Raw genomic sequence first — 101605 nt, 5'->3', positions numbered from 1 at the left:
TGGTGGCCCAGTGGTTAAGACTCTGAGCTCCCAATGCAGGGGGCCCGGGTTCAATTCCCAGTCAGGGTACTAGATCCCACATGCATGCTGCAACTAAGAGTTCACATGCCACAACTAAGGAGCCCACATCCTGCAACTAAGACCCGGCACAACCAAATAAATACATATTAAAAAAAAAGAAAGAAAGAAAGAAAGAAAGGTGGGGTTCCCACCTTCTCCCCTTGATGCTGTGGCCTCCTTGGCTGCTCGACAGAAGGCAACAGAATGGACAGCGTGCCAGGTCCGGGCCAGGCCTTGAAAAGCTGGCAGCTTCCACTCTTTGCCTCTTGGGGTGACACTGCAGCCACTGCACTTTGAGGAGGCCCAAGCAGTGCCGAGGAGTGCCCGTGTAGAAGGGGACCTCGGTCACCAGCCTGCATCCATGCAACCCACTTTGGAGGTGGATGTCCGGCCCCCACACACGTCCCAGCAGACACCATGTGGGGCAGGGGTGAGCTGACCCTGCCGAGGGCTGCTCAAACCACAGACTCACAAGCGAAATAAACGACTGTCGTTGTGTTAAGCCACTAGCACTGGGGTGGTTTGTTATGAGGCAACAGATAACGAAAACGTGGGGTTCAGCTGAAAAGGGCTTCTGAGGATATGCTTGATAAACCTCCCACTGGAGGCCTCCACCCCAGGTCACCCAGCTCGCAGACTCGCCCTGTGGGTACCGCTGCAGTGGTTGGTAAGTGCTGGTGCATGTCCAATGGCGGATGGTCCTCAGGGGCGGACGGGAGGGAAGCCCTGATTTGCAGCACCTGCCCATCTCCGTGCTGTAAATACTCCCGACTTTGAGCTGCCACTGAACACAGAGTTGGGCAGAGGTGGGCAGTGACCCACCTTTACGTGATGTGTTGACTCTGCAGATACAGTAAATGGAAACAGCCTCGAAAGCATAAGAAAGAGTAAACTGTGCTGGCCTTCCCTGGTGGTCCAGTGGTTAAGACTCTGTGCTTCTACTGCACAGGGCATAGGTTCAGCCCTTGGTCTGGGAAGTTCCACGTGCCTCACAGTGCAGCCAAAAAGAAAAAAAAAGTAAACTGTGGGAAAATAATTAGAAAAATTATGAGTTTTGAGTTCTCACCATCTTTGTTTCCCCTAAAGTTTGTCTAATTGTACGTTTTTATCATCTAACTTTTAGTAGCAGCTGTGTTTTGCAACCTGTTTACAAGATTCCTAAAAATTTCAGTGAGGCCTCGCAAGCTGGTGGGCGCCAGCTCAGGCCGAGGTCTGGAGGTGGGAGGCATGCGGGAAGGGTGCTTGACCACATGCAGGACAGACACGGCCCCCGTCTTCCGAGGTCACAGCTTAGTGAGGCGTCAGGAGTTTCACTAAACTCAACCTGGCCTAGACAGTGGGTGGGGGGTAGGAGATGGAACTTGCCCTTGGTTCCATCCCCCCTGCCCCAAGCCCCCACTCTGGTCTAGGAAGGCCCCTTCCCCGGGGGCAGCCCCAAGGACCGGACCTCCAGGGCCCCTGGCACAGTGACTTCCGTGGAGACCCACTGGGACGGGAGAAGAGGAAGCAGGAGACGCCGTCGTGTCTGAGGCTTAGCTGCTGAGACCTGAGGGCTGGGATACCTGGGGGCCGGGGGGCTGGAACCTTCTGGAGGAAGGCGCTGGCCACCGGCTGGGACCTCAGCCAGAGCTGCAGGCGGGAACACCTACGTGGCCTCTCCAGGTGGTGGGAGCTTCCCCACAGCGCGCAGGTCTCAGCAGTTCTCCCAGGGTGGCTCAAGGTCCCAAAAGCAAGCATCTCAGAGAACAAAGCTGGGTCACCTTTTCTGACGACCTGGCCTTGTGTTATGGGTTGAGCTGTGTCCTCGAAAATTCATATGTGGGGACTTCCTTGGTGGTCCAGTGGTTAGGACTTGGTGCTTTAACTGCTGGGGCCCGGGTTCAATGTCTGACGGGGGAACTAAGATCCTGTAAGCCATGACATGTGGCCCAAAAAAAAAAAAATTCACATGTGGAAAACCCAACCCCTATACCTCAGAATGCAACCTTATTTGGAAATAGGGTCATGGCAGATGCATCCCACTGGAGTAGGGGGGGACTGGGCTCTAACAAAATGGAGAAATTTGGACACACAAACACCCACTAAAGAAGGTGGAGATGATGCAAAGATCAGAAATGATGCATCTATAAACATCAAAAAATAACTCCCTCCACACTCTTCTAGAATCTTGCCATGTCTCCAGGCAAAAGGTGGGACCTACGCCCCTCCTCTTGAATCTGGGTTTGTGACTTGCTTATAATCGATAGATTGTGGTGGAGGTAACACTGAGTGACTTCAGGGGCAGCTGCTGCCTCGGTCACGGGGACACGACCTGCTGAGCCCTGAGCTGCACGTAAGACGCGCACACCCCGTGGCCGCCATGTTGCGAGGAAACCCAGGCCACACAGAGGGACCACGAGGAGGTGTGCTGCCCACAGCTCCAGGCGCAGCCCCAGCCGACTGCCAAACACCAGCCACCAGACAGACACCTTCAGACGGTTCACTTCGCCGCAGCCTCTGAGCCTTCCCAGCGGAGACCCCAATCATCTCGGACCAGAGACAAGCCACCTCCACCGTGCCCTTCCCCAATCCTCGGCCCGGAGAATCCATGAGCAGAATGAAGGGGCTGTTTACGGCACTAGGTATGGGGGTCACGTGTCACGTAGCAGTACTAATTAAGTAGGTGCTCCTGAAGTGATACAGCCAGTCAGTCTGCCGGGTCTGGGGTCTGCAGGAAAAGCCCCAGACCCAGCCTGGGATGCCAACACCAAGGGCATCATCCCAGAGGCCGGGGATGCAGAATGGAGCTTTGTTTTCCCTTTTTCTTTCCTGGCGGCGGGACTGCGGCTTGTGGGACCGTTCCCCCACCAAGGAGTGCACCTGGGCCTCGGCAGTGAAAGCCCAGAATCCTAACCACTAGGCTACCAGGGAACTCCAGAAAGGAGCATTTTTCAATTGTGCTCCTTTTCCATTATTATACAATGTCACACGTGCTTCTGTAAAAGCGTCCAAGAGGAGTATGTAGCATAAGGGGGCACCCTGAGGTCTCTGCTGGCCACCGTGTGGGCCCTTCCTGATCTTCTTGGCCCTAGACCTACAAACAGGTTCTGTAGGTTTGTTCTGTACCTGCCAGGCCTCCAAAACAGCAAAAACATCTTTACCTGTCTGTGTGTCCAGATCCACCTCATTTCTTCCCAACACTCTGGCATCAGTTTGCTCGGGCTGCTGTAAAAAATAGCACACACTAGCAGCTTAAACAACAGAGACTTACTTCTCACAGCCTGGAGGCTGTCAGTCCAAGATCAAGGTGTCGGCGGGGCTGGTGTCTTCTGAGGCCTCTCTCCTTGGCTTGTAGACGGCTGTCTTCTCCCCATGTCTTTACGTGATCATCCCTCTGTGTGCATTTCGGTTCTTAAAAGGACGCCAGTCATATCGGATTAGGGTCCACCCGAAGGACCTCATTTTACCTTAGTTACCCCTTGAAAGGTCCCATCTCCAAGTATAGTCATATTCTGAGGTACTAGGGATTAGGACTCCAACACATGCATTTTGGGGGAACACAACTCAGCCTATAACACCCCCAAACCAAGGTCTGAGTGGCCCTAGAAGGTGACTGCAGAAAACAGACAAGGAGAGGGCTCTCCAGGCGGAGGACCCAGCCTGGGCAAAGGCCCAGAGGCCTGGCCGAGCTTCGCCAGATCCTTGTCTCACCTGCTCCCCAGAATGATCTCACCTGGCCTTGACCCAAGAGCCAGGAACCAGAGGATTCTCCAGGGAAATGACCTGGCAGAGAAAAACACCCGAGGCTGCTGAGGTGGGGTCCCCAAAACACCTACAGTCGAGAAGCAGGTCAGCCACCTCCTGGGGGCCAAGGGGTAGACAGCAGGGGGGCACCTCAGCAACTTCCGGGGTTGAAGAGCATCCTCCCAAAATTCACGTCTACAGAGCCTCAGAACTGCCCTTATCTAGAAATAGGGTCTTTGCAAATGTCGTTAAGATGATTACAACTAAACTGTAGTTAAGGGATTTCCCTGGTGGTCCAGTGGTTCAGACCCAGAGCTCCCAGTGCTGGGGGCCTGGGTTCAATCCCTGGTAGAGGAACTAGATCCCGCATGCTGCAACTAAAGATCCCACATGCTGCAACTAAAGATCTCGCATGCTGCAACTAAAGATCCCACATGCTGCAACGAAGATCTCGTGTGCCTCAACTAAGACCTGGTGCAGCCAAATAAATAAATAATGTTTAAAAAAAACCCTGTAGTTAAGATGAGGTCACACTGGATTTTTAGGGTGGGCCCCTGTCCAGGGACTGGTGTTCACATAAGAATTGGGAAGTCTGGACACACAGTGAGGGCAATGGCCCTGTGATGTACCTACCAGCCAAGGACTCTGGCCACCCCCAGAAGCTGGGAGAGGCCTGTAGAGCAACCCCCAGGGCCTTCAGAGGGAGCACGGCCCTGCCGACTCCTTCGTTTAGGAATTCTGACCTCTGGGATTGTGAGAGAAGAAACGTCTCCTGTTTACAGCTGCTCACTTTGTGATAACTTGTTCGGGCAGCCGCAGGAAACTGGCCTAGTGCAATTCCAGCTGAACGGGCCTCCTGGGACCCGCTCTTCCCAGCTCACATTCACCAGACTGTCCACCTGGAGAAGCCTGGCGTGTGGCCGGGAAGGGAGGTAGGGACCCAGCCAACCCAAGAATGGGGGCCAGTGCGGACGGCTGTCCACGCATGGGGAGCTTCTTTGTGGCCAGCATCAGTTTTGAAACACGCCCCCATCAAAAGGTGGAATGTGAGTCCCCTCTCTGAACCAAGACAGGCCCGTGACTGCTTTGACCAAAAGAACAGGGTGGAAGTGTGGCATATGACATCCGAGGCCGGGTCACAAGAGGCCACACAGCTTCTGCCTGGCTGTCCGCGCACCAGGGACAGGCAGGTTGCCAGGTAAGGAGTCCAAGGAGCCTGGGGCCACCAGGTTGCCAGGAAAGCCCCGGCCACATCAAGAGGCCACAAAGAGGTACCACAGCCCACTGCCCCTGCTGCACCCGCGCCGGTGCCACAGGCCTTCCTGGACTCAGGCCCACCAGAGACCCCAGGCCGGGAACGGCCCAGCTGAGCATCTTCCTGACGTCCTGACCCGCAGAATCCTGCGCGTAATCAAGACGGTGCCGAGCTGCTACGTTTTGTACCAACGGGTGGCACAGCCATCGCAACCAGAACCACGGCTGGGCCCCGTGTGGGATGACGCTTAACGCGGGGTGGAGGGCGGCCAGGTCAGGCCCAGTGCCTTTCCCCCACCCCCTGGCTGGGCGAGTCCGTGCCAGCGTGATCTGCCAGCAACCTGGAGAGAAAGCCAGACACGAGGCTGACACCCTCGGCGGGGAGGGCAGAGGGTCTCATCTGGGCCCCCGTGGCTGCTGCTCCTGGGAGAGAGCCCCCACTCCCACCTCCTCCCCTCCCCTCCCCCTCCCCCTCCCCCAGGCAGGGCTTCGCTTCGGTGGGAGCCGGGGGCGTGTGGGCAAGGGGCTCCCCCGGGTTCTCTCCACGCCCACACCCACCGCCGCCACACCAACACCCGCCCGGCCCACGGGCGTCTCAGACGCAGGGTGGTGGGGCCAAGACAGGCTGGCCAGGGGCCCTGGCCTAAAATAGCAACCAGGCCTCTGTTTTGTCTGCAGCACAGCCCTGCCCGCCTGGCTCCTCTCAGGCTGCTTTGATGTCAGTATTTAAACATCATGCGGAGAACCTGAGCCTTCCCAGAGCACAGCCGAGACCCACGTGCACACACGTGCGTGTACACACACACACACACATACACACACACACACACACACAGGCCCACTTGCTCCCTCTCCACCAACCCCACCCCCCAGGAAGCCAGTGGAGGTCACTCCAGAGCAGCCCCACCCCTGCCCAGCCCGCCCCGCACACCTGGGTCAGCGCCCGGGGGCTGGGGCTGCAGGAACGACGTCCCACACTCCGGGCAGCTTCGAACCACAGAAATGTGCTTGTCCACTGTCCGGAGGCCAGGGGTCTCAGATCAAGGTGTCAGCAGGGCCTGCTCCCCCTGAAACCTGCAGGGGGTCCTTCCCTGCCTCTCCCCCGGCTTCCAGGGGTGCCCAGCGCCCCTTGGCACTCCTGGGCTTACAGCTGCGTCAGTCCAGTCTCAGCCTTTCCCATCGCACGGGCTGGAAAAGCCTCTTCCTCTTCCTATAAGGACACCAGTCACACTGAATCAGGGCCCACTCTAATGGTCTCATCTTAACTCAATGGTCTCTGCAAAGACCCTACTCCCAAATAAGGTCACACTCACCGGTAATGGGGGGGGTGGTTAGGACTTCAACATATCCTTTTTGTGGGGACAGAATTCAACCCACAAAAGCATTCTTCAGATGGTTCTTGAGTTCAGGCTTCCCCTCCGTGGGCACCTCCTCTGGCCTCCCACAGCCCCTCCCTGCCCCATCCAGCCCGGACCCCTGTGTCCCCTGGCTGCCTGTGGATGTCTTGGGGCAGGAACGGCCATATACCTCTCTGCCTCCAGGTGCCACACAGTACCCGGAAGTGCTCCTGGCAGGGGGCAGGGCTCTCATGCACCAGGTCGGTGCAGCCGCCACATGCAGGAAGGACCAAGCTTGCTCCAAGATGAGCCCCAGCCTCTGCCCTCCACCACAGGCAGCAGGTGGGGTCCAAGCAAACCAATGGTTAAATGTTTTAAATACTCCTGAGCCAGGGTATGGAAAGCTGCAGCCCAAGCCCCTTCGACCTGCCACTACCTTGGCCCTCCTCGGGACCCCCAGACTTCCCAGTAACTGAAAGATGGGCACCTGGCCCCGCACGGGCCCCTAGGGCACAAGCCCAGGCTCTGTCTCCTCTGACTGGCTTCTGCCGGCTGTAAATACTATGAATGTCACCCTAATCCTCACCCAGACAAGCCAGCCCCAAGCAGGGGGCTGGGCTCGGCCAGGGAGGAGTGGTCCTCAGGATGTGGCCCCAGCCTGGGTCAACACAGGGTGTGCATGAGAACGGGCATTTGGGGCCCAAGGCAGGTGCCTCTCAGGTGTGACCCCACGGAGGCTGTGTCCACACCGAGCAGGCATGGGCAGCCAGCTAAAGAAGGAAGCCAAAGAGACCAAAGAAGCTTGTCCTCACCTGGAAGCCACCTTCCATGCCTCTAGCCCCTGTGGGGTGACCACAGCAGGGCATCAGAGTTGGGCAACGAAAGGAAGTCCTCCAAGGGCTCCCAGGGGGTGAGATCTGGGGCAGGAGAACCTCCCCGGCAGGCCTCTACCTTTTCTGAGCTGCTCTTTACCCCGTGGAATGCTTTCAGCTACCACTAACAGAAAACTTGACTAACAACGACTTAAGGGAAAAAGGCACTGATGCTCTCACATAACAAGCCCCGGTCAGGGGAACAGAGGTAGGTTAGCTCAACAGCTTATTCCCTTCCAACTGTAATGCTCCTCTCTTCGTCACTGCCTCACAATCACAAGATAATTGCCGAAGCTCCAGACATTCTATCCCATGCCACCGCATCCTTACCATTTCAGTGTACGTTGATCCAGTTGAACTTCCAACCGCCAGCATCACGCATCTGAGGGCCTTCTCGGCACCCACAGCTTCACTGGGTGGAGATTAACACCCTCCAGGGGCAGCCCTCAACCCCGACAGGTGGGAGTTAGTGGGCCGGATCAACGTCCTGCTCCTTTGCCCTTGGGCGGCAGAGCTCGGGGGTGTGTGCTCTTCACTGCTTCCCAGGCGGCTTGAGCGCTGGCTACCCACGCGGTCACGGGCTTACTAGGGCTCCTTCCCATTCCTGCCTCACCTCCCACGTGCTTACAGGGGTTCCCTCACTTGCCCTCAAATCCTTGTCTCAGGGTCTGCCTCTGGGGAAACCAAGCTAAGACGGCAATGCCCTAAGACAGAAAGGAAGACGCAAAGCTACTTTCACTGCTTCTCCCTCTTTTCACCAGGGCAGGAAAACCTCCCCCTCGCCCCTTCTCAACTTTGCCTCACGTCCCATTGGCCAGAGGGGGTCACGTGACTACACTTACACCAGTCGATGGTCAGAGCAGGTGAATTTCATGACTGTCTCCATCAGGTCAAGGCCCAGCCCCTGGCCGGAAGAACTGCTACAGCTGCCTTTGGACAATTCAATCTGCAAGCTGTCCCTGCGAAGGCCAGCTGGGCTGCGAAGGGAGGGAGCCCCCCGGCCTCTGCTCCCCAGGGGCCTGGTTTCCTCATCTGTAAAATGGGGCCGAAGGTATCACCTCTCTGAGGCGATGCCCCGCACCGGGCGTGCAGGAAATGATGCTGAAACCAGGGGGCTCAGGGGAGTCGGGGACCGCCGGCCCTGCCTTCCCTCTCAGCCCCCTGCAGGCCACCTCCCGCCTGGTAGCAGCATGAATTAATGAATTAAATGCATGATTTTAACAACTTTGCTCCTTCGGTTCTTTTCCCCTGCCGCCCACCCACCCTCCCATTTGAGAGCTTCTTGGGGACTGAGGGGCAGTGAGGGTTTCCTCCTGCAGGCAGGCCCTGGCAGGCAGGCCGTGTCCGCTGGGAGCTCATCAGACTCCCGCCCACCAGGCGCCCTCACCCCAGGCCTCCCCAGGCCCAGAGGCTGATCACTTCTGAGATGAGGGACAGAGGCTGGCAGGCAGGTGGACGGAAGGGAACACCTTGCTCCGCTGGGCCAGACCCAGGTCTGTGTGGCCTCAGCCCCCTCCCCCTCCCCCAGGAGCAGAGACCAGGACCCCAACATGCTCGTAAAAGGGCCAGAATCCTGTGGCTTAAAACACAGCCTCCCAGATCCGAAACCAGGGAATTCAAAGGCCTTCCTCAGCCTGGGAGACAGGCCTCCCGCCGAGTTGCTGGCAGGGGGGAGGCAGCCGGTGCTGCGCTGACGTTAGGGGGGGTCCCAGAGGCCTGGAGACAAGGCTGGGGCAGGTAGAGGGTCCCCGTGGCCTTGGGGGCACCACAGCGTCTCCTCCCCCCTCTCCTCCCCCTCCCCTCCTCTGCCTCCCCCGCTTCCGCCCCCCTCTAAAAATGCCTTCCAGCGGCCGCCTCGCCTGAAATTCCACCTCCGAATTCCACCTCCACTCCACCCTGGGGCCCAAGCTCTGGCTGCCTGCAGAGCGTGCGGTGCCCAGGCCGGGGCTGCACAGCGCTGGGTCCACGGAGTCACTCGCCTGCAGGTCACCCCACACCTCCGGGCCTCAGTGTCCCCGTCTGTAAAGTGGGGGCGCCCAGGAGTCAAGGAAATCCTGCGGTCAGACCCAGCCTCAGCAAACGCGTGTCCTGCTCCTCTTCTGACGGGGAGGGGGTGCACAGCAGCGAGCAGGGCCCCCACGTCCTGCACCCGAGGGGCCGTGGTCGGCAGAGAAGAGCCACAGGACCCTAAGGGTCAAGGGGCAGGTGTGTCTGCAGAGGTCTGAACCCCACCCCACCCCCAGGCCTCGGGGAGGCCCCCCAAGGCTGCCAGGAAGGGAGCGGTCCAGGCTTGGTGAGAGGGAGGGGCCGGTCAAAGCCCCGAGGCGCACAGTTTCCAGGCCAACCGACCTTTCCCCACGTGAGGCCCGTGCGCGGGGTGGCCCTGCGGGCGTGCCGCCCTCGTCCCTGACCTGTGCACACCACTGTACCCCACTCCCCGGCCAGTCACTGGACAGAGGGAGAAGGCAAGCCAGGGCGAGGCTGCGGGCAAAAGCCTGCCTCGTCTGGGTCCCCAGGGAGGGCCGCCCCTGGCATCAGCCGGTCATTGGCTCAGGTTGCCCGGGAGGCGGGGGCACCTTTCCAGGGACCTGGCTCTGCCAACCGGCAAAGCAGCTGCAGTAACCCAGGGGCAGGCCGGTGAGAAAAATGCAGGTGTCACAGGGATCTCAGCTCAAACTCAGAGACAGAAAGTAGGATGGAGGTCACCGGGGGCTTTGGGGAGGGGGCGGGGCACGGTGGTTTAATGGGGACAGAGTTTCGGTTTGGGAAGATGAAAGTTCTGGAGCTGATGGTGGTGACGGTGGCACAACAGTGTGAATGTGCTTCATGCCCCTGAGCTGCACACTTTCTGAGAGTTAAAACGGTAAGTTTTAGGTTACATGTATTTTATCCCTTTTTTTTTCTTTTTTTTTGCTGTACCATGCGGCATGTGGAACGTCCCCAACCAGGGATCGAACCCATGCCCCCCGCAGTGAAAGCGCCAAGTCTTAACCACTGGACCACCGGGGAAGTCCCACAATTTTTAAAATGTAAAAAAAGGCAGGGATCTCAAAGGGAGTCTGGGCGCCCGCAACGTCCACGACAGGCACTTTGCCTAATGGCCTCAATGAAGCTGCCCCCCACGCACCCCACCAGCATCCCATAATAGCCCACGGCTGGCGGCCTGAACACACTCGACCCCATCCATGTCTGCACCGTGGCAGCCTCCAGGGGATGGAGATAAAGCCAGTTGTGCTGTCCCGACCCCATCTCTGTCCCCAGGAGCCCCCCGGAGCACAGACTGACCCCCACCCCTGGTCTGGCTCCACGGGGTTAAGACGTTGGGGGGTAGGTTTAGCTCCTGCAGGAATCCGGCTGCCTGGAAAGGGCAGCGTAGGGAGTTTAATTTGGTTCTTTTCCTCCTGGAACCAGGTTGTCCCTGGAGACCTAATCTCTTCCGGGGCTTTAAAAGCATTCAACTTGCCAAGGAAGAGGCCAGCTCCTGGCCCGAGGCAATGCCAGCTTCCCTTTTTAATTGGGACCATTTTTAGCCCTAAGGGAGAGGCTCCCAAAAGTCCCAGGCATCTCCCGAGGCGCCTTCAGGAACTGTGGACGGGTGCCTGCCCTGTGCCTGGGGCTCCCATCCCTCACCTCTGAGCCCCGACACCCACACCGGCTTCCTGTTCTACAGGCAGAGCATGGAGAGCCCTGGACTCCACAGGGTGAGCACCCACCACGCAGCCTGCCTGAGGGAGCTGCCGGGTGGGCAGGGGCCCCTCCTCCCACCCAGAGCCAAGTCCTTTACACCTGAAGCATTGCCCACCACTAATTACATCAGACCTGACACCCAGCCCCCACGCAAGGCCAGTGGGATCTACCTGTCCAGCTGGCCGAGACAGCCCCACTTTTACCTCTGAACATCTCGCATCTGGGCAATGTCTTATCCTGGGCCACTTGGTCACCCTGTCGCCCACAGTCAAGCGGTGCAGTGGGTTGAGTGGTGTCCCCCCAAAAGATATGCCCACCTGGAACCTCAGAATAGGACCTTATTAGGAAGTAGGGTCTTTGCAGATATAATTAAGATAAGGATCCCAAGATGAGATTGTCCTGGATTAGGGCTGGCTTAAAATTCAATGACAATACAGCAGAAACTAACACAACGCTGTAAATCAACTATACTCCAATAAAAATTAATTAAAGATAAATAAATTCAATAAGTGTCTTTATAAGAGACAGAAAAGGCGCACACACACACACTCACACACACACGGGTTGTGTGAAGACAGAAGCAGAGATTGGACAGATACATCCACAGGCCAAGGAACGTCGAGGACTACAGCCACCACCGAAGCTGGGAAGAGGCCTGGACCAGATTCTCCCTCGAGCTTCTGGAAGGAACCCACCCTGCCAACACCTGGATTTCAGACTTCGGGCCTCCACGAGGCAATGGTGGCTTCAAAGCACCATTTCTGTGGTTTTAAGTCACCAGCTTTGTGGCCATGTGTTACGAAAGCCCCAGGAAACCCCAGGGGCCCCCTGTGCACCGCCTGCCCAGGATGAGCCTGCAGGGGATGAAGGGGGAGGGCAGGGGTCTCAGCACCACCTCCCACCCCAGCCCAAGGGTCCCCGGGGCAGCGCTCCCACTGCTCAGCCAGCGCTGGGCACAGAATCTGTTTCCCATAAACAGTTTCTTGAACTGAATTTCATTTTTCTCACCCAAGGAAAGCGTCAGGAAAAGAATGCCCAGACGCGCAGGCTGCAGCAGGTCAGGGAAGGAGGGCTGTGTTGTGGTTGGTTGAGGGTTTTTTCCCTTTTTTCTGGCATTATCTCTTTCTGATTTTCCTCTAATAAATATGGGGGTGACAGCCTCTGAAAGTGGTTTCCTGCCCCCCCCAGGGGACTCTGAGATGGGGGTATGGGGCAGGGGGCAGAGAAGGGAGGCGGCAGTTTCCCCCGGGGCCTCCCCAACCAGGGCCTGGCCGGGAGGGAATGCAGGGGCCCCCAGCCTCCCAGAAGGTGCTCTGGGAATGGATCACAGGAGCCTCACATCCCTGGCAGTTTCCGAAAACAAAACACCTTGCACGAGCACCAGCCCTGCACTGCCTGCCCAGGGAGGAGCCCCTGCCCTCCCCAGGACTGTCCCTTTGAATATCCCCAGGGGGCTGATGGCCACGCTCTGGTCCCTCCACTTTGTTGAGGAGGAGACAGCTCAGGGAAGGATGAACAAGGGCCTGCCTGGTGCCCCACCCTGGGGAGGCCCCCCTGGACCACCCAATCCTACCCAGGTACCCCAGCCCCAACCCCAACCAGCACCTCTCCATCCAGCCCAGTTCATCAGCTCTGCAACTACCAACGTTCCCCACTTGCTGGCAGGTCTAGGACAGTTGGTCTCCCCTCCTTGCCGACAGCCACTCCCCCTCCTGCCTCTATGAGTCTTGGCTGCTAACAGCTCGCAGCTGCCCCCCTTATCCAAAAATTGCCCTCTGCTGGGGGACGTGGCTTTCCTGAGAGGTTACACAGCCCTACTCCCCACCCCTCCCACCCCTGAGCTGAGGCAGCCTGTAGCCAATGTTGTGGGTTTACATGTGTTTCTCCTGCAAAAAAAGGTAAGTTGAAGCCCTAACCCCCAGTACTGGCGAATGTGACCTTATTTGGAATTAGGGTCTTTGCAGAACATTAAGATGAGGTCTGCGGGGTGGGCCCTAATCCAATATGACTGGTGTCCTTATAAGAAGGACAGGTGGCAGAGGTTGGAGTGATGTGTCCACAAGCCAAGGAGTGCAAGGATGGCCGGCCACGCCCGAAGCTGGGAGAGGCAGGAAGGTCTCTCCCCTACAGGTTACAAAGAGGGCGTGGCCCCAGCACCTGGTAGCTCCAGAACTGTGAGACCAATTTCTGTTGTTTTAAGTCACCCGGCTTGTGGTCCTTTGCTAGGCAGCCCCAGGAATCTCCCACAGCCAGGCCCCTGGCTCACGCTGGCGACCATCCTGAGCACGAGGCCATTCACGCTACGCAGTTCCCCAGCGAAGATGGACATTGCTGCTGAGCCTCCCACACTGTCTTACAGGCTTTCCTGGAGAGCCCTCCCTCACTGGAGCCCTTGCACAAAATTCCCTCCCTGTCTTGGCCTCGGATCTAAGACAGTAGATGTCAGTCAGCCTTGGATGGGTGAACTGGGCGGAAGGAAACAAGGAAGCAAGGAAGATGGATGGATGGTGAATGGGTGGGGGGGATGGGTAGAGGGTTGGGTGGGGGGATGGGGGGTGGGTAGAGGGTGGGTGGGGGGCTGGGGGCTGGGCAGAGGTGTAGGTGAGCGGATGGGGGAAGGGTGGACCAGTCCTTTCTGCTCATGACCTGGCCTGCAAGCACTTCGGGGACTGAGTGGAGCCCTAGGGCCCCAGCACACCCACCTCACAGCACGCTCCCTGGCAGGAGACCGATGGGATGAGAGCCCTCTGAGTCTTCTCTCCCTGGCACCCGGTCTGGGATGCGTCCTCCGTGATCTGGAGGTTCACGGGGACGCCTCGCTCCAAACGCCACGCGTTTCAGGCCGCTGAGGGCAGGGAAAAGGGAAACCTGCTGCTTCCACCGCACTCTGCAGGGGCCTCAGGCAGCTGAAGGGGTCGGGAAAGCGGGGAGGACACCCCACCAGGAGCCCCTGGGCGCCCCTCCCACCTCATCCGGGCTTCCCAGCACAAGCTGGGCGAGCAGCACGTAGGCGGAGGCAGGGGTGGACGCAGCCACGTCCACGTTCCCATTTACACGTTTTTGTGTTTTCCAACATTTCTACAGTGAAAGCGGTCACCGTTATAACCAGAAAAATACAGTCTTAGAGACAAGGCCTGTGCCCTGGAGAGGCCGACAGGCCCTCAGCTGCTCCGGTGTGGATGTGCCTGTGTCTGGGCGCAGAGCCGGGCAGGGCTTGGGCCGGACCTCCTGGTCACGGATGGGCAGGGAGGCCTTGGGAAGAAAGCAGGACCTGGAGGGGCACGGGCCGGGGCTGGGGCGCGGAAAGAGGGGCGCCGCAGGCAGGTGACAGCGGGAAGCCTGTGACCCCCAGGCGGCCAGCCCTCGTCCGTAGCCGAAGAGGGGAGGACACGGTCCTCTGTCCCCCGGGACTCTGGCCGGGGATCTAGAGGTGGGTCCACAAGGCCAAGAGCTGAGCCTCCCACCCCACACGGGTCCCAGCTGGGCCCCCGGGGAACACCGAGGCCCGCGGGCCAGAAGCACCCCCGCCCCAGGGGCGGGAACCCGGAAGCAGCCCCCCTCCGCAGCCCCTTTAATTTGCTTCGGTATGAAATGAGCACAAGGAGGCAGGCAGCGGAGACTGTTGAGGAAAAGAGCGGCCTCAGCATCTCCGCGGTTGGCAGCGTTCCTGGGCGGGCTGGGGGAGGGGGAGGGGGAGGGGAGGGGAGGGGGAGGGGAGGGGAGGGGGAGGGGAGGGGGAGGGAGGGCGGCAGCGGGGCGGGCCCGCGGACCCATCCAGTCCCAGCGGCAGGCGTGCAGTGGCCGCTCCTCCGCCACCGCGCGAGGCCGGCCTCGGTGTCCCCAGCGATCGACCCCTGGCCTCGGTCCTGGGGCCCGGTGGGGGGCAGGCGCGGAGGGGGCCTCTGGGGCGCCTCCCACGGAGTCCGGGGCCCAGAGACCCACCTGAGGCTAAGAGAGGGGCGCAGCAGCAGGGCAGCAAAGCCAGGCCGCCCCCGGGGCCTCAGGGATGCTGCGCGCAGCCGGGACCCTTGAACGTGCCCTGCAGCCCGCCCGTGCCCACGTGGCGGGCCGTGCGTGTGGGTGCTTGTGTGCCCTGCGTGTGCACCCCCCTTACTGGGCCCTGCTCCCGGCAGACCCCTGACCACCCACCCTCCTTGGCGCATTTTTACAGATGGGGAAACCGGAGTGTGGAGCTCTGCCTGGGAGGCCACGGGGGTGGAGCCTGGGTCCTCACCCGCCTGTGCAGGGGAGAAGCTTCTCCTAGGGCCCCACCCCAGCGTCCTGCTGTCCCCAGCCGTGCACCCCCATGTTGGTGGCAGGACAGCTGGCCCAAACGCCTGCAGATGTGGCTCTGAGGGCCCCCCTGGGCCTGGCAGGGCCCGGAGGGGGCCCTCCTGGCACAACTGGAGGAGGTCCCTGGGAGAGGCCGCGGGTGCCCCCCACCCCCCCCAGTCTGCTCCTCCCGATTCTACAGGCTCTGCTGACACCTGCTGGCCACGTATCCAATCACCACAGGAACCCCACATGTGCCTCCCGGTTCCCCCCTCCCCATTCAAGGAGCAGATTGGGGTGGGGGGTGCCCAGGGAGGTCCAAGAGTGGAGCCCACCAGCAGCGGCCTGCCTCTTCCAGGGACAGCTCCCATTCCTGCCATTAAACGCTGTGCCCCTCCCCCACTGCCCCCTCAGTCCACCTCCAGCCCCCACCCACACCTGCACCCCCCCACCACCTCCTACTCCTACCCCTCCTGCCTGACGCTCCCCAGAGCTCAGGGCGTCTGCACCCAGGCCCCTAACTGGGAGCCCCAATTGAATCATCACCTCTGCCCAGGCTTACTGGGGCTCCCTCTCAGAAAAATGACCCCTCCCACCCCACCAGGACCCCCCAGAAGGTGGGGACTTGCCGCCTACCCAAGCTCCGGTCTGGGTCTCCCCGCCTCGGTCGCTCTGGCCTGTGCCCACTTCACTCCATCGCCTCTTCTATGTCCTCGCCCAGGGCCTGTCACCTTCTTCTGAGCAGCTGTCACCCCTCACCTGGGCGGCTGTCACCCCTCACCTGGGCGGCTGTCACCCCTCACCTGGGCGGCTGTCACCCCTCACCTGGGCCGCTGTCACCCCTCACCTGGGCCGCTGTCACCCCTCACCTGGGCCGCTGTCACAGCCCAGCACTGGTGCCCAGTTCCTCTGTGGCCCTGCAGCCATATGTGTCCTGTCACAGCCCAGACCCTCCCTCAGGCTGGGCCACACAGACCTGCTGTCCCCACCTGCGGCTCTGAGCCCCCTCTCCAGGCCACTTTCCCAGCTTCCTCTGTCCCGTCAGCCAAGCCTTCCAGAACATTCCACGAGCTGCGACCTCCCTGGGCCCTGCGTCACCTAAAGGACTGTCCCACTCCCTGCCAGGTGCTCCCTGGCATTGCCATGACTGGGGGTCCCCGTCGTGTCTGAGTTGAGCCTAGGGCAGTGGCACTAGTTAGTACCCTCTCGGCCCTTCCCTCCTCCCCCAGGCCCACTCCCACCCTCCCCGGCCCCCCCCCCCACTCTGGGGGTCTCCTTGGGCCTGCTGGCCCCCCCCTGTGGGATGACAGGGAGACTCAAGTCTGTCCTGGCATAAGCCTGACCCTGCATGCCCCACAAAATACTGACCAGGGGACTGGTCAGCAGCCCAGCCCAGCCTCCCAGTCTCCACTTCTCTTTCTCTTTTGCTATTGGCCTCTGTCCTCCTCTTCCCACCCCCTGTTAACCTGTTAATCTGACTTTTCTCTGCCTCCTTGTCTCCTCTCTCTCTCTGTCTCTGGCACTCTAGGCAAAGGGAAAAGCCTGTGCAAAGGCCCCGTGATGGGTCAAATATTGGAAGATCTGAAAGGAGTCAGGCATGGCAGAGGAGACCACAGAGCACAGGTGGGGGGGGGGGGAGCGGGAGGCGTGAGATGGGAAGGTTGGCACTGGGCGCGAAGGCTCAGAACAGAGTTGTCCCCTCAGGGAACACACAGACCTGCAGGTTGACAGAGGAGCTCAGATCAGCTCCACACAAGTCAGATCCACTATTAAGTCATTACACTTGTGTATCAGAAAAGGATTTAGGGAACTCTGTGTGCTCCTCAAATGCAATCTATCCCCTGCCCCATTCTGTGGTAGCCCCATGGTTTGCTCTGACTGGTCTAAACAAACCAGGGTGTTCTCATCCTCTTGGTCACAGCGACTGGTTCAGCAGTAGGAATAAACAGGGAATACCACAGCCCAGATGGCCAGTAGCTATCCCAAACTGAGTTCTTAGAGACACCACTGAGCTGCTGGATCAATCCTGACCTGAAGTCTACAACACCATATCTTTATTACAATAAATTCCCCTTATTGTTAAGCCATTTTGAGCTTGGTTTTCTATTATTTGCTCCCAAACATCCTGATACAGGGAGGGAGTGGGAATGTGTTCCCCTAGAGACTGAACATAGCAATAAGACCACCTCAGAAGCCAGACAGCGGAACAGTTTCCAGATGGCAATAAAGCAAAAAATGACTTTCCAGTGTCAGGGAGGATCAAGCTACATTCTTAAAAGCAACAGAAGGTCTGGGAAAACTAGCCCTTGGTTAGCAAAAGCCTGCGATGCCCCCACAAATGCCCCAAGTGGCGGGGAGCGTGTGGAGGGTAGGGCAGGTGGCTGGCCTGGGGATGGGGTCCAGCCTCTCGCTCGCAGATCTCCAGGCCGCGGCCCGGTGGAATACCGCCCCAGCCGCTGCGCCTGCCTGGCCTGAGCCCACGGCCCGCCATCCAATTCTCTCAGCGAGTGTGCCGCCAGCTTCTGCACCACCCGAGCCGCGCTGGAAAACTGCCCACAAGTTAAAAGAGATTTCTTTCCAGCAGACATCGCTCTGGCGGATCCAAGCCTTATCTTCCCCTTCCAGAACGAGTGTTGTTCATTTCACTTCCTAAAATAATATAAAAAAAACCTAAACCACAAACTGAAAAACAGGTGGGGCCGTTTCAGTATTTGGCTGGAGCGCGTCTGGGAACTGATAAGGAGTAGTTGCCGGGCGACACGGCAGCGAGCCGGCGGGGAGCAGAGCCCAGCGTTTCCGGGGCGTCCCCACGGCCCCGCGAGAACACAACTGAGCACGAGCAGGCCCAGGGCTCCCCAAGGCCTTTCTCATTCTAGAGAGGCTGCACCCCTAAGTACTGGGGGGTCAAGAGGGGCGGGGAGCAGAAGAGAGGAACCCACCTGTGCAGAAATAATGAACCATCTTAACAGAGCACAGATGCCAACGCTGACTGCTCCCAGCTCTGGTCCACTAAAAAACTGGCAGCAGGGCATAGAAGTCTCTGGGTCTAATGTACAGCTGATCCAAAAAAGCTGGGAGACAAAAACAAGAGCAAACCTGCAGCGCACTCAGTGTCACATGGGGGCCTGTATTGTGACCTCCATGGACTATGTTACTGTGAAAACTGGTGGTCAGCTGGTTAAAAATGGGGTAAATAGTGGTAGCCACTTCATAGGCTGTGAGAGTTAAATGAGTTAATAGAGAGAGAAGGTTTAAAAGGACACCTGACATGCAGTGAGTAACCCACCGATATAAGCGACTATTATTATACTAGAAAGCTATTTAAATTTAATATAATCATAAGAACACTCCTAGAACAAAAAGGCCAATAGCTAAATACACATAAGGTGGCATCTGTCACTTGCATACCTGCCTCCTCCCCGCTTCCCTCTCCTTTCACCTCTCCTCTCCTCCAAGTGATGCTTCAATTCATAGATTTTAGCAGCAGTAGTAATTTTCACCTCTTCCGTGAAGGCTCTCCTGATTCCTGCATGTGGAAAACACCTCTCCCACCATTCAAAACCTATAAGGGTTTATTTATTATCCGGTGACCTTTATCACTCCCTACCTTGGAAAATTCATATAGACAGATGCAGGCGTTATTTGTTGCTGGACGATAAATTACCCCAAAACATAACAGCTTAAAACAATGAGCATTTATTACCTCACACGGTTTCGGTGTGGAAGGCATCCGGGAGCACCTTAGCTGGGTGGTTCTTGACCCAGGCTCTCTCTCGACCTTGCAGTCAAGTTGTCGGCTGGGACTTCAGTCATACAAAGGCGTGACTGGGCTGGAGGCTCCACGTCCAAGATGGATCACCCTCGTGGCTGCTGGCAGGAGGCCTCAGTTCTTCCCCACATGGACCTCTCCACACGGCTACCTGAGCATCCTGACAGCGTGGCAGCTGGATTCCCCCAGGGCAGGGGACCCAAGGGAGGGAGGCTGAGCTGTAATGTCTTTGTTGACTTAACCTCCATCATTTCTGCAATATCCTGTTACTCAGGTCAGGCCTACTCAGTACAGGAGGGGACTCCATGGGAGTGAACACCAAGGGGCCATCTTGGAAACCAGCCAACACAGCATCTTTTTGTTCCTTCTGAAATATGAGCTTTAGTCCAAAACTGAATATGCCAGCTCAACATCTTACAACTAGTTGACATTAAATAAACATGTTAGATGAAAAAAAAAAAAAAATGAAGGCAGAGATACCCATTTACTGGCTGACGGTATTTAGTTCAGCGAAACCCCATCTGGCCTCCGTAGGTGGATAAGGTGAAGTCCCCCAGGCCTGCATGGACCAGGGAAAGAGGAGAAGGTTGCTCTTGTGCAAGAACAAGGCAACAGGAATTGAGGTCTAGAGAGTCAGCAACCTCGGGAGGAAGGAGAGAGGGATGCCCAGCGGTGAGGCGACAATTTCCTGGGGGCGGACAGCTGAGGGTAGTCAAGAGCAGGGTTGGAAAGAGGTCGTCAACTCAACAACAACAAAAACAAACTGGATTCAAAAATGAGCAAAGGAAGAAAATAAAAACTAAAAACCAATTTTTAAATGGGCAAAAAACTTGGATAGACATCTTCCCAAAGCAGACAGACAAATGGCCAGTAAGGAAACGAAACGACGCTCGACATCACTCAGCGTCACAGAAATGTAAATCAAGACAAAGAGATACCGCTTCACACCCACTAGGATAGTGGCTAGCAAAAACAAGAACAAAAACGAAAACAGAAAATAGCCAGTGCTGGTGAGGACGTGGAGGAACTGGAACTCCTGTGTCCTCTTGGTGGGAATGTAAAATGGTGTGGCCACTGGGGAAAACAGTCTGGAGGTTTCTCAAACATTAAATATAGAATTGCCACATGATCCATCAATTCCACCTCTGGGTGTACAGTCAAAAGAACTGAAAGCAGGGACTTGAGGAGATACTTGTTCATAGAGCATCACTCACAGCAGCCAAAGGGTGGAAGCAACCCAGGTGCCCATCACTGGATTAACGGAGAAACAGAACGTGGCCCACCCATACAACAGAATGTTTTGTTTTTCCGCCTGAAAAAGGGAGGAAATTCTGACCCTTGCTACAACAGGGGTGAATCTTGAGGATACTATGCTGAGTGAACTAAGCCAGATGCAAAATGACAAATACAGGGCTTCCCTGGTGGCGCAGTGGCTAAGACTCCGCTCTCCCAATGCAGGGGGCCCGGGTTCGATCCCTGGTCAGGGAACTAGAGCCCACATGCATGCCGCAACTAAGGAGCCCGCCTGCCACAACTAAGATCCGGCGCAAGTAAATAAATAAAATGACAATTACTGTGTGATTCCACTTAGGTCAGGTCCCTAGAGTGGTCACATTCATAGGGGCTGGGGGAGGGGGAGTTAGTGTTTAATGGGAACAGAGTTTCAGTTTGGGAAGATGAGAAAGTTCTGGAGATGAGGGTGGTGACGGCTGCACAGCAATGTGAATGTACTTAATAAAAAGAATGGATTATAGGACAAAACTGTAAGCATAACATTACACAACTTCTTAAAGAAAGCAAAAGAGGAAAATCTTAGTGGCCTCGGGTTTGGCAAAGATTTCTGAAAAACAACACAAAAAGCCAAGTTATGAAAGAAAAAAAAAATCAGTCAATTGGACTTCATCAAAAGAAATTTTTTGAGTTTGCTCTTCAAAAGACATTATTTCAAAAAACCAAAAAGACAAGTTACAGCCCAGGAGAAAAGATATATCCGACAAATGATTTGTTCAGCTATTTAAACAAACAAAACGTTTAAAATTCAACAGTAAGACATATGACCCAATTGGAAAAAAATGGGCAAAAAATGTGAACAGACACTTCACACTGATGGCAAACAGGCACATGAAAAGATGCTCAACCTCATGAGTCACTAGGGAAACACAAATGAAAACCACAACGGGGGTCCACACACTCACTGGAAGGGCTAAAATGAAAGAGTCACTACACCAAGTGTCGTCGAGGATGCGGGGCAGCGGAACTCTCATACTCAGCTGGGAGGAGCGCAAATGCTGCCCGTCGCTTTGGAAACCACTTCAGCAGTTTCTCACCAGGTTAAACAAGCACCTACCATCATACAGTCCTCCTCCTCCAAGGTATTTATTTACCCAAGAGAAATGAAAGCAAACATCCACACAAAACCTGGCACGTGAACGTTCAGAGCAGCTTTATTGGAAACAGCCAAATCCTGGAACAAGGCACATGGTCATCAGCCGGTGAGCAGAGAGGCGCCCGTGGGTGGGCGATGGGGTGCACGGCCCGGGGCGCACAGGAGGACACAGAGGCCACAGCCAGAGAAGCCCCAGTCCTCTCCAAGTGCCTCGGGGCAGGGAGACCCTCGTGCGGTGGGGTGGGCAGGCAGGGATGCCCAGCGACCCTCTGCGGCTCCCACAGGTCAGGAGAAAGGCAGGCTGCACACCACGGGCCCGACAGACGCAGGGCTGGGAGTGGCAAGGGCCCTGCCACCCGCAGCTCGCGTTCTGGGGGGAGGAGGGGCAGTGCTCCTTGAGGATGGTGCCCCCACCCCTACCCCCTTGAGTGGGGCTGGGGGCGGGAGGGGGGGATGGCACCGCTGGGATCTGCTACCACGTCGCCCTGGCCTCAGCAGCCCCCGAGTCCAGGCAGAGGGTGGAGGCCAGAGGGCCCCCCACCCCAAAGCCCCGTCACACCCCTCCCTGTCAGAGCTCAAGGCATCTCAAACATATATGCAAAGCTTCCCATAGGCAGCCCTGGGGTTGGGGAGACCCTCCCCAGTGGGGGCCCTGCTGTGATGAGTCAGGGGAGGGCCTCTAGGGCAACGACACCCCCGCAACCAGAGCATCTCTGGTCCCCAGCCCCCCTACAGCGGGGGCGGATTGGCTGTGCTGAGGACTCGGCTTTTAGGTAGGAGGGTTTAAAGACCCCACCTCCCCCTGCCTGGGTGGGAACAGATGCCAGAAGAAAGGTGGGCGGGAGGACAGAAACGGAGGAGGGCGATTTATGGTGTAAACACAGCACTTGTGTGTGGAAGGAAAATATTTTCTTTGAACAAACAAGACTCTCAGCCCTGTTTCCCAGAAGCACTATTATCTCCAAACAGCACTGCTTCCAAAAAGAAAGAAAAAAATAACGGGCGAGGGATAGAGGGAGAAGAAAAAAAGCTTTGCGGCCACAGAACAAATGCTCCAGGGCCATGGGGGCCTCTGCAGGGGGCGGCGGGCTGGGGGGCCTGATCTGGGCCCGGCTCCCTCATCTCCAGCAGGGTGGGCAGCACTGGGCTCAGTGGGCCCACGGCTGGGCCCCCAGACCCCGCACAGCAGGTCAGGACCTACTGTGCGCTGGACCTGGGGAGACGTAGATCACAGGAGCTCAGACTGCAAACAGTGCCTGGAGCCCTGCACCAGCCTGGCCCTCGCGGGGCGGGGGTGGGGGATGGGGGGACGGCGGTGTGGGGACTGGACGACTTCTTTCCCCTTCCATCCCATGGTGTGTGTCATGACCCTGGGACATGACCTCTTGCCCCCACATGACCCTCACCCACGTAAAGACAGGCTGATGTGCGTGAGGGTGACATCACTGCTGCATCCAGGGTTTGCTGTGGTTGGTTTTTGGTTTGTTTTAACGTTAGGAACTTTAAACATTCTAGGAACAAAGATCCCTAGCATTAGATTTTGTTTTTACAGACACCCGGGCTCCCAAAGCCTGACTTGTGCAAACAGCCCCACCCCGCACCCTGGGTGCTCAGACAGGGAGGGATGAGCAGCATCTTCCCAGGGGGGCGGGGGGGGGGGGGTTCCTCACCATCCAGGGAGGAAGGGAGAAGCAACGGGACCAGGAGATATGAAGCCGTACTACTGGGGAGATGGTATCTATTCTTTCTGGGGGTGAACAAAGCAGTGTGTACTGACACCCCAAATGCTAAACACGTTTGGACTCTGACATTTTATATCTAAGACTGCTTTCTGTCCCGAGGAAAAAATTATGCACAAATATTAGGTTTATAAGAACGCTCACTGCAGCACTGTTTACAAAAGCAAAAGGCTAGAAGCAACCTAGATGTCCAATCATTGGGGATCAGTTCATACCTCGAGTAAATAATTAAAGCTGTCACAAATCACGGTGTAGAAGATTATGTGAGGCAGAAACACGTGCACCACGTGAACAATCAAGAGGAACACCGGGCAGAGCTGTCTGTAGGGTATAATCCCATTTTAATTTTTTCAACATAATCGTACACATAATACTTCCAAGAGAAAGGCTAGAAAGTTGTTCTCCAAGATATTAATATTGGGACTTGAATTATTTTTCCTTTTGTTTACCTACGCTAATTAGAGTGTCCAAGTGAACATTATTTATTATTATTATTTTATTTTTTAAATTTATTTTTGGCCAAGCCGCACAGTTTGAAAGATCTCAGCTTCCCAACCAGGGATTGAACCTGGCCACAACAGTGAAAGTGCACGTCCGAACCACTGGACCACCAGGGAAGTCCCAAATGAAATTATTTTATTTGGAACAAAAAGAGACTGACTTAAAAACTGAATTCAGTAGGAAAATGACAATTCACAGGGAATGTCTGAACAAGGTACAGAAGTAGTGCAGGAAAAGAAGTGGTTCATTCTGTTTGGAAGGGCCAGGACCAGGGAGAAAGCTCTCCTGTGTCCTAGACCAATGTCAAAATCCTCTGGATTTTGAGGGACACATCAAAGTTTGCCGAAGTCAAACCTCAGCAGAGGAAAAAGCATAACCAACCAACAGGAGACAACTGGTACCCATGTGTGTCCCCGAGCCTGGCTCATCAGACAGCCAAGTCCTCAAGGAGGCACCAGGGTCCTGCCCTTGCCCCCAGAGGGCAGAAGCAGCCAGTGCGGGGAGCTTAAAGCATCAGGGCTTGAACTGTCTCTGGGTCCGTTGAGAGCAAGACGTGCCTGAGTAAGAAATGTGGAGAAGCACACATTTTTTTTTTTAAAGATTGCAAATTAGTGGTTTCTTTATTCTTTTTTTTAATTTCTTTCTTTTATTTATTGGCTGCGTTGGGTCTTCGTTGCTGCACACGGGCTTTCTCTAGTTGAAGCGAGCGGGGGCTACTCTTCCTTGTGGTGTGCGGGCTCCTCATTGTAGTGGCTTCTCTTGTTGCAGAGCATGGGCTCTAGGGCTCCTCATTGTACTGGCTTCTCTTGTTGTAGAGCACAGGCTCTAGGCACGTGGGCTTCAATAGTTGTGGCACATGGGTTCAATAGTTGTGGTGCAAGGGCTTAGTTGCTCCACGGCATGTGGAATCTTCCCAGAGCAGGGCTCGAACCCGTGTTCCCTGCATTGGCAGGCGGATTCCCAACCACTGCGCCACCTAGGAAGTCCCACACATTTATTTATATAAAAATACAGGCCCTCGGGAATTCCCTGGAGACCCAGTGGTTAGGACTCAGTGCTGTCACCGCTGGGGCCTGGGTTCAACCCCTGGGCAGGCAACTAAGAACCTGCAAGCAGTGTGGCATGGCCAAGAAGAGAAATACATAAACAAAATACCTGAAAAGATGCTCAACTTTGCTCATAAAGGAAATGCTCAGTAAAATTACCCGGAGATACTATTTCTTATCCCCCAAGTTTGCAAACTCCAAAAGTTAGAGAACACCCTCTACTGGCAAGACTATGGGATACAGATCATTTTTTTAATATTCATTTATTTATTTGGCTGCATCAGGTCTTAGTTGAGGCTCACAGGATCTAGTTCCCTGACCAGGGATCGAACCCGGGGGCCCCCTGCATTGGGACCTCCGAATCGTAACCACAGGACCATCAGGCGAGTCTCGGAAACAGATACTGTTGTACGTTTCTAGTGGGAATGTAAACTGGTTCCCCCAATCCCCATGAAAGACAATTTGGGCAGTATCTATCAAAATTACAAATGTATATACTCTTTCATACAGCTATTCCGCTTCTAGGAATTTATTTTACAGATACATGCACATGTGTAAAATAACAGATATTCAATTTGTAGCATTGCATGTAATCACAAAGGACTGAAAACCATCTAAACATCCAACCACAGGGGGTGGGTAAATGATAAAACATCCACCCAGCGGATGCTACGCAGCTGTCAAAACTGAATGAGGAGGTGATGGGAGCAAACAGGACACAGCAAGAACAGTCAAAAATTCACCCCTTATAAAATCAATGGAAAAAACTGGCAGAAATTAACAACATCAACTTCTTCAGAACTCTGGAAATTAACCAGAGGCTTGCAGCAACCTGGGGAATGTTTATTCAAGAAAACCAACTGAACCTCCCTAGAAAAAGAAAGCTTCCTGGGTTTTTAATTTGCCCTATCCCATCTCCCTTTCTCTTGCTCAGCCACAGCTTTGAAAACTAACAGCCCACATTCCCAGGCCCAGAAGAAGCAGAATGGAGCTGAGGCTCTTCCAAAGCCTATCCCCCACTCCCCAAAAAAACTGGCATCATTGGACATGTCTAGTACTTCCATGGAAAAAATTATCTTCATTTAACCTAACTCAGAGCTCACTCAGTGCTAAAAAGCCTTTCACAGAGGGGCATTTATCTAAAATAATTACAAGCAAGTGTTTTAATGCTGCAGCTGCCTGAGGCAATGAATAATAGTTGGAGCAAGTAACAGACTAACCAAAATAAGAGATACATAAATAAGTAATAAATAGATAATAGACTAACCAAATAGCTTGAGGAATGGGATGTTTCCAGCTGGCTTTGAAAAGCTCTGACATATTCGGATCTTTGGTGGGCAAGGGATCTCTCTGGGGTCCCTCCTATAAGGCACTAATCTCATTTGTCAGGACTCTGCCCTCCTATTGCCATCCCTGTGGGGGTTAGGATTTCAATACATAAATTGGGGGGTACACAAACATTCAGACCATAGCACTGTCTGATTCCACTTGTGTGAATGCTCTAGAGCAGTCAAACTGAAGAGGAGGAAAGAAGGGTGGGTGCCAGGGGCTGGGGGAGGGGGAGGGGGAGTTAGCGCTTAATGGGGACAGAGCTGCAGTTGGGGAAGATGACGGTGGATGGAGGTGGACAGTGGTGAGGGCTGCACAACAGTGTGGACGCACTTAATGCTGCCGCACTGTACACTTAGAAGTGGCTACGGCAGTTTAAAAAAAGCAGGGGAGCGATGGGCTATACATTCATATTTCTTTGTATATAAAGAAACTCTAGAAAGAGGCATAAAAAACTGAAGCGGTGGTTCCCTGGGGGCGAGAGGAATGGGCTGTGAACTGGGTGCCTGAGGGACATGAGTAAGGAAGGGACATCTCCTGAGGAATCCTTCCCTGAGGAATCCTCTCGTATTTCTTCTTTTTGTTTTGTTTGTTTGTTTGGCCACGCCTCTCGGCCTGCGGGATACTAGTTCCCTGAGCAGGGATTGAACCTGGACCCCCCGCAGTGAAAAGCATGGAGTCCCAACCACTGGACCGCCAGGAAGTCCCCGTTTTGTCTTTTTTGTTTGTTTTTGCCACACTGTATCAGTTCCCCAACCAAGGACTGAACCCAGGCCACAGCTGTGAAAGCCCAGAATCCTAACCATTAGGCCACCAGGAAACTCCCTTTATTCATTGTTGAATCACACAAATACATTCCACTTCCAAAAATTACACTTAAAAGCAAAAGCAGCAAAAAAAGAATAACTGTTAACACTGAAGACTAGAACGTGAATCAGACCAAACCTCCGCATCCAGCTGCCCATTTGCAGGAAACGGACCATGTGGAAGTACCTCGGGATGCAGGTAGCAAAATCCAGACTGTGGGGGGTTCTCCAGGTCAGCTGGCCCAGGTGCCCCAAAATATCCGTTGGTCTGGGAGAGAAAGGGATGGGTGGGGCCGTCTGGACGGGACTTTAAGATACAGCAACGAAAACTGTGTGAGCCTGAGCTGCAGTGTCCCAGGGGACAGTGGGTGAAGCCACCCGGGGCAGTGGCTGCTCGGACTGGCGGGCGAGGGAGGTGGTTGTGCCTTGAGCAGCGAAACTGCTTCTGGGCACATTATGCTAATTCATCAGGCCATTTGTTTTCTGTGATTTTCTGTACTGATTTTTTTTTTTTTTAAGAAAACGTTAAAAGAAACGAGGCCTTCCACCCCCTCCCTGCAGAGCAGGGCAGCCCTGCTTTGTGGCTTGAAGCTGAGTGTCCCCTGGCATGGGGCCCAGAGCAGGTGGCCGGCGGGCAGGCTGTGGCTGTCGGGCAGGGCGCGGAGCCTCCCTGGTTTGTTCTGGAGAACAAGGTAACTGTGCACAAAGCTTACGGCTTCTCTGCTGAAAACCAGGCTATGCCTTTGAAGAATTTCCTCAAAGACCACCAAGGCTCTGCTCCCGGCCCCCATACCCAGGGAGGAGCGCCTGGATGCTACCCCCTGCTCCCGCAAGGGCTGACTCCAGGCTCTCCTCATCCCACCTTTCTTTTTTCTTTTTTAATTAATTAATTTATTTATTTTCTTGGCTGTGTTGGGTCTTCGTTGCTGCGCTCAGGCTTTCTCTAGTTGCAGCAAGCAGGGGCTACTCTTCATTGTGGTGCACAGGCTTCTCATTGCGGTGGCCTCTCTTGTTGCAGAGCAGGGGCTCTAGGCACGTGGGCTTCAGTAGTTGCGGCACATGGGCTCAACAGTTGTGACTCACGGGCTCTAGAGTGCAGGCTCAATAGTTGTGGCGCACGAGCTTAGTTGCTCCGCGGCATGTGGGATCTTCCTGGGGCAGGGATCGAACCCCAGTCCCCTGCCTTGGCAGGTGGATTCTTACCCACTGCGCTACCTAGGAAGTTCCTCCTCATCCCACCTTAATTTAAGGAGGGCCCATCTCCACCCCGAACGATGGTCTGAACCCCCAAACTTTGGTTCCCATGGGATCCAGCCTCATTTTGGGTAGCCCACTCCCCCAAAGACCCCTCCACTAACAGCTGGAGTATACTTGTGCTGGTCCAGATTGTGCGTTGCATAAACTTATCCTCGTAAAGGCTTCTTTCTAACCAAAATAGGTCATCATATCTTGTATAGTATCTTGCAATTTGCCTTTGGGATTAATATACGGTGAACAATTTTTTCTTTTAATAGATCTAGAGATGATCGGTTCTTGTCGAAGAGTGTCACCCTCGAATATGTTTAATGAAATTATTTTATTCACTTTCTTTTTATGTGTGTGTGTGTTTACATCTCAGAATTTCATCCATGCCCACTGTAGAAAATCTGGAAAAAGAAGAGAATTAACACACACACACACACACACACACACACACACACACACACACACACACACACACACACACACACGGAGAAATCCTCCCACCCACAGGAAACGTGCCTGCATTTCCTTCCTGTCGTTCTTTCACTCACCTGTTTTCCTCCCTCACTTTGCGGGTGGGCTCTGAGTGCAGGAAGGATTGGAGAGGGACCGGGGAAAGCCCCCAGTGGTGTTTTCCTTTCCTGTTGCTAATATTGTGTCAATCACCGCAGTTCTGGAAGTCGGGAGTCTGACGCAGGTCTCACTGGGCTAAAATCAAGGTGTCACCAGGGCCGTGCTCCCTCTGGTGGCTCCAGGGAAGAATCCACCCCCGGCTTTGTCCGGCTCCTCAAGGCTGCCTGCAGTCCTGGGCGGGTGGTCCCTTCCGCCAGAAGCGTCGGGCTGGGTCCTTCTCAAGCCTCCCTCCTGGACTTTCAAGGACCCCTGTGACCCCGCTGGGCACACCAGGATAACCTCACCATCTCAGAGCCTGCTGATTAGCAAACGTAATTCCACTTTGCCAGGAACCCAGCATCGTCACAGGACCTGGGGATTAGGGTGCGGACATCTTTGGGGACCAGATTCTACCTCTGCAGATGGCCAGGCCTGACGCTGCCAGGACCCAGGCCCGAGGCCCGTGCACGAGGTGAGTGGGAGGGAGGAGCCGGGCTCTGGCTGAGACCACACTCCTCCATCCTGGAATACCCAGCTGGAGGTCACTGCCCTCCCCGGACACCAGTGCGAATGGTGGGGAATCACTGTTTGGTAGGACGCACATCATCTTAATTGTGTTAATTTTAGTTCATCTGCATTGCTCATCTGTATGCCTTAACAGTCATTTACGTCCTTGGGAATTCGTGCATTTGCAATCAGGAAGCGTAGCAAATAAAAACACTCGTGCAGGGAGCAGTTGGGAGGTGACCTTCACGTTCTGAAGCCGGGGACTAAGACAGGGGCCATCGTCCTGGTGGGAAGATGCTAAACCCACGCCCCAAATACAACTCTGCTTCTACAGCTTCCTAAAAGCTCCTCCCAGCCTTAAAAAAGTCCCACTTAGACCCAGAAATTTCACTAACGAGAGTGTCTCCCAAGGAAATAATTCTAAATATAGAAAAACGCTCCAGCACAAGGATGTTCGGGGCCGCTTTCCTTGGAAGAGTGACTAATTAGAGACAACCTAATTGTCCGACAGCGGGGGACCAGCGGGCCTGCGGCGGCAAAGCCACATCATTAAAAGGGTGAGCTGGGAGAGCACAGGCAAGAGGCTTTCATTGTGGTACACACAACGCAGCACCCGAAATCGGATGATCACAGCTCAGACGGTTTTTAAAAGCAGGGAACAAAGGCTCTAAGGACACTAACGAAAACATCAGCAGAGGTTGTCTCTGGCTGGGGAGGACGGGGGCGATTTCTCTTCCCCTTTGTTCTACCTCTTGGAATTTTTCAAATTCCCTGGGATGCACATAATAGAAAAGTCGACCTTTAAGTGAACTGGTTGTGCTGACTGGTGTGTAGAATCGGTGCAGTCCCTTTGTGTGTGTGTGTGAATGTGTACGTGTGACATGGGAGTACACGTCTCAGAGGGCACATGACAGGGAACCGGAATGTGTGTCTGAACATGTGTGGACGTGTCTGAGTGTGACTGGGTGTGAAGGTGGACGTGTGGGTGGGTGTGAGGACGAGCGCTAGATATCAGCGTGTGTGTGTGCAAATGTATGTATATCAGTGGATGCACGTGTGCACGTGTGGGTGTGACCCTGCGAGGGCACTGGTGTGGGTGTGCGAACAAGTGTGTGATTATGTGGAAGTGTGACGCGCGTACGTGCTCATGTGAACGCAGGGACGTGTGAGATGGGCAGGGACGTGCGTGTGCATCAGCAGGTGTGGGAGCGGCCTGTGAATGGATGTGTCTGCGAACGTAAGTCCACACACGTGCCTGTGAGAACGTGTGAAAGGGTGAGAGAGGGTGGGGTGAAGCGTGTGATACGAATGTGAATGTCGGGGTGTCTGTGGACCTGCCTGTGAGTGGGGGTGAATGTGAGTGTGAGGGGGTGAATGTCAGGTGTGACACGAGTTGTACGGGCATGAGCGTGTGTGTTGGCGTGTGTTTGTGAATCTGTGTGTGTGCAGTGGTGAATGGATGGGTGTAAGCGTGCGTGTGTGTGCACGTGGGGTGGGTGCACGCGTGTGAAGGCCCGAGACTGACGACACGTCTCTACAGGGGCAGCCCCCACCCTGTGGTGGGGAGAGGACGCCCCGAAAACCTGTCCCCCTGGGAGAGGCCCCTCCAGCCCTGGAAATGGGCTCCTGGCCGTGATGCCAGGGCACCCCCCCTGCCCCCCAAAGCAGGGCCCACCTCTCCCAGCACCTGCCCGGCTGCGCACACGCAGCACAGGGGGCTGCAGGAGCGCCTGCCCCACCTCGGGCCTTGCCAGCTGCTGGGGGACAGTCCAGCCCCGGCAGCCCATCTGCACGGGCCGTGCACCTCGTACCCGTCCACCCGTCCTGCGCCCAGGAGGGAGGGGTGCCCGGCCAGGGCCCAGAGCAGCCGTCCTGCTCCTAGACCCTCCCCTCTGGTGGCGAGTCCGGTGGGCGCACGCCAGGCCTGGGCGACCAGCTCAGGCAGAATCGGGAGGCACGGCGCCTCCTGCCCCCTCGCTGCTGCTGCAGCTCCGGCGGCTCTCACCTTGAGGACCCGCCGGGGGCTCAGGAGGCATCGCTGAGTCCTCCTGACGGTCCCTGCCCTCGTCACTCTGTCCTGCAACATCCCTGAGGCCCACCTCTGTCCGCGGCCCCTCCCAAGTCCAGGTCCCCGCTCCTCCCCAGATGCCTGCCCTCCCCAGATACATCCCCACCTCACCTGCCACCTTCCATGCCCCTCTGGCTGAGCCCTTCCCAGAGCCAGGTCTGCTGAAGGAAGTTTCTGCCTAAACCCGATGTTGCAAACAAGCCAGGCACAAAAGGACACACACTGTGGTTCCACCTACATGAGGTCCCACAGCAGTCAGGTCCACGGAGACAGAAAGCAGAAGGGTGGGTGCCAGGAGCTGGGGGAAGGGGGCTGGGGGACTTAGAGTTTAACGCGGACAGAGTTTCAGTTTGGGACGATGAGAAGAGTTCTGGAGATGATGGTGGTGCCGGTTATACAACAATGTGAATGTATTTAATGACACTGAACTGTACACATAAAAATGGTTTAGACAGTGAATTTTATGTTATGCACATTTTACCACAATTTAAAAATACAAAAATGTGTATTAAATAAAAATGAAACTGACTCGATCCCCACAGCCCCCAGATAACGTCTGCACTCATTCAGCCTCTGCCAGCCTCACGGAGACTTTGTGCAGAGAGCAGCTTCGGGCCACACCAGTGTCCCTGTGCCCCTGCCCGCCAGCCCAGATCTGACCTCTGATCCCACCCCTAGCCTGCGAAGGCCAACTCAGTCACCTCCCCATGGCCCCAGGCAGCATCTGGTCCCCCCTTTGGGTCTCACGTCTCCATCCAAGGACCCCTAAGTGGCCAAGCACAGAGTCTGTCCTCAACACCTGAAGAGCAACGGGTGACCAGGGTGCCACTGCCACCAGCCGCCCTCCAGGGCTGCACAGGGGGCCACAGGGGAAAGGTCAGGGGGCGCCCCTGCTGGAAGGACGACACAGCTGCCCGGTTTTCTAAATCAAGTTCACTTTATTTGAAACTTTTCACATGCCACACATTTACATGAAAATACCCATTCAAAATGTGGTTGGAACACAAAATTCAGGAGGGGCCTCACCGGAGGACGAGGAGGTCTGTCATCGAAAGGCAGGTGATGTGTATTTGGTCATTTAGCACCTGGTCACACACATGCCGCGAGACACCCTGAAAACTCACCCCACCCCTCTTACCATCAATAGCATGCTGAGTGCAACTGTGTCCGGTCAGAGGTGCAGGCGACGGGCAACGGTCAGAAGGGCAGCGGCACCAGGGCTGAACGCCACCACCGGCCACTGGGTGTCACGTGCCCATGGCCACGTATGCCGAAGCACCCCCACCTCTCGCACCCCTTTGCCAGCCCAGTGGGCACAGCGAGGAGGCCTCCGGATCCCGCTGGCCTGGAGTCTGGTGTGGTGAGTAGCCTGACCCTGTGATATTAATGCAAAACCTCACACTTCAGTGTTTTTTGAAAGAGCTGTAGAAAGTAACTTAGACGACATTGGTCGGCCTGCATCGTGCTCGCAGTTTGTTTGAATTTCTGTGGGTATTTGCTCTCACGCTCAGCTGACCTGGGACACATCTCATTAGAATCCTGCATCCCGGATGCAAATGAGACCGGAGACCATGACCATCCCCTGGGAGCCGGAGCCCTCCTCACAACTCCATCCTGTCCTGTGAGAGGGGGAGGGGGACTGGAGCCGAGGCCACAAGGACCGCAGGGGTCCTGTCCGCGACTCCCTCACCTCGGGCTTGGTGGCTGAAGCCGCCGGAACCTGTTGCCAAGGCCACACTCCACCATCCTCACCCACTAATTTCTCTTATTTCTTCTTACGAGGTCTTCACAATTTTCAAATCCTAATAGAACAAACAGTGAGAACACAAGGAAGCAGGAGGCCACCAGCTGCCCCGGTGCCACTCAGAGGAGGAGGGGAGGGTGGGCCTATCAGGGCAGGACCCCTTCCCGCCAGGCAGGGCCGGGGCCCTGGGACTCGCCGCCATCCTGGCCACGCGTCTGGGAGGCCACTGTGCAACAAGGCTGCAACGGCTGGTTTCAGGCCCTCCAGGCGACACAGACCCCGGCGCCTGGCTCTCCCGGCCCAGCCTTCCCAGCCCAGGCCTCGGCCAAGCTTCTGCCCCCTGGGCGGAGTGGCCTGCAGCTCCAGATCCCGGAGCAGGGGGCAGGGGTGGGGGATGAAGGGAGTGTCACCCTTAGCACCCAGCCTTGCAGAGCTGCCCGAGGAGGGGGCGCCGTTCCAGGCCTGTGAAGGGACCCTCGGACCTGTCTCCTCAGTCCCGCAAGGGCAGCTGACAGGCGGGGATAAAAATCCTCCCCCTCGCTGCACAACAGAGTGACGTGTCCTTAATCCAGCCTCCCCGGCTGGGAAATAAAAATACTCACACGTGAAAATGAGAAAAGCCACCGACAGCGGGGAGGGCGGGGGGACTCTGCTCTCCTCAGGCTCGAGAAGCCTCCCGGGGGAGCACCTTCAGGCCAGGCCGGCAGGCTGCCCGGGGGCGCAGCCGCGAGGCCGCAGCCCTGCGAGCAGGCAGGGCCGCGGGGGACACGGGCAGAGGGGCGGCCTCGGGAGGCCAGGGCATCCTCTTTCCAACAAAGAGATGAATGCCCTGACCTCCTTCCCCGCGTCCCCACCTCCCCCGCTGTCTGTCTCACACACGCACACCATGAACAGAACCCGTCTCCAGCGGACTACACGCACACGTGTGGGCACACAGACGTCCACGCTCCGCCCGGCACACGCACGCGGGGCACACGCACGCGCAGGCCCCAGTGCTGACCAGGCCCCTCTCGGCAGGTGGCACACGGTCCGCGGCTCAACAGCCTAGTTCTGCCAACGGGGGACCATTAGGGTGGGTTCTTTTCCCAGCGCAAAATGCTGCAGAATATAAATTGCAATTAACACCGGTGCCAAAACAGCACTTAGCAAGAATAAGCACATTACTAACATCTGGTGAATCCTGTCTCGGGTGTGGAAGCAGCGGAAATTCCTGCTCTAAGTAAAGGACGGTTGAGGGGACGCTAAAAATACAAGGCCTCCTGTTTGGGGGCTGCTTTGCAAGGCAGCCTGCGCCTCAGCCTCTCGTGAACGGCCCCTCCCAGCCTGTTTGCTGGCTTAAACAACGCTGCTGGTTAAAACCGCTCACTCATGAGAACAGGCCATCCGGGCGAGAGCACGAAAACCATCGCAGCCTGCGGATGAACTCCTCGTAGGCAGATCATTCTCTGGCCTGAGCCCGGGCTGCTCTGCGGGAAAGGAGATGTGCACCCAGGGCCCCAGGGGTCCCGGAGTCGGCCAGGCCACCTCTGCCCCCATCCTGGGCCGAGTCCCCCTGCTGGTCAGCCTGTAACTAGCCACCTCCTTGCTGTGAGGACAAGAAGCAGTCAGTCCCCACACCACGCTTCCTGATCACCCTCCTGGTGGTCTCAAGGTACCTCTGAAAGAAATGCCCAGAGATGAGGGCAGGGGTGGCTCCCATCACCTCTCAGACCCTCATCCACAGCACACGGCCCCGTCTCTCTGGGCCCAGGGCAGCCTGGCCGGCGGCCTGCAAGGCCAGAGGAGCGCGGCTGGCTGTGGCTCCCAGCCCAGGTCAGGACTGCAGAGGTGAGGGCGGGGGCCCCATCGCAAGGCATTCCCCTGGAGGCAGCGGGTCCCTGTAGGCAGGAGGCAAGGAGCCTCCAGCAGCAGCCAGGGAGGGAGGAGGGCACTCGGTGCTCCCGAGAGGAGACAACGGCACCCTCGGCAAGAAAACCGCAGGGCAGCGGAAGCCCAGCTCCGCACACTATGGAGAGGGTGAGAGCAGGGCCAGGGCCACGGGACGGGTGGAGGCTGCCAGACAGACGGTGCTCAGGAAGAATCGACCAGAGCACGCGGGGCCTGCGTGCATCCCGAGACCCGGACCCTAGGCGCACTTCCACCATGGCCCGGTGGCGTGGGGGCTGCTGAACGGTCTGCCCCTTGAGGACCCAGGGAAGCGCAGGCCAATGCAGGCCCAGGGTCCAGGTACTGGGTCCTCTAACAGGCAAACTACAGGACACGCTACACGACACGGGGGCAACCATCACATGGGACAGAGTGGGAAGCCGGCTGGGCTGGGGCCACAGAGCAGACAGCAGCCAAGAGGGGCCGCAGCAGCGAAGGGGGCCTGGCGGACTCTGCAGCCCAGCCCGGCGAAAGGGCAGGCTGCAGTGAGACGGGCTCAGCCCCCGGAGGCCCGGGGAGGCAGCCTCTGCGGACACCCAGGTGCCCCAGCTGGAAGCTGCCCCGACGCCGCCCGGCCCTCCCCAGAAGTCCCCAGGAGCGTCACTGGAGCGTCGGGGCAAGACTCTGGGTGGAGGGAACCCAACCGGGGCCCCTCAGAAGCCTGCCAGCTGCAGGGAGGACTGCTCCAGGGGCGTCTCGCGGCTGACAAGGCAGAGGCACCACGCAGCACATGGCGTCAGACCCGGAACACTGGGAGGACATCCCTCGTTTTGGGAATAGCTGCGTTGCATTATTTTAAAGTGCTAAATAAAGCTATCTATCTGAAATGGGGTAATGTGATCACCACTCCGGACTCACACATCCCTTCTGGGTTTTAATACTTCAAGTTTTTCTAATGAAGCAGGTCTATCTATGTTTCCCCAGAAACACCGACCTTCACAGGGACCTGGAGCTTCCACGAGCAGCAGGCCCCGCCCAGCAACCAGCCGCTGGCCGGAACCTGCCTGACATCATCTGGCTGGAAATACACCGGAGACGTAACCGGGTTAAGGAAGGAGAGGAGAGCCCCAGATCTGCAGCCACAACACCTGCAAGCTCCCCCTCACCTCGGGCTCACGGCCACCCTCCACAGAGCCCGGAGGCAGGTGACCAGGGACACAGGGGCAAAGGGCCACTCATGGGGGCTGGGGGGCAGCCGTGGGGTCATGTGGCGCTCTGGGGACCTGGCACCCAAGGAGCTGGTGCCCTGGCGATGTGTCTCAGTCCAAGAACAGCCGGCCGGACTCCACAGGTGGGCCAACAGCCGGCCCTTCCGCCTCATCCTCCTCACTCATCTCAGCCCGAGTGTCACGGAGCCCAGAGTCCTCATGAGAAGAAGCCCGCAGGGGCCGGGGCGGGTGCACAAGATGGGCGGGGTGGGGGGGGGGACTTCCTTCCTCCTGTGACCCACCGGGGACCCGGGGACCTCGCGCAGGTGGGGAGCAGCAGCGGCAGCCGTGGCAGAGGCTGGAGGCCACACGCCCGTCCAGGGTGGTCCTGCTTCCTCGGCCACGGAGACTCAGAGGCCACAGGCGGCGACGTGCAGGTGGGGGCCCACTCCTGTCACCACCACAGGTTTGGTGGCTCCTCGGCCACTCTGCTTTTAAATAAGGTGACCTCGTCCAGGTGCACCATGGGGACATCCCGGATGACATCGGTCAGGCCCTCGTGGAGCAGAGGGAAGATGACGACATTCAGCGCCGGCCGCTCGGCCTGGAAACTGAACCAGAGGCAGGCTGTTAGCAGGGCCACGGGGCGGGGGGGCGGGGAGGCGGGGAGGCCGGCTCAGGGTGCAGAGGTGGCCGGCCGAGGCAGGACAGGCCCCCGCGCTGAGGCTCCAGGCAGCGAGCAGGACGGCGGCCGGTCGGACAGGCCCCTGCCTTTCCTGGCAGCATGGGGTCCCTGAAGGCTGACACCCAGGGAGCCGCAGAACCGATGTCTGTGGCCACTGGACGCCCCACAGCCAGGACACCCGCACGGGAGTGGAGAGAGGGGACAGGCGGCCAAAGCTGTGGGCCCACAGGCCACCCTCGAGGGCCACGAACTCCCAAGTCAGGTGGTGCAGCCACTCTGCTAGGAGAGCAAACCAACGTGGCTGCCGGCCGCCACGCGCCTTTGTCAGGATGTGCGACAAGCGACTGTCAGATGACCCTCCTGCCTTCCGCACCCACGGGCGACAGGCTCCACTCCGTGGGGGGATGACAGTCTCCACGGAGCACCTGCGGGGCCCGGCGCTGCGCTGGAGCCGACAGACATCACCTCACGTCACCCGCCCTTCACCCCCAGGTGGCCAGCCAGCACGGTGACCATCCCCCTTCCCACCTGGAACCCAAGGTGACTCTGGTCACGGGAGAAAGGTCCATCCCAGGGATCTCGAAAGGTGAGAGGCAGGAAGGTGCCCAGACGATTCGTCAAAACTAAAGCCAGGCCCCCAGCCGCAGGCGGGCTTCGAGGATGGAGGACACCGCAGCGCCAGCCCCCGCCCACCGCCCCCACCCCCCCAGCAGCACTGTGCGGGGTTCACGACATACGTAAAGCCAACACCAGAGAGGTACTCGTAAAACTCGATGTTCTGGCAATAAAGATGCCAAGGAAACGCCTCCCGGTTCTGTGTACTGCATTCTGCGTCTGTGACCGTGACCCTCCCGGGCAAGTCCTCACCTGCAAACCCGCTGCGAGATCTACTCAGCTTGAAACAAAACATTCTCAGGGTGGGATGTGCCTGCAAGCCTCCCGCTACCCTGAGGCTCTTCACCAGCTGCTGTCAAGATGCTGAAGGGGGATTAATTTCTCACCAACAGCCAGGAATGTGGGGCGCCCTCCCCTCCGCACAGCCCTGACCAGCGATTGCAGGGTGAAGGGGCCGCCCCAGGATCTGACGGACTCCCTTCCCAAGGCCTTCTGCGCGGCCAGCACCCAGGTCAGCTCCGACCTGACAGAGCTGGGGGGCTCGCCTGCACCCGCCTCTCTGTACAGCCCCTCCCCCAGGAGCCTGCCTGCTTCCCCCCGCTGGACCCTCACTGTCCCCACCCAGAGTGAAGCCTGGAGTCGGTGACAAGACAGTGGACAAGGGGCAAAGGCAGAGCGCCATCACTCCCTTCCGAGCCAGCACAGGGCTGCGGCTCCCCCGGGGTGGGGGGCGAGTTCCCGGCTGGGGCTCATGTGGGTTCTGCGGGGTCACCTGCACACGTGTTACAATGTTCATTTGTACGACTCAAATATAGTTTGAGACTGAAGTAAATAGATGCGATGGAATAAAATAAAACAACTTCCAGCTACCCACATTCAGAACTACGCTGAGGACCTAGGGCAGGACAGGTCGCCTCTCAGGGCCCACCCCCACCCCACCCCACCCCCGCCCAGACTGGGGCGAATGGCATCACTGCAGATTCCCCGTCAGGCACAGGTGGGCGCGCCCTCCCGGTGCACTCCCCCACCCCAGGCCCCCGCAACGCGCCATCCCCGTGCACCCTCCCCCGCCTGCACTCCCCAGCCCAGACCCTGCCCTCGGCCACCCCAAGGCCATCCTGGGCAGCAGAGAAGGCAGAGGGCCCCCCGCCCCACACTGTGCTAGCCTGGATCCCATCTGGGGGCACAAGAGGCAAGATCTGTGGAGCCCACGCGCTAACCCTGTGACAGGGGCCCGCAGGCTCTGCCGCCCGCCCGCGCCCACTTCTCACGGAGGCCAGAGGAGACCTGCCCCTCCCGCGGGTCTGAGGGCACTCACTAGGGGCTTTCAGAAACACAGGTTCAGGGAAGTTCAACTCCACTTATTCTCTGCCATCTCTAACAGCCGGAAGGGAGGTACCACACGGAAGAAAAAGCTCTACCTGAGGCTGTTAAAAAACACACCAGGAGATGTAAAATGAGGCCTTTGGCTGCCTGAAAACCTCAGCTGCCCAAAATGCATTCTCTGAGCCTCCAGGAAGCAGACAAGATTTTGCTTGTCTTAAAACCATTGTTTTGTTTAGAGAGAAAATACTATAGAGAAGGTGAAATGGAGAGGGCACCACCCCCCCCCGCCCCCCCCGCCCCGCAGCTCCAGCAGCCCCTCCCCCACAGCCCCGCTGTTCGAGCATATTCCTTCCAGAGGTGGCTTGGGAATGTAGACAACCTGAGCCAGGTTTGGTGAATTTCCTTCCAGTCCTCAGGGCTGTGTCCACGCCGCCCCCAAAGCAACGAAACACCCAGCGACCACCTCCTCCCATGGCCCCGCCTGACAGCAGAGGCACCACACCTGCCTGGCCAATTCCCTAGGGGACACAATATAGGGACCCCTTTAAATAGCGTGTCAGTAAACATCATTTAATACAGTATAATCTTACCTGTGCTTTCAGTTGTTTCCTCAGAATAAATTCCAGAAATAGGGTCATTGGGTCAAAAGGCATGCACACTTTTACACTTCAAAAGACAGGCCTGGGACTTCCCTGGGCACAGTGGTTAAGCATACACCTGCCAAGGCAGGGGACATGGGTTCAATCCCTGGTCCGGGAAAATCCTACATGCTGCAGAGCAACTAAGCCCGTGCGCCACAACTACTGAGCCTGTGTTCTAGAGCCTGAGAGCCACAAATACTGAGCCCACATGCCACGACTACTGAAGCCCGCACACCTAGAGCCCGTGCTCAACAAGAGAAGCCACCTCAATGAGAAGCCCACACACCGCAACAAAGAGTAGTCCCCGCTCGCCACAACTAGAGAAAGCCCGCGCACAGCAACAAAGACCCAACACAGCCAAAAATAAGTATATAAATAAAATAATTTAAAAAAAAAGACAGGCCTACAGGGACTTCCCTGATGGTCCAGTGGTTAAGACTCCCAGCTTCCACTGCGGGGGGCACGGCTTCGATCCCTGGGATCCCTGGTCGGGAACTAAGGCCCCGCGTGCCAAAATGCTGAATGCACTCAAAAGAAAAGAAAAAAAAGACAGGCCTATAAAGGACTCAGACAGCACTTCCGGGCCACAACGAGAAGCTGGCTGAGCCAACCACCCCAACAGGGCCGAGGGGATGCTGCTGCAGAGTGACCAGAGGGGAGGGGGACCAGGAGCGACTGCCCACTTCACATCCGCATGTGGCTGTCGTGGAGGAGCAGAGAGAAGTGGCCTGGCCGGGAGGGCGGGGCTCCAAGCTCCTCACTGACACAGGCAGAGGACACAGCAGCCGCAGCCCCCAGGACCTCAGGCCGCTACACGGAGGACACGAGGACACAGAAAGGGGTGTCCTGCGCAGCCACCACGCTGGCAGCAGCCCTGAGCCTGACGCCCACCCAGAGTGCGAGGGAGGGGGCCCCGGGGACCTCGGTCTCCTGCCTGGCCCTGCAGGTGCCGGAGCTGGAAGGGTTGTGGGAGGGGCCGGCTGGGGACCAGCCTGGGAGCAGCGCTGGCTCCATCATCGAAGCACACCTGCTGGCTTTGTTTCTTTGCCTGAGAAACTAGAAAAAAAAATTAAAGTGACAGTCTCTTCTTCCCAAAAAAGGGTCTTATAGGAAAGCCAAAGTCAGAAGATATCTTATAAAAGCCACTCACACTGTAACACGTATCTTCAAGAAGCACAGAGGTGGGCGGGGGCCAAGAATAAAATACCCATCAAAGTTTCACAGAACTCACGCTGCTCTGGGCAAGCGTGTGGGGCACGCCCTCCGAGCTCCCCACCAAAACTGCGGGGACCCACAGGGCACCTTGGAGCAGCCTGGAATCCGCCCTCGCGCAGAGGAAGGGGCGGAAGAGACTCTCGGTGTGGCTGTCACGTCCAGTGCGGCCCCCAGGTCCCAGGTGGAGGCACAGGATTGCAAACCCGCGGGCCTGGACCCCTGGAGCCGGTAACTCCAGTGCGAGGCTCTGTCACCAGAAGCGCCTGAAGGAGGGAGGCCGGGACAAACCAGAATACAGGGGAGCTGGTTTGGGGCGTCCCCCGGGCCCCTCCCCTCCCCCACCCCCCAGGACGCTGCCAAGGCCCCTCCTTCCAGAAACACTTTACACACGCACTCACGCAGAGAAACAGGTCACGCCCCTGCTCTTGTTTGAGACACACCTTGAAAGACTCCCCCTGGTGACCCCAAGTGCTTCCTGGAGATCTTTTACCGGCTGTACTTCATTCCACCAACCGGACGCGTCACAATTTACCCCCCCGCCTCCGGCCGACAGACACGTGGGTCGTTTTCAATCTTCTGCTGAAACAAACAGCCCTGCAGTGACGCGCTCTGAGCAGACAGCGTGCACACGCCCGTCTGTAGGACCGAAGCCTGGAGCGGGGAGCTTAGCGGGGTCAGGCCGTGAGTGCTGATCCACGGCGGCTCAGCCTCCACAGGGTGGCCCACCGGCCTCGGGCCACGGCGTCTCCTCCCTCCACTAACACGAGCGGGCTTTGCCCGAGGGCGTGGAAAACATTGTGCTGAAGTGTAGTGACCGGCACCCACACGAGACACGGCCGCCACGCCCCAGAAACCCCAGCCCCCGGCAGTCACCGCCTCGATCCCTACTCGAGCAGACCACGGCCTGCTTTCGAACTTTCCAGCAACAGAGCTGTTCCTGTTTTTCTCACAGGGAAGGTTGGGTGATGTCTCTCAGCTATAAACCACCTGCAGCCCCCGTCCTGCGCCCTCGGACCCCTGCCTGGTTTGAATGGTGCTGCTGGTCCCATCCCCACGGTCGTGCGGGTGGGAGCCCTCGCCGATCAGACCTCTGCCTGTGACGGAACCTGCAGGTCGTTTTCCTCGTCTGTCATTTTCTACAAACGATTTTTTGTTGTTTTGGCTGCGCCAGGCAGCTTGCAGGATCTTAGTTTCCTGACCAGGGATTGAACACAGGCCCCGGCAGTGAACGTTCCGAGTCCTAACCACGGGGCAACCAGGGAATTCCCAATAAATGATTTTTTAAGAACACTCAAAGATATTCAACTTCATTCACAAAAAATATGAGTTAAAAACAACAGGAGGGCTTCCTAGGTGGCGCAGTGGTTAAGAATCTGCCTGCCAATGCAGAGGTCACAGGTTCGATCCCAGCTCCAGGAAGATCCCACATGCCACGGAGCAACTAAGCCTGTGTGCCAAAAAAAAAAAAAAAAAAAAAAAAAACAACAGGAAGTGTCAAGATGCAAGACCAAATAAAATACGATCTACCCATATGCTGGAGTATCACTCAGCCCTAAGGGAAGAGAGTTCTGACGCGTGTCACGACCTGGGTGAACCCTGAGGACGTCACGTTAAGTGGAATAGGCCAGACCCGAATGGACAAACACTGTAGGATTCTGCTCCTGTGAGGCACCTACAAGGCTCAGGTGCACAGACAGAAAACAGAACGGTGCTTCGCAGGAGCTGGGGGAAGGAGGAGAAGCGGGGGTATAGTTTAACCACATGGAGCTGCTGTTTGGGACGACGAGGAGGTTTTGGGCACAGACTGCGGTGGTGGGTGCACAGCATTCAACGCCAGCAAATGGTACACTTACAAATGGTTAAAATGACAACCGTTGTGTTACAGATATTTTACCACAATGAAACAATTAAAAACAAGAGCAGAACCCGCCTGCAGAGAAATGCAGAGACGCTCAACGCTCAGAACTACCTTGGTGACCTGGCCCTGCCCGCGCCTCCCACAGGGCTGACGCCACCAGCCAGGGACCCCAAAGCCAGGAACACCCGGGCATCACTGTATCTGGACCGTCACTGGAATCCATCCTCCAGAGACCCCCCCCAAGAAAAGGGAGGCGTGCGGACCACGGCAGAGACAGGACAGCAAGACAGAGCTGAGTTCTCATCAGAGAAGACCCCCACCCTGCGTCGTTCTCAAGGGAGGGACCCCCCAGACTGCAGAGTACTGCCTGGCACCCGGCAGGTCCCCCGGGAGGCGTGAACGCCAGCAGGAGCCTGACAGCAGGTGGACGCCTCGGGCCTGGCCCCAGCTCCCTGCTCAGAGTCACAGCGGTTCTGACCCCAGAGTCCCTACCTGGAAAACGAGGGGCTCCCGTGACAAAAGGAGGGTTCCTGTTCTAGAGAATTCTGCGGCTCCACACCCAGACCGCCAAGAACGACTCCTTCGTGCTGGGAAGAAGTCCCCTGCCCTGCAGCCACCGCCCTGGCCCTCCCCTCGGTGGCCTGGACAGCCTCGGCCACGGGAGATGCTAATCCGTGCACATCCTCCGCGCTGACGAGCAGCTGGGACTGCAGTCCCGCCCCCGACGCTCCCCGCGGCACCCACCCCTGGCTGCGGCACCGGGGCCCACGGCGCGGCTGCGCCCTGCCAGCTCCCAGACCAGCCCCTGGGGTGTCCGCCACGCGTGCAGCCAGAACGCGCAGCCACCAAGCTCTGCGCCAAGGCCAAGGACGCCCCCGGCCGAACCTGCCGCAGCAGAACCCCGCCAGCCTGGTATTTCTCGTGACGCTCCCAGATCGCCATTCGAGGTAGGAAGGACCTCAGAGACCCGCCCTGCGTGGTGAGCTGATGATCCGCGACGGGGTTCCACTGCCCCTTTAACGGAAGTACAGAGGCAAAACAACACTAACCCCACATTTCAAAATCCACCTTCAATTCTGAAGCTACCAGTGTGCCCCAGACTTACCAACGTATCGCTGCATCTGAAAACTTCCCTGGTCCTACACACCTCACGGAACACAAACACAGAGGGGCAGAAGCGCTGCATCGCGCGGGAGGCCCTGGAGCCCCGGCCCCACCGGGAGCCCGGGCAGATTGGGTGGGAGCTCCGCACGTGTCTGCTCAGGCCCGGGCCGCGGCCTCTCGGCCTTCCGGGCCCACATTCCGCCCTGGCACGAGACCACGCAGGAAACGCAGTCCAGGACGGCTCAGGGAAGGAACTTGCACATGGGCTGCGAGGCAGAGACACGGCCCTGTCCGGCGGAATGCTGGGCCCGGGGGGGTGGAAGACCAGGCCTGCTTCTGCCCCAGGGCGGGAGAGAGGGCTGTGACCAGTCAACGTGCACGGCCTGGAGCGGACGAGACCCCCGAGGGGGAGGCCCCAGGAAGGCCCCGCCTTCTGGAAAGTGCTTGGACCACTTCAGAACCAGCGCAACCTCCCCTCAGATGGGCGGCCCAGCTCGGGCAGGGACGCAGCAGGGCAAGAGCCTCTTCCGCCCCACCATCCCGCTTCCCTGAAGCAGGGCACCACGTGTTATTCTATGCCGCAGAGGGGGAAGGACGGCCACACCAGCCTCCGATGCCAACCTCACAAAGCTGGACTCCCTCCTCTGTCAAGGGGGGAGAGGCACCTCCACCAGGTGATCGTCAGGCACCCCGTGTGACGTCACCGGGGAGGGCACAGAGAGGCGGCAGGCACTGGAAGGTGACAGCAGTGCTGGCAGGCAGCGACGATGGCCGCTGTTTTACAGACAGGACGCTGGGCTCAGAGAGGGAAGTGACGGGTTCAGAGTCACAGAGAAGCAGCCAGGCTGTGAGCGGGTCACAGGATCTGAGGGTGCGGGGGGGGGGGGGTCCGACCTCAGCAGGATGCCACGTGTCACCCCAGGCAGGAAACCAAAAGAGAAGCAAGCGCAGATACCGCCCTCACCCAACCCCAGAGTTCACGAGGCCTCGCAGGGAACCTTCAGGAATGCAAGAGTCAAAGGAAATCATGAAAGCTCTGAAATCCCCTGGGAAGGGCCCCCCACCTGCCACATGTCCGGGAGAAAGTGGACAGCAGAGGGTGCACAGCACAGAGAGGAAGACGCCCAGGGCAGTTCCACGACAGGGGCCACAGGGCTCAGCGCCAGCTCCTGACCAGCCAGGCAGCCCCCCAGCAGGTCAGGCAGTACTGACTCCGCCGGGACAGGGCGACTCAGGCTTTCTAGGAGAGATGGGACGTGAAACAGACAGAGAGGCTGGCTCTGCTCACTGGGTAGGGTGTCCCCGAGGCCAATGAACTCGGGGTGTCCACAGGGCAGGAACGGGGGGAGGCCGGCAGGAGAGCTGCTCCCCGGAGCGGCTACAAGGAGTCACTGCTCTTGGTGGCACTGCCCCAGACGAAGCCCAGCCCAGCGCTGGGGCCACCAGAAGGGCCCACAGCGAGGGGAGACGCAGGGGAAAGCTGCTCCAAAACCTCGCGGAGGCCGCCCGCCACAGGACATCAGAGAAAGGCCCAGAGGCGTACATTTCAAACTTGAAAGAGCAAAGTGAAGATCCGGAAAATAAAAAAAGAAAACGAATATTGATCAGGATGCTGCTGTACACACAGCACCTCCCACCATGACAGCTGCCTCCCGGGCCCGCTGTGAACTCGCCTCACAAGGCAGGAAACCGAGGCAGCCCGCCTGAGGCCACCGCCACCTGAGAGGTCCTGGCGGGGCCACAGCTGCAGGTCTCGGTGCCAAGCCCATGGAGGGCACGACAACAAGAAACAATGGCCAACAAGCACCGGCTGAGACGCACCCACATGTGGGGTAGGCGTGTGAACTAACTGGCAGGAAGGTGCTGACCCGGGGAGAGGCGACACCTTCCCAGGGACAGGACTGCAGACGCGACACCAGCCCCACTGGCTGAGTCACAGGGAACAGGAGGCCCTCAGTGCCACACAGGTGAGCGGGCAGGTGCTTAAACAATTCTCTGAGCTCAAGGCAGGGAAAAAGGTGAGAAGAAAGAAACACATCAGAAGCGACAACTCCAGCCTCTCCTTTTCCTGCGACCCCAGGGTGGGATGGGGCCTGGCACCATGGGTGCTCCAGGAGTGCCAGGCAGGCGGTTATGAGAGCGACGGCACCACCTGCTGGGCACCCTGCAGAAAAGCAGCTGGGACCCCACTGCGCCGCAGCCAAGGCCTTACGGGGACACAAACGCCGTCCTTCCAATGCCGGGGTCCTGTTGTGCCATCACCCGCCTCTCGGAGCCTCGGTTTCCCTACCTGTACACTCAGGCTTAGGGTGTGAAGCTCAAAGTGCTTTTAGGAGGTGGGAACACCAGGCAGTACACGGCACCTGCCAAGGGAGCACTGCTGAAGAGGTGCCAGTGAGGCCCCTGCATCCAGGATGGAAGAATGCTGGCTGGAGGAGCCCACAAGGCGGCCACACTCCAGCGCGCACAGGGCTGCCAGCACCAGGTGCTCAGCGGGCATCTCCCACCGTGACGTGGGCTGGCACACAAGGGACAGAGGGGCTGGCGCAGCTTCTGCCCAGGAAGCCCACGTAACAAACGCCAACCTCAGGCCCGGTCTCAAATACCGTGCACCGAGGACCCAAAAGGAAAGAAGAGCTACTGCACGCTGGCCCTCAAAAAACTCAGCATCTTAAGGGAGATACAAAGAACGCGATGATTTTGGGGGGAAGTGCTACGCTCCCTAGGAAAGGGCAGGGGTGTGCAGTCCAACAGGCCAGAGAAGGGAGCCCACAGCCCAGCGGGAGGCCGCCCTTGTGTGGGCCCCGAGGACAGGAGCAGGCTGCAGGCTGCAGGCAGGAAGAAGGTGGCAGGCGGGGCCTCGAACAGAACCGAGAGCGAGCACAAGGCTCTCGGGGCAGGGCCACACCCACTGCCAAGCCCGATGGGCGGGCCGGAGCCCTGTGCTGGGGTGGCTTCTGAGGAGAAGAAGGCACAGCAACTCCATCAGTGAACGACACCTGTGAGAGGCGCTCCCACCCTCCCCGTCACAAGCACAGCTCCGCTGAACTGCCTGGACCTTGGATGTGTGTACACACAGTGGGAAAACCAGTAACGCCCAAAGCTGGTGCCCCCCGCTGCAGGAGGTCCCCTCAGGGCTGAGAAGTGACAGACCCCCACACAGGTCTCAGAGCCCCGGGCTCAGCCACAGGAGGAGCCCCCGGGATAGAACCCGCCCACCAGGGCGCTGTCAGCCCCGGAGCGGAGCCCCCGTGAACGTGGCCTACTGCGGGTCTGCCAGGGTGAGGAGTGTCAACGCTCCTCCGGCAGCTTTGAGGGCTGAGCCAGGCACCATCGCTGCACCCAAGACGAGCAGTCTCCACCTCCTGCCACGCCCGCCACCAGCCCAGCGGGCAGAGAGCAGGAGGGAGAGAGCGCGGGGCGGGGGGGCCGCACCACCTGCCCGGCACCCCGGTTCCCGAACAGCTACCGTCTGCCCCGGAGTCCGCGTGCCTGGGCACCGTACAGCTTGGCATCAGCTCCATCTCACAAAACGAGAACACCGAGGGGTGGACACACGATGGCGAGCGGTGAGCAGGCCCCTCCCAGGTTCCCCAGGTGGGAAAAACCAGGCCAAAGTGAAGGAAAGTCAAGGGCACACAAAATTAGCTGTGTTGGCCAGACCAGAACCACCACAACGTCCTGTAACGGACCAAATGGCAGTGAAAATAACTGTTTGCAGCTTTTTTTAATGACACAAGAAGACATCCATGATGTAATGTGGACTCAAAAAAATCAGAGCACAAAACCGTGTGACAACTCCGGCCCGGATGTGCTGCTATGCAGGCTGGTGCAGCCAAGGGACACCTTCACTTAAAAATAGCTTGATGAGTCGTCTACATTTTCGGAGATATCATAAACACGAAGGAGGGGAAAACCTTCGCTAGGACTTCTCCCGGGAAACTCAACAGCCGTGAGGCAGGGGGCCGCCGTGAGGACTGTTTGCCGGGGCAGCCGGAGGCCTGTGACTCTGGAGGCCTCCTGACTGATGCCACTTCTGTAAGTCTGTGACCAGCTGGGCCTCCTCCCTGTCATGTCCTGCCACCGATGGGACACAGAAAGCTGGGAGAGGAAAGCTGCGACCCTCTGGGCCACACTGCCACGAGGCAGCCACACTCAGCACTCCGCCAGGGGCACTGACGTCAGCGCGTTTCCTCTCGAGAGGACCAGCCATCAAACCCCAGGACCCACAGGGGAAGATGGGGCCTGGTTTGCAGGGAACAGCCAGTGCGAGGCCGCACACCTCATGCAAGGGCCCCTAACGGAGGGCAAAGCAGGGGAAACGCTGCCCCACAAGGAGGGAGAACAGTTTTAAATCCTGTGCCTTCGCCCACAACCACTCAAGCAACTGCTGCTTCTAAATCCAAACAAAGTGCAGAGGCAGAAAATTCGGAGTTAAATTTGCATCAGTTCACAGAAACAAAGTGGAATTAGGGTCCCACTGTGCATGTGTTCCACTGAACTGCACACCTTGAAATATTAAAATAATAAATTTTAGGTTATGTGTATTAAAAGGTTTTCCTTTTAACACATCTCCAGGACTTCCCTGGTGGTGCAGTGGTTAAGAATCTGCCTGCTAATGCAGGGGACACAGGTTTGATCCCTGGTCCAGGAAGATCCCACATGCCGTGGAGCAACTAAGGCCGTGTGCCACAGCCACCAAGCCTGCACTCTAGAGCCCGCGAGCCACAACTACTGAAGCCCGTGCGCCTAGAGCCTGTGTTCCACAACAAGAGAAGCCACTGCACTGAGAAGCCCACACACCGCAACTAAGAGTAGCCCCCGCTCACCGCAACTAGAGAAAAGCCCACGCAGCAAAGACCCAATGCAGCCAAAAATAAATTAATTAATTAAAAAAAAAATCTCCTCTTAAAAAAAAAAGCCCTCTGCACCTCGAAGGGCCTCGAAGGGCCTCGAAGGGCCTCAGCAGAGCTGGCCAGCAGGCACACAGCCCTCAGTCCTCGTGGTGGCTGACTCCAGGTGTGCCACCTGAGGCCAACCTCAGACAGAGGCGAGCGGCCCGATATCAGGGAACTGCAGCCAATTACTTTGAGACTTAAGTTCCAGTCCCTGCCTGACCTGTCCAGTGTGAGTTGGAGGGTTCAGAAATCCCAAGGTCTCTGCACTTGACATGAGTGGCCCTTACACAGGCCCCCCGGACCAGAACTTCGGAGCCTGCAGAGGCACACAGGTGAGAGAAGTTATAGAATCTGGAGCACCCGGCCCAAGCAGGCCCTGCGGACACCACCTCACTTGCCTGCTTCCCTACAAATCTCAGGCAAAAACAAGTTCATGCCCTCCTGCTGGACAGACAGTAAGTACTCACCTGACCAAAGCTATCTGGCAACTTGCTCAGTTAACACCCCGCGGGATCTGCGTTTACAGGAAGTCTTTGAACCTTCTGCACACGCAGCAGTCAAGTTCACGTCAGGCTGTCGCTGGGGAGATTCCCTGTAGCCGTCACTCAAAGCCCACTGAGCTGTATTTTGCACACAAACCAAGAGGCTTAGGGTACACGACAAGCGGCAGGTTTAAGGGGACGCTTAGGGTGTACGGGGCCCGTGGGGGACATCATTAAACCCACGGCTGCAGCCTGAATCAACGGTGAACGGAGTGAGCAGGGAACGCCGGCAGGAGAGAAGCAGCCGCAGGACCCCAGAAGCTGCGGGCCCGTGACGGCCACCCGCACAGGCGGCTGCAGGGACGGCTCGCTGGTCCTGAGCCCCCCCCCTCCCCAGAGGAACCCCACAGCAGAGTCCCCGAGGGACGTGAAGCGACGATCACGGACGAGAGGTGACCGGCAACAAGCACATCGGAGGGTGCTCCCCAGACAGACGCGACACAAGCTCACCCAGGAGCCCCGGGAGGGTGACAGTGTCTCGCACGGGCAAGAACACGGGCCAAGAATTCTCACCCCCGCAGGGGCAGCTGGGCTTGGGAGAACTGTCCTGGACAGCAAGCAGCTGGACAACTTCCCAAACTCGTCCCGTATCGGCCTATCTAGGAACCAGCACACCTGCACCCAGGGAAGCCCACACGAGGATATTCACTGGGGCAGAGAAAGCAACCAGAACCTCCCTCAACAGGGCAGACGCACAGCGTGAAGGATCTGCTTGAGGGGCGGCCACACAGCACCCGGCAGGAACGCACTAGCTCCGGGGAGCCACACACGGCAGCTCTCAAAACAGCACTACGTGGACAACACGGGCCGCGACCCTACACGTTCAGGGGCGCTGTGGACACAGGGAAACAAAATGCTCTGCTTCTCACAGATCCTTGGGTAGATTTCCAAAACTGAAAAAGTAAACTCATACTGGGAGATTCAGGGAGTCAAGGGAGCTTTATTTTAATCAACATATGATGATCTTTTATTTCTACTTTTTTAAGTCTCTTAAATGTCAAAAGCGATACACAAAAGACAAGCACTATGTGGTCATACTTATAGGAGGTCCCTGGAGTAGAGACAGAAAGTAGAAGGGGCGGCGGGGCTGGGGGGATGAGTGTTTAATGGGGACAAAGTTTCAGTTCAGAATGATGAACACACTTAAAATGGAAAAAAACAAAACAGTTAAAATGGTAAATTTTGTTATGTGTACTTTACCAGAATTCTTTTTTAACACAGAGCTGTATAAAGAACAATCAAGAGCTGGATGAGTTAACAATGAATGATTTCCAAAATATACTATTAAATGAAGAAGCAAACTGAGTATGAGAAAGAAGGGGCAGGGGGACTTCCCTGGTGGCGCAGTGGTTAAGAATCCACCTGCCAACACAGGGGATGTTGAGTTCAAGTCCTGGTCCAGGAAGGTCCCACGTGCCGCAGAGCAACTAAGCCCGTGCGCCACAACTACTGAGCCTGCGCTCTAGAGCCCACCAGTTGCAACCATTGAGCCATGTGCCTAGAGCCCGTGCTCCATCACAAGAGAAGCCACCGCACTGAGCAGCCCCCACTCGCGCAACTAGAGAAAGCCCGCGTGCAGCAACAAAGACTCAATGCAGCCAATAAGTAAAAATAATTTTATATTAAGAAAAGATACTATTAAAAAAAAAAGAAAGAAGGGGATCAAGAAAACATTCCTGTACCTGCTCATCTTACAAAAGAAACATAGGAAGGGTAACCGAGAACCAGGAATGCTCGTCTCTGGGGATGCTGGGGCGGCGGTGGGGGGGTAGGGAGTGGCAGGCAGGAGGCCTGAGGGGCAGCGTGGCCCCAAGCACCCTTACACAGAGCTCTGACCCTTCCAACTTCAGCAAGGCTTCCAATACCAGAGAAATAAGGAAACAGGCCACGCGGGACATGGGGTGAAAACGAAGTGGAGTCCGAGGCAGTGAGAGCAGGGCTGAGGGAGGTGGGAAGAAAAGACGGCGGAGTCACTTGAGTCACTTGAAGGCGGAGTTTGATGGAGGGACCTGGGTGCCACCCCCCAGGGGCAGAGCAGCCTCACAGGCCACCCCACGCGCACATGGGACAGGACAAATCAGCAAACCCAGCGCGGGGAGGGGATGAGGGCCAGGCCACCCGCTGCTGGAGGGAGAGGCTCCGGGAAAGAAGGGAGCAGAGGCGGGGAGCCCGTGATGCAGGGCTGGAATCAGAGGCGCAGGAGAGAGATTCCACCAGACACCTGGCCAGCACCCTCCAAGCGTCAAGGTCAAGGTCATGAAAGCCAGGGAAAGGCTGAGCCCATCCCAGCCGGGAAGGCTGAGACCAACAACCAGGCACTATGAGGGCACTGAAGCGAATCCTGCAGAGAAAAGGGATGAGACGGCTGCAGGCTGGCCGCGAGGGGAACGGCTGAGAGGCTGGATGCTAACGGGGGTCCTGTCACGCTTGGCGGGGGGCTCCCCTTAGGCAGAAAGCTGACCCGGGGCAGGGAGAAGGCGGGGGGAGGGGGTTCTGCCGTGAACAGAGTTCAGTCCCGGTCCCACTGTCACTGCCGAGAGAAACCGCCGCCCCGCCCCGCGCACTCACCTGCGGAGGAGGGCCTGCTGCAGGCTGCGGCAGGTGCTGAGCGACTCGCCGGTGAACAGGTGGCACACGACCACGTGCAGGCAGCGCGCCATGAAGGCCAGCACGGCCTCGGGCTGCAGGGAGCCGCTGCGGGACACCAGGCACAGGCGCTGCAGCGCGGAGCACTGGCTCAGGGCCTGGAAGAACTGGGCGTTGGCGCTGAAGTAGGGCTGCTCCAGCCTGCGGGGAGAGAGGACGGATGGTGTGAGGCAGCGCGGGTGGACATGCGCCGCGCGGGGCTCCTGGTCCAGGGCCCAGACCGGCTGTCCCCACACCATCCACGCCACAGCCCCCTGCGACGCCACGTGAGGACGCGGACCCTGGGGTCTCCCTCAGCCATCCTGATCTGCAGGGAGACCCTGTGGGCCTGATGCAGCCAGGTGCCCACAGATCCAGCCAAGTTGCTTCACTCACTGCTCTGACAGCTCAGTGCACCCACAGAACCAGAAGAGTGGGTGGCAATGGTATCGTGGCCCCCAAAAGATCTGCTTCAGTCCTAACCCTTGGTACCTGCACAAGTGGCCTTATCTGGAAGCAGGGTCTTTGCAGACTGAGTTAAGATGAAATCACTTGGGACTGGGGTGGGTCCCATGACCAGTTCCGCAGATGCCATGTGACAGCACAGCAACGCAGGGACACGCAGAGCGCTTGCCAGGTGACAACTGGGGCAGACTGGAGTGACACGTCCACAAGCTCCAGAAGCCACGGGACAGGCCTGAAATGCTCCCACCCAGGGCCTCCAGAAGAAAGGAACCTTGCCGACACCTTGACCTGGGCCTTCCGGCCTCCTAACTACGAGTGGGTAACTCCCTGTTGTTTTAGGCCACCTGGCTGGTGGTCATTTGTCAGGGCAGCCCCAGGACACTTACACAGAAGCCAGGGAGAGGAAGCTGAAGGCACAAACAGAGGACGGAGAGCGTTTCGTAGTAAATTACACAGGAAGACCAAGACGGCTTCACGGACAGAGGTGAACGTGGATCTTGTCTACCCAAAATCTTCCCACAGGAAAACACAAGAACACCTACTAACAAGGGTCCTCCCTGGAGACAGGCACCAGGCTCAGGAACCTGAGTCTCTACTCTGTAGCCCTTGCCGGTACCTCGGTCCTTCTCAGACACGTACATGCATCACTCCATGCTTTTAAAACATGTTCTCACTGCTGGGGGGTCCCCAGTCAGCAGGCCAGAGCCGCTTCCACGCTGGCAGCACGCGCGGTAAAGGCCGGGCAGAGGTGTCCGCCCAAAGTGGGCAGAAGGAGCACAGGTGCTGTGGTGAGCGGGGGAAGGGCTTCCTGGACGATGGAGATCTGGGCGCATGTGCTGGAAACTGCAGTTGAGGGAGCTACGTCTGAACCTGATGACTGGAAAGCAGGACACTTTAAAGGGTATCCACTGGGCACCAGGCAAAGCTCTCTCTCAACGAGCCACCCAGGCCTCTCATGGCCATCATGCTGCCACGGTGGGGCCTCAGCCCTCCCAGCAAGCAGGCGGGCCCGGGAGGACAGCAGTGGGGACATTGCCTCAGGACGGGGTGATGCCGTCCTCTTCCCTCTGTGCCACCCCCGAGGCCCAGGTGCCACACAGATCACTCCCTGCACGAGCACAGCAGCACACCCGAGACCGTGGGTCTCTCTGAGCCTCAGCCCTGCCCACGGGACAGACACAGACCCTCTGCGTGGGCCGGGGCAACCGGCAAGACCCCCATCTACGTGCGAGACCCACAGGGAACCTTGAGAGGCCTGTCTCTCCCTGTAGCCTGATGAGACGGAGTGCGTGACTTCCCAGGATGCCCGAGAAGCTGGTCTGCGGCTGTGGGCTCTCATCATCAAAGCAGAGAAGCTTCCAGGGCGAGCAGAAAGGCCCATCCCCACCCCAAGAGGCAGTGGGCCCGTGCTGGGGGCCAACACCCCGAGGCCCCCCAGGCAGAAGGAGAGCCCAAGCGCGCTCGACGCAGCGACACCCCAGGCAAGGCTGCCCTGGACGTGGCCGAGGGGCGTCCACAGGCCCCAATGAGAGCTGTGCGGGCCTCGTGCGCAGCTTCCGCAGCCCTGACACCCCAGGACACTGACACGTCACAGGACAGGGGAGGGGCTTTAAAATGAAATCTGCGTCGACGGAACGTCTGTTCTGATCCGTCCAGTGCGGGAGCCACCAGTCACTGAAACGCGGCAGTGAGACTGGGTTATTTAAATGACGTGTACACAGAAGTTCTAGTAAGCTCCTAAAACTATGGGGGAGACGCAGGTCCCTCTGGGTATGATTCTGAAAAAAAGCCTCACATTCTCTCCCCGTTGAAAGTTCCAGGTGCGGCAGGAAGGAGCCGCTGCTTGGGCACACACACCAGGGAACGGGCTCCCTAGGGCCGCAGCGGTCAGCGAGGCTTCACCCCCTGGATGCCACCGAATGAATGTCACCTCTAAAGAAACAGGGAAGGAAGCCAGGGAGCCGAGAGCAGAGAGCAGAGCCGCTTAGACCTGTGAGCCAAGGACCCGAGCCCCACCTCCAGCCCCCCCACCCACCCCCAACCCCCAACCCCAGCCCCAGTCCAGGGAGTAAGCAAGCACCTCGCGCCCATGGGTGTGAATGTTCCGAGAAGCTCATGTTTCTTGAGAAAGTGTCTGAACACGTTATTTGGTTCTATCTTTGTAAAAGATCCTCAGGTAAGCATCCCTGTGCAGACCTGAAAGTGGAGACACTGGACTGAGACGGGGGGGGGGGGCCCTGACCCGGGGCCGCTGGGCTGTGACGTCACCACGGGTCATCCCTGGAGCAGGGAGCGAGGAAGCCGGGCCACGTGCGGTGGAGGGAAGGCCCGTGGCGCCTCGGCCGCTAGGTGGCGATGCGGCTCTGCCCACCTGCTGGGGATCCGGCTACCCAGGCAGGCAGAGGGGAGGGGGCCGCGTGCCACGCGCTTCTGAACATTTTTTCAACCTGCCAGCCACTCCAGATTCCCCGCCACCCCCCACCCCCACCAAGGAAGCCCTGTCATGGGTGTTTAGGGCAGGACAGGCCTGGTGGGGCTGGCATGTCCACACCGTCCCCGCTCCTCCAGGCTGTGGCTTGCAGAGCCGACCTGATGCGAGTGACCAGCAGTGTCTGTGGTCAGGGCAGAGGAGGAGGAGGAGGCACCCTCTGGGACTGGCTTCGCCCTGGGGGTGTGGGCTGCAGCCCCCGGAGTCGCTCAACCTTCCCCCAGGAAGGATCTGGCCTCCGACGCTCGCTCCCCGAGAGACTGCTTGGTCTCCCCGAGGCTCTGTGGGCACCGGCAGGCACTCGGGCCGCCCCTCATCTGCCTGCCCACCTCTCAGGTCCCCCTCCAAGCAGCGCCCAGCCGGGAGGGCGGCCCTGGGACAGCTCAGGGCCTGGCTCCAAGAAGGCCTCTTGCTCCCGCCCAGATGCCACCCTGGATCCGAGGTCAGAGACAGCCCAGGGTGACTCAAGATGACACTCTCCCCTCCCTCCCACCAGGCAGGGCTTCATCAGGTGCCCTCCTCTGCCCAGCCTGGAACCCTCCCACTGGCAAGGTGCACCATGACCAGAGCCTGCGAGGCCCCAGCAGGAGGATGCGCTCCCGCACCACCTCCCTCAAGAGTGGCCCGGGCCGCGCAGAGGCAGCTCCCAGCCAGGACCCCGGCTGGCACCAAGCTCCGGTTCACGGGCCTCACTGGTGGGGACGGCAGCGGCCTGCCAACTGGGGATCCCCATGGCTGCCACCTCGGGAACGTCCCTCAGGGAAGCGCGGGAGCTGCCCGGGGAGGCCGCCCTGGGAGCGGCGTGCCAGCCTCGCCTAAGCACAGAGCGCTGTTTCCCTTCTGCAGCGCCTGCCCGTGGCAGGCGGGTACCACCTGCTCCTTTCCTTCCAGCCCCCGAGCTCCGCTTGCTGCAGAAGGCAGAAATCCAGAGGAATGGGGCCATTTGGCCAAGTTCTAGAAACTGGTGTTTGTTCCAAACAGGCAGTACCCGGCTCCGATCAGATGTAGTCTTGGCAGCCACGTGCACAGAGAGCCCATTATAAGTGGCGGTGGGGTTCTAGGCTGGCCCACAAACCCACTCATCCCGAGTCCCAGGGCGTCCCCAGCCACAAAACCCACGCACCTTGCACGGCCCTGCCCTGGGGAAGGCCTGGCCCACAAGGATCACGTCCGAGGCCCCGGAAGCCACTCAGTGACCAATGAATGCTGGGTTACCCTGTTCGATGTCCATCAGCCCCATGAGGCAGGACCCTCTCCCAGCTGCCTGCAGACCAGCTGTGTCACCTGAGCAAGCTCATTAACCTTCTGGGCCCCTTTCCTCATCTGCAAAATGCGACAATAATATCGACACTCCCAAGGTTGTTAAAATGTCAAGGACCTGTAAGCACGGGGAGAGCTCCTGGCGGCTGTACAGATGTAAGCCAACAGCGGCAGCCGCTACGGTCTCTCCCTTTAGCTTCCAGAACAGCCCCCACCCCTGCCTCCTCCCTTTGGACAGCTCCTGCCTGGTCTCCTCTGCCGAGTCCTCGGCCTCCTGACCAGTGCCTATTCGGCCATCTCCCCAGTTCACGCGCCGGCTGGGAGATGGGGCCTCCTCTGGCGGGGGGGTGGGGGTGGGGGTGTGTCCAGGCGTCTCCAACCCACACACGCGTGCGCAGCCCCGCCCCTGCCTTCCTCCCGGCGGAGAGGAGCCCCGCCGGCTCACGTGCTCAGGCCAGAAGCCTCGCCATGCACCCGTGCACCAGCAAACGCTCTCTAAAGTCAGAATCTGGCCCTTTCTGGCCGCTCCCTGCATGTCTGACACGCCCCCGACAGCAGCCCTGCTGATGCCCTGGCCCCCAGGCCACCTTCAGCCCCGCGGTGTGACCTGCCCTGCTTCCATGCCGGCTGCTCCTGAGAGACCCCGGCGCACCCATCTCGGGGCCCTGCGCTCTGAGCTCTGCCCTACAGAAACTTCTGTGCAGACGGGAGTGTCCACGTGTGCTCTGTCCGGCTCGACAGCCACCAGCACACACGGTTACTCAGCACCTAAGACGTGGCTGATGCCACCAAGGAACTGGATGCCTGGCCTTTTCTCACTGTAACTCGTGTAAATGTAAGCCACCCTGTGGGTCGTGGGCCTCGATGTCCACTGTTGACCTTCTCGTGATCAGGAATTGAATGTTCCTTAGTTCGAGGAGCCTAAATAAGCATTTGAGCTCTAATGTAACTAAACTCAGAGCCCAAGGTATTTCTGGATCTGTCATTTTTGCCATCAGTGTTTTGGCTTTCTTGCTACCCCGTTAAACCCTGCACCCTTCCTAACCACGCTGTGGCCAACCCACGTGCTCACCAGCGAGGCGTGTTTGATCAAAAGAGAAATCAGTAGAATAAAGTCACACATTCACATCACCTAAAAAGTCACAGTGCTCCAAGGCAGATCATGGAAACTGGCCTTCTCTCCCCTGTCCATAGTGTCATACTCTCTGCTGCCTGCAGGGCCACCTGGAGACAGCAGGCGCTCCCAGCTCACCTGGGCTGCTGGATTCCTCGCACCAGGCCCACGCCCGGCTCCTTCAGGGCTGCTCTGCCTGGAGGAGAAGGGAGTGGCCGCTGTGTCCAAGCTGGTCCTGTGTCCCTGCATCTCCCCCTCCAGGAGATGGGCCCTCACCCTGCCCCCTGCCTCCTGGGTGGGATGAGTTCCCACGGTGCAGGACCCACAGCAGGCGCCCTGGAGTCAGAAGGCCTGAGTGGATCTGGGGCTGTGTGTGCCTAGGTCCTTTGCCTGTAAAGTGGGGCTGTTAAGACCAAAGGGATTCGTCTTTATATGGCATTTAGAACTGGGCTTGGCACCTACGATTCACGTTGTAGTTTTATCCATTCAGCAAACATCTGCGCACCCGTTATGCCAGGCACTGTTCCAGGCACCCGGAACACTGGACAAAACAAAGCCCTTTGTCCACGGGGAGCTTACACTGTAGCAGGGAAAGCAGACCAGCAGTAAACATAGGAAATAAAGTACATGTATGTTAGAGGGTAACAAAGGCCAGGGAGAAAAAGCAGAGCAGGGCGAGGGATGCCTGGGTGCAGGGGTGGCAGCTGGGGTACATTTCATGAAGGAGGTGAGTGACAGTGAAAGCACAGGAGAGGACAAGGTGGGAGGAGGCATTGGACAGAGATGAACCAGCAAAAAAAGAGGGAGATGAGAGCGGTTCCACTGCCTGGAACAGTGCCTGGCATAACAGGTGCTCAGAGGGACAGCATCCCTGAAACGGCGGCCCGGGCCCTTCCTGCGAAGGGCGTTGCCGTCAGGACCCCTCCCCACTAACAGGGGATGCCCCACCCCACGGGGCAGGAGAGGACCCACAGCCAGGCTTGGATCCCAGCCGCTCGCCCGCCAGGCCAGCAGGGGCTCAGGGGCGGGGGGCGTGGGGCGCAGTGTGCGTAGCCCTGGGGGCGGCAGGCAGCCTGGAAGACCAGCTCGGCAAGGCTCCAGGGCAGGGGCAGCAAAGCACTCTGCTGGCTCCACCTCAAAGCCGGTTCACTTCCTGTCACGTGATGCCTTCTGAGGGAGAGTGGGGGTCCAAAAAGGACACACTTGTCTCTGTTTTGGGTGGCTCCAGGGCCCGGGTCAAGCTCTGGAGTCTGGCAGTCTGGGAGGACCTCAGCGCCTCCCTCAGGCATCCACTTCCTCTCTGTGAAGTGGGAACGATGACGGGGCCAGCGTGGGGGTCAAAGCAGAGGCGCCAGAAAGCCCCCAGCCTGGCGCCCGGCCCTCCGCAAAGACAGAACGGGAGTGACCACCAACGCGGGGACAATGACACACCCACGTGTTCCCGAACCCTGATGCCGCCCCCACCCCGCTGCCCCAGCCGTTCCTGGCTCGCAGAGACTCAGCCCAGCTGCCACTTCCTCCCCTACCTAAAGCCCTCACAGAGCGGAGGCCCGAGGCCACCACCATGTTTAGGAAACTGCAGCTTTTCAAGATGAGATCTGTCAAGATCTTCAAAGCGGGCTCCAGGTAACAAAGGCTAACCTCTAAATGCTCGGCCCTCACCCCACGGCATGATTCAGTGGGCATCATTTCATGTCTGGACCCTGGAAATCGCCAGTGGCCCCCCGACAACCGCCCGGGTTGGGGGGAAGCCCTGCCCGAGTCCTGTGGCTTCTACCTCCCCCCACTCTCCCAGGGCAGCCCTTCAGGTCGGCCAGGCTGTCCGGCTCCAGGCACCATCCCGCCTCAATGGTGTACAGCCCCCTTCTGAGCCCGCCTCCCCATCCTCTCCATTCTGGTCCCTCCAGTCCAGGTGGGAGGCCAGAGGGACCTCTCCAAACTGGAACTCGGACACTCTCTCTGTGGGCTGAAGTCCTTCAGCACCTTCACCTCACCCGACACCCCCGTGCCCCCCACGAGGAATCACATGCCGCCTCCCTTTCCGGAAAGCCCTGGGCCCACACCTCCTGGCGAACTCCGACCCATTCTGCAGGAGTCGCAAAGCCAAGTCCCACCCCGGGCTCCCCCGCTCCCCAGCTCTGCTGTGTGGCGAGAACAGCGTCCACCTCGTGGGATGGTCACGAGGCCTAAACAAGACTACATACGCAGCAGCATCCTAGAACCCAGGCACCCAAACAGCCGCAGGCGACGAGGACTCAGGCGGCACTGCCTCCTGCACACCCTCCCTGGGCGCCACCGACCGCCGCTTCCCCCGGCCCCTGAGCCCCATCACTGCACACAGCCCTTTGTCAGTACCCACCCCCACCTCCCGAGACCGTCTCTGGAGGATAGGCCTGCACTCCGTTCACCTCGGCAGGCGCGCTGTGGGCATGTCAACGCTTGCCGCACGAAAGGCCGTGCGCCTCACTTCCCCTCTGCGCCCCAAGGCCTCCAAAGGGCCAGCAGAGGCCACAGAGGAGCTGTCGGGCCCCCTCACCTGAGGTCCTTCAGCCGCTTGCAGTGCTGCAGCATGTCCGACAGGGCGGACATGTAGACCACCTTCCCCATCATGCCCAGGTGGGCCAGCGAGAGTGACTGCAGCTGCTGGCACTGCAGGCCGATGCTGACCAGCCCGGAGCCCGTCAGGATGCTGGGCAGCTGCGCCAGCGTCAGGTGCCGCAGGAAGGCCAGCTGGCCGATGGCGGCCACCTCCGAGTCCCCAACGCTCTGTGCCCGGCTGCAGGGCGGGAGGGAGTTGCGGATGGCGGGCTCGTTGCGCGGCATGGCAGACGAGAAGTTGGACCCGATCAGCTCAAGGCGGTCCAGGAAGGGCATGCTCTTCAGCAGCGACCAGAACACAGAGGACGGCTGGGGGCCCGCCTGCCCGGAGAAGGGGCTGGGGCAGGACGGCACGCCGATGCGGACCTTCTTGCCGAAGCCGCGGGGCACGGCGTGCATGGCGGGCTGCACGGGCGCGCGGTCGGCCCGCGGTGCGGAGTCAGCCACGGCGCAGACCGGCAGCGACAGGGAGCGCAGGTGGCGCAGGCGGGCCAGCAGCTGGCACAGGTGCCGGCCGGCGCCCTCGGGGCTGTGGTGGTGGGCGGCTGAGAGGTTGAGGTGCCGCAGGTTGCTGCAGGCCGCCACCAGCGTCTCCAGGATGCCGCAGTCGATGTCGTCCTCTGCCTTGCGCAGCAGGGAGTCGGGCGCCAGGCAGTGCGCGCAGCCGCTGAGGTTCAGGCCCGCCAGGCTCCGGAGGTCCCTGCCGCCATCGACAACGCGCTGGATCAGGCGGCCGCCAGACAGGGCGCAGCGGCTGAAGCTGAAGTAGAAGGGGCTGCTGAACTTCATGTGCTGCAGGAGGGCCGAGCCGTTGAGCCAGGACTTGGGCAGCTGCAGGGCGTCCAGCGCCACATTGCGGGCCATGGACTCCAGGAGGTTCTTGGTGGCCCCGCTCTCGGCGAAGCTGCCAGGCACAGAGATGAGGAAGGCGTGCAGGTTCTCGGGCGTGCGGTCGCTGAGCACAGCCAGGTACAGGCGCACCACCTCCTGGTTGATGTAGCCGGGGGCCAGGCGGGCGTAGAAGACGCGCAGGTGCTGGTAGCGTGGCACGTTGCTCTGGCCCACCATGAGCTGGCCGGAGAGCACAGCGCCCTCGCGCGTGCGGTCCAGGATCTCAAAGTAGAGCAGCAGCTTCTCGAGGCTGGTGCAGCAGGGCACCACGCCGTACGAGGGTGTGTATAGCGTCTGCTTGAGCTCCCGCACGCGGCTCAGCGTGGCCTTGCACTCGCTGCTCAGCTGGCTGGCGTCGAAGCCGGGGCTCACGTCGATGGCCAGGGAGCGCAGGTGCTGCAGGGCTGACAGCACCTTGGAGAGGCGCAGGGAGGTCAGGTGGCAGCCCGACAGGTTCACTTTCACCAGGCTGCGGCAGCGGGCCACGTGCTCCACTGTGGCGCCCGACAGCCAGTAGCAGCCAGCCATGCTCAGCTGCTGGATCTCCCGGCCAATCTCCCGCACCAGCCGCTTCACCTTGTCCTCACTGGCCTGCAGACGGGCGGGGAGAGAGGGAGAGGGGCTGAAGGCACCAGCTGTCTCCTCCACCCTCGCCCCCTAGACCGCACCCTCCCCCAGGACAGTCAGGGAGCCATGAGGGGCCCGGCAGAGGCCCCACGGGGGAGGGACACGCGAGGGCAGGGCTGGTGTCTCGTCCCCCCCACACGCTTACCTTCCACCAACAGTCAAGAGCCCCGGCCAGGCGGGAATGGAAAACAGGGCAGCCCTTGTGGAAAAGTCTGGTGGTTCCTCGGAAAGTTACCATGTGACCCACAATTCCACGGCCAGGTGTGCACCCAAGGGGACTGAAAGCAGGGACGCAGACACCTGAGCACCCATGTTCACGGCAGCACCGTTCACAATAACCCAAAGGTGGAAACAGCCCAGCGGCCTGTCACGGGTGAACAGACAAAGGCGACGGGGTCCATCCATGCAGGAGTCCACTTGGCGTGGAGAGCAATGAGGCCCCGGCGCTGCTGCAGCACGGCTGAACCTTGAGGACGTGGTGCCCAAAGAAGCCAGGCACAAAGATCACAGGCCGCGTGATCCCACTTACATGAAAGATCCAGAATAGGCAAAATCATGAAGAGAAAGTAGAAGAGAGGTTACCAGAGGCCTGGGTAAAGGGGAATGGGCGTTATTGCTTAATAGTTCCAGAGCTTCTGTTTAAGGCGATAAGAAAGTTTCGGAAAGAGTGGTGACGGTTGCGTAACACCGTGCATGTACTTAGGGCTACTGGGGTTGCACGCTTCAAAATGGTTAGGATGGGAAGTTTCATGTTACGTGAGGTTTTTTCAAATCGCACAGTGGAATCACGCCCCAGAAGTGTGCTCTGGCTGTCACTTTCCTTTACATCACATGCACTTTCACGTGGTTAAATGGCCCTCAAAAACCTGGCCAGGCGGCCTAGGGAACGACAGTATGTCCAGTTGGGGGCCCGGCGGCCACCAAGGCCTTCAGACGACACAGCACGAGCATCCGCGTACATAAGACTCGTGCGTGTGACCACTTCTCTACGGCAAATGTCCACACACAGCACCATGCAGAAGAAGGACACACATTCTAAACACTCCAGACAGACTGCGCACCTGCCCTTCCTCTCCAGGAAAGAACCCTCGTGGGCAGGCAGCCTGACCTCAGCGCTTTGGGGAATAAGCTTCATCCCCTCAGGGAGGAGCACAGGGCTCTGGCGGAAAGAACCAGAGCTCTCAGGGGCCTCATTCTGAGCTTCAAAGGCAACGCTGCCCAACCAACAACAAGAGTAGGAGCCCCTCCAAGTCCCCTAACATTTGAGTTAAGCGCAAGGCCTCTGTTTAAGATACATCATCAACAGATTTTCAAGGTTGCAGGCAATTCAGCAAGGACAGGATGATCTTCTCAATAAGCGGTGGTGGAAGGCGTGAATAGCTGTGTGCAAAAAGTGAGCCTGATTCGAGTGGCCGCAGACCCTCTCGGTGGAGGGACGGAGACGGCCGCCAGCTCAGGCCGCCCGTCGCTGTGGGAACGGTGGCGGACGATCGAGGCCACGCTGCGGAGCAGGGGCTGAGCGTGCAGCAAGTGATGACACAGCAGATGCGCAGCCAGACCGCTCCTCTCCTCTTCTGTCCCATCGCGCTTCGGCAGGAAGAAGAAAAGTGACTCGGAAAGCAGTCAAGACCTCCCAGGACCGAGTGCCCACGCATCAGCAAGACGTGAACTTTGAGGTGGGCAAGTGCACCGTCATCAACAGGAACCTGGACAGAGTGACCGGAATGGGTGTCCCCGATGGAACACACAGAGATGCCGGGGCTCTTTTCAAGTGCCTCCGAAGCCTGGGTTTCGATGTGACCGTCTATAAAGCCTGCTCTTGTGCCAAGAGGCAAGATCTGCTGGAAAAAGCTTCTGAAGAGGCCTACAGGAATTCAGCCTGCCTCGCCTGCATCTTGTTAAGCCATGGAGAAGAAAAGTTACTTTATGGAACAGATGGCAAGACAGCAATAAAGGACCCGACAGTCTATTTTAGGGGGATCGATGCAAAACCCTGTTAGAGAAGCCCAAACGCGTCCTCATCCAGGCTGGCCCGGGCACAGAGCTCGAGGACAGCACCCAGGCCGACGCGGGGCCTAGCAACCACACAGGTGCTAGTCCCCAGCGTAAGACCCCCACTGAGGCTGACTTTCTCTTTGCGTGCTCCACGGTTCCAGGCTGTTACTCAGGGAGGAGCCCGGGGCGTGGCTCCTGGTTTGTGCAGACCCTCTGCTCCATCCTGAATGAGCGCAGGAAAAGCCTGGAGATCCTGCAGGTCCTCACCAGGCATCCTGAACGTCAGTCTGATGACCTGTGCTTCCACGGGAAGAAGCAGAGCCCATGTGCGGTCTCCACGCTCACCAGGGAACTCTACTTCTGAAGGCGACCATTCCAGGGGCGCATTCCAGCTGAGAAGCTAGGAATCATTTGTTAACAAATCAGAATTTTTTTTTTTTTAAGAGAGTAGTTTATTTATTTATTTTTGTTTGTTTGTTTTTTTGGCACACGGGCTTAGTTGCTCCGTGGCATATGGGATCTTCCTGGAGCAGGGATCGAACCTGTGTCCCCTGCACTGGCAGGCGGATTCTTAACCACTGCGCCACCTAGGAAGCCCCAGAATTTTTTTTTTCTTTTCTTTCTCTCTTTTTTTTTTTGATGCTCTTGAAAGATCCAGAAATTCTAGAAGGTTTTAACTTTGGGAAAATTATTGATTCAACAGGAAAGAAACTTTCTGGTGCTGTCTTATGGTCTCTGAATTTTCAGAGACTTTTTTTTTTTCATTATATTTATCCATTTGATAACTTTTTCTCAAGATTAATTTTCTGTTTGTCTTTCTTTCTCCTTGTCACACTTAGTACATACAACAAAAATGACCTCTGCAGATGACTTCTGGCTGTGTCCACCATGATTGGTGGTGACTTTGGTAGACTGTCAGAGCCATATTTGTACCTGGCAAAAAGAGTGCTTGACCAACAACAGCCAAAGGGATATTCATTCGCCTGTATTGCAGAAGGTGGGTACTGAATGCATTTTGAGTGATTTTTCATTGGCTTAGGGCAGATTCTCATGCAAAAATTCCCAGATATGTTAGAGGGGGAAAAAATGTAATGATTCTAATATATACCAGTCAGAATCCAGTCAGGAAAACAGAAATGGCTCTAGGTATTTCAGTAGAGGGAATTTAACAGAGGAAATTGACATACACAGATGATGAAAGAGAACAGAAAGAAAAGGAAGCTGTTACCACCTAAGGCTCTGAGGAGGTGTGGTTCCCTGGGTCCAGAAGCTGGGGTTGTGCACAGGAGTTGGAACCATGGAGGGAGCTAGAACCACCCAGGAGTTGTGGGAAATGGAGCTGTTGAAGGGACAAAGCCACTGCCTGAGACAGGGCAACACCAGATGAGTCAGACATGGAGAGACAGCCTGGCTTCACCTCTCCCTCCGCCCTCTAGTCTTCCTCCAACACCTGACCCTTCCAGCCCTACCTGGAAGCCATCTGGCAAGGGCCCTGGGACGTGTGACTTCCTGAAATACAGAGCACAGCAAGGGACAGTGAGGCAGGGGAGGGACAGAGATGGATACGGCCCTGGCTCACAGTGTGAACAGAAGGAATCCTATTCCCTATGTTCAGCAAGTCATCCGTTCAATAATTTATTCATTAAGTTGTGAGATAATCTATGTAATACCTGCTATGTGCAAAACCATCTGTTTTAGCTTTAAAATCTATCTGGAACTTTTTAGGTTACTCCAAGCCTTATTCTGGGCAATTTTTTTTTTTTTCCATTTATTGGCTGTGTTGGGTCTTCATTGCTGCACACAGGCTTTCTCTAGTTGCGGTGAGCAGGGGCTACTCTTCATTGTGGCATGCAGACTCCTCATTGCGGTGACTTCTCTTGTTGCAGACCACAGGCTCTAGACTCATGGGCTTCAGTAGTTGTGGCACATGGGCTCAACAGTTGTGGCTCACGGGCTCTAGAGCACAGGCTCAGTAGTTGTGGTGCACGGGCTTAGTTGCTCCGCGGCATGTGGGATCTTCCTGGAGCAGGGATGGAACCCGTGTCCCCTGCATTGGCAGGCAGATTCTTAACCAGGCAGATTCTTAACCACTGCACCACCAGGGAAGTCCCTGAGCAAAATTTTTGTTACCTCTAATTCTCTAAATGGAGGAAGGTTCACGGTGAAGATATTTGCACTGTGTTTTCAAGGTGGTGTTCCCTTTTATTCTGCCTGATAACTTGTTAACAAATGTTTATTTATATTTATTGATTAAAATGTGGTTAATTCCTTCAAAAAAAAAAGTGAGCCTCACCCTGACCTCACAGCACATATGGAGATGAACACACAAGGATCACAGACCCGCCATAAGAGCTGAAACTATAAACTTCTATAAGACAACATAGGAGGGTGTCGGGAACACTGGGCAGCCACAGGCAAAAGAATGAAACTGGACTACTGTCTTACACCATAACCAAAATTAACCCAAAATAGGGGATGCCCTGGCGGTCCAGTGGTTAGGTCTCCATGCTTCCACTGCATGGGGCACGGGTTCGAACCCTGGTCATGGAACTAAGATCCTGCAAGTCATGCAGTGCAGCCAAAAAAAAATAAAGTCTTGTCATTTGCAACAACACGGATGGACCTTGAGGGCATCATGCCAAGTGAAACAAGCCAGACAGAGAAAGACACATACTGTAAGATCTCACTTTTATGTGGAATTAAAAAATAAAACAAAACCCTCTTACAGGGATGTAACACACAGCACAGGGAACATAGTGAATAATATTATAAGAACTTTCTATGGTGTGTAATCTATGAAATATCAGATCACTATGTGGTACACCTGAAGCTAATTAACAGTGTAAGTCAACTACACGTCAATAAAAAAAATAAATTTTAAAACCAAGTTCATAGATACAGAGAACAGATTGGTGGTTTGGAGGGAGAGGCGTCAGGAGGTACAAACTTCCAGTTATAAAATAAATAAGTCCTGGGGATGTGATGTAGGGCACAGAGACTATAGTTAATAATACCATATTGTTATTGTAAATATGCAAATAGGTTTCACAAAGATTTCTTCAACAGAATACCAAAAGCATGAACTCAAAAATTCAACAAACTGGAAATCACCAAAATTAAAAATTATGCTCTTTAAAAGACACTGTTAATAAAATGAAACGGCAAGCCTCAGGCTACGAGAGAAAATATTCACAACACATCTGACAAAGGACTTATACCAGAATATACACAGAACTCCCAAAACTCACTAAGAAAAAGACAGACAATAACAAGTGGTCAGGCTTCCTAGGTGGCGCAGTAGTTGAGAATCCACCTGCCATTGCAGGGGACATGGGTTCGATCCCTGCTCCAGGAAGATCCCACATGCCGCGGAGCAACTAAGCCCATGCGCCATAACTATTGAGCCTGCGCCTTAGAGCCTGTGAGCCACAACTATTGAGCTCATGTGCGGCAACTACTGAGGCCCACGCACCTAGAGCCCGTGCTCTGCAACAAGAGAAGCCACGGCAATAAGGAGCCCGCGCACCACAACGAAGAGTAGCCCCCACTCACCGCAATTAAAGAAAGCCTGCGCACAGCAAAAAAGACCCAACACAGCCAATAAAATACATTAATTAAAAAAAATAATAACTTAACTTCACAGGAAAGCCTGACACCTATCGTGGGCCTGCAAGTCCACTTCTGAGTACCTCCGCACCAGGAAGTCGATCTCCCTCCTGGTCCAGTGCTGAGACCCGAGACCCTCTCAGAACGACACCTGCACCCTGGCCCAGGTGGCACGCTACCCACGGCTTTGGGCCCCTGGCTTATGCCTTGTCATCCCCACGGGTGCCCTGGTCCCAGTCGGGCACTTTGGCTGTTCCCCATCTCCGCCCCCATGTCAAGCGCCGCCCCCGAGCCCCTCACCTCGTAGTCCTTCTGCAGCAGCACTGTGTGGGTGAGGCTCTTGTCCAGGCAGAGTGCCGCGAGCTTCCGGCAGGCGCGCCGGACGTTCAGAATCAAGTCTGTGCTGGGCACGTGGCTCAGGATGTGCAGGAGGATCTCATCCGAGAAGCCCAGCAGGTGGGCACCATCTGCCGCGGGGGGCGCGCTGCCATCGTTGGACGTGTCCTGAAAATCAGGGGCACCAAATTCCCATGGGATCCCCAGGGCGGCCCTCAGCCAAGGAAAGCCCTCCCCGAAGCCCGTGGGGAAGAAGGTCTGTTACCAAAACTCTTAACTGCAGAGCAAGAGCCCCCGGCATTCTCCAAAAGCCCCTTTTCAACCTGCACACTGGAATCTCTCGTCAAACATTAACAAATTTGAAATGAAACTTCAAATTTTTTTGAAATTTAAGAGAGATTTTTTCCTACTGAAGGTCTCCAGCCAAGCCTGGCAGGTTTCTGACTCAACTCACGACCAGCCGAGGTTGTCCCGTTTGTGAAAGCTATTCCCCCGCCACCGCCCGCTCTGCCCCCAGTGTCGGGCTGTATGCTTAAAACCCCTGCGCAGGTGAAATCCACCAAGAAACCATGATAATGGGCTTCGCCAATAATAGTGCCTTCACCTCCCAGGGCTGCCGTGATGGGTAACGAGTTACTGTCTATCAGCTCCTCAGGAGAGCGCTGGATGGAGCTCTTTTCAGCACTGTCGCAAAGGACCAGTATAATGAGAGAATGAAATGACAAGGCCCTTATGAGTAAGAAACAGCACCTACCAGATCAACGACATTTTTAAATCTCAAGATTTGTAACAAACTATGGAGATGGCACAACTTCTCTTCACTCATCACACTTTCTGGTTAGAAACCCCTGTTGGTATTTCCAGTGAGATGTCTACACATCACTGTTTCATTTTGCTTTTGCAAATACCTACAAAAGGCTTTCTGCCCTAACGTGGGCTTCCTGTCTTACTGATCAATGCCTTGTACAACTAAGAGGAAGAGGGGCCAGACCTATGTCCGTGGTGTGAAATCCCCAAATCAAGGCCAAAGGAACCGGATGCTCTAAGAAGAGCCCTTGGGGAGAGGAATCCCTGTATCTTCCCAACATCTCCCAAAAAGACCCTCCTGCCTTAAACGTCCTCACTGAGGGGGTGCCTCTCTGACACTCCCAGGAGAGCACCCAGAACTATTTCTAATGCCTTTTCCAGTGATTCTGTCGACGAGCCCCACCTTCTCCGGCCTGCCTCTTTTTCCATACATACTTGCATGGATGGAAGCCTGGAGGCTTGGAAAGCCCTGCTGCTGCCACGGCAACTGTTAAGTCCAGGGAGGAAGGGCCTGTCTGCACACCCCACGCAGGCACCAGGGGTTTCCTGGGAGCTCTGACTGCGACACCCCTCCAGCCTCTGCATCCGACCAAGCCCTCGCCAGGCTGGGAAAGGTTTCCATGGATACTGCCCACCCCTTCCATGGCATCAGCCCCTCCCACTCTCCCTGCTTCCCGAGAGACAGCAGCCAGACCTGCCTTCACATCCCTCCTCTCACCTTGCCGAGGGCGGAAGGCAGCCATCAGACCCAAGTCCATAGCCGCCCTGGGTCACTGTACCCTGGGGTCCAGTGTTTCGAACCATACGTGACGTTCCTGAGAAATTTCCCAGACCCAATCATCTGGGATGATCGCAGGCACCTGTTAAACATCAGATTCCCAGGCCCCACCCTAGACCTAGGGACTCCACCTCCAGAGAGAGGCTGGAACCAGAGCGATCCTTATGCGGCGAGCAGAGCTTGGTATACAGGGCTCCTGGGGACTAGAGGGAAGGGCTGGGCCTGCATTCCACTGAGAGCCTGAGGCTGACCCTTCTGATCCCCAGTTCACAGGTTTATCAGAGTAAGAACGCCACTGCAGAACAAAAAGAATATAGGGCAAAACACTCCCAGAAACTCCAGCATCATACAATTTCCACAGTTACACTGTGCAATACTGAATTTCTCTTATGACCACATAGAAATTACATGAATTAAAAAAACAACAAAGAAAAAAAAACAGGAGTTGAGTTGCAGCTTCCTCCATCCAGTCTCAGCACATCCGACAAGATCACTTTCTCCGTGTGCTTACCCCTGGTCTCCCGACAGCCCACCCTAGGAGGCCCAGTCCTGCTGGGTTTGCAACAGTCGAGTCTTTTCCCCCCAGGAGAGGCAGCAAGTTCTGCAGAGGTAAAGGCAAACGGAGGGTCCCCACCGGGAGGGAGGAGGCGTCCGTGCTTCTTCATTTGCTAAATAAAACTGTGGCCCAGACAACGCCCACATCCACACACGCCCAAATACACCAGTTCCTGCATCCCTCTGCCTCGCGGGACGATCTGTTCTCAGCCCTGGGGAAATTGAGGCGGACCTGTTCTCCATCTTTAAAAAAAATTAGGTAAGTAGCCCGAGGTCAGAGGGCAAGCATCAGCTAAGGCAGGGCCTGAGCAGCTGAGCCTGAAACTGCCCTTCCCTCCACCACCGGGAAAGGGCTGCTGGGGCTTCCTGAAGGGTCCAGCCAGGCACTTCCTGGAGTCTCCGGAAATCCCAGCTCCGGGCCAGGTGGTCTTTATCAGGCACATCTGGGAACCACCCGGCTAGAACCGGATGACCAGTTGAAAATGGCTTGAAGAGTAGGGATTCAAAGAGTTTCATTATTTGATCAACTGGGTGAATGTGTAACATTTCACAATTTTTTAAAAAGCTAAGCAATAAGTGCTGAAACCTAGCTCCCCCTCCGCCCCGAAAAAAAACCTCTCTCAGACGTTTACCATCTGATTGTTTATCAGTCAGGCACCCAAAGAAACTGCTGGATTCACAAAGCAACTGATGAGGTGTCTGCGATGTGCTATAAATAACCCAAGGGGCATGAGAGGGTGGGAGGGTCAGAGAGGAACCAAGACCAGCCATGGTTAACTATTAAAACTGGGCAGTAAAGCACAGGGACTCTACTCAATACTCGGCAATGGCCTATATGGGAAAAGAATCTAAAAAAGAGTGGATACGTGTGTGTGTATGTCACTGATTCACTTTGCTGTACACCTGAAACTAACACAACAGTGTAAATCAACTATACTCCAATAAAAATTAAAAAACGAAAACAAAAACAAAAAATGGGCAGTGAGTAAGTAGAGGGAAGTGCGTTACAACATTCTTTTGCAAGTGTGTGGAATTTTACATTATAATTTCTTTTTTTAATCACAGGAGCAACCTGAAGGAGGGATGCTTCTCACATTGCTCCTCAGCTTTTTTTTTTTTTTTTTAATTAAAGAGAAAGGTTTATTCAGGGACACACACTCCATAGACAGAGTGTTGGCCATCTCGGAAGGTGAGAGGCCAGCCCCTCTTTTTAAGTCTTTGTTTCTCTAGTTGGCATTTTCCTGGATGTTCCCTGATTCACAACACTCAGGCCTGCAAGCCTTTGCACAAGCTGCTCCCTGCATGTGACGTGCCACCCCACAAGGGAAACTGCTACTCTCAGAACTTCAGCTCAAAGGATCAGTCCCCAGGAAGCCCTTCCAGGATCCCCCGGAAACACACACAACTCACGCTTCTCCTCCACAGCGGCCCCAGCTGCCCTCCCCGCCTCCAGCCTCAGGTTTGCTGCTTGCCTGTCTCCTCACAAGGCCAGGAACGGCTCCTGAACAGGGATCACTGTTTAAAGCCCAAGGGAAAGAGGCATTCCCTTGCCTGAGGGTGTCAACAAACCACTGCTTCAGAATGGTTTTCAGAGCTGTTAAAAACGCAGAGCCCAGCTCCTCAGAAACTCAGAGAGCAGTCCTGGACATGTGCATCTTAAACCCAGCAAGGACTCTCAAGATCAGACCACCCCAATCCAGAGTCAGACGGCGGAGATGGGGGCACCACCTTGTGAACATATTTCTTAAAGCCGCTGCATGGTACACTTTAAAAGTGGAAATTCTGGGACTTCCCTGGTGGTCCAGTGGTTAAGACTTTGTGCTTCCAATGCAGGGGGCACAGGTTCAATCCCTGGTCAGGGAACTAAGATCCCACATGCCATGGCGCGCGCGTGGTACGGCCAAAAATCAAAAAATTAAAAATAAAAAAAAAAAGTGTAAATTTTATGATATGTAAACTATATCTCAATCAATCAATCAATCAATCAATAATTAGTCTCAGAGAAAGGGACCTTGATCTCCACGCCAGGATAGAACAAGACTCCCCCTCTCTCCTCTCAAGCCAAGAGACCCTCGAGATGCACAGGAGGCTTCACTGGACAGGTCCCCGACACATGCTTCAAGGAACAGAGGGGCCTCTGCGCCAAGACCCCATAAGACCAAAGTACTAGATGGCCCCCCAAGCACACGAGACTAACCAGAATCTGCTAACGCAGCCAGGCTACCCACTGGATTCTTCCTGGAGGAGCTGGTACTCTCAGGCCCTTCAATCCTACCACCAGTGGGCAGGTGGGCCCCACATCCTGCCCCTCAATCAAGGGACCACTTCTGAGCCAAAGTCACTTCAAATGAAGAAGAGCCGTCAGCAACCCTAGTCACCGTCCACGTACCCACGCCCCATCCACTCCCGCTCCCCAGAGCACGGCAAGCCCGTAAGACTTCGGAAGTACACGCAACAGTCTGAGTCCTGGGTGATACATATAAATGCAGGTGCACACAGGACATAAAAAGGTAGGCGGGAATCAACCAAAGGGAAGATCCCCCATTTCCTGGTCTACAGAGAAAATACCTTGCACCACATTACAGGAACTCCGTGGGAGTCTCCGTCGGACCCAGGGTTGTGGAGCATTGGGGAAGAAATTCAGGGTGCGTCACGAGTCCCCCGGGTGAAATGGCTTTTCCTCCACTACCCCCCAAGTCACACAACAAGCAGGCTCAGAGAAAAGTGGGCTGGGCTGAAACTGAACATTCAGCGACAGAGAATGGGTGGAAGTGAGCAGGAAGGAGGGACGTCTCAGAGCTCCAAGGGCTGCGCCAAGGCACGGGGCATGGGAAATGGGCCGGGGGCCTGGAGGAGCTGGAGACTCTGGGGAAGCGGGGAGAAGGGGAAAAGTCTGCCGATCAGGAATGTGGGACTGGCAAAGGGATGGAAAACCGAAGGCTGAGAGAGCTTCTGCCTTTGGATACAGGATGAGGTCCTAGACGGCGGGATGGGTCAAGGATGGGGTAAGGGGTCAAGGCCAGGGTAGGGATGGGAAGGACCGGGCGAGGCCAAGACCAGGGTCGGGGCAGGAAGGACCAGGCCAGGCCGACGCCAGGGTCGGAGTGGGAAGGACCGAGCGGGGCCGCGGCGAGGGTTAGAATGGCAAGCACAGAGCCAGCCGAGGTCAGGACGGGAAGGATGGAGCGGGATAGCGCGCGAGACGTAGAGGACGCAGGGAAACCCGAGTCGGGGTGGGGAGCGCCGAGCGGGGCCAAAGCCGCCGGGCAGGGAGGAGAGCGGAGGTTGGCGCCAGCCGTACCTCTCCGGAGCTGGCCATGTCGAGGGCAGGACGAGCCGCTGCCGCCGGAGCCACAGCTCCGGGGCCTCCCGCCTGACTGGCCCGGGATGCTCAAAGCCGGCGCGTCCTCGGCTCCACAGAGACCCGGGCGGGGGGCGGGTCCGCCCTCCACTTCCGGCGCTGCCGACACGCACTTCCGCTCGCCGGCGGGCGGGCCCGGCGCGGCCGCCATGTTGGGTGCGGCCCGCAGCCAAGGCCCAGCTAGGGCGCGGGTTGGGCGGGCGCGGTTGGGCCCGGAGGCCCGGCCGGCCTCCACTTGCTCTCTGACCTCTTGTCCCTGTCCTCTGCCCTCTGCACGCCCCTTTCCAGCCACACGGACCCCCTCCTGCCGGGCAAAGACTCTCCTGCCTCTGGGTCTTGCCTTTGCGTGTCCCAGTGCCTGCAGCGTTCAGAAACCACCTGTCAGAGAGCCGGTCCCTCCCCGCCTGCAGAAAATAGCATCACCTTCTCCCCATCCTCGCGAACACACACCTAAACTTACCCTTTTCCTGTGTTATTTTTCTCCATAGCTCTCTGCACCATCTGATCTGCTGTATCTTTGTTTTCCTGTCCTCCCCCAGTGAACTCAACACCCTGTACCTAGAACGCTCCCTGACAGGGGCGCTGAATCAGTATTTTCTGGGAAAATTAATGTATGGATGATACGCTCTCACCTGTAACCTTTTGCATGTAAAAAAATCACTTACTAATAAAAATTCGTGGGGAAGGAACTGGATTTGAACGCTGCTGCAGACTTCCTCCTGGGTGACCCTAAGCGAGTGTGTTTCTTGGGAGGAGGATAGCATGTGCCGCCAGCTGGGCGACAAACAACAGAAATGCATTGTTTCACACTTCTGGAGGCTGGAAGACAGAAATGAGGATGTCCACTGGGCCATGCTCCCTCCAAAGGCGCAAGGGAAGACTCCTTCCTTGTTGCTTTTAGGTTGCAGGGGTTGACAGCAGTCCTTGGAGTTGCTTGGATTGTAGCCACAGAATCCAAGCTCTGCTTCTGGGGCCATCTTCCCGTGTGTGTGTGTGTGTGTGTGTGTGTGTGTGTGTGTGTGTGTGTGTGTGTGTCCTCTCCTCTTCTCCCCTCCCACATGTTGTGGGATCTTACTTTCCCCAACGAGGGATTGAACCCCAGCCCGCGGCAGTGAAAGTGCAGAGTCCTAACCACTGGACCGCCAGAGAATTGCCTCTCCTCTTCTTATAGAGGCATCAGTCATGATGGGTTAAAATCCACCTTACACCAGTATGACATCTTCTTAACTAACGACATCTGCAAAGACCTTGCTTCCAAGTAAGGTCCCATTCTGGCACTTCCCTGGAGGTGCAGTGGTTAAGAATCCACCTACCAATGCAGGGGATGCTGGTTTAATCCCTAGTCTGGGAAGATCCCACATGCTGAACAGCAACTAAGCCCATGCACCACGACTACTGAATCCTGCACGCCTAGAGCCCTGCTCCGAGACAAGAGAAATCACCGCAATGAGAAGCCTGCGCACCGCAATGAAGAGTAGCCCCCACTTGCCGCAACTGAAGCCCGCGCGTGCAGCAACGAAGAGCCAATAAATCATTTTTTTAATTGTACAAATAAGGTCACATTCTGAGATTCCAGGTGAACCTGAATCTTTGGAGGACGCTATTCAACCCAGTACATCAAGCTTCACATCAAACCTTCCCTGGGCCTCATTTCCCTCCCACCTCACCAGGTGGAGCCAGTTAGTATTGACAGGCCACTGACGGCTCCTACTGTGGGCGGGCCACTGTGGGGACAGGTACAGTCCTTGCCTCAAAGAGCTCGTGGTTTGGTCAGTCGTTAGGTACCACTTCAGGCAAACACATGTGTTAATGGAGTTCCCGTTTTTTACTATAGAAGCCTCAACCATGGAGCCCAACTCTGACTCAGGCAGCCATCTGAGGGAGTTTCACAGAGGCCCAGGGCCTCCTGATTCCCTGACCCTTTCTTTCTTTTCCCCTATAAGACAGAATCAGGTATGTTTCTCATTGTGGCAAATGTGTTTATTTTCTCTCCCCAGCTCGAACAGGTCACGGCAGCATCAGACCGTCCATCAACCTTTGTCAAATAAATTATTGATTAAATGAGATTCTACAGGTCGGTGTCAAGCAGAGAGGAGCCATTCAATCCACAGAAGCTGTAACCATTACCAGTCTGACTTGTACTAGTGAGGAAGGAGTCCCGTGTTTCCTGAGCACCCCCAATTCCGAGGAACATCCAAGTTGGAAATCGCTGAGTGCAGGGCTCGCGGAGACTGGGCTTGGAGTCAGCTCCAATGCCCCACTGCTCTCACGATGTCACAGGCCTTTCCAGGTTTGGGTGACACTTCCTCACAGCGTCCACCGAGACGTGTAGGTGAATGGATAAATGAACTGTAGTCTGTCCAAACCATGGAATACTATTCAACACTAAAAAGAAATGAGCTATCAAGCCATGGAAAGACATGGAGGAAACGTAAATGCATGTTACTGAGTGAAAGAAGCCAATCTGGAAAGACCACATACTGTATGATTCCAACTACATGACATTCTGGAAAAGGCAAAAATTATGGAGATGATAAAAAGATCAGTGGTTGCCAGGGGTTAGGGGGACCAGGGGAGGGAGGAACAGGAGGAGCACAGAGGATTTTCAGGGCAGTGGATCTACTCCATATGATGGGTGGATGTGTGTCCACACCCATACAATGTAAACACCCAGCGTGACCTCAAGTGTAGAGGATGGCTGGTACAATGTGTCAGTGTAGGTTCATCCATGCTAACAGATGTCCTGCTCTGATGGGGATGTTGCTGCCGGAGGAGGTTATGAAAGCAGGGGGTGTGTGGGAAATCTTGATATATTCCTCTCAATTTTGCTATGAACCTAAAACTGCTCTAAAAATTAAATTCTGTTGCTTTTGAAACATGCACATCTGACCTGCTCACTCCTGAAGGCGCTCCCTCTGCCTTTGCCTGTGCTGTTGCCTCCCTCGGGTGGCTCTCCCCCCCAACTCTGACTCATTTCTGCTCCTCCTCCCAACATCCCTTCCACAGAAAGCTTTCCTCTCCCCTCTGACCAGGTCTCAGTTCCATTACCCTCTTTCAGCATCCCTCCAAGTACCTCTTGAAGGCATTTATCCCAGTGGATAGTTAAAGGGCCATCAGTATGAATTTCTGGTCCACATCTGGCCTCCCACCAGGCCAGTGCCATCCGCTAGTACCTTCTACAAGGATGAGAATGTCCCATACCTGTGCCGTCCAGCGGGCACTTGACACGTGACTTGTGCGGTTGAAGAACTGAATTCTTCATTGTAATTAATTTAAATGTAAATAGTCACGTGTGGCTCAGGGACCCCTAGATGAGAGTGCAGCAAAACTGGAAGCCCTGGGAATTCCCTGGCGGTCCAGGGGTTAGAGCTCCACGTTTTCACTGCCAAGCCCTAGGTTTGGGAAAAAACAAGCGGGGGGAGGGGGGGTAAAAAATAAAAAAGACTGGAAGCCCTATGGAGGCAGGGACAATGTCGCGAGGTCACTGCTGCCCCCCCTCCCTCTAGACCTGTGTGGCTGCTGGAAACATAAGCTGAATGATGAAGGTGAATGAGTGAATGAAGACACCAACTGCGGCTCTGAGGGACCCCAGCCCCTGAGCCCCTTGGGTGATTCCAGGCCAGACCATGTGTTCAAATCCTGCCACTGCCCCTCAGAGCTACCTCACAGCTTGAGGGCCCCCAAAGAAGATGACTGCCCTGCAACAGTGTCACCACAAGCATCCGAGCATCCTCCCTGCGCCCTCACCGCTGGGCTCCAGGAGGACGTGTCAGGGTGAAGGGAACGACCCAGGGTTCTGAGCCCCCACACTTGCCAAGACTCCCCTCCTCTCAGGGCACCTGTTGGGGTGCAGTTCCATCCAGGCAGCGGGTGCTTCACAGAGGAGGGAACGTCCAGCGAGAGATGATTTCACCTCCTTAAGAAGATGAACCAGGGCCTTCCCTGGGGGCACAGTGGCTAAGAATCCACCTGCCAATGCAGGCGACACGGGTTCGAGCCCTGGGCCGGGAAGATCCCACATGCCGCAGAGCAAGGAAGCCCGTGCGCCACAACTACTGAGTCTGTGCTCTAGAGCCCGCGAGCCACAACTATTGAGCCCACGCACCAGAACTACTGAAGCCCTCGTGCCTAGAGCCCATGCTCCACAAGAAGAGAAGCCACCGCAATGAGAAGCCTGCACACCACAACGAAGAGTAGCCCCCACTCTCCGCAACTACAACTAGAGAAAAAGCCCTTTCGCAGCAAAAAAGACCAATGCAGCCAAAAAAAAAAAAAGAGAGAGAGAGAGAGAACCTCAGGTGGTCAGAGCGGCCTCACGGGGGAGCTAGCCACCTGAGAAAGCAAGGAGCCTCCCGGCCCAGGTCAGAGGCGGCTCAAGGGTCAGAGTGGAGAAGGACGGCTGTGTTGGGTTGCATTTTGCCTTTTCTGGCCTGTTGACCTGTCAGGCTTCACAGGCGTTAGGATAACATTCCAGCTTCCTCACTTATAAAATGGGTAACCTGGGACCAGCACTCCTATCCACCCTGAGCCTCAGTTTCCTAATCTGTAAAATGGGTGCTGAGAGGAAGGCGGGAGGCAGTGCAGCACCCTGACTTAGCCCAGATGATCAGCCCAGCTGAGGCCTGGGAGGGAAGGAGCAAACGGGCCAAATGTGTGTCTCCTTTCAAAGGAAAAGACAGGGAGCACCTGCTCACAAGCACCCCTCCAGCTGTTACTGATGTTCCCATTTCTCAGATGGGCATGTGGACAGTAGTGTGACTTCCCAGGGCCACATAGAAAAGACACATGGCCCCAACCACCCTCCTATCCATCCTCAGGCCTCTGTCCTCACTCAGTCAGGGCCTCTGCCTGAGACACACACCTCCACTTGCCCAGGTGACTGTCCTCTGGCCTCCTGGCCAGCTCCCGCACCCCTCCCACAGGAAGCCGTCTGAAGAAGCCTCCTGCTCAAGAGCCCCCCCAGCGGCCGGGTTTGTGGTCCTTTATTATTTGTTGTTGGAAAAAGGCAAAGCGATGATTGCTTTTTCCCTTTTTTTTAACTTGTATTTCTTAGTTTTTTTCAGCTTCACGGAGGTAGTTTGATGAGCTTCGATGTATGTCTACACCAAGGACACCATCACGCATGGATGTCATGAAGGTCTTCATCTTCCTGACCCACCCTGTGTTATCACACGCAGCCTCTGCTCTTCCTTCTTCCCAGTATCACCACTGGTCGTTGTACATTCCTATTTATTCTGTCTTCCCCAATAAACTGCATGCCTGATAAGGGCAGGAAACAGACCTGGTTTCTTCTCCACTGCATCCCATTCCAGGCACAATGCCCAGCCCAAACAGTGCTTGGAGGAGGGAGGGAAGGGTTTCCAGACTGAGAGCTCCTCCAGGGCAGGGTCTGCATCCACGGCATCAGCATAAGAGTGTGCACGCATCTCTCCTTCCCTGTGGAGGGAACAAGCTGTCCAAGGTGGAAACTTACTGCAGCTCCCAGAGCCCAGGGCGCACGCTCACCCCTGAATAAGACCGAAAGAGCTGAAACGGACCCAGGAGGGACTTCCCTTCCTGGTTCCTGGGCTTCTAAGACTGCACAGGGTCAGGCATAAGCGTCTTTGGTGCTATTCCTCTGGGCAGATGAGAGAAGGAATCTGGGACGCCCTGGGGAACGGGACCCCTTCCGGATGCCACACTCCGCGTGCGCAGCGCTGTTTCACGTACTGACCTAGAAGACCTGCGGGGCAAGCCCCGGGAACAGCGGGCTCCAGGTCGGAAAAGCCCCCTTCCTCCACAAAGATAATCACCTGGCATTAATAGCCAAATTTCTTGCATCCCTCCCTCCAGAGCTGGAGTAGACTTCCCCACACCCCGAAGACGCTGGGCAAAAGGTGACTTTCTGAGGGTCTGCACTCTTCCTCCCTAAGATGGGAGGCCGTGGGTCACCCCATCCCCAAGGGCCACAGCCCCCACTACCCCCAGCGGAGCCCTGGAGGGAGCCCCAGGTTCATGGAGGGGAGGGGGTCCCCCTCAAGACCTCAAATCTAGAGGGTCAGTTTCTACACCTCTCCCTCGCTCTGCAAGTGTGAGGGGGTACCTCACCCACTTTCCCTCCTCGTCAATTGCACCTTCTAGCAGAGGGGAGGCCAGCTAGGCTTGGAGGAGAGTCCCAAGCTGACCTGCCTCGCCAGGCAGACCCCGCCCTCCAGGAGCAGGGTTGCGTCCCCTGCAGGGTCTTTGGGAGAACTGGGCCACATCCGCACTTGAACAGGCACTGAGAGTAAAGGCATGGCTGGCGTCCACCATCCAGTCACAAGGCAGAATCCAGACCTCGGCCATGTCCCCTGCAGCCCACCAGAGCCACCAGGACGCGTGGCATCCTGCAGACCCCTAGAGAAGCCTCTTCTAAGGGAGTCCCACCAAGTGAGTGGGCAGGCGGGTTGAGACCCTGTGCTCAGCCTCAGAGCTCCTGGCCCTCCTGAGGTACTTAAGGGAAGGTGAGGACAATGCCTGTGGCCTGGGACAGTATCCCCCCATACCAAAGGGACAATAAGGGAGCAGCACTCACAGGGACCCATGAGGTGGGTACCACTCCCTAAGCAACCCCCATACCCCCTTCCAACATATGTACCTCAGAACCCAGTGAGAAATAACGGTACAAGGGCCAGGTGAGGGAATTTACCTAAAATTAAGTAGGACAAGAAGCCAGAATCCTTAACTCCTCCCACATAAGCCCCACCCAAGACCCTTCAGGGTGAGAGGTACCTCAAAAGTGCCCCCACTACCCCACCCTTCTCCCCAACACCCAACAATACCAGCCACAAGCCACGTGATTCTTTAAGGTGTGCACTTTATTGAACTGGTCTCAAGTCAGTGTACAGGTAAGCCCTGGCTACCTCCGCACCTCAGCCCGCTCCCAGGGGGACCAAAAGCCTTCATACATCTCAAGTTGGGGGACAAAAAGGGGGCCACAATGGTTGACCATTCAAAATAAAACAAACGAAAAGAACAAGTATTAAGGCGAAGATTAAAAAAAATTTTTTTTGGGAGTACATAATTTACACAAAAGCAATGCTATCTCCCTCCCCTGTGTGGACTCGGGCGAGGACTGGCCCTTCTCCTTAGGGAGAAGTGGGGCGGCTTTCGGGAAGGCAAGGGACTTCCTGTAACAATGCATCTCACGTATTTGGAATGACTATTTAAAAAAAAAAGAACAATGTACAAAGTCCTCGGCCACATTGTAGAACTTTGGGGATGCTCGATCCAACCGACTGCTGTCACCTTCACCGTTCCAGTTTTTAAATCCTGAGTCAAGCGCCAAAAAAACAAAAAACAAAAAAATCAAAAAAGACAAAAAAAAAACCAAAAAAAAAAAAAAAAAAAACAAATAAAGCCATGCCAATCTCATCTCGTTTTCTGCGCAAGTTAGATTTTGTCAAGAAAAGGGTGTAACGCAACTAACAGTCCGCCTAGAAGCATTTGCGGTGGACGATGGAGGGGCCGGACTCGTCGTACTCCTGCTTGCTGATCCACATCTGCTGGAAGGTGGACAGCGAGGCCAGGATGGAGCCGCCAATCCACACAGAGTACTTGCGCTCAGGGGGCGCGATGATCTGAGGAGAGAAGGGGACAGTGAGGACTCTGGCCGTCACAGCCCTGGTGCACCAGGGGCCCACAAGCAAGGAGGGTGCCTTGGTGACCACCATGCCCATCCTCACCAAGGCCAGATCTCAGCCCCCAGGAGACCAGGCCAGCTCAGGCCAGGCACTCACCTTGATTTTCATCGTGCTGGGAGCCAGGGCAGTGATCTCCTTCTGCATCCTGTCAGCGATGCCTGGGTACATGGTGGTCCCGCCAGACAGCACCGTGTTGGCATAGAGGTCCTTGCGGATGTCGACGTCACACTTCATGATGGAGTTGAAGGTAGTTTCGTGAATGCCACAGGATTCCATGCCTGACGGGAAAAAACCAGACTCAGCTTCCAGTGTGGCCACGGGATGACCCTCGTGTGGGGTGGGTGCGAGGACTCCTCACTCACCCAGGAAGGAAGGCTGGAAGAGGGCCTCGGGGCAGCGGAAGCGCTCATTGCCAATGGTGATGACCTGACCGTCAGGCAGCTCGTAGCTCTTCTCCAAGGAGGAGCTGGAGGCCGCGGTGGCCATCTCCTGCTCGAAGTCCAGGGCGACGTAGCAGAGCTTCTCCTTGATGTCACGCACGATTTCCCGCTCGGCCGTGGTGGTGAAGCTGTAGCCACGCTCCGTGAGGATCTTCATGAGGTAGTCCGTCAGGTCCCGGCCAGCCAGGTCCAGACGCAGGATGGCGTGGGGGAGGGCGTACCCCTCGTAGATGGGCACCGTGTGGGTGACCCCGTCACCGGAGTCCATCACGATGCCAGTGGTGCGGCCAGAGGCGTACAGGGACAGCACAGCCTGGATGGCCACGTACATGGCTGGGGTGTTGAAGGTCTCGAACATGATCTGTAGGGAAAGGTGGACCACGTCACACTCGCGAAGCCACTGGTGCGCAGTCAGGCCAGACTGGGGACATGCAGAGAGTGCAAGGAACACAGCTAAGTGTGCTGGGGATCCCAGGACGGGGATTCACTTCAGACCTATTGTGCACCTACTGAATACACACTCCAAGGCCACTTTACAGCAGCCCCGTTGGTTTTGTCACACGAGCCAGTGTTAGTACCTACACCCACAGCACTGTATGCTTTCAACACCTAGTCAGAAAGGCAAACGCGAGAAAAAGATTCCATCTGGGAAAAGCATAGAACCTGCAGAGTTCCAAAGAAGACTCAGGTCAGAGAAGAAAGTCCTAGGAAAATGGCAGAAGAGAGAACAAGTGAGAAAGGGCGTGGCGGAGAAGGGCAGAGGAGGAGGGGGTGGCCGCCCAGGCGAGGCAGGCTGGCCGCTGACCTGGGTCATCTTCTCACGGTTGGCCTTGGGGTTCAGGGGGGCCTCGGTCAGCAGCACGGGGTGCTCCTCGGGGGCCACACGCAGCTCGTTGTAGAAGGTGTGGTGCCAGATCTTCTCCATGTCGTCCCAGTTGGTGACAATGCCGTGCTCGATGGGGTACTTGAGGGTCAGGATGCCTCTCTTGCTCTGGGCCTCGTCTCCCACGTAGGAGTCCTTCTGGCCCATGCCCACCATCACGCCCTGCGGAGGGAGGGGCACCGCGCCTTCAGCCAGGCCCCCAGGCCCCCGACCCCCGCCCAGAAAGCCGGAGGCCCCCCGACCCGCGACCCCCGCCCGCCACGCCCGAGGCGGACGCCCTACCTGGTGCCGGGGGCGCCCCACGATGGAGGGGAAGACGGCCCGGGGAGCATCGTCGCCCGCGAAGCCGGCCTTGCACATACCGGAGCCGTTGTCGACCACGAGCGCAGCAATATCGTCATCCATGGCGAACTGCAGAGAGGACGCGGCCCTGAGCCGGGGGTCGGGCGCGGCCACCCCCGCCCTACCCACTTCCGGCGCGCCGCGCCTTCGAGCCGCCAGGGGGCGCCCGCGCGCGCCCGGCGCGGGGACAAAGGAAGCCGGCCGGTCGCGTTATTACCATAAAAGGCAAACGCTGGTTGGAGGCGGCCCCGCGGCGCGCGGCAGGAAGCCAGGCCTCCGCCCCTTCCCCACCGGGCGCCGGCCCCGCCCCGACCAAAAAGCGCCACCCGGAGAGCTCGCGGCGGCCACGCCCGCGAAAGCCGGCGGCGCGGGGAATAAGCGCGCGCAGGCGCTCTCGCGCCGCGGCGACCCCACCCCTTCCGGCCGGCCGCCCCGCCCTCGCTTCCCGAGCCTGGCGCGCACGCGCACGCGCACCGGCGTCCCCAGCCCCCACCCGGCCCGGCCCGGCCCGGCCCGACCCGGCCACCCCGCCGCGCGCCCACCCAGCCACCCAACCCTCCCGGCCCCGGTGTCCCGGCGTCCCGCCGTCCCTCCGGCGGAGCGAGCCGCCCGCTCGAACGGGAAAGACCCGAGGCCGCCCCGGCCCCGGAGGAGACCCCCTGGGAGCGCGCCCCGAGCGCAGCCGCGGCCCCGAGCGAGGAGCGCGGGAGGGCGCTGCCCGCCGCCGCGAGGCCGTCCGCGGGGCCGGGGCCGGCGGCCCGGGGCGGGCGGCGCGGGGCCCTACCTGGTGGCGGTGTAGACCGGCGGCGACGGCGGAGCGGCGAGGGCGAGGGGCCGGAGCGGGCGGGCGGACGCGGTCTCGGCGGTGGCTGCGCGCCGCGCCGCCGGGTTTTATGGGGCGCCGCCGCGGCCGCTCGAGCCATAAAAGGCAACTTTCGGAACGGCGCGCGCTGATTGGCCCCGCGCCGCTCACTCACCGGCCTCGCCGCGCAGTGCAGCATTTTTTTACCCCCTCTCCCCTCCTTTTGCAAAAAAAAAAAAAAGAGAGATGGACTGGGAGAGAGCGAGAGCGAGATTGAGGAAGAGGAGGAGGGAGAGAGTTTTGGCGTTGGGTGCTGACCCCCCCCCCCCACGCCGAGCAGCGCCCCGTGCGGCCCCGCGTGGCCGGCCTGCCCCCGGCCTGCCCGTCTCTCCGGCCCCCCCACCCCGGGACCCTCCGGCTGCGGATGCCCCAGGGCAGCGAGCGCCCCGCCGGGCACGGGTCGGCGCGGCTGCGAGGGCGCGGGTGGCTGTGGGCGCACGCTCGGGGAACAGCTGTCGGGGGAAGGGGTGCGCTCCCCCGGCCCACACGAGCTCCACTGCCCAGAAAGCCTGGGTCCCAGGAGGGCCTCGGACTGGGGCTGCCGAGCTTGCTGAGTGGGGGGTCTCCGTTTGCCCAGGGGGCACATGACTACTTAGAGACCTGGGGCTGAGGGCCCTGGTGTGGCATGGGGGACTCGGGGGCTTGCAGTCACTTAACAGGGGCTTCAGGACCACAGTCCACAGGGACAGAGCATGCCCCCCCCCGCCCCGCAAGGGGCCAGCGGATGGGAGTTCCCGTGAGGAGGGCTCCAGGCCTCCCCTGCTGCAGGCCCGGCGAGAGGTGGGCTCTGTAGAGCAGGGAAACTGTTCCCATAGAGCGGGGCTGCCTCCGAGAGCTGCCTGGTCACACCCAGCCAAGGCCAAGCCTGGGCCGTTAGTCGGCGACCCTGGCAGCTTTCAGGCAGGGTTGGGCACGGGCAGGAGGGCCCCTCAGCACAGCTCTGGGGCCCAGGGCCACACCCGTTGTCAGTCTGTCATGTGCAGCCGCAGCTGAGCTGCCCTCCTGGACCATCTGGAGGCCACCAAGGACTGGGGAAGGACACCCCATGTGCCAGAGAGGAGCGAGGGTGATGGGGGTGGGGCAGCAGTGACAGTAGCTGAAGGCCAGCTGCCCTCAGAGAAGACCCTCCCCACCCTACCTGCTCCTGCCCTGGGTCTCTCCACCAAACCCTGGGCCAGACCTGGGTGCCCCACGGTGTCCTGGGTGGTTCCCTCCTCTGAGAAGTGCCAGGCCGGCAGGGGAGAGCCTGCCACCCAGAGGGTGGCCGACAGTGGTCAGTGTGTGGTAAAAGGGAACCCAGAGGCCATGGAACCCTGGAGGGGTATCTGTGGTCAGTGTGTGGTAGAAGGAAACCCAGCGGCCGTGGAACCCTAGAGGGGCATCTGGGCCAGCCTGCAGGAGCACAGAGGGAATCAGGAGGGGTGGTCCAGGTGGGGGCCCCTGGCCTGTGCCCAGCCGTCTCTCTCCAGGCACCCCAGGTCTGCGCAGGGGGTACTTTGCTACACAGAGTAGGTGCTCACTGAGCCTGTGTTGAAACCTGCGAAAGATTAGTCCATATATGGATGTGGAATCTGGCCAGGGCAGAGGCAGCTGGGTCCAGCCCACTGTAGGAGGCTAGTGGTGGCAGGGCTCTCTGAAGGTTGCAGAGGCCACAGACAGGTAGGGACGGTGACCTTCTCCCAGCACACAGCAGAGCCCACGGGCTCAGAGCCACATGATGAGCGGTCCCAGGAAACTGCTCTTGGTAGCTCCCCCAGCGCTGCCCCAGGCCTGGACGAACGTTCCCAGCCCGTCCACTCCCTGCCTCCTAGGGGCCGGACTGGCCTGTCCCTGGCCTTGTGTCTCTCAGTCACAGGCATCTGGCCAGCCACCCTGGGACCTGCCAACCCTGTGATTCAGGAGCGGTGGTGGAGGTCAGGGAGGGGATTGACCCTCTTTTCTGCCTGTTGAGGGCTGCTCCTGGCTATTCACTGAGCTTGGAGGGGTGCCGGACAGACCAGGACCAGGGCTGCAGGGCAAGGCATGGGCGACTCGGGTGGCTCCAGGCAGCTGGTGGAGAGCAAGGCTGGTCCCCAAGCAGGACCTGTGCTGCCATCTCGCCTCTTTTCAACTAGGGGCTGCCAAGGGCTAGGAGCACCAGCTCCACTGACCTCAGGCTGGGCGACTCCTTGCCCTGTGTCTGCAGCAGCATGGTGGTCTCCTATGCATCCTTCAAGGCCCATCCCAGAAGGCCCCTCCTTGAGGGAGTCCTTTGGCATCTACAGCATACACCCTTCTCCCACCAAAGACAACTGCACGGGGGCCTGTCTTTATTTATGACCCCTCCCCGACCAGACTGTGAGCTCTTCCAGGTCTCTGTCCCGTCCACCTCCTCCCACTGTACTCTCCCCAAGGCTCTGATCTGTTGAATGAATAAGAGACCACCTGGGTGTCCTCAGCCCTGAGAAAGGACCCTGGGAAGGTGGGGGGCGGGGGTGGGGGGCGGCTGGGCTGCAAGCCTGGGGGGCGGGGAGGAGCTGAAGAGAGAAAGCCAGCCGGAGGAGGAAAAGAGGAAGTGGAGCGGCCAGAGGAAGAGGGAGGAGACCTGTGGGAGAGGAAGTGAACAGGTTCTTCGCTCTGCTCTCGGGAACTTTGCCCTTGCAGGGAGTTTTTGAGCTGTCACTGGGGCAGGCACACAGCCCCTGGGGCCCTTAGCCAGCTCAGCCAATGGGGACTTCACTTGCCTTTCTGGTGCCTTTGTTTTTTTCTCTTGTGGTTCCCCTCCCTGCGAGGCCTCCAGGCCAGGGGACCTTTACAGCCCATACCAAAGGACTGCTCCCCACCTTCCTCCAGAACCGGCCTCCCAGCAGCCTTGCTCTGAGTGTTTGGACCCCGCTACTGCCTTTCCCCCGGGGGACCCCAAGCGCCATTTTTCAGAGGAAGAAACTGAGGCAGGACAGAAAGGGAGGAGACCTTAGGAAGACCTTAGACTGTTGGCTCCAGGAGGGCAGAGCCCTGGCACACCGTAGGTCCTCAGTGAGGAGCAACTGGTGAATTAGGGGAAACATTCCAGCAAAAACACCCCTTGTTACAGATGAGGAAACTGAGGCTGGGCTGGAAAAGAGCCCAGAGTCTGATGTGAAGGATTCGAGCTGTAGGGCCTGGTGGCCTCTCACTGCCCCTCCCTTGGTAGAGTATCCCCTGCAGTGTCCCCAGGGACTGGAACCAAAGGCTGTTCCAAAGTCTAAGTTCCTGGTCCCCCCTCTGTCATCAGCACTTATCTCCTGAGGCCCAGAGAATACAGCCACTGGCTCCTGGTCACTCGCACTACCTCGTTCCTCTGCCCTCATCCCCTGCCCCCAGGATGGTCTCAAGAGGTGATTCTGGACCTCAGGATTCCTAAGGTCCTGGGAGGGACTGGACTTGGGGTTCCTCTGCCTCCTGCTCAAATTTTCCTCAGCCTTCAGGGCCAGCTCTTGGACTGCCCCTTCCAGGAAGCCTGCCATGACTTCCTCCCTCCTCTACGGTAATAACAGTAGTTTTCCTGCCCAGAGAGGGGAAGTGACCCAGCCAGGATTACACAGCAAGAGCTCAGACAGGAGTTCAGCCTCCTGGATCACACGGCTCCTGCATCCCACACACGAGCACCCACCAGCCAGGTGGGCTTCCAGAGGGAAAGAGCAGCAGACAACACCCTGAATAAAGCAGGTGTGACCCCTGAGACAGACCTCAAATAAGAGAGCAAAAGGGAAAATGTGCTGATGCCCAAGAAGGAAAGCAGTGGGTTTTCTTGGGAAGGAGGGAGTCAGGAAGCCCCTCTGAGGAGGTGCCCAGCCAACTGAAGGGGGCCCGGAGGCGGGAGGGCTGGGCTGGGCCCTGTGTGTGCTCCTGGGCCTCAGCCAGGACCTTGGTCCCCACCCTGGCCCGGCCTCTAGCCAGAGTCTCTCCCGGGCTGTCACTGGGCGGCCTCCAGCACCTCAGCCCTCCCTGGGCCTCCCCTCTTCCCTGACAGAGTCACCGGCCCAAGGGGGATCCCTGCCCCGGAGAAACTGGGAACTTCCAACACTTCTTGGGAGTGTTTTAAAAAGTCCTTAAAAACTACCCTCTCTTCTCCTGTCCCCCAGGGCACCCAGAGAAATGCCGCCCTCCTGGGGAGTTCCCAGCCTCACTTATTGGGTTGAATTTTTCAGAAATAGACATAAGTTTCCCTGGGCTTCCACCCGCTCCACACACCCAGCTGAGCCCCTTCTTCTGAGCCCTGGACCCTTTGCTGGGAGGGCTAATTGCCTCTGTGCTCCAGATGCGAAGCCAAGGTGACCCAGGCAGACCCTGAGGGCTGAGAGGGGAGGCCCCTCGGGGCCTGACAGCTGTCCCAGGCAGAGGGGGGTGCATCCCGGCCTCACACCCCACCCCCTGCCACAGCTGTGGTCCCAGGAGGCCTGTGAGGTCCACTCCTCACCTGGGCCCACGTAAGCCCACCAGGAGCGGGTAGTGACCTGCCCCGAGCCACAGGGAAGCCAACATAGCCCTCAGATGCCAGGCTCCTCTGGCTCTCCAGACAGAGGCCCGAGAAGCTGGGCGACAGGTTGAACCGAGTGGGGTGAGGTCAGCAGCAACTTCACGTTCATGCCAAGCGGGGCTCTGGAGGCTCCAGAGTGTTGGCAAACACGCCCACGGGAGTGGCACAGACAGGAGGCCACAGGGACCCTGCGCCTTGGGCCTCTGTCCCTGGGCTGCGGAAAGGGACTGGGGGGGGGGGTGGATCTGGCCCGAGGGGGACCAGGAGCAGCAGTCACACGGGTTCCCGTGTCCCAGCAACCAGGGACGTGATCCATGCTGGGGACTCAGCCCTCTCTGGCTGAGTGGCCTTGTTCCTGCTCCTTTCCTGGCTGGGCCGGGGGCTCTGAAACACCCTAGGAGCTGTGGGAGCGGGAGAGCAGAGGTGTGGAGGGGATGCCCCTTGCTGGAGTGGCCGAGGAAGTGAAAGGGGAACGGGAAGGGGGAAGGGAGGTGTCGGGAAAGTGCAGGCGGGTGGGGCGGGGGTGACTCACGAGCCCAGCCACAGGCTCACCCACCTCAGGGCGCAGCAGGCTGGCCCCGTGTCCACGAGAGGACAGGGAGGGCGAGGGCCCGCGGCGAGCAGAGCCGAGCCCCGCCTGCGCACACAGAGGCCTCACCGCAGCCCTGCCGGCCAAGTGGGAATCTCCCCATTTCTCAGAGGAGCAGACTGAGATCAGTGGCAGCAGAGACTGGATGACGGATTACTGGAAAGTACTGGAACCCAGGAGTCCGGGGCCTGGCTCAGGGCCAAGGCCCACGGCCAGTGTCGAAGTGGTCCCCTGCGTCCATGAGCCTGCAGGGGGTTGCTGTTCTCAGCCCCACGTTCCAGGAGGCAAACCAAGGCTCAGGGTGGCCAGCGGGCGGTGCAGAGCGGCTCCCTGCGTGGCCGTGGGGCGCACCCAGGGCCCCATGTGGGCCCTCCTCAGTGGGCACTGGCTCCTCCAGCCGGGGGGGCCTTAGGCCCACCCACATGGAAACCCGAGAGGTTGCACCATGCAGCTGCGGAACCGGGCCTCCTCACCAGAAATCTCAGCCACCGGCTGGGCTGGCCAGGACCCTGAGCCGGCCCTGTGGCCTGAGCTTCCTGATGCTTCCCCCGCCCCTGCCCAGCCCTGTGCCAGCTGCCAGGGATACGGGTGACCAACCCCTCCCCCTCCCCCGGCCTGCACTGTCCACTGGGACACAGTCCTGACCCAATGAGGCTGGTTCTGTGCAAGCCCAGAGAAGGCCCCCGTCTCAGGCTTGGGTTTGATGGGCCGGGCGAGCAAGGGGTTTCCCTGACACAGGGGCCTCTGTTAGGGGCCGGGGCCCACAGCCAGGGCGCCCCCGCCCCAGAGGGGCCCTGCTCCCTCCTTTTCCCAGGTCCCCAGAGAGTAATTTGGGGTGAGTAAGTCACTGGAGCTGCTGAGACCCCAGCCCTGGGGGCACACAGGTGCACCTGAGGACACGTGTGCCCACAGCTGTGACCTAGGACATGTAGTGACCAGGATGGGGGGGTTGGTCTAGACCCAGATGGGACTCAGAAATAAACCCCTGTGCACAGGGCCAGGCGGCCGCGTGCCCTGCCCTCTTAGCCAAGCCAGAGTGAAGGGAGCTCCAGAGCAGGTGGGTGTACCCCAGGAAAGAACAGGGCATCCTTCCCACTGTGAGGCCCCACAGAATGTCAGCTCAGCATCACATCTTTTGGGGACCCTGGTGTTTCCTTTTCTGATCCACTTTCAGGCTCTGTGTCAAGTAGGACTCAGTTCTGTCATTCACCCCTGGATGTCCTTGGAAAGGGACTCAGCATCTCTCAGCCCACCAGGATCAGCAAGACCAAGTATGAATAGCACCATCTGGGGGGGCGTTCTGGACCTTTCAGGGTCTTGTCACCGACAGCCATCACCTGCCTACTTACCAAAGGGGAAACCAAGGTCCAGAGAGGGGCAGAGGCTCACCCAGCATCACACAGCACTTGGGGCACGCTGCAGCCTAGGCCTGGAGGGCTGAGGCTTTGCATTTTGTGTGCTTCCAGGATGGCAAGGAGGATCTGGGTTTCCTGCTGGGAGAGCCAGGCTGGTCTCTCCAGGATGGGGGCAGGACCCTGCTTCCCTCAGCCAAGATGGCTCTAAACACAGCCTGAGCAGGCCAACGGGCTGGGACAGCCCCAGAGCTGTGCAGGACCTACTCCTTACGGCGGAAGTACACACCAGCCTGGTGGTCCAGGTCTGGCCAACCCAGCCCTGCTGACCTGCATGGCCTCGTCCCTCATCCCTCCCTGAGTCTGGGTCCCTCAAAGGGCCTGGCTCAGGGCCTCCTGTCTGCCTCTAGCTGCTCCCTCTCTGCAGGTGGGGAGACCCTGGAGGGCAGGGCCCAGGCTGGGTCATCCTGGTTCCCAGACATATAGGCAGGGGGCTGCAGAAGTGGGTGGAAAGTTATAGTTCCAGCTCTGAATTCTCCCCTATTGGGGACACAGCTGAGCGGATTATGTGTTGGTGGCCTTGGCAAACTCACCTACATCGCAGAGCTGTAGGGAGGGGACCGGCGAGAGAACTGACACGCTCGAGCTGGACCTGCTCGGAGCCAGTACAGGGTGGCCACTGCAAGCGACTTGAGCCAGGCACGCCATGGCCAGTTACCACACCTCGTCCCAGGCTTTCTTGAGGGGCTCCAACAGGGGATGTGTGTGCGCGTGTGCAGACGGGGCCTCTCCCTGGTCTCCAGGCCTGTCACACACAGAGCAGGGCCCAGGAGGGGTGGGTGGCAGGGAGGAGGGAGCCTTCCTCTCCTTCTGGATTATTCTTGCACCAGAGAACACTGGCATAGTGCTTGGGCAAGAAAGAGAGGGGAAAGGCAGGGAGGGGAACGAGAAAAAGACCTGAAAGGGCATTTCATTTATTTTTATTTATTTTTATCTATTTGGCTGCGCCACACAGCTTGCAGGATCTCAGTTCCCCAACCAGGGGTTGAACTCTGGCTACGGCGGTAAAAGCGAGGAATCCTAACCACTGGACCGCCAGGGAATTCCCATGAAGGGGCATTTTAAACAAGAGGCCACCCAAATCTCTACTTCGCCAGGAAAGATAAAAAGAGGCTCGACATCACAGGTCATCCGGGAAATGCAAATGCAAACTACAGTGAGATCCCACTTCACACGCAAGAACAAATTCTGTGATCCTGTGTTCACAGAGCTCAAGGACAGGGAATCAAATCTGTGTGCAGGAGTCAGGACAGCGGTGCCCCTTTGGGGAAGACCGACTGGAAAGGGCGTGATGGAGGCTTCTGGAACCTGGATGTGTTTCTTAATCTGGGTGCTGGGTACGTGTGAGTGTTCAGTTTGTGGCAATTCAAGTAGCTGCACGTTGATAGTGCGCGTACTTGAGATGGTGGCTAGTTTGGGAGTGTGCAAGCACCACCACCTCCCGCCCCCCGCCGCCAGCCTCCCCTACACTCCAGACACCCTGGCCTCTAGTCCTTAGAGCACCGAACTCCCACCTGCCTCAGGGCCTTTGCACTTGCTGTACTGTCTATAATGGACACTTCTCCCCACACACATCCTTTCTACTTCAAGTTCTGCTTATCCTTCAGGGCTCAGTGTAAACGTCACCTCATCCAGGAAGCCCTCCAGGATCCCTAGACAAGGGCAGTGTTCTTGTGGCTCTTGCACTTCTTCATACTCATCACAGCCGATTATTGTATGTATCTGTGTGACCATAGGTTTTTTCTCTCCCTCCATGCTCCACAGGCAGGGACCGCATCTGTTTTGAACACTGTGGGATCCCCACCTCAGAGTGTATAGTTAGTGCAGTTGTTGGCTTCTATCTTCAGATGGGAGGAAGGAAGGAAGGAGGACAGGGGGAAAGGGTGGGAGGGAGAGAGAGAAGACGGGTGGATAAACCAAGTTCTCTACAGAAGGCACAGAGTTTGTGGGAATGGATGCTCTGCCTCTCAAGGGTGTGAGCGTCCTGTGCTAGGAGGGCGTGGGCACAGCCCTGGCAGGAATGATGTCCCAGGACAGCCAAAGCTGATGAGGAATAGGCCTGGGGAGGAAGGGGTTGGGCCAGCTCAGGGCTCACACCTTCCAGCGGATACTGACGGAGGGTGGGTGTCACAGGAAGTCCTTAGGTCTCTGGGCTGCAGGTGACTCACCCAGTGTCTGATATCACTCACAGGTCAGACTTGAGTCTTGGTCTCTAGAAATCCCCAGGGAAAACAACTATCTAATATCCTGAACATGTGAGGAGCTGAACTGGAAGAAGAGCAACACAGCCTGAGGATCAAGCAATGCTTTCCACAGGAGGGGTCTTTTTGGCTGGGCTTTGAAGTGTGAACAGGAGTTCACAATGGAGACAATTTAGAGAGGGCCTGACAGAAGGGTATGTTGGTAGAACTGCAAACATCTGATGTGGCTGGACACTTTGGAAACTGAGTCCACAGAAACCTTAGTGGGGAGATCTGGGCTCAACACCACTTTTGTTCTGGTCAACACTCAGTAGAGTACATGAAGGCCCCAACTGAGAAAGACCCCCAACTGGGTGGGCAGGATTGGAGTGGGCATGGGGGTTGGGGGCTGCAAGTCCTTTTAGCACAGCTCAGAGGGGGCTATAAGTCCTTACCCCTTGGAAGCAGTGTACTGGGCCTTGAATTCAGGTCCCATTGTACAGGTGGGGAGACTGAAGTGGGCAGGGTCAGAGCTAGGCTCGCATAGCTGGGTTAAGCTTGGGTTCTGGAGCCCATGATGGCAAGAGACAGGCCCTCTTGGAAGCTGGACATCCTTGCAGACCCAAGTTTACTAGGCCAGCCTCTGGGGCCCAGTGCCGGGGGTACCATGACACCCACCAAAGAGCTGGCTGGAAACTAGGAACTGGAACCCTGCAACAGGTGACAGCTGCAGGGCCTCTGTGCTTCCCTTCCCCAAAGCTGTCAGGTGCCCCTTCCTCTCCTAGTCAGCCTCAACCTTGGCCCAGAGAAGGAAAGTGAGCTGCAGGGTCACACAGCAAGAATGTAGCCTTGGAACTCAGCAAAGAGGTGGGAAAGTGCTTCCTAAGTCTGGAGATCAGCTGGTGCCCAGGATGCCTGGGGTGAGAGTGTTGTCAGAGGACTGGCAAAAACTCAGGAGCTGGGACTTTGTCAGCAATGGTGATGGGAAGCGATGCAGGGTGTGGGAGCAGGAGAGAGGCAGGGCCATGTCTGATGTTTCAGCAGATGGCTCTATGTTATGAAAGGGCCCAGAAGACTCCAAAACAAACACTGTAGCCTCAGATTTCAGTTTCTCTCTGCCTCTGGCCAAGTAGAAGTTTGTATTAGAAATACTAGAGCTATACAAATAATTATAACGGTAGTAATGAGAGTAGTAACCCATGTGTCTGTGATACTCTTTCACTTTCCTGATGTTCTATAATTTGACTTTGTCCCCATGGCAACCCCAAGAGGCAGGAAGGGCAGCTTGCATCGTGCTGTTTTAAGTTGTGGGTAGCAAGGCCAACAGTTGAGGTTGGGGACCTGCCTTGCGTAGGGGATGCAGGCAGCTCCCTCACGTTCACGCAGGGCCACTCTCACCTGGATGAGGACCGACTGTTCCTACACGCCCAGATGCCGTTTGTGAGCCTCTAGGAGGCAGGGCCTGTCCTGCTCACTCCCCATCAACTGCCCCATGAGGCAGGGGCCTTGATGGTTTCCTAAATCCAGGCGAGGCTCAGAGGGGCAAGGGGACATGCCCAAGGTCACACACAGCTAGGGAAAGATGGCAAGAAGGCTCATATCTGCTACCTCTGTGACTCTGGGCAAGTCACTTTACCTGGGAAAGGACCTCAGTTTTCTCACCTGTAAAATGGGGGTGAAAACGGTGTGGGGCTGCTGGAAGGATGAAACCAGAGTGTAAGTCGAGGGGTCAAAAAACACAGAGCTGGACTTCCCTGGTGGTCCAGCGGCTAAGGCTCTGTGCTCCCAACGCAGGGGGCATGGGTTCAATCCCTGGTCAGGGAACTAGATCCCACATGCCGTGTAAGCGCAGCCCCAAAAAACACAAAAAACACAGAGCTGCTGGGCTGTGGTTACTCCTGCTCTTGTTCCCAGGGAAGAACTGGGGGCCAGTGGCCTCTCTGTGGTACCTGCTCATGATTGGGTTGGGGGGTGGGGTGTAGGGAGGAGGAGAAAGGGTTCATGGATCAGCTGATAAGCTAAGCTTCCTGGCTCTGCCCTAGCCCACTCCCAGGGTCCTTGTGAGCACAGAGCAAAGGGCAAAGGGCAAAGTGTAGGGGCTGGAATCTGGCCTCTCCCTGTCATCCAGGGGCATCATAGGCATATCAGGACTTAATCGTGACAGTCACCTTTCCCCGAGGGTGTCCTGGGTGTGGTGCCAGCCTTCCAGCTCAGGAATCTGCAAATATACATGTAACCACCCCACCTGTCCCCACCCTCCGCTGAACCATCACCCCAGGCCTGGGGACAGGGCCAGCTATCTGTCATGGGCCTAGAGACCTTCGGGGCCCCACCCTTAGGAAGGCCAGGTCTTGCTGATCCCAGAGGAGGAGGCGACTGCGCAGGTGTCACAGGCTGTTTGCAGAGGGGCTGGACCAGAGTCCTCAGGCCCGGCCACAGCCCCATCTTCTGCTGCTCAGATCCCCAGGCCTGTGAACCCCCTTCAAGGCCTGGGGATTTCAGAGGGACTCAGGACAATCCCAGGCCACCCACGGGGACCCCCTTTGGGCATACCAGGCACAGAAGTCCCACGTCCAGACCCTCTGGTCAGGGTTCACGTGGCCCCAAGGCAGAAGAGCAGAACCTCTGTGGCACCGTAAGCCACGCCCTGCTGTCTCCATGCGCCCATCTGCACATCATGGAGCCCGTGGCCTCAGACCAGACTTGCAGGGTCCCTGCTGGACTCTGGACCACGCAGATGGGGCGGAATTCCCAGAATCCCACAGCCCATCCTGGCCCTCCTCCCGCAAAGTGGCCAGGGCTGGAGGGGGTGGCTTGTTGAACGTGGAGAAGAGCTTTCTCTGTCGGGAATCTGGGCTGAGACACTGGGCTGAAGGACAGAGGCCCTGACTCTCCCAGGTCAGGGGAGTGGGGAGTGGGTGTCTAACTCAAATCACAGGGTGGGGGGCCCATCTGGACACCCCGGGTAGGTAACTGTCAGGGGTCCCAAGGTGAGCGTGTCCAGACCCAGGCAGGTCGTAGGAGCCCGGGGCCAGGGCCCGGCTTGGCGGGCAGGCGTGCAGGCCCCGCCTCCCCCGGGCTCGGGCCGCTGGGGGCCGGGGCGGGGGGGGGGGGGTTAGTATCGGGCGCTCCCAGGCCCGCGCGGCTCACGTGGCCGTGGCTCGGGGCCTCCCGCGTCCCAGGGCCGCTCAGCCGGCCAGGAGATAAGCCGGGCGCCCCCAGAGCGTGTCCGGCGCGGGCCGGGCCGGAGCTGCAGGTCCCCACCCCGCCCCTCGGGCCGGCCCGGCCCACTTGGCCCAACTTCCTCTCCATAAAAGGAGAGGTTTGGGAGCGCCCGGGGAGGGGGCGCTGGCCCCACGGGCCCGGCGGCGGCGGAGGTTTGCCTGGGCCGCCCCCCACACCCCTCCCCGCCGGGAGTGGTCGCGGGCCTGGGGGCCCCGGGTGGGGAGGGGGGCGCAGCCCAGCGCCGGGGTTTTCGAAATCCCTGCCCCTCTCCTCTCAGACCACCACCCCGAGCGCGCTTCCCCCTCCAAGCCGGGCCCCCTGGACGCCCCCCGTTTTCCGTTGTAACAAACGGAGGCCCACAGCGTGGCAGGGCCCCGGGCGGGGGCTGAGGACCCATCAGGAGACCGCACATGGGCCGCGAGGTCACCCGGAGACTCAGCTCGCCTTAGACCACAGGAATTCTATTCCGTGCGGGGCGCGTTTGCGTTCTGACACCCCCAGGACCGGGTTACCCGCTCCCAGATATACTCAGGTTAGGCCCCTCGCATTGCCACTTAGCTCCCCTGACCTGGGGCTCACAGCCTCAGTTTACCATCTGTTAAATGGGGAGATGATTTTCATTTCCTGAGTTTGTGCAAATGTAAAGCACAACAGCCAGCCGGGGCAGGTGAGGGGGGAGGAAGAGGGAGAGCTGCTTCTCCCTCCGGGGATAACCCGCATCGGGCTGTGGTTCGAGGACCCAGACCCGCACTCAAAGGACTGCTGTGAGGCCCAGAAATCTGGAGGCCAGGAGGCAAACAGTGGGTGCTCAATAAATGCAGCCGCACGCCCTTGGGAGCGTGAGTCACCTCTGGCCTGGCCCTAGGCTGAGAAGCAGGGCCTGTGGGTGTCTTCGGGTGCCACCCCGCCGTGGTGCGATGTGACCTTGGCAGGGCTCCGCCCCTGCGTGGGCCTCAGTTTCCCTCTCAGTAAATCGGGCAGGCTGGGCCTGGCCGGGTGGGGGCGGGAGTAGAGAGGTGGGGGGAGGATGGGCGGCCCTCGGGGGGAGCGCCCGCAGCCCCCCGCCGCCGCCTGCCCCCTCCGAGCTGTGCCCGCAGCCCCTGGCCGGGGGGGCCCGGCGGCCACGTCCGCTGCCGGCGAGTCCGCCATAAAAGGCAACCGGCGGCGGGGCGCGCGGCCAAACTTAGTCATCCGGCCCGCGGGCCGCCAGGCGCGCGCCGCGCTCAGCTTCCTCCCCGAACTTCGCGTGCTCCGCGGGGCCGCGGAGGGGTCCGAGGTGCGGCTGCGCCTTTCCAAACGTCCCCGCTTCTCTGAAGGGCCGGCAGCGGCTGGGCCCTGGGGTGAGGCGCCCTCGGGGAGGCTGGGAGCTTGCCCTGGGTGGGTGGGTGGGGGGGTCCCCGGCTGCGGGCGCCCTCCGAGAAGCTGGGAGGCTTGGCCTGTGGGGGTTCCTGGGCGGCGGACCCGCCGAGGACGCCTCCGCCCCATCCCCCAGCCCCACCCAGGTCGGTCTGCGGCGCTTTAACCCCGGAGGTGCTGGACAGCCCGGCGCCGGGGCAGGCGGGTGCCTGGGCCCCGCAGGGTGACCTCCAGAAGATGCCTGCGAGCGAGGCCGAGGCCGCTGCTCAGATCAATCTCAGCGAAACCCTGGGGAGAAAAGTGCAAGGCAGTCAGGTCCAGTTTGTAAAATGTAAAAACACTTTGTGAAACCACCCAACACCCGCCCTCAGGAGCAGGGGTAGATAAGAGGGGTATGGGATGGATGCGCGGGAAGTCAGGAGGAACTAGTTGGGAGCCCTAGATGGAGCTGCCTCAGGCTGTCTGGTTCAGGTTACTCTTACAGCCAAAGCTAACCAAGGTGACAGCAGTCCGGGTGGTGGTCACCCAAGGTCGGGGGGAGGCACGGGGAGCCTTCCTGGGATGGAAAAACTCTGGTGGTGACCCCACGGCTGTACACTCAGGACCCAGCTGTACACTCAGGGCTGGTAACCTCTACCATAGGTAAGTCACACCCCAGTACAGAACTGTAAAACAGGATGCACTTCCATTTATCGTTTAGGGACATCTAGGTAGGGACAAAGGCCATTGGAAACAGATGGGAAGGGGCCACCACAGCTTCAGGGTGGAGGTGGGAGGGGGCACGGAAGGGTGGACAGCCACTGATTCTGATGTCCTGTATTTCTTTGAGAAAACAGAGCTGAAGAAAATATGGTGAAATAATTACCAGATCTGGGGGTGCATTACAGTCCTCTCTACACTTTTCTGTATACTCAACATATTTCACACTTTTCAAAAAGGAAGGGGAAAAGCACAGAGCTGGGAGTTGGACATGGTGGTCAACCTCTTTGACCCTCAGTTTCTTCTTCTTGCTTGGTATAGCGGGCCAAGCAATGACCCCTCTAGGGCGAGGGTATTAGAACTATACAAGGCGGTGCATACAGAGGGCTGAGCGTGAGCCCCAGGCACACAGTAGGTGCTCAACAACAGGGGCGGGCGTGGGGCTACCCTTTCCTCAGCACCCCTGGGAGAAGGGAAGACTTGCTGGGGTGGGAGCCCAGGGTGGGAAGGTCTTTAGGCCACAGCTCCCTTAGGCTAATGGTCTGGCCTGGCCTGGCCTGGCCTGGCTGGAAAGGCTTGTGTTTCTGACAAATGGGGCCAGCCAACCCCATGCCCTGCTGTCCTGTCCTGTCCTGACTGTCTTGTCCCCGGGGCGAGGGTCACTCCAGGTGAGGCTCAGGGCCAGCATACTCAGCAGGACACAGGCCTGCAAGTCCCCTGCCCTCAGATTCCAGGTGGCCAGGGCCACAGGCAGCCTCTGTGGCGGCAAGGACACACTGGATGGTGGGTGCCAGCCGGGTCAGTCCTGGAGTCCTGCCCTGGGCGCCGGTGCAGAGGCCAGCAGGGAGGAAGCAGGGGGTGGGGTTAAGAAAAGGCATTCGGGAAGGGAGAGGGAAGAGAAAGCAAAAGGACAGGCTGCTTTTCCTCCCATGACTAGGGGCATCCACAGCTGGGCACTGCACCCAGGAGCTTTGATGGAAGCCACCATGACTCCATGACCCCGACGGGGAAGGAGGACCCCCAAATGCAGCGAGGGTTAAGTGACTAGGTCAAGGTGACGCAGCTGAGAAGGGCAGGTATAAGCAAGAGAGAATTGGCAGAAGCACGGCCAGAGGACTGCAGAGTAGGTAGGGGGCATGAAGCAGCCCAAGTGAAGGGGAGGCCCTGGGGGTAGGAAGGAGGGGCAGGGGCCCATGGAGGGGGCATTGTGCAGAGAGAAGTAAATGACAGCCAGTGGCAGCCAGGCGTGGGGGGGTGGGGAGGGGGAAGGAAGAGACTGCTCTTGGGTGCCCTCTAGTGGGGACATTCTCTTCCCTGGCCAGGTGGACCTGTGATGTCCCCACACAATGCGTTAGGGACTGGCTGGATTCTCCCTGTACGGCCCAGACCTCCATAGGCACCCCCATTCATGGAACCCCTTCCCCAACCCTCCCTCACCTCTGCAGGCCCTGCCTCCCCCAGGTCTTGCTGGACAAGAAGTGGCTGTGGGAGAGTATCAGGCAAGAGGAGCGTCCTTAGCTGATCAAGGCCCAGCTGTCCTCCACCCACCGAACACTCCAGCTGCAGCTCCCAGCCTCTCCACCTCTGCCAGATGAGGAAACTGAGGTCTAGAGGGTACCAGGCGTGCCCACCTCTCATGCACATGAACACACTCTGGAACTGGGTGGATGCAGATGAAGCTGAGAATCTGGGTTTTTCAGCCTCCCTGGCTGCGAAAGGAGCTCCTCCTGCAGTATCTGAGGAATCCAACCTCCCCTAGCTGGAAGGTGCTTTAACACCCTCTTCCAGGCTTTAGCTCCACCATCCCTGTGGCCTTCAGCCCCAAAACTAGGGTCAGATTTCAGCATGCCCCAGGGTCTCAGAGCTCAAAGTTGACCCTGGAGGAAACAGCCTATACTGGAAGAGACAGACAAATGTTGCTAATTTTCATCAACAGGAACCTGGGGCTCTACAGAGATGGACTCTACCGGTGTGAAGCCCCCAGGGGTGACACGGGGGCACTGTGACACTGGATTGGGCTCCATTTATGGGCATGAATGTTCATCCCAGAGAGTCAGAATGTAATGTGTCAGCTGGTGCAGCTGAAAGGGCCTCCAACAATTTGCTTTCTCTGTTGTCTGAAGTTGCATCCCATCAGTAGTCTACATTCAGTGAGGCAGACGTGCCAGAACTTCCCAGGCATAACTGGAGAAAGAATCTGAAGAGTGACTTATCACGGGTGACCTGCATGTCTCTGACAAATGTGGCGGTGAGGCAGCGCCAGCATCCCCCCCACCTCCTGCACCAGCAGCCATCCGCAGCAGGCTGGCAGGAGGGGGCCGGTGCTCCACCGACACGGGCTCCTGATCTCAGGGGGCTTGATGGCACCCCGAACGGCAGAGGCTGAGCAGCGACCCTTAAACACTAGAGACAAAGTGGGCAAGTTACACAGAGAGGGAGCTATTTCCAGAAAGTTCTGGCCTGCAGGAAGTTTTGATGGGGGCTAATGGATCGTGGTGTTCTTAGGAATGGAGTAGCTGGACCACTAGAGCTATATAAAATTGGAAAACTCGAGGTCCAATGAATGGAAATCCCACTGGAGTCTGCACAGTCTAGAGTTTCTAGGCTTGAGATGTTATTGAATGCATAATAAATACTCTTATCAGTTACTGTATCACATTTGTGCTTTCAACTTGACAACTGCAACTGATACAGTTTCCTTTTGTAATTCCTTTGTAATTCTATGCATTTTATGTTATGCACTTAAAGGCATGATTCTGTTTGTGGATGGATGAATGGAGAAACGAAATGGGTATATATATATACACACAATGGAACATGATTCTGCCTTTTAAAGTGAAGGAAATTCTGACACATAGTACAAGGTGGATGAACCTTGAGGACATGATGTTAAGTGAATAAAACAGCCACAAAATGACAAATACTGTATGATTCCACTGACATGAAACAGTTAATACAGTCAAACAGAAACAGAAAGTAGAGGGTGGTTACCAGGGTCTGGGGGCAGGGTGAAAAGGGGAATTTATTGGGTATAAGTTTCAGGTTTGCAAAATGAAAAAGTTTTCAAGAGCTGTTTCACAATAGTGTGAATGTCTTAACATTACTAAACTGTACAGTTAAAATGGGCTATGAAGGCAAATTTTATGTGTATTTTACCACAGTTTAAAAAATACAGGGTGCAATAAAGACACAACTGAAAGTCTTACAATGTTTGTTTGTAAAAGGATGATTCTGGGACTTCCCTTGTGGTCTAGTGGCAAAGACCCTGCTCTCCCAATGCAGGGGGCTCGCCTTCCATCCCGCAGGCCGCAACTAAAGATCCTGCACGCCGCAATGAAGACCCGGTGCAGCCCAAAACATGATTCTGAGAAGGGTCGCCTAAGTCTCTTCAGATTCTAAACGCGTGGGTCCACATCTTCAGATTCTCAACACATGGGTCCACCCACAGCGCCCGAAAGGTTAAGAGCCCCGGCACCTCCTATTGGCCGAGCCCGGCAGGAATTCCGGGTCGACTAGGGATTCTGGGAATCGTAGTTGACAGCCCTCGGCCGGAGCCTCGCAGAGAAGGGTGGGCTTGGAGCTGGGAGACAATAGCTGCGAGACCGACATTCGGGACGGCGGGGAATTCGCGGGATGCCCGTCCCCACGCTGCCCCACGGCAGCCTCTTACACGGTCGCACGAGCACACGCACCTGTCCACTGGCACCACGCAGCGCGTGCCGCTCCCGGCTTGCAGTTTGCACCTGCGCATCTTTCCAATACAAGTGCCCATCCGAACGTCTGCGGGTCAGGCTCGCAGATGCACCCTCGGTCTTTCCTGACACATCCCCGCAGGAGCAGAGGCCTTGGCAGTGACGATGGGGAGGAAGCACAGGCTACAGATGCCCTGGGGAAGTGTGTGCCAGGCAGAGGGCACAGAGAGTGCAAAGGCCCTGAGGACCGCTGCGGGAGAACGCCAGGGGATGCGGGGGGGTTGGCCTCGTTGGCCATGTGGAGGCGTTTAGCCAGGCTGGTGGCCGGGCCTCCCAGGTGAGCGCTGGGCCGCTGCCTAGAGAATTGAATGACACTTATTGTTCTCACCGTGGTGGCAGCTGCGGCCTCGGAAGTGACTCAGCGGAATTCCTGGGAGCTGGGGGTGGGCGGGAGGGATGCTCCAAATAGTCTGGGGAGGGGGCGTTGCCCGCGCAGAGGCCCCACCCCCAAGCCCTGGCAGACGGCGCGGCACACCCACCCTGGAGTTCTCCACCCCAGCCCCTCTTGGCTTCCGCAGGCACGGGCGCGCGCCGAGGAAAGAGGGGTGGCGGTGGGCGTACAGCCGCAGAATTCAGGGAGAGAGGGAGGGAGCGGGAAACCTGGCGGGGGGCGGGGACTTCTCCCATCTTCCTAGAACCTCCACCCTTGAGCCCAGACTTGGGTGGGGGTGGGGCAGAATGGAAGGAACTGGGGTGGGGTGGGGTGGGGGCTGGCTCTCTTTTCAATCCCCGGAGCCCAGGCCTTTGGCAGGGGGCTGGGGAGCAGCGCTGACCCGGTCCACGCTCCCTGAGTGACTCAGCCGGGTCAGGGTCTTTGTGGGACTAATTTCTTCCTCTAAGTACAGGGAATCGTTCAGTAAGTAGGCATTCACTCATAAAGTCGCTCGTGGCAGACTGGGCATTTGGGTGGGGGGTGGGGGCAGGGCAGGCTTGAGTTAAAAAGGTCTGAGCACTGGACTGGGGCCGTGGCGCAAATATTCTAAGAACGGAGCCTCAGGGCATATAATGGGTATAACAACCCCAAGAGTGAGGCTTGCTGGAGTCAGCTGCGCTAGGTCCACCTAGTTCAGGGCAAGACCTTGCTCTGGCCTCTGCGCCCTGGCGTGGCTGGACTGAGAAGGCGACTTAATAAGTGTACTTCATGGCCCAGCTCCAACTTGCTCTCCTTAGGGAAGCCGTCCACCACTGCCAAGACAAAATATACGGCCTGTTCCCTTCTAGGGGCGGCAGAGAGAGTGGAGGACCCCGCCCAGGACCCCGCCGCGCCCGGAGACCCCACTGCCCTCTC

At 57.7% G+C, this 101605-nt stretch overlaps 3 protein-coding genes and 1 pseudogene across 8 annotated transcripts; 1 reads left to right on the top strand and 3 right to left on the bottom strand.

Moving 5' to 3' along the window:
* Nucleotides 1-34792: 34792 nt before the first annotated feature.
* Nucleotides 34793-72496, bottom strand: FBXL18 (F-box and leucine rich repeat protein 18). 6 transcript variants are annotated; one of them, XR_009055550.1, is made up of 6 exons: nucleotides 72359-72496; nucleotides 66882-67085; nucleotides 59401-60944; nucleotides 51481-51699; nucleotides 48838-48990; nucleotides 36533-36639 (listed from the first exon to the last, which is right to left on the bottom strand). XR_009055550.1 is itself a non-coding variant. In XM_057749871.1 (5 exons), exons 1-5 carry the CDS (start codon nucleotides 72374-72376, stop codon nucleotides 36483-36485), a joined length of 2142 nt encoding a protein of 713 aa, XP_057605854.1. In that variant the 5' UTR covers nucleotides 72377-72496; the 3' UTR covers nucleotides 34793-36482. The 6 variants fall into 6 exon arrangements, 5 of the variants coding, with proteins under 5 accessions (XP_057605854.1, XP_057605857.1, XP_057605853.1 ...); XM_057749871.1 differs by lacking the exon at nucleotides 48838-48990 and having other exon boundaries at nucleotides 34793-36639; XM_057749874.1 differs by lacking the exon at nucleotides 36533-36639 and having other exon boundaries at nucleotides 48409-48990.
* Nucleotides 61875-63509, top strand: LOC130860179 (caspase-7-like; annotated as a pseudogene).
* Nucleotides 72497-79236: 6740 nt separating the features above from the next.
* On the bottom strand, nucleotides 79237-82662 carry ACTB (actin beta). Its single transcript, XM_057747333.1, has 6 exons — nucleotides 82529-82662; nucleotides 81685-81813; nucleotides 81325-81564; nucleotides 80442-80880; nucleotides 80176-80357; nucleotides 79237-80016 (listed from the first exon to the last, which is right to left on the bottom strand). The coding sequence occupies exons 2-6, from the start codon at nucleotides 81805-81807 to the stop codon at nucleotides 79873-79875; spliced, it is 1128 nt and encodes a 375-aa protein (XP_057603316.1). The 5' UTR covers nucleotides 81808-81813; nucleotides 82529-82662; the 3' UTR covers nucleotides 79237-79872.
* Nucleotides 82663-94675: 12013 nt separating this feature from the next.
* Nucleotides 94676-100382, bottom strand: LOC130861337 (basic proline-rich protein-like). Its single transcript, XM_057750134.1, has 2 exons — nucleotides 100258-100382; nucleotides 94676-96154 (listed from the first exon to the last, which is right to left on the bottom strand). Exon 2 carries the CDS (start codon nucleotides 95993-95995, stop codon nucleotides 95372-95374), a length of 624 nt encoding a protein of 207 aa, XP_057606117.1. The 5' UTR covers nucleotides 95996-96154; nucleotides 100258-100382; the 3' UTR covers nucleotides 94676-95371.
* Between the last annotated feature and the right edge of the window lie 1223 nt (nucleotides 100383-101605).

This window comes from Hippopotamus amphibius, chromosome 9 (genome assembly GCF_030028045.1).
Source record: "Hippopotamus amphibius kiboko isolate mHipAmp2 chromosome 9, mHipAmp2.hap2, whole genome shotgun sequence".
In the NCBI taxonomy this organism is placed as follows: Eukaryota; Metazoa; Chordata; class Mammalia; order Artiodactyla; family Hippopotamidae; genus Hippopotamus; species Hippopotamus amphibius.
This window is presented reverse-complemented; position numbering and strand designations above follow the sequence as displayed.

What these genes read in the sequence shown, in the direction of transcription:
- FBXL18 (XM_057749870.1), bottom strand. An exon ending in AAGCGGCTGAAGGACCTCAG is followed by an intron (nt 51,700 to 59,400) that starts GTGAGGGGGCCC and finishes CTCTCCCCGCAG; the next exon opens with GCTGGAGCAGCCCTACTTCA. An exon ending in CAGCAGGCCCTCCTCCGCAG is followed by an intron (nt 50,852 to 51,480) that starts GTGAGTGCGCGG and finishes CACCTCCCTCAG; the next exon opens with CCCTGCTCTCACTGCCTCGG.
- ACTB (XM_057747333.1), bottom strand. Translation starts at nt 81,807, where the DNA reads ATGGATGACGATATTGCTGCGCTCGTGGTCGACAACGGCTCCGGTATG. An exon ending in ACCGTGAGAAGATGACCCAG is followed by an intron (nt 80,881 to 81,324) that starts GTCAGCGGCCAG and finishes CTTTCCCTACAG; the next exon opens with ATCATGTTCGAGACCTTCAA. An exon ending in CTTCCAGCCTTCCTTCCTGG is followed by an intron (nt 80,358 to 80,441) that starts GTGAGTGAGGAG and finishes TTTTCCCGTCAG; the next exon opens with GCATGGAATCCTGTGGCATT.
- LOC130861337 (XM_057750134.1), bottom strand. Translation starts at nt 95,995, where the DNA reads ATGGGGCGGAGGCGTCCTCGGCGGGTCCGCCGCCCAGGAACCCCCACA.